Source organism: Bufo gargarizans, chromosome 6 (genome assembly GCF_014858855.1).
Source record: "Bufo gargarizans isolate SCDJY-AF-19 chromosome 6, ASM1485885v1, whole genome shotgun sequence".
NCBI classification, from domain to species: Eukaryota; Metazoa; Chordata; class Amphibia; order Anura; family Bufonidae; genus Bufo; species Bufo gargarizans.
The window spans coordinates 60758925-60903103 of NC_058085.1; the positions used below are offsets into that span (position 1 = coordinate 60758925).

At 44.8% G+C, this 144179-nt stretch overlaps 2 protein-coding genes across 2 annotated transcripts in view; both read left to right on the forward strand.

Annotated features, from left to right (window-relative positions):
* The first annotated feature begins 8560 nt into the window (after positions 1–8560).
* Positions 8561–78178, forward strand: LOC122941588 (MYCBP associated protein). The gene is made up of 19 exons (XM_044298945.1): positions 8561–8693; positions 11578–11708; positions 20302–20455; positions 22881–22987; positions 24314–24488; positions 27231–27346; positions 27764–27914; positions 27997–28106; positions 30028–30146; positions 30248–30356; positions 33054–33246; positions 42720–42907; positions 43486–43629; positions 45748–45951; positions 49405–49526; positions 51817–51932; positions 56592–56731; positions 62080–62268; positions 77989–78178. Exons 1-19 carry the CDS (start codon positions 8648–8650, stop codon positions 78124–78126), a joined length of 2652 nt encoding a protein of 883 aa, XP_044154880.1. The 5' UTR covers positions 8561–8647; the 3' UTR covers positions 78127–78178.
* A 15424-nt stretch (positions 78179–93602) lies between these two features.
* Positions 93603–144179, forward strand: part of EPN3 (epsin 3) — a 63517-nt gene continuing 12940 nt past the window's right edge. The window contains exons 1-5 of the mRNA XM_044300017.1: positions 93603–93886; positions 125147–125749; positions 127671–127783; positions 137118–137198; positions 137809–137913. Coding sequence (XP_044155952.1) covers positions 125239–125749; positions 127671–127783; positions 137118–137198; positions 137809–137913 — 810 coding nt within the window. The 5' untranslated portion in view covers positions 93603–93886; positions 125147–125238. The remainder of the gene's footprint in view (positions 93887–125146; positions 125750–127670; positions 127784–137117; positions 137199–137808; positions 137914–144179) is intronic.

The following is a 144179-nucleotide window of genomic DNA, read 5'->3' on the forward strand; positions in this document are numbered from 1 at the left end:
TGTGCATCCGTGGCCGTTGTGCCGTTTTCCTTTTTTTTTTCGCGGACCCATTGACTTTCAATGGGTCCGTGGAAAAATCGGAAAATGCACCGTTTTGCAGCCGAGGCCGTGATCCGTGTATCCTGTCCGTCAAAAAAAAATGACCTGTCCTATTTTTTTGACGGACAACGGTTCATGGACCTTTTCAAGTCAATGGGTCTGTGAAAGAACACGGATGCACACAAGATTGGCATCCGTGTCCATGATCCGTGGCCGTAGGTTGCTTTCATACAGACGGATCCGAAGATCCGTCTGCATAAAAGCTTTTTCAGATCTAAGTTTTCACTTCGTGAAAACTCATATCCGACAGTATATTCTAACACAGAAGCGTTCCTATGGTGATGGGGACGCTTCTAGTTAGAATACACTACAAACTGTGTACAAGACTGCCCCCTGCTGCCTGGCAGCACCCGATCTCTTACAGGGGGCCGTGATCAGCACAATTAACCCCTTCAGGTGCGGCACCTGAAGGGGTTAATTGTACTATCATATCCCCCTGTAAGAGCTCAGGGCTGCCAGGCAGCAGGGGGCAGACCCCCCTCCCCAGTTTGAATATCATTGGTGGCCAGTGCGCCCCCCCCCCCCTCCCTCCCTCTATTGTAATAATAGCTTGGTGGCCAGTGTGCGCCCCCCCATCGGGCCCCCCCTTCCTCCCTCTATTGTAATAAATCGTTGGTGGCACAGTGCGCTACCTCCTAATGTGTTCCCTTTACTGCTTAGGCCTCATGCACACGACAGTTTATTTTCACGGTCCGCAAAAACGGGGTCCGTAGGTCCGTGATCCGTGACCGTTTTTTCGTCCGTGGGTCTTCCTTGATTTTTGGAGGATCCACGGACATGAAAAAAAAGTCGTTTTGGTGTCCGCCTGGCCGCGCAGAGCCAAACGGATCCGTCCTGAATTACAATGCAAGTCAATGGGGACGGATCTGTTTGACATTGACACAATATGGTGCAATTGCAAACGGATCCGTCCCCATTGACTTTCAATGTAAAGTCAGGAGTCCCTTTACTTTCACACTTGCGTTCATATAATGCAGACGGTGGCTCCGTTCAGAGCGGATCCGTCTGCATTATATTGTTAAAACATTTCTAAGTGTGAAAGTAGCCTCAGACGGATCCGTCCAGACTTTACATTGAAAGTCAATGGGGGACGGATCCGTTTGAAAATTGAGCCACAGTGTGTCATCTTCAAACGGATCCGTCCCCATTGACTTACATTGTAAGTCTGGACGGATCCGCTTGCCTCCGCACGGCCAGGCGGACACCCGAACATAACTTGAAGCGTCCCCATCACCATGGGAACGCCTCTATGTTAGAATATACTGTCGGATATGAGCTACATCGTGAAACTCAGATCCGACAGTATATTCTAACACAGAGGCGTTCCCATGGTGATGGGGACGCTTCAGGTTAGAATATACTGAAAAACTGTGTACATGACTGCCCCCTGCTGCCTGGCAGCACCCGATCTCTTACAGGGGGGCCGTGATCAGCACAATTAACCCCTTCAGGTGCGGCACCTGAAGGGGTTAATTGTACTATCATATCCCCCTGTAAGAGCTCAGGGCTGCCAGGCAGCAGGGGGCAGACCCCCCTCCCCAGTTTGAATATCATTGGTGGCCAGTGCGGCCCCCCCCCTCCCTCCCTCTATTGTAATAATAGCTTGGTGGCCAGTGTGCGCCCCCCCATCGGGCCCCCCCCTCCCTCCCTCTATTGTAATAAATCGTTGGTGGCACAGTGTGCGCCCCCCATCGGCCCCCCCTGCCTCTATAGCAGTAACAACATTGGTGGCCAGTGTGCGGCCTCCCATCTCCCCCCCCCCCCCCGATCATTGGTGGCAGCGGGGTTCCGATCGGAGTCCCAGTTTAATCGCTGGGGCTCCGATCGGTAACCATGGCAACCAGGACACTACTGCAGTCCTGGTTGCCATGGTTACTTAGCAATAGTAGAAGATTCATAGTTACCTGCTTGCTGCTGTGATGTTCGTGTCCGGCCGGGAGCTCCACCTACTGGTAAGTGACAGGTCTGTGCGGCGCATTGCTAAAGGACTGTCACTTACCAGTAGGAGGAGCTCCCGGCCGGTCACAGACATCGCAGCAGCAAGCAGGTAAGTATGAATCTTCTACTATTGTACTATTGCTAAGTAACCATGGCAATCAGGGCTGCAGTAGCGTCCTGGTTGCCATGGTTACCGATCGGAGCCCCAGCGATTAAACTGTGACTCCGATCGGAACTCCGCTGCCACCAATGATCGGGGGGGGGGGGGGGGGAAGATGGGAGGCCGCACACTGCCACCAATGTTGTTACTGCTATAGAGGGAGGGGGGCCGATGGGGGGGCGCACACTGTGCCACCAACGATTTATTACAATAGAGGGAGGGGGGGGGGCGATGGGGGGCGCACACTGTGCCACCAACGATTTATTACAATAGAGGGGGGGGGGGGGGCCGCACTGGCCACCAATGATATTCAAACTGGGGAGGGGGGGGGGGGGTCTGCTGATCTCTTACAGGGGGATATGATAGTACAATTAACCCCTTCAGGTGCGGCACCTGAGGAGTTAATGGTGCTGATCCCGGCCCCCCTGTAAGAGATCGGGTGCTGCCAGGCAGCAGGGGGCAGTCATGTACACAGTTTTTCAGTATATTCTAACCTGAAGCGTCCCCATCACCATGGGAACGCCTCTGTGTTAGAATATACTGTCGGATCTGAGTTTCACGATGTAGCTCATATCCGACAGTATATTCTAACATAGAGGCGTTCCCATGGTGATGGGGACGCTTCAAGTTATGTTCGGGTGTCCGCCTGGCCGTGCGGAGGCAAGCGGATCTGTCCAGACTTACAATGTAAGTTAATGGGGACGGATCCGTTTGAAGATGACACACTGTGGCTCAATTTTCAAACGGATCCGTCCCCCATTGACTTTCAATGTAAAGTCTGGACGGATCCGTCTGAGGCTACTTTCACACTTAGAAATGTTTTAACAATATAATGCAGACGGATACGCTCTGAACAGAGCCACCGTCTGCATTATATGAACGCAAGTGTGAAAGTAAAGGGACTCCTGACTTTACATTGAAAGTCAATGGGGACGGATCCGTTTGCAATTGCACCATATTGTGTCAATGTCAAACGGATCCGTCCCCATTGACTTGCATTGTAATTCAGGACGGATCCGTTTGGCTCCGCACGGCCAGGCGGACACCAAAACGACTTTTTTTCATGTCCGTGGATCCTCCAAAAATCAAGGAAGACCCACGGACGAAAAAACGGTCACGGATCACGGACCCCGTTTTTGCGGACCGTGAAAATAAACTGTCGTGTGCATGAGGCCTAAGGCTCCATTCACACGTCCGCAATGTGTTTTGCGGATACACGGAGACACGGATCCGCAAAACACGGAAAGCGGCAATGTGCTTTCCGCATTTTGCGGACCGCACATTGCCGACATAATAGAATATGCCTGTTCTTGTCCGCAATTGCGGACAAGAATAGGACATGTTCTATTTTTTTGTGGAAACGGAAGCACGGATGCGGAAGTGCGGATCCGCAAATGTGGATGCGGACAGCACATTCCGTCCCCATAGAGAATGAATGGGTCTGCATCCTTTCCGCAAAATTGCGGAAAGGATGCGGACCCATTTTGCGGACGTGTGAATGGAGCCTAAGCAGTAAAGGGAACACGTTAGGAGGTAGCGCACTGTGAAACCAACAGTGTGCACCAAATAAAGCAACAGTGCAGACAGACATACAGTTACAAGTGAAGGTCGCCCCCTAGTGGTTTCACTTTAGTAGAATATTTAGACTACATGTGGATGATAGCCGGTGACAGAGCAGGCACAGCTGAGAATTTTAACTTAGTTCCAGTTAATTTTATGGACAAGTAATAAATGTTAAATTCTAGTATTAAAATAACACGTGTCAACCTAGAGACATTAATGGTCTAGTGACTAATTGTAAATAATCAGATTGTTACTTCTCAACACGTGTTATAGGGTCAAATGTAAATAAAGGCATTTTATTACTGGCGCATTTTGCACTTACGTATTATCCCTGTACTGCTCTAGAGAAGAAGTGACATTATGGAGGGGACATACTTTCCTACATAAAAAATAAATATATAAATTTGGGAGGCATACAAAAAAAAAATTGCCGCACTGGCCACCAATGATATTCAAACTGGGGAGGGGGGGGGGGGGGTCTGCTGATCTCTTACAGGGGGATATGATAGTACAATTAACCCCTTCAGGTGCGGCACCTGAGGAGTTAATTGTGCTGATCACGGCCCCCCTGTAAGAGATCGGGTGCTGCCAGGCAGCAGGGGGCAGTCATGTACACAGTTTTTCAGTATATTCTAACCTGAAGCGTCCCCATCACCATGGGAACGCCTCTGTGTTAGAATATACTGTCGGATCTGAGTTTCACGATGTAGCTCATATCCGACAGTATATTCTAACATAGAGGCCGCACTGGCCACCAATGATATTCAAACTGGGGAGGGGGGGGGGGGTCTGCTGATCTCTTACAGGGGGATATGATAGTACAATTAACCCCTTCAGGTGCGGCACCTGAGGAGTTAATTGTGCTGATCACGGCCCCCCTGTAAGAGATCGGGTGCTGCCAGGCAGCAGGGGGCAGTCATGTACACAGTTTTTCAGTATATTCTAACCTGAAGCGTCCCCATCACCATGGGAACGCCTCTGTGTTAGAATATACTGTCGGATCTGAGTTTCACGATGTAGCTCATATCCGACAGTATATTCTAACATAGAGGCGTTCCCATGGTGATGGGGACGCTTCAAGTTATGTTCGGGTGTCCGCCTGGCCGTGCGGAGGCAAGCGGATCTGTCCAGACTTACAATGTAAGTTAATGGGGACGGATCCGTTTGAAGATGACACACTGTGGCTCAATTTTCAAACGGATCCGTCCCCCATTGACTTTCAATGTAAAGTCTGGACGGATCCGTCTGAGGCTACTTTCACACTTAGAAATGTTTTAACAATATAATGCAGACGGATACGCTCTGAACAGAGCCACCGTCTGCATTATATGAACGCAAGTGTGAAAGTAAAGGGACTCCTGACTTTACATTGAAAGTCAATGGGGACGGATCCGTTTGCAATTGCACCATATTGTGTCAATGTCAAACGGATCCGTCCCCATTGACTTGCATTGTAATTCAGGACGGATCCGTTTGGCTCCGCACGGCCAGGCGGACACCAAAACGACTTTTTTTCATGTCCGTGGATCCTCCAAAAATCAAGGAAGACCCACGGACGAAAAAACGGTCACGGATCACGGACCCCGTTTTTGCGGACCGTGAAAATAAACTGTCGTGTGCATGAGGCCTAAGGCTCCATTCACACGTCCGCAATGTGTTTTGCGGATACACGGAGACACGGATCCGCAAAACACGGAAAGCGGCAATGTGCTTTCCGCATTTTGCGGACCGCACATTGCCGACATAATAGAATATGCCTGTTCTTGTCCGCAATTGCGGACAAGAATAGGACATGTTCTATTTTTTTGTGGAAACGGAAGCACGGATGCGGAAGTGCGGATCCGCAAATGTGGATGCGGACAGCACATTCCGTCCCCATAGAGAATGAATGGGTCTGCATCCTTTCCGCAAAATTGCGGAAAGGATGCGGACCCATTTTGCGGACGTGTGAATGGAGCCTAAGCAGTAAAGGGAACACGTTAGGAGGTAGCGCACTGTGAAACCAACAGTGTGCACCAAATAAAGCAACAGTGCAGACAGACATACAGTTACAAGTGAAGGTCGCCCCCTAGTGGTTTCACTTTAGTAGAATATTTAGACTACATGTGGATGATAGCCGGTGACAGAGCAGGCACAGCTGAGAATTTTAACTTAGTTCCAGTTAATTTTATGGACAAGTAATAAATGTTAAATTCTAGTATTAAAATAACACGTGTCAACCTAGAGACATTAATGGTCTAGTGACTAATTGTAAATAATCAGATTGTTACTTCTCAACACGTGTTATAGGGTCAAATGTAAATAAAGGCATTTTATTACTGGCGCATTTTGCACTTACGTATTATCCCTGTACTGCTCTAGAGAAGAAGTGACATTATGGAGGGGACATACTTTCCTACATAAAAAATAAATATATAAATTTGGGAGGCATACAAAAAAAAAATTGCTATGAAAAAAACCCCAGGTGGTTAAACATTGTGTTTTTTGCCCATATAGGGGGTCATTTATCAAACTGATGTAAAGTAGAACTGGCTTAGTTGCCCATAGCAACCAATCAGGTTCCTCCTTTCATTTTCCAAAGGAGCTGTCCAAAATGAAAGGTGGAATCTGATTGGTTGCTATGGGTAACTAAGCCAGTTCTACTTTACACCAGTTTGATAAATGACCCCCCTATATGGGGAAAAAAAAACGCACTACACAAAACTGTGTGGAGGCCCCTGTGGTGACGGGGCCTGCTGAGGTTTCCTGGAGATGTCAGTGCCTCAACAAAATCTCACTTTGGTCAGCTTACCTCTAAGTCCATGCCTCGTGCACACGACCGTGTTGCGCATCTGTGTCCGATCTGCATTTTTTTTTGGATTGCACATGGATCCATTTATTTCTATGGGTCTGCCAAAAACCAGACCGCACTGATGTCATCCGTAGGCTCTGTGTGAATCTGTCTGTCCATGCCCCAAATCGTAGAACACATCTTATTCTGGTCCGAACTGTAGATGAGAAGAGCCATTTCTATTAGACGTCATGCACACTGTGGGGCGCTGTGCACTCTGCATCGCGGTGGGGACCCACTGACTTCAATGGAGCCGCGGCAAAACATAGGTGTTCTATCTTTTGTGGCCAGGAAACAGACGGAAGCCCTTCCATGGGCTTCTGGGTCCTTGCCGCAAAAGATAGATCATGTCGTGTATAGGGCTGCAGCTATCGACTATTTTTGTAATCCAGTATTCTATCGATTAATCCAATGATTAATCGAGCACTCTAATAAAAAATTCATTAAAAGAACTCATCGGCCCCCCCCCCAGTGGCATCAGCTTCCTCCCCAGTGGCATCAGCTTCCTCCCCAGTGGCATCAGCTTCCTCCCCAGTGGCATCAGCTTCCTCCCCAGTGGCATCAGCTTCCGTCCCAGTGGCATCAGCTTCCTCCCCAGTGCCATCAGCTTCCTCCCCAGTGGCATCAGCTTCCTCCCCAGTGGCATCAGCTTCCTTCCCAGTGCCATCAGCTGCCCCCCCAGTGCCACCAACTCGCCCTCCTAGCCATGTCCCCAGGGCCAGTACTTACCTTTCCTGTAGGGCAGGGATGTCAAACTCGTGGCCCTCCAGCTGTTGCAAAACTACAACTCCCATCATGCCTGGGCATACTACAGCTATCAGGGAATGATGGGAGTTGTAGTTTTGCAACATCTGGAGGGCCATGAGTTTGACATCCATGCTGTAGGGTGTACGAGCGCCGCTCCACAATCTTCTTCTCTGCGCGCTGCACTGTTGTCCTGACGTCACACAGCGTAGGGTCATAGTGCGCGCTTACGTGCACTATATCCTGGTGATTTGTCAGGTGGGTGGTGCGGGCCGGCGGGTGACCACGGACTGATGAGTAATAGCAAGTGCTTCACTTCGAAATTTTTGTGTCATGTGACGGAGCGTCACGACACAAAAATTTTGAGGATTTTTTTGTGTCTAATTACTCGATTCAATCGAGTAATTGTTTCAGCCCTAGTCGTATATAACAGACCAAATTGTAGTCAATGGGTCCACACCAGCGGAGTGCCCACGGCCAGTGTCTATGTTTAGCGTACCCGCAATTTGTGGTCCGCAACACGGACACGACAGCCCCATGAAGGTGTGCATGAAGCCTTGGGAGAGGGAAAAGATGCAGAAAGCACAAGGAAGGTGTCCGTATTTTGCGGATCCGTATTATGTAGTAAATTTTTAAAATGTAAGAGCTCATGCACACAGATGTATTTTCTTTTCGTGTCCGTTCTGGTTTTTTACGGAATGTATGCGGAACCATTCATTCAAAAACCGGAAGTTACTCCATGTGCATTCCGTTTCCATATGTCCGTTCTGCAAACTGCAAAAAAAAACAGAACATGTCCTATTATTGGCCGCATTACGGAGACGGATAGGACTGTTTTATTAGAGGCCAGTTCTGTTCCGCAAAATACGGAATGCACACGGACGTCATCCATTTTTTGTGGACCGCAAAATACATACAGTCGTGTGCATGGGCCCTAAGCTACAATTGTGTAGGAAAGTGCATCACCTTTTGTGAGGGGCCACTTCATCAAGCCAGGGACATATGTACAGTTTTCATAATAAAAAAATAAAAAAAACGCACTTGCAAATAATTCAGCAAAATGAACGATGGAAACGTACAAGTCGCCTGCACAGTGAGTACACTAGCGGGAGTGCGCGCGCCTCTGTGCCTTCTTATAGAGGCGCCTCTAGGGGGCGCGCACGCAAACAGGACGTGAGCTGACCTCGGCAGTAAGAACGGCCAGGAGCGTCACGCCTGCTCGCACTGGCTTATGGGGCTTGTAGTTCGGGGAGGGGATAACATATACGGCTCACTTGTGTACCGTTACCATAGCTACCGTTCTCCAGGACATCATGGCGAACAAGGCTGGGAAAAGAGAGTCTCGTACCAGGACTCCGGGTAATCTAAGATATATCTGACAACTAGGGGAGGTCATGTACATACTCCTGACCAACCCATAGGATGTGTGCAATGTTCCCTGTCTGGGGCTGGGCACTGACCACATCATCCCTGGTGTGCAGTTATAAAAGGGTCTGACCCCCATTGTGTGGTTACTGGAGGTGGTAGGAGAGGGTCTGGTCCTCAGCGAGGCCGCAGTCACCTTTCCACCTGATTTTTAGTAGAATTAAAAGTTTTATTAATTGAGGCTCTGAATTAAATGGTTAAAGGGGGCTTCCAGGGCGCCCGCTGGGGCTCGGCGATCACCTCTACTCCATGTGATCTCTGCAGCCAATCACCAGCCTCAGTAGTCATGTGACGTAGTCAGATATGTTATCAGAGTAGTCATCCCGTGCTACCTGACGTGACCACAGAGGCCAGTGATTGGCTGCAGCAATCACATGGAGTAGTCAGTGATGTGATTGCTGCGGAGTGGCAGATGGGGTCCTGGAAACCCCCTTAAAAAACTGGGGGAATACGATTTAGCGTTGCTCCAATTATATACAGTGTATATATATATATATATATATATATATATATATATACACACATTCACTGAGAAAAACCTACCGCTCCCAGATAGAAATGTCAGAAACTCTGCATGCATTTATGTCTCACGCAGATGATTACAGGTGCAATCTGATTAGACACTGGGTCTTGCCACAAGAGGGCGTAAAAGTGCTGCCTGTGCTGCCCTATGTAAAGGCTCTCAGAGGCTACTTTTGGGTAGTGTAACTCTTGTTGACTGCTAGACATGCTTCTACATTTTTCTCAGACATTTTGCCCAGTTGACAGACTTGGAGACAGGAGTGAGAGAAGTAGGACGGTAGTTTTGAGGAATTGTCCTCCATCCAGGCGGTTCTGACCTAGCTGTTAGAAAGTGTAGGGAGCAGTGGTTACATGAGGGCACACGCTGCCGACAGGTTCTGGACGGCACAGACAGACAGCAGTAGAGAGGATTGTGTGATCCACGATCCACCAACAAGAACAAGCGGCTCCCATAGTTTCGTTGTCCACCATCCAGACCCCTTCATTACACATTTCTGTCTCTGCCCAGACCATTTCCAGTAGCTTAGCAGAAGGAAATTTGGCGTCACAGCACCCATTACTTATCCTGTCATTGACAGCCAGCCTTCATCACCTACGTTCACATTGGGGTAGTGAACATGAAACCTGGAATTCTATAAACACAGCAAGGGTTTCCCAGGAATGTCTCCTCCAGATTACAACATTTCCTTGGCCTTCCCAGTCATCGGATTTATCACCAATTGAGCATTTATGGGACTGACTATGACACCAGCTTCAGCAACCTACGAGTGTGCAGGATCTACAGGCCCAGCTGTAACATCTGTGGGAAAATGTCCCCCAGGATACCAGGAACCTGTATGCCTCCATGTCCAGCCGTATCTCTTATCCAGGCTAGAGGCCGTATCTCATCTTGTATCCAGGCTAGAGTCCGTATCTCATCTTGTATCCAGGCTAGAGGCCGTATCTCATCATGTATCCCGGCTAGAGGCCGTATCTTATCATGTATCCCGGCTAGAGGCCGTATCTCATCCTGTATCCCGGCTAGAGGCCGTATCTCATCTTGTATCCAGGCTAGAGGCCGTATCTCATCTTGTATCCAGGCTAGAGGCCGTATCTCATCATGTATCCCGGCTAGAGGCCGTATCTCATCACGTATCCCGGCTAGAGGCCGTATCTCATCCTGTGCCCCGGCTAGAGGCCGTATCTCATCCTGTACCCAGGCTAGAGTCTGTATCTCATTCTGTACCCAGGCTAGAGCCCGTATCTTATCTTGTATCCAGGCTATCTCATTTTGTATCTAGACTATAGGCCGTATCTTATCCTGTATCCAGGCTGGAGGTGTCCAACAGGGTCCTAGAGCCTCCTTTCAATTGTCCAGTTTTTCCCAAAAAACTTCTCCTTTCACTCTAATATTGCAATCACTTCCATATATCATCATTACAGTTTTCTTTATTTTCATGACTATGAAAATTGTAGATTCACACTGAAGGCATCAAAACTATGAATTAACACATGTGGAATTATATACATAACAAAAAAGTGTGAAACAACTGAAAATATGTCATATTCTAGGTTCTTCAAAGTAGCCACCTTTTGCTTTGATTACTGCTTTGCACACTCTTGGCATTCTCTTCATGAGCTTCAAGAGGTAGTCACCTGAAATGGTCTTTCAACAGTCTTGAAGGAGTTCCCAGAGATGCTTAGCACTTGTTGGCCCTTTTGCCTTCACTCTGCGGTCCAGCTCACCCCAAACCATCTCGATTGGGTTCAGGTCCGGTGACTGTGGAGGCCAGGTCATCTGGCGCACTCTCCTTCATGGTCATGGCTTCAGTGTGAATCTACAATTTTCATAGTCATGAAAATAAAGAAAACTCTTTGAATGAGAAGGTGTGTCCAAACTTTTGGTCTGTACTGTATATACACATAGGATGATTAATTATTACCTCCATACACCAGGCAGGTGCCATCAGAGAGAGAGAGAGGCTTCTTCTGCAGATTTCTCCAGCCAGACTTCGCTGACTGCTCACTTTTTACCACATATCCCCTTATGACTGCTACGGGGGTCCTACATCCTCCACTATGTACTGGATGGAGCTGGTAACTCCAGCACTGCTCCCATTCTCTTCAGTAGCTGTCTAGTTCCAGCTCCTACTTCCACCACACGTGGTACTGCAGAATGGCTGTTCGTTGGGGTGTCAGATATTGATGGCCTGACCTGAGGATATATAAGTACTCTAAAACCCCTTTAAGGGGAACCTAGTAGAAATGTCTCCAGTTCTTATTACTCTTTTATGCAGACCAATGTTTTATGTTGCAGAGAAGAAGAAGTTGAAAGGGTTTGAGCAGTCGACCTCGCCTGTGCCAGAACAGACAGAGCCAGACATCAGCGCTGGTCTTAAAGATGATGAAATCCAGGCACTGGCTATCAGACTGGAGGATTTGGAGAAGGTAAAGTTCTGTTCTGGGCACATGAGCTCACGTTCACAAATGGCATAACTGTTTGGACTCAAGGATTCATCTAGAAGATGCAGTTCAGTTCTGGGGATCAGAGCCGCATGTACATCAGGAGACCAGTCCCTTTCCTGTTCTCCGATGTACACATGCCCGAGCCCTGGCCATTAACTCTTTTTAACTCTTTCTGTCACAGTGAGTAATTGTGGTCCTGATAAAGGGGGGGGGGGGGGGGGTCTGCCCTTTTTATGCCCTTGTCATGCCCTTGTCATGCCCATTTTAACCCAAGCAGTGTGTTTGCTGGGAATGACTGGGAAATTGTGAGTGTACATATAGCTATCCTCACACTTGTCTTGACCTGTGCAATAAAGTTATGCCCTCTAATTATTCTACTGGTCCTTAAAGGGTTTGTGTCATCTTAGATATTGGTGGCATATCGCTAGGATATACCATCAACAGTCAGGTCGTGCTGGTCCTACACCAATCTCCAGAATGGGCCCCTGAAATGCCCCGCATGCTCTCCATTCATTCTTAAGGAAGTTCCAAAAATAGCTGAGCGAGTGAGCACCAAATGAGTAGAGAGCGTGCCATGTAAGTGTGGCCACAGCTCCGCTCACTTCTATGGGACTGCCAGAGGTAGTGTTATGGTTCCCCTGGCTGCTGCCAGAGGTTTTCAGGGCTGCCCTTGCAGATGTCGGAGCCTGGGCCAATGACAAGGTGCGCTGGAGCTCCTGTACGTCAGGGCACGCGGGCGGCAGTCCCACTTGCATACCAGCATGAGCTGTCTTCTGCTATAAAGGCTAGCAGATGCAGGTGTCGGTTTGGTGAATATCTTGTCCTCTGGCTCCCCCTACTGGTTGCTTGCATTATTGAAGACTTCCCTTGACTTTGGATTTCTGGATTTGGCTTTGTGACTACGTTTTTTTCTTTTTGGTATCGTATTGATCTCCTGGTTTTGACTTTTTGCTGTGTTTAGATTTTTCCGTTTCCCTCTGGCAGTACTTGTCCCTGTTTGTGCATCACTCTCTCACGTATTGCAGTATAGGGGCCATCTACCAGTTGTGGGTCACTGTCTAGGGCGATTGTGCAAGTAGGTAGGGATAGTGGGTTCGGGCAGTTTTGGGCTGCACTTTCCCTGTATGTGTGACTGTTGTCGCTATCCTGACAGGTCGCTGAGCCCGCATTGGCTATTTTAGGCAGTCCTATGTAAATAAAGGGAGGGCAGCCATGCATCTGCAGCTTTTCTCTCCATCTCTCGATTCTGGAGATAGCTGTCACCTCTGGAACCCGCACCTATCTAACCCTGGTGGCATATCCAAGAGATATGCCACCAAGGCTTGTTCCATCTGGACATTTATGGCTTATACCATAAGGATATGCCATGAATGACCAATAGGTGCAAGTTTCATCTCTGGGACCCTCTCCTAACATGTGCTCTCACCAATACTTTTTATGGGAAAGAAAGCCAAGTGCACAACCACCTGTTCTCGGAAGCCCCACAAAAGTGAACCAATGTGAGCTATTTAAAAAAAAAATTATATGCAGACCTTTTAAGTTGCAGTAAGGCTCCATTCACACGTCTGCAATTTAGTTCTACATTTTGCGGAACGGAATTGCGGACACATTCATTCCTATGGGTCCGCACTTCCGTTCCGCCAAAAAATAGAACATGTCCTATTCTTGTCCACAACTGCGGACAAGAACAGGCATATTCTATTAGTGCCAGCAATGTGTGGTCCGCAAAATGCGGAACGCACATTGCCGCTTTCCGTGTTTTGCGGATCCGTGGCTCCGTGTATCCGCAAAACACGTTGCGGATGTGTGAATGGAGCCTAAAAGCCATGCTTTACACCTGCCGCAGAGGAGAAAAGGTAATACATGGTGACCATTCCAGCGATACTCAGCAGCCCTCTGTGCTGACACATTGTGGGGTTCCCGAGCGCGGGGGCTGTATGTATGATGAGCCGATTGTGAAATATTGTTTGATAATTATTTTTACGTCAGCCGCGAGGAAATGTACTTAATCGGTTTTACCGCTGTCAGCGATTTTGCATTTATTTAGTTGCATTAGGTAATTATGTGGAGGCGCAGTATGTCAGCTCTGACCACAGCTTCCTCTTAAGGATTATAGACCCTCTGCAGCTGGGAAATGGTTCCCCAATTTCTGTTACCCATAAGCATTTTTTTTCCAATTTAAGGCGTCATGCACACGACTGTGGTGTGTTTTGTGGTCCGCAAATCGTGGATTCGCAAAACACGGATGGCGTCCGTGCAGGTTCCGCAATTTGCGGAACGGCACGGACAGCCTTTAATATAAATGCCTATTCTTGTCCGCAAAGCGCGGACAAGAATAGGACATGTTATATTTTTTTAGAGGGGCCACGGAACGGAGCAACGGATGCGGACAGCACACGGAGTGCTGTCCGCATCTTTTGCGGCCCCATTGAAGTGAATGGGTCCGCATCCGAGCCGCCAAAATGGCGGCTCGGATGCGGACCAAAACAACGGCCGTGTGCATGAGGCCTAAGTTTTATATTTTCCAAGCACGTATATAATATACAGTGAGTTGAACGGCCCCAAACAGGTGGGCCCATTTATATATCGTTTTCCAAAAGTACAGTGAAAATATGGAAAAAGGAACAAATAAAGTCTTAGACAGACATACAAGTGTCCCATGCCAACCAGAAACGTGGCCGTCGTACCACGCTGTAGTGTGATCAGATGTTCTAAGGACCGAATATCCTGTATCCGAGCATAAAGATCAGATCCCTAGGAGGTACAGGACGCCTCCAGTAAAGAGCAATCAGGCATATATGGAGGAACAGCTTGGCGCCGTGGCCCCAAAGTGTCACAGGAACCATATTCAGGAGTACTAAAGTGCCCCTAGAGATACAGATATCAAGAATAACCAATAGGGCTCTATCACAGGACAGGTTCATCTCCAGGGTTCAGGGTATGTAGTACTTCTGGTGTATGATACCAGTGTGTCAAAATGTTCAGTTGATTCTTCCTGTAAGTCATACAAGAGCTAGAGTGTGCCCCCTGCCATATAGAATGCCAAGTATCTGGCGAAAGCTCCCTATGTAGCAAATCCTCCCATTTCCGCATATATAGGTGTTTAAAGTCTGCGGAAAAGTCTGAGGAGACCAATATCTGGTAAATATCACCCTTGGACGAGGGGCCACGGACACAGACAATTTCAAAAGTGGAAAGCGTCAGGACATCTAATGATATCAACGCGCTCCTACAGTAATGAAGGATCTGCGGTACTGGTATGCCAAGGTGCTTGGCAGGGAGAATGTAGCCTGAACGTCCTCAAAGGATAAGATCCAAGCAGAAAAGGGGCCCTTCAAGTCGACAAAGCGGTTGAGCCCTTCAGCCATCCATGGCCTAACCATCCCTGAGCTTTCCAAGAGACAAGGGGTAAAGAGAAAAACCGTAAGAGGTGAACGGAGCGTTGAGAGGCGATATCTAATCCTACTTCTAAACCAGATCTCCCTGGTAAACAATATCGGACTAAGTCAGAAGCTGGGATAGTTGTGGGGGGAGCCCCAGATCATAGTCCCTGGGTGGGTTGGGGCCAGCCATAGCCATTCAATTTCAGTCCAGCGGTTATACGAATGAAGCGTAGACCAAAAGGCTATATGCTCAAATGGGTTGCTAGATAATATGAAGTAATACTAGGAAGTGCAGGCCTCCATCCGAGATGGGCGCTTCCCTCCCGCATACTTTCCCACATAAGCATTTTTAACAATAGTAATTCAGCAGTTACTTCCAATGACGGAGTCCATAAGCTGAGACCCTACGGAAAGAAGTCCTGGTGACAGTGATCTGAGGTTCAGAGCCCAGGACCCCTGGACAGTTACTAATGCCCACCCTTAGGCATTAGCGGGGTCCATCTCATGCGTTTCCATATAATGTCCATGATATATCTGCCTGGCCCCGTCTCGTTGTAAGTTTCAGTGTAACAATGGTGCCTTTTAGGCCTTTGTAAAGAGTCTTGAGCCTTGGGACTCCAATCTGGATACTTTCTTGTGGGGGTTACAGGGATCCTGTCCTCTCTTTTGGGGCCACTAAACCACCAGTGTGCCGTTATGAAGAGTTTAGCCAAACCTGCCCATTGGAAGCCTGCCCATCTCCACAAAACAAAGGGCTAATGCCTGTTTTGTGGCCCGCGCATTGCAGATCTGCAAAACACGGATACCAGCCATGGAGCATTCCGTATTTTGCGGAACAGAATGGCTGGCCCCAAATAGAACAGTCCTATCCTTGTCCGTAAAACAAAGGCCACGGAACGGACACACGGATGCAGAGATCACACTGTATGCTGTCCGCATCTTTTGCAGCCATATTGAAGTGAATCTAAAAGTGCGGATCAAAGGCGGACCAAAAATATGTTGTGCCTGAGCCCTTACTGGGAGAAGAGTCTGGGACACTTCTCTAGCAGCATCGGACGTATGCGTACTGCGTCAGTGAAGCCGAGGACCGTACACCTCTCTTCAGTGCACATGTACAGTGAGGCGTGGTGTATCGTTCTCGGCTCCGTCGGCACAGTGCACATACACCCGATGCTGCTGGACAGGAGTCCCAGCTCTTCTTCTCGTGAGTTACTTAATTTTCTGGGGATGGTTGAGTTTGCTATGGGTAGGTCTGCGACCCTGAACCCTGGCTGCTTACCCCCATACGGGTGCTTTACTGGCCCCAGACCTGGTGACAGGTTCCCTTTAAGGGTAAAGAACAGGAAGATTCCTGACACCCCGCACGGCCGCACCCCAATGTAGCCAGAGCCAACAATCAACTGCATGTCTGAAATCTTTGCCAGCATCTAACTGGGGTAGATGTCAGGTTCTGGCACAAAAATTGACAAACGTGCGCCTTTTATTAACTTTGGCGCGTCTCATGCCAGCGCAATGTAAATAAATCCTGTCTTCCGTTTATGAACCACTCCTGGCTTTGGCCTCAAAAGATGCATTCAAAACTGAACCTGGAAGCCCAGGCTAAGGCCTCCTGCACATGAACGTGTGCGCTCCGTGGCCGTATTGTGGACCGCATTTGCGGATCCGCAATACACCTGCACCGTTCCATGTGCATTCCGCATCACGGATGCGGACCCATTCACTTCAATGGGTCCGCAAATCCGGAGATGCGGAATGGAAGCACGGAACGGAACCCTATGGAAGCACTGCGGAGTGCTTCCGTGAGATTTCGTCCCGTACTTCCGTTAGAACATGTCCTATCTTTTTGTGGAATGGCCGGAGATCGCGGACCCATTAAAGTGAATAGGTCCGCTATCCGCTGCGGCTGCCCCACGGACGGCTCTAAGGCCTCTTGCACTGGAATGTTTTTTTTTCCCCGTTTACGGGCCGTTTTTTGCGTTCCGTATACGGAACCATTTATTTAAATGGTTGTGTAAAAAAAACGGAATGTACTCTGTATGCAGTCCATTTCCTTATTTCCGTTTTTCCGTTGAAAGATGGAACATGTCCTATTATTGCCCTCAAATTCAAGTCAATGGGTCTGCAAAAAAAACGGAACACATACAGAAATACATTCGTATGTCTTCCGTATCCGTTCCGTTTTTGCAGAACCATCTATTGAAAATTTTATGCCCAGCCCAATTTTTTCTGCGCAATTACTGTATACTGTATATGCCATACGGAAAAACGGAACAGAAACAAAAAAACAGAACAACAGATCTGTGAAAAAGGGACCGCAAAACACTGAAAAAGCCATACAGTCCTGTGAAAGAGGCCTAAGGCCTCACACACACGACATTTCCGTTTTTTGCTGTCTGCATCTTTTGCGGCCCCATTAAAGTGAACGGGTCCGCACCCGAGCTGCAAAAACTGCGGCTCAGATGCGGACCACAACAACGGCCGTGTGCAGCAGGCCTTAGGTTGCTTTCACACTGTCAGTATTTTGTCAGTCTTTGATCAGTGATTGTGAGCCAAAATGAGGTGCAGGTGAAAAACACTGAACAGGCGCAGATCTTTCCCCTATACCTTATCTCTGTGTAGCCTCCATTCCTGGTTTTGGCTCACAGTCACTGATGGAAGTCACTGACCAAACACCGACTGGTTTTCATGTAGCGCCCTTATCCCAGTTTCAAACCCCATGCCCTTTTAACATGGGCTCCGTAAATATTAACTTGAATGGGTCCGTGATCCACCATATATGGCAAAAAATAGGACATGTCCTATCTTTTGCAGTGCGGAGGCATGGCCCTGAAAGTGTTTCTGCAGGCTTCTGATCTATTTCTCCACTCCACAAAAGATGGGACATGTCCCATATTTGACCGTAGCTTGCGGATTGTGGACCCATTCAAGTCACGGAGTGCACATGGCCAGTGCCCGTATATTGCAGACCCGCCGTTTGCGGTCTGCAATATAGGCATGAAGGCCTTAAGTTCGTGGGCATGAGTCCTAAATTAGTCGCCTCCTCTGGCAACGCAGGGGATATCTGCTTAGAAAATGTCGCCCCATGGTTTTATGTATGGCTTTGGGTATACATGTTCAGGAAGCACATCCATTAACGGCATACCGCAGCAGTCCTGCCGCATGGTTTCTGACTGCACGGTAAACCTGCAGCCGCTGCGAGGAAACCCAGCCTTTCCAGCATTTCCATTGCACATGTATTTATACAGAGGGGCACATTTACTAAAGTGTCTTATTTTTTTAGTCTTGTTTACTACTGAAAATGTGCCTGTTTTGGAATAATTTGTACGTCGTTCGCCTATTTTGTTTTTTTTAGACTAATTCAGAAACTTTCAAACTTTTGCGCCTATTTCCCGACCTATTTAGGGAGGTGTGCCTGAATTTGCGCCTGATTTAGTTATAAAAGCAGTCTAATTTCTGCTCCAGGGCTGGCATACTCTTCTGCATCTGTTTGGAGTGGTGAGTTGCGCCACATTTTGCCTACTTTCATGGAGACGTGCGCCTACTTTCAGCTCACTGGCGCCACAATTTCATACTAATTAGACCAGTGTTAAGGTGGATTTAGATGGGACGATTCTGCAGCCGATTGTTGGGCATGAAGCGTTCCTTCCCAACCGTCGGCTGCTCGTTCAGTGAAGGAGACGTGCAGCGATCTCCTTCACAGTATGAGGACGAGGCATTGCTATTGCCATCCCTCGTCCTCATACAGAATCATTCTTTTTGAGCAGCAGATCGCTGTGTAGATAAGGATCTTCTGCCCAGAAACTATGATTGTTGGTGCCTGCATGAACGACAGGATCACCCGATGAATCAGCGTTTCAGTCGTTCGATCGGCGGCGCATTTACATGGGCAGATTGTCGGGAACGACCTCTTGCAGGAAAAGTCATTCCCGATAATCTGGACGAGTATTGGCTCGTGTAAATGCAGCTTTAGTGAATAAGAACCTGTCGCACTGATAAAGAACCACTAGAGGTCAGACTAAGGGCTCATACACACGACTGTTGTTGTTTTGCGGTCCGTTTTTCACGGATGCGTTCTGTATCTGAGGTTTTTTTCCCCCCTGATTTAAGTCCTGTTCCGTTATTGCACAAAACATATCCATATGGTTTCCGTATTTGATCAGTTTTTTGCGGATCGTATACAGAAACAGTAACTTATTCAATTAAACACCAAACACATGAGCAATATGGGCTGGGCATAGCATATCTACAATATAGATCCACAAAATACGGATGACATACGGATGTGTTCCGTGTGCGTTCTGTATTTTTTGCGGACCCATTGACTTGAATGGGCCTCGGACTGTGATTTGCAGACAATAATGCACAACTTTTTTGCGTAACAGCCATGAGGACAAACGGAAACGGAATGCACACGGAGTAACTTCTGTATTTTCTACAGCCCCATTAAAGTGAATGGTTCCTCATACGGTCCGCAAAAAAAAACCGCAACGGAAGCGGAAAGAAAATACGTTTGTGTGCATGAGCCCTAATAGCAATATGCCGAGTCTGATTTATGAAGTGCTGGATAAATAGTCGGCAAAAGACATACAGGGAGATTTATCAAAGCTGGTGTAAGGAAAAACTGGCAACCAATCGTATTCCACCTTTCATTTTACAAAGGAGCTCTGAAAAGTTAAAGGGGGAGTCTGATTGGTTGCTATGGGCAACTAAGCCAGTTTTCTTTTACACCAGTTTTGATAAATCTCCCCATAGAGGTGAAGCAAATACGCCTGTCTAATTGAAAGCCTAAAAACACGCGGGCTTGATAAGTGTGCCCCAGAATGTTTTTGACCTATGTCTGTCAAAACCACCTCCAAAAACTGCAGCAAAAACTACTACGGTTTTGTATGGCAGTTTATGGTTGTACGGTTTATACCAGCTAAGCCCATGATTGTATTGCTCTTAACCTGTACAAGCCACTGCGTCACAAACACTCGGCTACTCGCAGTAGAAACGCACACGGTTTTTGGATGTGTTCTCAAAAATGTTCCGTAAAAATACCGTACATCCTAAAGTTTTATTGTAGTCAGGTATTTTCTTAGTCTGGCTGTACGCTACTGTCGAAGGCGGCACAATTTTGGCATAAGATCGCTCAAGTTCATCTGTTTTGTCAGGTTAACGATTATATCCTAATGACCTCTTTCATCTGATAGCTTCACCCCCCACGACGCCCTAAAGAAGAACAGAAAGCTCCTACAAGGAAACAGATCTTAATCCGGAAGCATCAAGAGCAGAGCAGAAAGAAGCGGCTGCTGGTAGCCCGACCAGTGCCACCAGGGTCTCCCAGCAAAGGACCGACTTTTTCTGGTAGGCCACAGCGATAGTCCGGAGAAAAAGCCTCATTCCATAGGTCACCTGTCATTGGATATTTGTCAGACTGAATAATTCCTAACCTATGAACAGTATGTGATACTTCATCACCTATTACATTGTGTTACCACTGAAGGGGTTGTATAGGACTAGAATAACATAGATGCTTTGTATTTGGAAGAAAGCGGCCATGTTTTTCCCGTTTTAATGAATGAGTCATGCAGCATCCATATCTGCAGTGTGGCACCCTCAAACTGAGTAATTGTCAATGTTCTTTGCCAGACTGCCTCAATTTAGGTTCATTGGTAGATTTTGGTGCAAGAACTGTCCGGTCTTATCATCTCTGTTGGGTTCAAAGTCAGGACCTTGACTAACTCAGTTTCAGATTTTAATGTCAGCTTTACTTTTGCATTTTTGACTAACTAAAAATTATTAAAAGGGGTTTTCTAACTTTTTTATTAGTGATGATCTATCGTTTTGATAGATCATCAGCATCTGATCGGTAGTTATTTGACACCTGACACCCCCGCCGATTAGTTGTTCGAGAAGGCAGCAGCACTTGAAATAGCTTCTTACTGTTTCCCGCAGGCCAGTGATGTCACAACTATGTCATGTGGCCTGGGAGCAGCTCAGCCCCATGGCCACCTAACATATTTATGACATCAGTGGCCTGCGGGAAACAGTGAGAAGGCTACAGCGCTACTGCAAGCTCTTCTGCCTTCTCAGCTGATCGGCGGAGGTCCTGGGTGTTGGACCCTCACAGATCAGATGCTGATAACCCATCCAAAGTATTTTCAGTAATTTTATTTTATTACTTCCGAAATAACCTCTTTAAAGGGGTTATCGAATCCTATAAAATGCTCCCCTATATGTTGGGCCTCTCACATTGAATATACTTACCTTGCTCCCCGCTTCCTGCGCCGCTGCTGATCTGCGCACAGCCGCTGCTGCCTCTTCCCGTGCGCGGATAAAAACATCCGGTGTACGGGGGCAGCCAATGGCAGGCGGCGACCAGGACGAGCCTCCCTAGCATCACAGGTGACGCTAGGGATGCTCGTCCCTGTCACCGCCTGCCATTACCTACTTGACCTACCCCCGATACCGGATGTTTTCATCCGCACGCGGGGAGTAGCTGCAGCGGCGGTGCAGGGAGCCAGGTAAGTATATTCAATGTGAGGGGCCCGGCATATGGGGGGACATTTTATAAGTTTTGATAATCCCTGTAAGAATCACTGTGCAACAAAACTCTCACCGCAACGAGATGTCCACTAGCACACATTAGTATATTAAAGGGGTTCTCCGGGAATTAAGAAAATAAAATGACTGAAAAATGAAATATTACTTTATTATAAAAATATTCCCAAATACTTTTCATTAGTTATAAAGACTTGTTTTGTCTAGGGAGAAATCATTAGGAGAATTAAAATGGCCGCTGTCCTATTAGTGCACACACAATCTCTCCTAATCACACAATAGGACAAGTTACTTCAGAGCACTGAGCTGAAGAGCTGCATCATCCACCTCTCTGCCTGTCAGGGATTATGATCCTGAATACAGTTCAATATGTTCTTTAGCTGAATCTCTGTAAGAATGGAGTTCATGAGGAGACATGAAGTACAGAGAGGAGGTGAGGTGTGGCTGATGAGCAGCAGCAGCAGTTGTATGCAGTCTCCATTACCGCAGCCCCACATTACCACAGTCTGTCCTGTCCGTCCTCTCTGTACTTCATATCTCCTCAGGAGATCCATTCCTACAGAGCTAAAGATTGTAGTGTGTACTAATAGGACAGCAGCCATTTTATTTCTCCTAATGAATGCTCCCTAGACAAAACGAGCCATTATAACTAAAAAAATATATTTGGGAATATATATATAATAAAGTAATATTTAAGTATTTTCATTTTCTTAATTCCCGGAGAACCCCTTTAAATAGAGTAAATAGAGTGTCTTGCTTAGGATCCTCATTTATTGGCACGAGTAGAGAGTGGTTACATAGACTATTTCTTGCTCTGGAGGACCTGTCCTGTGTAATTCTCAGTTTCCCCTGTGGTGTCGCTGCAGGGAAATTGAACACTTACTGCTAGCTTTTTGTTGTTGTTGTGATTACTGCTGATTCCTGGGGGACCCAGCAGGAGGCAACTTGTGAACAGCTTATTGTCAAGGAACCCTTCTAAAAAAGTGGAGAACCCCTTATCTAGATTTATTATATGGAGGGGTTGGGGGTCCAGGCAATGACTGATGGGTCACTTCAATATTTGCCTTATTGAACACAAATCTGTAGTTTACTAAGCCGTATAAAAATATTAATCAAAGATACCTAAATGTACATCCAAAACTTCTGGAGCCATACATATTGTACAAGAGGAATACACCTTGCAAAAATCTCCCTTCTCACACCACTATGAATGCATGTCTCGTTCCAGGGGTAGAAGTCCCTTTGAGTGACACTCGTGGTCAGCTTCTGCCGCACAACGTTCTTGGGACCTTACAGGAGCTACGAGAAGAAGCCACCACAAGAGGAGACTTACAGGCAAGGCCATAAACCATCAAGACCCTAACCATCTCACTAGTGCCACCTTATGGAAATGTCTCCCTATGAGTGGATATTTGGCATGGCTATATTCCCTTGTCATATCTCATAGAGAGCCATTTCCACAAGGTGGTGCTAGCGAGATGGTTCTGTTTTTTTGGGAGATACCTCTTTGCTTATTGTTTTCCCGTGAAACATTGCCAATAAGTTTTCATCCATAGCTGGTTTCTTTAAGGAGACCCCAAATCCTGCCTAAGCTATCATGTTCCCATTGAATTCATCTCTACCTGCAGAATCCTTCTAATGACTATATCTAAGGGTATGTTCACATGGTGGATTTTTCCTCAATGACTATGACGTGTTTTCCACATAGCACACAGATTCACACTGCTGTTTCTTTAAATGTCATAATTCTTTCCTGTTACTGATGTCCCTATAAAACCTTACTATATTGGAGTGGACGTTACCATCACTACTGTGGGCTGTCCATGGAATGCATGGGGTCTCCTGAAGAAGAGACTCTCTTGGAGAGGGGAGGTTTTAAATGGGTTATGGCATGACTCATGTGAAAAATGAAAATCAGACACCATAATACATGACAGTACCTAACAAAGCTAGAACCAGCCATGTAGCTCACATGGATCCAGAAATCCTCCCATTCATTGTTCCAGTTGTTATGCTAGATTTATTTCAGGCTGGCAGCTCAGTGGGCGTGACTTTCTGCTGCAGTTCTCTCCCTGTAACTGACAAAGCTTCTAACAGAAGATAGGGCCTTTGGCAGTTGAAGATTTAAACTGAGCGCGTGCGACCACCTCTGTAAGGTGGACAAGAAATAAGGAAAAGAAGAAACAGCAGGTGGCGCTATACAGATACATTTTACAGAATAGCTCAGTGGCTACACCAAATTTTTTATGACATGCAGTTACAAAAGTATGCAGATGGAGGTGCTGTAGAATATTATTTGTGGCACAACCCCTTTAAAGGGGACCTAGACTTTTACTGAAACCAAGAAAAGGGGACCTAGACTTTTACTGAAACCAAGAAGGTGCAGCAGCGCTTTTCAGAGCATTTGGATTTAATGTCTCTGCTCTGCTTTTCCAATGCACACAGTACGGATCCATAGAAAGTATATTGAATCCACACCCAGGAGACATCTGCACACTGGAAAATCTGAGGAGACCCCATGAAAGCCGAAGGTGCACCTTCCTGGTTTTAGTAACGGTTTAGGTCCTATTTAAAACCTGGACTCATCACATAATGGGTATCTCAGAACATATGCTATAGCATGTTATATCATTTGATTATTATTTGGATGCTCTTTATTAGATTGCGCAGCTTATACCAGACGGACCACAATTTGACTTTCTTGGACCATATGACGGTGAGAGGACACTCCAACAGAAGAAAGAAGCTTTCGCGCATCTCCAGAAGCAGGACAATGCCTTGAATAACTGGCAGTTCCACATGAACCTCAGGAAGAGGCAACTGGACTCTTTATCCTGTTAGTATATTTTTGGGGGGGTTTCTGTTAAAAGCTGAGCTCTGGTTGGTCAGTATAGACAGCACAGAAAGCCATTTTTTCTACAGATAGGGTTTTGATACCTGAAGCCTATAGTTCATTGTATAGCAAGAAGCAAGCTTAATTTTCTGTGAAGCATGCCACAATGTGTTTCCTGTCCTGTATGGAAACTGACAGACAAAAAACTCTGTACAGTAAAGCCCTCTGTAGGTGACCCTTAAAAAGGACCATTCACTGCTCCTGACATGCCTGTTATAATAGCTACATGCATTCCCCGTGTAATAACAATTCTGGAGCATCTATTCTTATGGCTTCATGTTGTGCCATTCCTATATTTCTACTAGAAGGAATGAATGAATTGCTAGCAGTCTGCAGTAAGGGTACAGAGGGGCGGTAACCAGTTTGGGGTGTGTACCTGCACAGTCTGACAATGGCAGCTCTGATTGGATAGAGTGAGTCTGTGCAGGTACACCTCCCCCAAGTGGTTACCACCCCTCTGTACCCTTACTGCAGACTGCAAGCATTTCATTAATATCTTCTAGTAGAAATAATACAGGAATGGCACAACATAGAGTCATAAGAATAGATGCTCCAGAACGGTTATTACATGGGGAATGCATGAAGCTATTAAAACCAGCATGTCAGAAGAGGTGATGGGTCATCTTTAAAGGGAACCTGTCACCTGGTTAGGGGCCACTAAATCAAAGCATGCCATTATGCACTTGGGTTTAGGGTTCCATACCTGTCTATAGCAATCCCATCTGTCCCCGCAGAGAATCGTGATTTATCGCCACCAATGCATGGATACTGCACAGATTAACTAGAAGACAGTGCACCTTTATTTACTGCTCAGGAACTTCACATCGGGCCCATGGGGAGTAAACTGAGTTGCCCCATCTTCTGCTCCCTAGACACAGTGTTCATGCTCCCAGTGCTGTTGGAGAGGAGTCCCAAACTCTTCCCCTGTTAAGCTGGATTTGGACAGATGGGGTGCGCTAGGGCAGGTTTGAGACCCCAGTTATCAGCTGCATAATGGCATGATGGTGGTTTAGTGGTCCCAACCCAGGTGACAGGTTCCTTTCAAACGACACCATACAACACGAAGACGTAATGCAGCCTACTACATGAGTCCTACAATTTACAGCCTGTAAATTTCATCCTCTAACCCCTCAATAGTAACAATAAAATTAGAAAAACCTTCCCAAAAATCAAAAAAATGTTATTGTAGATTTAGAATTTACGTCTGAAGTAAATCTAGTTGGTACACAAATCTGGAGACATAACCGCATTTTAACCCCTTAGTGACATGACAAATTTTAACCTTAAGAACCAACATTTTTCCTCTTCTGTGTTCCAGCGGTTGTAATTGTTTTAATTTTTTTCATCAGTTTTGCTGTATGTGACCTTGTATTTGGCGGAATGAGTTGTGGGTTCTTTTTAGAAACCATTTTAGGGTTTAAATAGTGTATTAAATAACTTATTATTTTACTTTTAGGGAGAAGAAAAAAACAGCAATTTTAACATTATTTTGAGGGAACTATTTTTATCGCAAAACATAACTTTATTTTGTGGGTCAGTACAACTATGATGTATTATATATTTCTGGCTTGCTAACAGCTAGAGATATGGTCTTGTTTGGAAGCTGACCGTCTAGGCTTTAAAACAAGATCAGAACGGCAGTATTATCAGGAGCTATAGCTGTTACAAATTAGGTTGGGAGTGAAAGCAACTAAAACCTGCTTTCATTTTCAGCTGCTATCATTCCCCACCAATTTCTAACAGCTATATCTCCCGATGTAGAGGAGATCATGCTTCGATTCTGGTCTTGTTTTAAAGCCTAGGTTGTCAGCTTTCAAACAAGACCAGTCCCATGTCTCCAAACCGGGCCTCCCCTGCTAGGCATGCTGTGCTCCGACTGAATTATTAGTGCCTTTTCTCAAAGTTTGGGCACAACTGTTAAGGGGTTAAATCCATAGTGTAAATGTCACGCTCGTGTGTGGGAGGAAAACACCACACCGAGCATAGGAGGGAAAGGGGATACCGGAATAAGGCCTGGAAAATAGGGAAGGAAGATGGACCCTTCCTAGAGAAAACCCTAACTCCAGTCCTGACAGAATACCAGTATGAACAAACCCCAAAGGTAGGCAAGTTCATACACTGGATACCTAGAATCCTATTTCACCCTATAGGACCCTGGAACTAATGTTAGTACTGAGTCTACCTGTTCCTCCAAAAGGGAAGGACGAACAGGAGTCTCCCTAAGGCCTAATGATAATAATATTAACAACAGGGAAAAGCAACACATACACATATATAAAAAAATACAAAAGGGAAAGGAAACACTTATCTTCAATGAAGCTTTGGTAGCACCAGGAACTCAGCCGAGAACCAAACACAAGCTAACCACAAGTCCAACAGAAGCTATAAACCACATAGCATTGTGGGAGAAACAACAATAGATAGAGATGGTTAAATGTCCATAATAGCCACACCTGGGGATAGAAGGTGTGGCAAGAACCAGAAACACAGACGTCATTTGATCCAAAAGGAAAACATGCCAGATCAAACCACGTGTGGCCAGTCTTACAGATCTCCTGCCACCTGTCGCGGGAACGTCTGTATGTCTCAGTACGTCCGTGACAGTAAATCAGCCTATAAACAGAGAGACATCACAATTCTTTTCTTTTATTGCCCCTCTTACCTGTTCTGTCTTTCCTGAGGCAGATCAGCTCTGCAGACCCAGCGAACAGCTTCTAATGAATGTGTGCGAAGATTTCCGCAGAGTTCAGGAGGAAAAACACTTGATAGACCGCGGTATCCCAGCACTGGAGCATGGCAAGGTGGGTTCATGGCACAGTGTTGTGCTGCGGGCATATGGTACATGGTTCAGATCAGGTTGGATAGGATAGATGATAAATGTCTAATCACTGGGGGCCCCACCGCTGTGACCGTCAGTTGCTGGAAGAGGGGCCCTGAGCCGCTTTGTTTGAATGGAGCAAAAGTCTGCTTTTGCGCTGTTGCTCTATTCAAATTTTATAGGAATGAGAGATCGTAGAGCACACAGTTTGCCACTGAATGGAGTGGGGGTCATTCCCTTTTGAATAGAATGTCATACTGTTGTTGTGCAGCGAGGAGGAAACGTAGACTTAGGACCTTCATTCCAGTGATGGGTGGGACGTGGGAGTCCCAGCGGTGAAGACTTATAGATAGTTTAAATTTCCATTATGGGAAAACCCCTTTAACCTTTTTTCATATAGGGCCATCGCATTGGAAGTGAATTCTGGAACGTGTCAGAACTTTTAGGAGATGAGCTGACAGGCCTGATGCTAACCTTTACTCAGTGCGAGCGGGGTTACCCCTCACCTGTCACCCGCATAGGAAAACCATGTAGCATCCAGCAGGAGACAGGTATGACAAGCCTTTTATCTATCAAGTCCAGCTATCCCGGCTAACATAGACATGACTCTTGTCATTCTCCTGCCTCCCTCAGGTTCTGCAGAAAGGCCCCCATTTCACTGCACTTGGGATAAAAGTTTATATCTTCAGCACCGCAAGGAGAAACTCAAAGCTGTCCTGGAGGAACTGAACTTCACCAAACCAGTAAGTAAAAATACTTCACCAGAAAACTGTTCCATACAGGCACAATGTGATGGTGACATGAGCAGTGGAAATGTGCTGCACCCATTGTAAGCAATCAGTATCTTCCATTTTTAATATACAGGCACATAACTTTAAAAGGGCGTGTCCCACAAAAAATATTCAGCAGTTTTCAAACCAGCACCTGGATCTGAATACTTTTATATTAGCATGTAATTAGAAATGAAGTATAGCCACTGAGCCATTCAATAATATGTGTCTGTATAGCGCCACCTACTTATTTTACTGTCCACCTCGCTGACGTGGACGCACATGCTCAGTTCCATCATTCAACTGCCTCCTGAGCTGTGAAAGCTACAGAGCTAAAGCAGAAAGGACACGCCCCAGAGCTGCAGCAAAACATGCCCCTGAGAAAGGATATGCCTCCTGAGCCGCAGCAGAGAGGACATGTTTCCTCTCTCCCTCCCTTTATTGGTGTCATGATTCTTGGTGCTGTCTCGGTTGCTAACATTGTGGTACTTGTGGTTAGTAGGAGCCCAGTGTAGGCTCAACATCACCCACAGGATGGGCAGACTTGAACAGCACCATTTCTAAGGACCCTAAAGCAGTTCCAGGTGCCGTCCCTTTTTTCTTGAGTATGTAAGTTTAAAAAAACATTTAGAAGAAAAGTCCACTTTCGACATTCGTATATTTTTTTTTGCTCCAATGCATCTAAAATGAAAAAGAAATCACCTTTGCAATTAGTATTAATTACAAATCTGTCATTTTGTGTTTGCAGCTCAGTGACAGCAGTATTGTTCATAGATAGGACAAGGACAGTTTTTTTACCATCACTGCCTTCCCCATCTCTCAACGAGTGCTGTGTATAGAGATCTGGATACAGCAGTGCTCCTGTCCCAGCAGTCACGTGATTGCCAGGGTTTAGGAGTTGTTGTGAGCTGCTGGGTCTTATCATACCCAGATCAGCTCTGCTGTGAGCATGTACAACAAAGTACAACCTCTCATAACTGGGGCTACTATGCCAGCCCCAGTTACAGTAGAAATCAGCAATACATGTAAAACAAATGTATTGTTTGTTCCACAATGGTCTTTTTTAATGAGCTCATTGGTGGCACAAAGTGTGAAATAAAAACAAAACAAAAAATAGAAATGAAAAAAACACACAACCACACGCAACACCTAGCAACTACAACCCATTAATCACATATATCAAAATGACCATTGTGGAAAGAGATGTAATGTAAAAAATATACTTGTAGTTGCAAAAAAATGGGAAAACAGACTTTCTATTTTATTTTATTTTCCTTGTTAAAATAAAAACAAAATAATACCAAAAAGAAAATGACATGAAAACAAAGCCTCGTGTAAGACCCAAAAAAATGCATAAATTATTTACATAACCAAATGTTAAAAAAGTTAAGGCTTTCGAAGACGCTTGAACTAAAAAAAATGGAAAATGTGCCTGATCAGGAAGGGGGTACATAGATAAAGGTTAAAATGGTTTTGCAGTACTTTTCTACTGATGATCTATCCTCTGGATGAATCATTAGCATCTGATCGGCGGGGGTCCGACCCCCCGCGATCAGCTGTTTGAGAAGACAGCGGCGCTCCAGGAGTGCTGCGGGCTTCTCGCTGTTTACCACAGGCCCAGTGACATCACGACTAGTATGAACTAGCCTGGGCGGGGCCTGAAGCGCCGCTGTCTTCTCAAACCCCCACCGATCAGATCCTGATGATCTAGTCAGAGGATAGATCATCAGTAAAAAAAGAACTGCGGAACCTCTTTAATATAGATAGTGACGTGAGAAAATACACAAAAAAATGTAAAACATGTTTAACATATAAACATCATATAACACCAGCTGTCACATAAGATAATGATTTTAAGTAACACTGACACATATCCCTGCTGCCTGTTTGGTAGGATATAGAGGGGTTGGAAGTCATTGGGCGAGGACGTCCATTTACATCTGTATCTTCTGAACGTGTTCCACTAAGTGAAGAGCATCTAGAAACTCCAGCAGAAGAAGATAAAGAAAACCAGTGAGTATGCCGGTGGAGCAAGACATGATGGCCAGCCAAAGACTGGTGAATTGTAGACTATGACGTGTACTACAAGGATGTGCCATACTTGTCTTTTACAGGGATCCGCTCAGCGATTTCCCAGATGTTGTTCCTGATTTTGTCCTGGGCCCCTCACTGCTTTTCTGTGGTCAGCCAGCAGTTTGGGTGGAAAATCCTTTGACTTACAGGGTAATGTGAATTATTACAGAAGGATCTTCAAAATAACAAATAAAATGGGGGTGGGGGTCCTGTTTCTCCTTGTGGAGTCTTAAAGGGGTTTTCCAGTTACACAAAAAAATAATGCCAGCATTGAAGCTTACTGCATTATAAAGGTCAGATAATGAGGTTCTGAGTGCATTTTCAGCATAATTGCGATCTGTGACCCGCACCCTGTGTTTACATCCCAACGCAAGACTCTCAGGGAGTGTCTGTAGCATCAGGTCTGTGTCCCTCCTTCCCCTCCCAGCTGGAACATCACAGATCCACGTGGGGTCATACAGACTCAATGCAGTGAATACTAATAAAGCTGTGTTGGGGGAGGGACCCTCTTCCAGCACATAGACTTTTACTAAAGAACTTATTTAACAGGTCTTCATAAGGGCTTGAACACCAACCTTCTGTAGGGCAGAAGAGTTACCGCTAAACTACAGACCTGCTCTGTTGGAAAGACTGAGTTTTCTGTGCTCAAAAAGCTATTGTTTTCACATAACACTAAATAAATAGTATATTACTGAAATAATATCACCATAAATAGTATGTTCAGTATATTGTAAAGCTTAAGCTAAAATTTTAAAGTGTTTCTGTCACCTCATTAAACAGGCTGACATTATCGATGTGAAAATGTCACCTGAATTCAACTCTGCATTTCTTTTATTTAAGTATGTCCCCGTTTTTGTGTAATTTTAACTTTTATTATATGCAAATGAGCCTCTAGGAGCAGGGGGGGGGGGGGGCATTGCACCTGCTCCTAGAGGCTCCGTTCACCAACCTCATTTCCACGCCCTTCTGTCTTGATTGACAGGGCCAGGCCAGCGTTGGTTCTCCTGCTGGCCCTGTCTGCCGTGTAAATCTCGCGCCCGCGCCGTCCCGTTCAGTATTCGGCACAGGCACAGGTGGGGGTGTTACATTGCTGTTACACAGCTAGGGGAGGGTTAGGGTCGCAAGTGCAGTGACGCTGCTAGGGGAGGGTGTTCCAATGCAGTGACAAAGCTAGAGGAGGGCTGTCCCAGTGCAGTGACAAAGCTGGAAAAGGGGTTTCGCAGTGCAGTGACGCAGCTTGGGGGAGAAGGGGGTGTCCTACTGCAGTAGCAAAGCTGGAGGAGGGTTGCCACAATACAGTGACACAGCTACGGGAGGGGGATGTGGCAGTGTAGTGACACAGGTAGGGGATGGTTGGTGTCCCAGTGCAGTGACAAAGCTAGAGGAAGAGTGAGTGACACAGAGATGGAAGGGGGGGGGGTCCCGTGCAGTGACACAGCTACACAGCTAGGGGGCGGTCCCTGTAAATCTGTTAGGGCTCTTTCACACTTGCGTTGTCCGGATCCGGCATAGAGTTCCGTCGTCGGAATGGAGAGAAATCCGTTCAGGATGCATCAGGATGTCTTCAGTTCCGGAGCATGCTGCGCTTTTTGCTCAGGCCAAAAATCCTGAAGACTTGCCGCAAGGCCGGATCCGGAAATAACTGCCCATTGAAAGGCATTGATCCAGATCCGGCCTTAAGCTAAACGTCGTTTCGGCGCATTGCCGGACCCGACGTTTAGCTTTTTCTGAATGGTTACCATGGCTGCCGGGACGCTAAAGTCCTGGCAGCCATGGTAAAGTGTAGTGGGGAGCGGGGGAGCAGCATACTTACCGTCCGTGCGGCTCCCGGGGCGTTCCAGAGTGACGTCAGGGCGTCCCAAGCGCATGGATCACGTGATCACATGGAACACGCCATCCATGCGCACGGGGCGCTCTGACGTCATTCTGGAGCGCCCCGGGAGCCACGCGGACTGTAAGTATACCGCTCCCCCGCTCCTACTATGGCAACCAGGACTTTAATAGCGTCCTGGGTGCCATAGTAACACTGAACGCATTTTGAAGACGGCTCCGTCTTCAAATGCTTTCAGTACACTTGCGTTTTTCCGGATCCGGCGTGTAATTCCGGCAAGTGGAGTACACGCCGGATCCGGACAACGCAAGTGTGAAAGGGCCCTTAGCCAGTTCAACTGCTATGAGCTGTGGTCACATGAATATGTGACGTGGCTAGGTGAGGTAATGCTAAATTGTGCCGAGGTGGACGAGGCTGCTGATGGGAAAGGACCCAAGGGGTGCGCCAAACTAACATCTCAACATGAGACGAGGAGCAGTTCCTCCCCTGTCAAGACCAGTGTGAACTACTCAGCTTCCAGGCAAGAAATTGGGGTCCAAGTCAGAGAGAATGGAAAATGCATTTGCATTTCAGGTTTGTTGCAGAAATTTCTGCACCTGAAAATCTGTCCCATACAAGAAGTAGCAGGGGTAACACACTAACTCTTAACTCAAATTCCTTAACTCATCGCGTTATCTTGAAACAAAAGCCATTGAAAAGCAGCAGAAGGTGTTTGCTTAATGCAACACGTCTCATAAAGCATGTGTGTTAACTCTACTACATCTGTACATGTGAATGGGTCTGTGATCCGTCCGCACCGTAAAAAATTAGAACATGTTCAAGTGATGTGGGGAGCACACAGCCGGTGCCTGCAGCCGGTTCTGCAATACGGCCACGGCCGTCTACATGAGGCCTTACTGCTCTTTTTGGGCGTTCTGCCAAAGGATGTCATTACATTGGGTCTCATAGCACAATAAGAATGCATTTGTCATTAGAAAATGTTGTTTCCTTACCGTCATCCCTTCTTCTTAACTTAGGAAAAAGTTGGCATCTCCACACGCATTACTTTTGAAGCCCTTGCAGGGGAGAAAGCGTCCTCAGTCCTGGAGGTTGTTAACAATGGAAGTGCGGCGGTGTGGTATGAGTGGAGACGCCTGCCACATGCCACCAGTCTGGGCAATCGACGCAAGGAACCTCGAGTACAACATTTCTATTTCAACACCAGTGCTGGTGAGGAGGCTCTCAGTATGAGCATGCTTGGGGAGTGGACCATGACTTGATGATAATTTTTAATAATCAACTGTGGGGTTTCGCTCTGGTAGATAGGGTAAGCGGGCGCAGTACAGAGGCAAAACACAAGTTCTTAACTCAAAACGTCAGTGTTTATTCACACTTGAGGCAATTGCACAAACCAGCACGTAACTTTGCAGTCTTGGTGTTAATTCACACACAATGGACACAGGGCCGTCTTTAATATTGATTGGACCCTGGGCAAAAATTTACTTGGGCCCCCTGGATCCCGCCTTCCCACACCTTAGCATGCAATCACGCCCTCTACCCCAACACACACACTAAAAATCCACACATCTGGTAGAGTACAGTGATATAAATACTTCCAGTTCTGAAGACTCCAGCGGCTCAGGATCAGTGTTCTGGGCAGCTGGGCTCAGGCTGGAAGTGGGCACCGCTCTGCAGGAAGGAGACCAGGGCTCGGCTCACCCTAGTGTTACAGTGCACCCCAGCACCCCACAGTATGCAGTATAGCACCCTATAGTATACAGCACCACACAGTATGCAGTATAGCACCCCACACTATACAGTACCCCACAGTATATAGTTGAGCAGTATAGCAGCCCACAGTATACAGCACCCCACAGTATACAACACCTCACAGTATATAGCACCCCAAACAATACACGATACAGCCCCCCACACTATACAGTACAGCAGTATAGCACTCCACACTATACCGCACCCTCAGTATACATTATACAGACCCCCACAGTATACAGTACAGCAGTATAGCCCCCCCCCACTATACAGGCCCCCCCCACACTATACAGCCCCCCACAGTATACAGGCCCCCACACGGTATACAGGCCCCCACACTATACAGCCCCCCCCCCCCACAGTATACAGCCCCCCCTCAGTTTACAGCCCCCCACACAGTATATACAGCCCCCCACACAGTATACAGCCCACCACACAGTATACAGCCCCCCACACAGTATACAGCCCACCACACAGTATACAGCCCACCACACAGTATACAGGCCCACACAGTATACAGCCCCCACACAGTATACAGTCCACCACAGTATACAGTCCCACACAGTATACAGCCCACCACACAGTATACAGTCCCACACAGTATACAGTCCCACACAGTATACAGCCCCCACAGTATACAGCCCACCACACAGTATACAGCCCACCACAGTATACAGCACCCCACTATACAGTAGTTTACAGTGTATTAGCATAACAGCCCCTGAGTGTCACCTTTTTCTGATGTAATCTTCACACAAAAAAGCTCCACAGTTAACTTCTGCAACACTCCACAGGACCTGTGATGACCTCATAGCCATGTGACCAGCAATTGCTAGGTTACTGGTCACATGGTGATGATGTCATTAAGGTCCTAAATCACAACTTTAACACAGTACGATCATAATGCCTGGACTCCTGGTAGAGCTGACAGCCTGATACCCGGGGCAGTGGCTAGCAGGGCTCAAGAGGCAGCTTCCTTGGGCCCCCCAGGAGCAACTGGGCCCGAGGCAGCTGCCCCTTTTGCCCCTTGGTAAAGACGGCCCTGAATGGACAGTTCATATAACACAAGTCACCTTGCTGGCAGTTCTACCTTCAGTAGTCCACAGCAGGCTTTAGGGGGTCTGTTTCCCCAGCAGGCGGCTCTCAGTCCTCCAGCACAAAGGCCTCATATCCCAAAAACAGAGACATCTCTGCTGAGCCCAGCTGCCTATTTAAGGACAGCCAGGTGCTGACAAAACCGGTATTTGACCTCCCCTGACTGGAAACCAGCCCAGCCGCACCTGCTGGAAGTAAAATACCTGCCTTGCCAGACACAACCCCTTACTGTGTCACGCAATATAAAAATAAGTTTGGTAGTTTCCAGACACATCATAAAAGCCGGTCCGCTTTATTCTGCAGCGCTGCGCACAATCCCTGATCAGATTCTTCAGTCTGCAGGGGTGATTTAATACTAATTCGTCCCAGCCAGTATAACAATAGCTTTTCTAGATCACTTAATTTCCACGTTTGACACTTATGTCCAGAACGAGAGTCCCCAGCTGGTCCCGCATCCACATGAAGAGTGAAAGGAGAGGAGGCCACATTTTGGTGCACGCACGTCTCTCCATGGAATGAGATGAGCATGCTTGCTCTGTACATATGTATTGTGACCTCTCTATTCATTGTCCACCTGAATGCACTGGTCACCTTACCCGGTGGGAGAGAAAACATCTTCTGGAGATAGGTGTGGATCCCAAAGTGGGGACCCTCATCTATCAGACATATCACGTGGATGTGCCATAAATGTCTGAGATAAGAATATACTGTACCTTTAGTTCTACTTGTTATGACTCTCCTGTGTGTATTTGTCCCTTCTGCAGCATCGCTTTTTGCATACTTTCTGTGCTGTGACATTGCTGCATTATTCCTGTACTATGTCATCTCTACGTGTATTATTACTGTAGTGTGACATCACTGTGTGCGTTGTCCCTGTACAATACATAATTGTGTGCATCATAGCTATACCAAGTCCTGTTATCCCTGTACTGTGAGGTCACTGGGTACATTATCCTGTACTGTGACATCACTATGTGTATTACCCTGTACTGTGACATCACTGTGTACATTATCCTGTACTGTGACATCACTGTGTACATTATCTCTGTACTGTGACATCACTGTGTGCATTATCCTGTACTGTGACATCACTGTGTACATTATCCCTGCGCTGTGACATCACTACATGTATTATCTCTGTATTGTGATATCACTGCGTGTAATATCCCTGTACTGTGACATCACTGTATTATCCCTGTAATGTGTCATCACTGTGTGTATTATCCCTGTACTGTGACATCACTGTGTGTATTATCCTGTACTGTGACATCACTGTGTGTACTATCCCTGTACTGTGACATCACTGTGTGTATTATCCCTGTACTGTGACATCACTGTACGTACGACCCATGTACTGTGACATCACTGTACGTACTACCCATGTACTGTGACATAACTGTGTGCATGATCCCTGCGCTGTGACATCACTGTTTGCATTATTCCTGCACTGTGACATCACTGTACGTACGACCCATGTACTGTGACATCACTGTACGTACTACCCATGTACTGTGACATAACTGTGTGCATGATCCCTGCGCTGTGACATCACTGTGTGCATTATTCCTGCACTGTGACATCACTACGTGTATTACCCTGTACTGTGACATCACTGTGTACATTATCCTGTACTGTGACATCACTGTGTGTATTATCCCTGCGCTGTGACATCACTGTGTGCATTATCCCTGCGCTGTGACATCACTACGTGTATTATCCCTGTATTGTGATATCACTGTGTTTATTATCCTTATAATGTTTCATCACTGTGTGTATTATCCCTGTACTGTGACATCACTGTGTGTATTATCTCTGTACTGTGACATCACTGTGTGTATTATCCTGTACTGTGACATCACTGTGTGTATTTTCCCTGTACTGTGACATCACTGTGTTTATTATCCCTGTAATGTGTCATCACTGTGTGTATTATCCCTGTACTGTGACATCACTGTGTGTATTATCGCTGTACTGTGACATCACTGTGTGTATTATCCTGTACTGTGACATCACTGTACGTACTACCCATGTACTGTGACATCACTGTACGTACTACCCATGTACTGTGACATTACTATGTGTATTATCCCTGTACTGTGACATCACTGTGTGTATTATCCCTGTACTATGACATCACTGTGTGCAATATCCCTGTACTGTGACATCACTGTACGTACTACCCATGTACTGTGACATCACTACGTGTATTACCCTGTACTGTGATATCATTGTGTACATTATCCTGTACTGTGACATCACTGTGTGTATTATCACTGTACTGTGACATCACTGTGTGCATTATCCCTGCGCTGTGACATCACTACGTGTATTATCCCTGTATTGTGATATCACTGCGTGTAATATCCCTGTACTGTGACATCACTATGTGTATTACCCTGTACTGTGACATCACTGTGTACATTATCCTGTACTGTGACATCACTATGTGTGTTATCCTGTACTGCGACATCACTGTGTGTATTATCCCTGCGCTGTGACATCACTGTGTGCATTATCCCTGTACTGTGACATCACTGTGTGCATTATCCCTGTACTGTGACATCACTGTGTATTATCCCTGTACTGTGACATCACTGTGTGCGTTATCCCTGTACTGTGACATCACTGTGTGTATTATCCCTGTGCTGTGACATCACTGTGTATTATCCCTGTACTGTGACATCACTGTGTATTATCCCTGTACTGTGACATCACTGTGTGTACTATCCCTGTACTGTGACATCACTGTGTACGTTATCCCTGTATTGTGACATCACTGTGTGCGTTATCCCTGTACTGTGACATCACAGTGTGCGTTATCCCTGTACTGTGACATCACTGTGTGCGTTATCCCTGTACTGTGACATCACTGTGTGTATTATCCCTGTACTGTGACATCACTGTGTCCATTATCCCTGTACTGTGACATCACTGTGTCCATTATCCCTGTACTGTGACATCACTGTGTACATTATCCCTGTACTGTGACATCATTGTGTACATTATCCCTGTACTGTGACATCACTGTGTCCATTATCCCTGTACTGTGACATCACCGTGTACATTATCCCTGTGCTGTGACATCACTGTGTACATTATCCCTGTACTGTGACATCACTGTGTATTATCCCTGTACTGTGACATCACTGTGTATATTATCCCTGTACTGTGACATCACTGTGTATATTATCCCTGTACTGTGACATCACTGTGTACATTATCCCTGTACTGCGACATCACTGTGTACATTATCCCTGTACTGTGACATCACTGTGTATTATCCCTGTACTGTGACATCACTGTGTTTATTATCTCTGTACTGTGACATCACTGTGTGTATTATCCCTGTGCTGTGACATCAATGTGTGTATTATCCCTGTACTGTGACATCACTGTGTACATTATCCTTGTACTGTGACATCACTGTGTGTATTATCCCTGTACTGTGACATCACTGTGCATTATCCCTGTACTGTGACATCACTGTGTGCATTATCCCTGTACAGTGACATCACTGTGTGTATTATCCCTGTGCTGTGACATCAATGTGTGTATTATCCCTGTACTGTGACATCACTGTGTACATTATCCTTGTACTGTGACATCACTGTGTGTATTATCCCTGTACTGTGACATCAGTGTGTATTATCCCTGTACTGACATCACTGTGCATTATCCCTGTACTGTGACATCACTGTGTGCATTATCCCTGTACAGTGACATCAATGTGTGTATTATCCCTGTACTGTGACATCACTGTGTGCATTATCCCTGTGCTGTGACATCAATGTGTGTATTATCCCTGTACTGTGATATCACTGTGTATTATCCCTGTACTGTGACATCACTGTGTATTATCCTGTACTGTGACATCACTGTGTACATTATCCCTGTACTGTGACATCACTGTGTACATTATCCCTGTACTGTGACATCACTGTGTACATTATCCCTGTACTGTGACATCACTGTGTGTATTATCCCTGTACTGTGACATCACTGTGTATTATCCCTGTACTGTGACATCACTGTGTATTATCCTGTACTGTGACATCACTGTGTACATTATCCCTGTACTGTGACATCACTATGTGTATTACCCTGTACTGTGACATCACTGTGTACATTATCCCTGTACTGTGACATCACTGTGTACATTATCCCTGTACTGTGACATCACTGTGTACATTATCCCTGTACTGTGACATCACTTTGTGTATTATCTCTGTACTGTGACATCACTGTGTGTACATTATCCCTGTACTGTGACATCACTGTGTACATTATCCCTGTACTGTGACATCACTGTGTGTATTATCTCTGTACTGTGACATCACTGTGTGTATTATCCCTGTACTGTGACATCACTGTGTATTATCCTGTACTGTGACATCACTGTGTGTATTATCCCTGTACTGTGACATCACTGTGTGTATTACCCCTGTACTGTGACATCACTGTACGTACTACCCATGTACTGTGACATCACTGTGCGCATTATCCCTGTACTGTGACATCACTGTGTGCATTATCCCTGTACTGTGACATCACTATGTGTATTATCCCTGTACTGTGACATCACTGTGTGTATTATCTCTGTACTGTGACATCACTGTGTATTATCCTGTACTGTGACATCACTGTGTGTATTATCCCTGTACTGTGACATCACTGTGTGTATTACCCCTGTACTGTGACATCACTGTACGTACTACCCATGTACTGTGACATCACTGTGCGCATTATCCCTGTACTGTGACATCACTGTGTGCATTATCCCTGTACTGTGACATCACTGTACGTACTACCCATGTACTGTGACATCACTGTGCGCATTATCCCTGTACTGTGACATCACTGTGTGTATTATCCCTGCACTGTGACATCACTGTGTGTATTATCCCTGTACTGTGACATTACTGTGTGCATTATCCCTCTACTGTGACATCACTGTGTATTATCCCTGTACTGTGACATCACTGTGTATTATTCCTGTACTGTGACATTACTGTGTGCATTATCCCTGTACTGTGACATTACTGTGTGCATTATCCCTGTACTGTGACATCACTGTATATTATCCCTGCACTGTGACATCACTGTGTGTATTATCCCTGTACTGTGACATTACTGTGTGCATTATCCCTGTACTGTGACATCACTGTGTATTATTCCTGTACTGTGACATTACTGTGTGCATTATCCTGTACTGTGACATCACTGTGTGCATTATCCCTGTACTGTGACATCACTGTGTACATTATCCCTGTACTGTGATATCACTGTGTGCATTATCCCTGTACTGTGACATCACTGTGTACATTATCCCTGTACTGTGACATCACTGTGTATTATCCCTGTACTGTGACATCACTGTGTACATTATCCCTGTACTGTGACATCACTGTGTGCATTATCCCTGTACTGTGACATCACTGTGTATTATCCCTGTACTGTGACATTACTGTGTGTATTATCCCTGTACTGTGACATCACTGTGTATTATCCCTGTACTGTGACATCACTGTGTGCACTATCCCTGTACTGTGACATCACTGTGTATTATCCCTGTACTGTGACATCACTGTGTGTATTATCCTGTACTGTGACATCACTGTGTGCATTATCCCTGTACTGTGACATCACTGTGTGTATTATCCCTGTACTGTGACATTACTGTGTGCATTATCCCTCTACTGTGACATCACTGTGTATTATCCCTGTACTGTGACATCACTGTGTATTATTCCTGTACTGTGACATTACTGTGTGCATTATCCCTGTACTGTGACATTACTGTGTGCATTATCCCTGTACTGTGACATCACTGTATATTATCCCTGCACTGTGACATCACTGTGTGTATTATCCCTGTACTGTGACATCACTGTGTGCATTATCCCTGTACTGTGACATCACTGTGTATTATCCCTGTACTGTGACATCACTGTGTATTATTCCTGTACTGTGACATTACTGTGTGCATTATCCTGTACTGTGACATCACTGTGTGCATTATCCCTGTACTGTGATATCACTGTGTGCATTATCCCTGTACTGTGACATCACTGTGTACATTATCCCTGTACTGTGACATCACTGTGTATTATCCCTGTACTGTGACATCACTGTGTACATTATCCCTGTACTGTGACATCACTGTGTGCATTATCCCTGTACTGTGACATCACTGTGTGCATTATCCCTGTACTGTGACATCACTGTGTGTATTACCCCTGTACTGTGACATCACTGTGTATTATCCCTGTACTGTGACATTACTGTGTGTATTATCCCTGTACTGTGACATCACTGTGTATTATCCCTGTACTGTGACATCACTGTGTGCATTATCCCTGTACTGTGACATCACTGTGTATTATCCCTGTACTGTGACATCACTGTGTGTATTATCCTGTACTGTGACATCACTGTGTGCATTATCCCTGTACTGTGACATCAATGTGTGTATTATCCTGTACTGTGACATCACTGTGTGTATTATCCCTGTACTGTGACATCACTGTGTATTATCCCTGTACTGTGACATTACTGTGTGTATTATCCCTGTACTGTGACATCACTGTGTATTATCCCTGTACTGTGACATCACTGTGTACGTTATCCCTGTATTGTGACATCACTGTGTATTATCCCTGTACTGTGACATCACTGTGTGCATTATCCCTGTACTGTGACATCACTGTGTATTATCCCTGTATTGTGACATCACTGTGCATTATCCCTGTACTGTGACATCACTGTGCATTATCCCTGTACTGTGACATCACTGTGTATTATCCCTGTACTGTGACATTACTGTGTGTATTATCCCTGTACTGTGACATCACTGTGTGTATTATCCTGTACTGTGACATCACTATGTACATTATCCCTGTACTGTGACATTACTGTGTGTATTATCCCTGTACTGTGACATCACTGTGTATTATCCCTGTACTGTGACATCACTGTGTGCATTATCCCTGTACTGTGACATAACTGTGTGCATTATCCCTGTACTGTGACATCACTGTGTACATTATCCCTGTACTGTGATATCACTGTGTATTATCCCTGTACTGTGACATCACTGTGTGCATTATCCCTGTACTGTGACATCACTGTGTATTATCCCTGTACTGTGACATTACTGTGTGTATTATCCCTGTACTGTGACATCACTGTGTATTATCCCTGTACTGTGACATCACTGTGTGCATTATCCCTGTACTGTGACATCACTGTGTATTATCCCTGTACTGTGACATCACTGTGTATTATCCTGTACTGTGACATCACTATGTACATTATCCCTGTACTGTGACATCAATGTGTGTATTATCCCTGTACTGTGACATCACTGTGTGCATTATCCCTGTACTGTGACATCACTGTGTGTATTACCCCTGTACTGTGACATCATTTTGCACATTTGTCATGCCCAATTAGAGAAACATATGTAGTAGAGTGGAGAACAAAATAAGGTGTATAATGACCCCCCCCCCCTAATGCCTGGGCACTTCATAGAGATTGTACTTCCCCCGCTCCCCTGATCCCTGCATGGCCGCCACTGCATCTCCCCGTCGTGTGAATCAAAACATACGGGGTGGGGATGCAGCCAATAACGCCACTGTGGGGTTATGTATAATCTATCGGAGATGCCCGGGCATTGATGGGGGGGGGGTCATTAAAGGGGTTGGATAACCACTTGAGGCTCTGAAAGTATCTGGGAAGGACAAATGCCTAACAGAAGTGACCACCCAGTGTACTGACTTGTGAGCTCTCTATCCTCGTCTAATATGTATTGTCATTTTACTGACTTGCGGTTTTTCTAGGTGTCATCCTGCCGGGAGAAACACAGACGTTTCCCTTCGACTTCAAGTCACCGACAGCAGGAATATTTAGCGAGAACTGGGAGTTCTGCACCCACCCCGTATTACTGGCCGGCGCTCTGATCCAGGTGTCCCTGTGGGGGATTTCCTTGTATGAAGACAAGACGGCTCCCCTGAGGGAGGCTCTGCAGGTAGGTAGGAAACACCTATCCCTGTGATGGCTAGCCTCCGGCACTCCAGCTGTGGTAAAACTACAACTCCCAAGATGCACACTTGCTTGGCTGTTCTCAGAACTCCATAGAAATGAATGGAGCATGGTGGGAGTCATAGTTTCACCATAAGTGGAGGTTAGCCATCACTGATGTAGGCGAATAGAAACTAGACAGATATGTAGTGAAACTACGACTCCCAGCTTGCAAACTTGCTTGGCTGTTGACAGAACTGCCATAGAAGTAAATAAAGCATGCTGAGAGTTGTAGTTTCACAACTGCTGGAGATTAATGCTAACCCTTGCTATAGGGTACAGCATGACCATGGACAGATTCATGCTGTGCAAGCGTGAACCCATAGCACGAAGCAGGGTGGTGGTTGCAGATTTGGGACCCACATCTATCGGCATCCATGGATATGCCATAAATATCTAGAATGGGAGTGCCCCTTTAAATCTGATACTGTCCTCTTATAGTCAAGGGGATTTTGCGCCATTAGTTTTTATACTGTAGGGGTGTAGCAGCTCCACTAATTAACATTGCTGCTCATTGCCTGATAGAGGGAGCTGGAGTCTCGGGAGGCCTTGTTTATTGCTCAGAAGATGGTTCACGAAATTCTGGATGGCGTTCGAAGCCCGGAGCGCCCCCAATCACCAGTTACACACTTGACGGAAGAAGAGATGTTCTGTACCATGAACCCAAAGGTATGTAAGCTATAGTGTTCTTTAGGACTCTGCCGTCTTCTTATAATTATTGTCTTTACTGTTAGGTTCACTCCCTGCTCACATTGCTCGCCACGTGCGTACAGCTGTACTCATTGTGAGCCACTAGAGGGCACCCTTGTCTTGTTGGATGAAGCATATAGGCAGTGTATTGCAGTTACCCACAGCAGCACCTACTCTCTATATTTCTCATATGAATTACATGAAGATTAGAACATTCATGTCCATAAATTATAGTCATCGGGAAGTTCTGAGGAATCTGATTGCATAGACAGCCTTCTACAAAATGTATTCTGCAGCGCCGTTCAAAGGTTTGCAGACATTGTGTGCCCCTTAAAGTTTTCTTTATTGCACTCAACAGTTGAATTAGATGTTGACTATAACTTCTATGTAAATCTGATTTTGGGATTCAGTCCACTGGACCCTTGGCCGTGTCCACACATCATCCTCATCATAAATCCACAGCGATCAATGCTACAGTGCAAGTGACTGAGGTTTGGAAAACCCCTATTTGAGGGGATACTGGGAATGTTCATTGTGACCTGGTTTTGTTCTGGATTTTGCCTTAGGTTTTACCTTCTCTTTTGTGAGGGATTAAATCTGAATGATCTCGTAACTGGGATAAGTACCAGTCAAATTACGGTGATATCTATGGCACCCATAAGTATTAGAATATAATTGAATAGTGGGATTACCTTAAAATTGACTTTTATTTGGTCAAAATTAAAATATTAGGCCCATTCATTTATTTAAATACTACAAACATACGTAGTCAAACGCCACCAATGAAAAAGGTGGAGAGAAGAAGCAGGTGGGAAATGTTTACGAAATAAAGGGGTACAAGTAAGGAGGGAGACAGATGCTGGGTCTCTTCCCCGAAAGTATCCCCTAGTTCTAACTCAATTTGTACCCTCACTGTATGTCCCTTGGTGTCCCTTGCAGGCAATGACAGTGACTGCCCAGCTTCGTCAGAATTGCAAAGGTGTCCCACATTCAAGGACATACACATTATCATGTCACAAGCAGAGACTTAGTCCCATTCTATGTTTGTAGTATTTAAATAAATGAATGGGGTTAAATCTGAGGCATATCAGCTGTAATATCTGTAGGTTGTCTGTGATATTTGATATTGATGACCTATCAGCAATATCAGATCGGTGGTGGTCCGACACGCCAATCAGCTGTTTGACGGGACGGCGCGCGTTGTGCTCATGCGCCGTTTCCGGTCTCTCTTCCTGCTCACTGCTGTATGTCTATGGCACATCAGCAGCAGAGCAGGAAGAGAGAAGGGAGACGGCGCGCACTGTGCCTGGTGTCGGACCCCTCGCCGATCTGATCCTGAGGATAGGTATCAATCAATATGAAAAAGCCCGGACAACCCCTTTTAAGACATATGGATTTAAAGGGATTTTGCCACAAAGATCACTCATCACCTATCCTCAGTGGTGGTCCCACCACTAGTAACTAAGAAAAGAGGTCCCGAGCCCCCCGAATACAGTAAGGAGGAACCTGAATGATATCGCAGTCATACATGATGTGCACAATGGGGCTGATGGATATAGCAGCGCACTGTATCTGGCGTGTGTGACCACTGTTCAAGCTCCCGCTCTGCGTCTGTGCAGTGAAGACGGGGGGGCTTAGATCACCCATTCTATTGGTCACTTATTGTATCACTTATTCTGTGGATAGGTGATAAATATCCTTTGTGGACATTGCTGGTGGTGGAACCGATCAGGAGAATGGGGTTCCTGAATCCCCTGCCTGACCGAAGTTCTATTTGCTTCCATGGGATTTAGGGAATTGAACAGAGCGGTGGTCACACCTGTTCACCACCTCTCCATTCACTCGTGATCGATGGGGGTACCAGCAGTTGGACCCCCAGCCAGCAATATCCAATAGACCTCTCACAATTACCCACTCATCCTAGCAGAGGGTTAAGCAACCGCAAGGTGCCGCTGGGAAAGCCTGTCTTCTGGGGGAGGACAATGTCAGCAGACACATCCCGCATGTATCCTGCTGGTGGGCACACAGGTAAGCGGCAGGCAGTGGGACGACCCCATCTCTGATAAAGGACATTGTGTGATTTTGTTGTTGCTGCAGTTGCACCACAAGCATGAGACGGTTCAGGAGCTGCACCAGTTGTGGAAGGAGTACATCTCCCCTGATGTCCAGGACAGCCTTAGCTTATCCGAAGAGGTTCTGGATCACTTTGTCCAAAGCACAAATAGTGTAGAAAGTGATGAGCTGAAAGAAGAAGAGAAGGTAGAGCAAGCCTGGAACTTATCGGTTGTGGATCTGAAACAGGTAAGATCAGTGCGACCGTTCTTGGGACTACAACGTCCAGCATGCTGTGCAAATCAGTCGCTGTAGAGCATATTAAAGGGAATCTGTCACCACCTTACAGCGTGTAACTGCTTGTATGGCGCTGTAGCTCGTCTACAGCCATTTCTAAATATACCCTTATGTTTTATTCAAAGTTTTCTGTGCTCCCCCCCAAAAAAGCTTTCATAAATATACAAATAAGGCCCCCCATTCACACGACTGTGGAGTCGCCATGCCCTTGTTGCGGACCACAAATAGCAGGTCAGCAAAGCGCGGGCATGAGTTGTGTGCACTCCACATCGTGGTGCAGACCCATTGACTTCAATAGGTCCACGATCTGCAAGATGAAATACACGGAAGCCCTTCTGTGTCCTATCTTCCGGGTTGCAGACCCATAGAAGTCACTGCTGTTTGAAGTCCGCAACATGGGCACGGTGGCCCCCACAGTCACAGTGACTGGGGCCTCGCGCTGAAAAGAGCCCAAGGGGGCTGTAGTTATCCTTTCATTAACTAAACTGCGCATGCGCCATCAGTAGGCTCAGTTCAGTTAACAAAGCTGCTCTCAGCAGATAAATACTGACTGCTCGAACAAACACATAAAGGAAAGACGCTGAAGCGCAAGATTTTACAGCGGCAGCATGGTGAAGCCGCCTGAGCTAGGAGGGGAGGAGCGGCGCTTACTACCGATTGGCCTGGCTGGGCTCCACAACGGATAATTAAAGCCCCTTGGGGTCTTTTCAGCCTAATTTGCATAATTATTAAAGAGTTTTTTAGGGGGCACTGAGAAGTTTGAATAAGACATAAGGGTATATTTAGAAATGAGTGTAGCAGAGCTACAGTGTCGTACCGGCAGTAAAAAACACTGTACGGTGGTTTTCTGAGATGGGCACAGAGCCGGGGGCGATATCAAATAAACAAAGTTTTAAATTTCCCTTCAGTCCCAGTCGACCTGGTCCTCCAGTGATGATGTCACGTCCACAGTTGATGTAGAGGGAGAGTTGGGACACCCCCCATACACAATAGATGTTCGAACGATGTTTGTCTAAGGGCACATGCAAACGACCGTATGTATTTTGCGGTCCGCAGAACACGAATCCACAAAAAAAAAAACTGATGCCATCTGTGTGACGTTGGATCCACAGATCCACTGTAACAATGCCTGTCCTTGTCCGCAAAACGGACAAGAATAGGACATGTTCTATTCTTTTGTGGAACGGACCTGCGGACATACGGAAACGGATTGCACACTGAGTCATTTCCGTTTTTTTGCGGACCCATTGAAGTGAATGGCTGCCAAAAAATTGGAACGGACACAGAAAGAAAATACAGTTGTGTGCATGAAACCTGAGGCTAAGTGCACGTCTGAGATTCTAGTATTCTGTTCCGGCATAGGAGCAGAATGCCAGGCTAGTCCCATTCACTATAATGGGGTCTCTTGGGTGTCTGGCAAAATAGTGGCACTTTGCCAGACAAAATACAGCTGCAGGCATATAGTAGTTTTTTTTTTTTTTTTTTGCAAGAACCTCTACCGCAGATGTGAACCTAGCCTGATGTGTGTGGCCACCTCCACGTTCTGCTCGACTAGATGACATTACTTACTCCTTTATTCCAGTCCCTGGAGATAACCATCTGATTCCCCATTACAGCGGTAGCTCACTAGTACGTGCTCACACACAAAACCCACGCAGATGGTGCCCTGTTTGAATCAAACTCTAAGGCCTGGCACAGTGCCATCATGTGCGTTCAAAGGAAGTGATGTTCTGGAGCAGTAGTATAAAACCGCAATAAACCTTTTTATGAATTCCCTTCAACATCTTAATCGCTGCCAATTGGTTTCAAGAGAATCCTGCGTGTCCATGTGAGATTGGAAATGACCGACTAAACACTGCATCCATGAAAACCCGCATATTAGAAAAAGCAGTGTACCACCATAGTCTGCGCTGCAGTACAGAGATCATCGTCCCTCACATCAGTGCCTGTCCCCAATAAGGGTCACAATCTAAATTTTAAATTAATGGGGTTATCCAACCTCTATAATGACCCCCCCTAATGCTGGGGCCCCTCAGATAAGTTTTACTTACCCTCCTCCCCGGAACCCGCGTCGCTCCTGATGCCCGCATGGCATCACCTGCGATGCTAGGGAGGCTCGTTCCCGTTGCGGCCTGCTACTGGCTGCCCCCCCTTTCCCCTCGTTGCTGGATGTTTTGATCCGTGTGACGGGGAGATGCAGCGGCGGCCGCGCGGGCATCAGGAGCGATACAGGTGCCGGGAAGAATGGTAAGTATAACCTATTTGAGGGCTCATTATAGGGGTTAGATAACCCCTTTTAGCTACCAGTATCAGTGGGAGGAAACCCATGCAAACACAGGGAGAACATATAAACTGTGTGTAGATGTTGTCCTTAGTTGGTTCAAACCCTGGACAGTGCTGACCACTGAGCCACCAGTGATGGTCAGTTCGCAGTGTTCGCCATCTTTAGTAAGGTAGACTCACCCGTCCGGCGATGCACAGGTAAGCCCTTACCTGTGCCGGGAGCCGGTCTGAAATCAAATGCGGTCACCGGGAGCAGGCAGTTCCGCGAACAGCCCGATGAAGGCCCCCGGTGGCTGTTCTCGGAACTGCCTGCTCCCGGTGACTGCATTTGATTTCAGACCTGCTCCCGACACAGGTAAGGGCTTACCTGTGCATCGCCGGACGGGTGAGTCTACCTTACTAAAGATGGCAGCCCACATGTGTTCGCTGGCGATCACTGCGTACTGACCATCACTGCGGGCCACTAGTAGAGAAATGTCCACATGCCAAGTGAAATGCCACTGCCCCTTTCCTTATTCGCTGTATGGTCTAGTGGACCTGTACCATCCATGCATTGCATAGTTGGCCATTTATATAAACGGTTAGCATATAATAGTACTCCAGGGGAAACGAACGGTCAAATATGACTCCCCCCAGTGACAGCAGCTCGCTAGGCCGGTTGCTGTTCCAAAAAGGGTTACTCTAGGCCACTATGATAAAAGCTGAATCACCTTTCTATAATAGTATGTGGTGTACAGATGCAGCAAACTATTGTTTGATCCTTAAAGGGAACTCATCTCACGTACAGGACTCATCTCAGGTTAATTTACATATGTATAAAATCAGTTTTTTTACACAATAAAAGCACCCAGAGCTATAGGGACTGGGTATTGCAGATGTGCTAGCGTCCATCTAGCAACCCATGTCCTCAGCTCTATTCACAAAATCCCGGTGACAGGTTCTCTTTAACACAACAAAAGCCATTGAAGTCAAGTCAAAGATGGCGGCAGTGGTGTGTATAACATGTTAAAGTTTATCTCCCATTCACAAACCCTGTGCCATGGTACGTTAGCAGCCTGTAGTCGTCTCCCTGTCTAGAAGCCTGTGCATGTCCGTTCCAGCTTGGTTGCGTTATTCTTTCAGGCCGCTATTGCCATTCCTGAGGACGAAGCGAGAGAAGCTTTCTTACTTCAGCTGAACAAAAGTATCACCCGGCTGAACGAACCGGTGCAGGAGGCGCCTCTAGACCTGTTACACCAGGCTTGGTGAGTATTTTACGTCTGTTAATTCCTGAGAATGTATTTTACTTCAGGGAAGAGAAATATGGAAATTAGGGTAAGAGAAATCCTCGTCAGTGAAACAAAATCCAGTTTCCCCTGCGCCCAACTCTCTCATTTAAATGAAAGCGTGCATGTCATGTGCTTTGGGCTGGTGTTCTTCTGAAGGAGGGCGTGGAGCTATTTCAGAGGACACCAGTTTTCATGACTGATGCTATTGCCTGATTTTCTTTGTATCTTTACAGAACTGTCTAGCAAGAAAAAAGCAAGGGCATATCACAAAGTTATGCTATCACTTTATAATAAGTGGGGGCCCGACCTTTGGGAGCCCCACCGATCCTGTGAATGAAGAGGCCGCCGTACTGTGTAGTGCTGCATCTCCTACGCTTTCCCTGCACATCAGCCCCCAGTCATAGTCACTTGGCAGTGTGCTGTGATTCCCTGCACAGGGGTGGTGCTGGAAGTAATGCTGTGCAGGTAAAACTTAGTAGGGGTGCCGCACTAACTCGCAACTAAGGATCTTTCATTCTAAGGATTGTGGGGCTTTCAGAGGTCGGACCTCCACGAGTCATAATTCATGGCCTATCCTAGCAATATGCAATCACTTTACAGGATAAGATTACTCTCCTAACACTTACCTCCAGTGACCCACCTCAGCGTAACTCCCCACTACTTGTTACAATACAGGCCAGAGTAGGATAAGGCCTTATGCACACGAACATGTCCGTATTTCAGTCCGCAGATCACGGATCTGCAAAATACACATACTTTCCTTATTTTCCTCACTCCCATCAATAGGAGTGAGGACTATACTTGTCTACAATGCGCACCTGAATAGGACATTTTCTATAATTTGCAGAACAGCCACACAGATCTACAAAAATATGGATGTGTGCATGGCCCCCATAGAAATGAATGTGTCAGTGTGCTATCGAATATCCCATGGATAAAAACTACAGTCAAGTGCATGAGGCCTTAGACTTGGCGCCCATTCAGACGGCCGTAGTGTTTTGCGGATCCACAAAACACGGATACCGGCTGTGTGTGTTCCGCAATTCGCAGGCCGCAACCATAGTATAAAATGCCTATTCTTGTCCACGGACAAGAATAGGACATGCTCTATTTTTTCTGCGGAACAGAACAACCGTGTGCCATCCGCATCTTTTGCCACCCCATTGAAATGAATGGGTCCGCACCTGTTCCGCACTCTGAATGAGCCCTTGGACTGCTATAGACATTTTCTTGTTCCTCGCAGAAAGCAGAACAGATAGCTAAAATAACTTGGAATATATTCAAGTTTTGAGCTGTTTTTGCATCTGTAGAGTGAACATGCTAGTTAATAAAGCCCTGTGATCACAGCAGCATCAGCAGAGATTCAAGCAACAGTCTTTGTCAGATTGGTGAGGGAAGAAATGAGGAGTGGCAAGAATAATGGGATCTAGAAGGCTGGTAGAAATGGTGTCCAATGACTGAGCTACATTTTAACTGCTTGTAATACAGCAGACAATGACAAGAATCTATTCCATGTCCCTCAGTGGTGCTCATTGCAAATTTATGAAGCCCCCACACCATATACTACATTTTTCAGACCTCTTCCTAGTCCAGTGATGTCAAGTACAATGGTCACATGGCCTAGGCGCAGCTCAGCCCCATTCAAGTGAATGGGCCTGAGCTGCAATACCAAGCACAGCCGCTATACAATGTACGGCGAGGAGGCTGTGGCGCTCTGCGGCCTGCTCAAACAGCTGATCGGCGGGGGTTCCGGGAGTCAGACCCTCGTCAGTCTCATATTGATGGCCTATCCTGAGATCACACATGCAGTCTTTGGTGCTGATGACTGTTTTTTGCAGCCAAACATAAGTAGATGTGAAAAACAGAAGGTGGGTCAATTGTTATATTTTTGCTTTTCTTTTAGGTCCATTCCTGGCCTAGGCTAAAAAACTGCACCAAAAACTGCAAGTGTGAATCCAGGCTTAGACCTCCTCCTTTTTTAAATTGGTACAGTTGTAACCTGCCTTTTTACGGCGTATGCTGTCGGGAAGTCTATGGGAAAGACTCTAGGACTCTACTCACAGCACACTGCGTTTTGGGGGAAAAAACAAACAGAATGCTACTTACCTGTATAAAAATAAAAATAAATAAGTGCAACAACAGACCCACCAAAATGTCACATGCTAAAATACATAATGCAGCATATTCGTACTAATTCCTTGAATGTAAGTAAACATCTCCTTCTTGCATAACCTGATTGGAGAGCATCTTGATGTATTTGCCTTAGTTTGCAGCTCTGGCGTGAAGCCATAGATGAGCTCGTAGAACGCTCCATGGAGCTGCGCGCCGTACTGGGGATGCCAGACAAGGACCTGACAGCGGAATTCATCATTGAAGACTCAGGTTTGTGCCTCATTTGGATTCTTTGTTTAAGTGAGGAGTAAATATTCTCTGAATTGTAGCAGCAATAAGGGAGGGCCAGGCCAGACACGGCATCTGTTACACTGGCGCCTTTGCTTAGAGGCAGAATGGATGTTTATTGGGTTGTTTCACTGGATCAAGTGAAGATTATGATTTTTTTATATTAATTGATTTCGCTAAATTTCTTAATGAAATATAAAACAAGCAATAAACTGTGTACCTCCATCTTTAATTAATTATCACTAAAAATATTGGCAGCAATGTAGTGAAATAAACTAAAATAAATAATCCATGATCTTGACTTGATCCGTTTCGCCTTGGGAAACCATGTCGCTTTAAATGGCATCTGTCAGCAGATTTGTACCTATGACACTGGCTCAACCGTTGGCAACTGAATGTTGGTCCCATGTACATATATGCCCGCATTGCTGTTTTAATATATGCAAATGAGCCTCTCGGAGCAACAGGGGCGTTACCATTACACCTAGAGGTTCTGACCTCTCTGAAACTGACACGCCCTCTCCACTTTGATTGACAGGACCAGGCAGTGAAAACATCATCACTTCTTGGTCCTGTCAATCAAAGTGCAGAGGGCGCTGCAGTTACAGAGAGAGCTGAGTCTCTAGGTGTAATGGTAACACCCTCGTTGCTCCTAGAGGCTCATTTGCATATATTAAAACCAAATGTTTCTCAGCAATGCGGGCACTTATGAACATGGGACAAACACAGATGCCTTCAGCTGCCAAGCACACATGTAACAGGTCAGCCAGTGTCATAGGGACAAATCTGCTGACAGATGTCAACCCTATTAAACCAGGCATACTACCTGGTAGGGTTGATCCTGCTGATCACAATGATGTCTGTCTTGTAAATATTGGTTGTGGCACTCTCTAGAAAAAAGACTTATTCTTTATACAAATGAGGCCAGCACTGGAAAGCGGAGGGGCACCGAGGGGCTAGGCTGCACCTGTCGGCGCACTGGAGCCCTCATTTGCATAAATAATAAAAGCCTCTATTCTCGGGAACACCACCACCAGTTTTAACAAGACAGGTATAATTTTAATCAGCAGGATCAACCCTACCAGACAGTATACCTAGTTTACCAAGATGGATCCTGTTGACAGGTGCTACCATGTTAATCCTGTGCACCCTGTGAGTTTTCCATGGTGAGCTGACCATTACTGACTATTCTATACCCACTGTTGTGTCAGAGCCACAGGTTACATTGGTTGGCCTGTCCAACCCAGATTGTGGGACCATGTAACTGCACTACGTGAATGTTCCCCCTACGTGAATCAGCCACCCATGTTCTTTCTCCTAAGGACGGATTTGCATGTCTGTATGCTAATCGTGTTACATGCCTGTATTGATGTGCCACGACCCAACCCAATCTGAATTCTAATTCTTTAGGGGCAGTTAACCCATGGTCGGGCCATGATACGTCTAAGTAAGGCTATGCTCGCTGTGTTTCGGAGATCCGGCACAAATGCCAGCTGTTGGCCGGACAAAAAAAAAACGTTGCATGCGACGTTTGTTGTCTGGCCGAAACCCGGTATTTGTGGCCGGGTAACACAACCAGCACACGGACTGGTGAATCCAGCCTACACCGGATACATTTAGGATTTTCATTCATTGGTAGATTTTTGACCTTGGCGTCTGCTGTTTGTGTAGCCTGGCACAGCTCTTTGGCACAGATTCATAAACTTTTGCTTTTTAATTATTAATTCCTATGCTGGTATGGCAGAGGTGTATTCGTCTTACCTGAGCTGACAGGTATACACCCAGCTAGACTGAAAAGAAGAAGAAACTAAGACAAGGTGATGCAAGAGCTGCCATCAGTCTGGGCATTCGACGTCATTTAAGGAGTTCTCTGCATTGTACAATCCCGATCAGGAGGGTCACTCGACAACAAGCCGATCACAAAGTGTTCCCCCCAGTAATCAGCTGTCATCAGTCAGGATAATGGGTAGTAAGTTTACAGTTTCCTTACAGCGCCACCACAGGGGAAACTAAGTATTACACCATACCCATTCACATCACTGGATTGGACAGGACTGGTCCTCCCTGAATAGAGCGTATTGCACAGTGCACATAGAGAATCCAGCCTTCCCTTTAAAAAAGTTTTTCTTAATTTTGAGGTATTTTTAAAACGCATAACAAGTGACTACACGTCAGGGTACGATTCAATATATGGTCTAGACCAGGGGTGCACAATCTTTTCTGGTTGGGGGCCACATTGTCAGCGTGAACCAAATCCAAGGGCCGAAAATAAAACTTAAAGGGGTGTTACCAACTGAAATATTATATTCATGACATATGGTACATACGGTATATACCATAAATGTCTAGTTCTAGTACTCCCATCTAATAGGAGAATACATGAAAGATACATGTGAGCAGCCACAAGCTATAGACCTACATATCTGTTACCAGATGATTGGGGGCCGCACAGAATGGTATAGAGGGCCGCATGTGGCCCCCGGGCCGCAAGGTTGTGCACCTCTGGCCTAGACAGTTGGCAGGAAGATAATCCCGGGTGTTCAGTCCTAGATATTGAATTGTAGGGATTTTAAAGGGGTTGGCCCATCTCACACGTTGGTGGCATAAGGTTAGGATATGCCACGAATGCCCAATAGCTGCAGGTCCCACCTCTGAGACCCACACTTATTTCTAGAACGAGGCCTCCAAAGTGTAAGAGAGCTGCCCTTGCAAGCATGGCCACCCTCCACTCACTTCTATGGGAGGGCTGAAAATAGCTTAGTGCCGGCTTGGCTATTTCTAGAACTCCCTCAGAGGCGAGCAGAGAGGTGGCCCCGCTTGCGCGGTGCGCTCTCCATTAACGTCTATGGGACTTCCATCAATAGCCGAGTGTGCTCACTTTGTTCTTTTCAAAACTCCCATAGAAGTAATTAGAGAGCGCACTACACATAAACGGGACACTATCCTTCACTTTCGGGGTCCCGTTTTAGTGGAACATGTACCTCTGGAACCTGCACATAACCTTTTAAGGATTCTTCAAAATAAAGTGAAACTTATAAGAGACGGCGCTGTAACCCCTGATTCTTGGATTCTCCAAGAGACTCTCTTTGTAACCGCTCTCCACTTCAAGAGATGGGGATCCCGAACAGACGGTGCCCCCACCATAGTATATAAAAGTGGATTTTCAAAACCGAACAACCCCTTTAGTGCATTCATCATATGGCTCATGTACTACACGCCCGTTCTGCTGGTTAATCCTATGTCACTTGTTCTCATTATACGAGTAAATATTAATCATACGCTTTGTTTAGTGAATAAATATTGAGACTCTTCACGTGAGCGATTAAGGCCGTGCATGATAAACGTGACTCATTGTATGGGCAGGGTAGTCACGTCTGCCAACATGTGGGCTGGTTGTCCTTAACCACAGCTCGTATTGACGCCTACCATTTAGGTAATATATTTCCATGTTACTGGAAAGCCCCTAAAAAACCCAGACTATAGGTAAGATCTTTCATTGTAAACTCCATTACACCTAAAGTCTGGGAATTCTGTGTAGTCCTGATATTAAAGGGGTTGGCATTTTATATTAACGACAACCAATTTAGAAATAGAAGCCGGCTCGCCATGAGTCCAGCCTCTCTAACCCTTGGCAGGAGATGGCAATATATAAGTGACCAGGAACCCCTTCTGTCACATCTAGTAGTAGGGCACAGTGAGACAATCTTCTGAACACAGTGGAGGGTGTTGGGTATTAAAAGGGTTTTCCCACAATGGACATATATCATTATCCATGGAATAAGTGATAAATGTCTGGCCACTAGGATCCCTAATGACCACTAGAACTAGGGTCCCAAGCCCCTTGATCCTCCTCACTGTACACCCTCAGTAAGGAGGACTTTGAACATGGCAAAGTGGCAGTCAAGGATGTGCGGCGCCGCTTCCTACTAAGTCTATGGGACTGACAGAGACAGCTGAGTACAGTGCGTGACTGTTTCTGTTTGTCCTATAGACATCGATGGAGAGGCAGAAAGTAATAGGGAAATAGGGGGCTCAGGACCCTTGATCCTCCTCACTGTACACCCTCAGTGAGGAGGACTTTGAATGTGGCAAAGTGGCAGTCAAGAATGTGCGGCGCCGCTTCCTACTAAGTCTATGGGACTAACAGAGACAGCTGAGTACAGTGCGTGACTATTTATGTTTGTCCTATAGACATCGATGGAGAGGCAGAAAGTAATAGGGAAATAGGGGGCTCAGGACCCTTGATCCTCCTCACTGTACACCCTCAGTGAGGAGGACTTTGAACGTGGCAAAGTGGCAGTCAAGGATGTGCAGCGCCGCTTCCTACTAAGTCTATGGGACTGACAGAGACAGCTGAGTACAGTGCGTGACTATTTCTGTTTGTCCTATAGACATCGATAGGGAAGCAGAACACGATAGGGAAATAGGGGGCTCAGGACCCTCTTCTAATGAGGGGCGGTTCCCATTGGTGGGGGTTAGGACAAGCGTCCATTGTGAGACAACCCCTTTGCTTCTGTTTGGTAAAGTGACTTCTTCCTAATAAATAAAAAGAGCAAAAAAAAATTGTAACGTCGTGTTGCTCGATATGATGAACCATGACTGGATTTAGAAACCTAAAATTTCTGAACACCTTGTTTCTAGTGTTGGATCAAAAGCGTGCAAAAGGAGGCAAAGATGATAAGAGAGGAGGAGGCGTGAAAGAAGATAAAAGGATGCCTGGTGGAAAGGAAAAAGATGAGAAGAAGGCCGGGAAGACAGCAAGGGACAAATCAGAGAAAGAGGTATGCTAAAAGCTACACTTAGTACAGTAGTTACATATTTGTCTTTTAGGGCATGCTTAGATGGTAGATGTCTGCAGATTTCTGCTAATGGTAGAAGTATTTTTATCTCCCAGCTGATAGGACGACTATTACTATCACTTTTTTGTGATGTCTGATTTCCCATAGCCCCGGACTATGTCCCTATACAGAGTAGAACTGACAATCGTTGAGCTTTAGATGAACCTGGTTGCATTTCATTCTTAAAGTAATATGGTTAGTAAGGTTGGATAAAGATATAAGATCAAGAAGAAGACAATTTTCCTCATCTTTCGGAAGAAAGATTAGTGCTAATAAAGTGTGTGGATTGCTGCAGTACCCATAGTTTAAAGTCCTGGAGGCCACAACTTTAGTGACTGCAACGCTATTGTAGCACCGTTTCAGTGTGAGAGGAACCCAATGTCACGGCCTATGGTGTACGCTGTGACACTGTTGCCACACTTGCGGTTGCCCACGGCAACGTGTTGCTGTGAGAGCATGCGGTGGCAGTGTCTCGGCCTTCTGGGTGATTGCCATGACATGGTTGCCATGCATGCTGTTGCCGGTGGTTACGTGTTTGGTATGCTTGTGTGTGCATTTCCCCTTTAAGTTGTAGTCTCTATCTGAGGCCAGGCTGCAAGGAGAGGGGAACACATACAGCATAAGGAGATGGCAGGTAAGCGAGACCTATAACACACTTACCTGCCACAGACACACTGACTGGAACCCGTGCACTAGTGCTGCAGTCCACACCAACATTAAGGACACAGCTCACACCACAAACCACACAGGAACCCAGGACACCCATAGCTGCAATAACATGAGACAGGGGAATGTCTTGTAAACATGCTGGACACCAAACACCACCAGACATGTAACACCAAACTAGACATACAAACACCCTGAACATAACCCACTCCATACAAGTAAGGACAGGAAGGGAAGGAGACACCGGGATAACATTGATGACCACAAGGGTGGCCCTCACTGGACAGATGGAACACCCCGGACTGAAGCAGAGCTCCAGCACCAACTAGAGCTGAAGTACAACTGACTCCAGCCAGGGAGCCACAGAGGATAAAACCCTAGTGACCACACCCAGTCAGGGAGTTAACCCTTACAGCACCAGACAGAGGGAGGCTACAACTTAAAGGGGAAGTGCACACACCAGCATAAAAAGCTCATGCAAGGCAACCATGTCACGGCACACACCACAAAGGCCGTGACACTGCCCCCGCATGCTGAAACAGCAACACGTTGCCACAGGCAACAGCAAGCGTGGCATAAGTATCACAGCACACTCCAAAGGCCGTGACACCCAAAGACCGGAGGTAGTAGATTTATATTTGCTCTTTGGTCTTTACTCCAGGAGGTCTGACGCTGTTCTTTTGTGTCTCTTGGTCAGCAGGGCCCTCCTCAGACATTTCTGGAATCCATAGACCAAAAAATATCCCTCAGTTCCTGGCTGTCCTGAAGGCCACAGCCCATAGTCATATTGACCCTGGTTTATTGAGTTCCTCTCACACTTCACGTATCCGGGAGGATGAACCCAGTCACCACCATTCATGGATATTAAACCTCCAGAAATGGAGAGCCCCAGCAGCATACCAGCTTATGCTACTATAGTGAGTATAGTGTTACTATAGCGTAAATTTCACAGTAGACCACTATAGTAGGACCAAAGTGTCCTTCTTGACTCAAAGTATGGCATAGATCCCTGGATCAGTGACCCTTGTACAGAAATCTAGTACATATACTTTGCGAATCAACCATGGCGGCTTACTCTCTTCCATAGTCCATCTGTATCATGGATGTGTTAATATTAATCAGTATTTAATTTCTCCTTCCATTCCTAAACTGTGAGCACTCAAAGGTATACCCAAAAGGTGACATGACTTCTTACCCTTCTGAGACAATCACACAAACAACCTTAGGGTATGGGCAGACGTTGAGGCGTCCATGTATGTCTAAACATGTGGTGGCCAATGGCCACGCGATCGTAAAGGTGATACCGCAGTTTTACTTAAAGTATCGTGGCGGGAGAAGGAATGGGGTTGGTCTCCTCTGATCATGTCAGTGTCTGCCCTACTCTTTAAAGGGGGTTTCTATTATTTTGATATTGATGTCCTATCCTTAGGTTAGTGTGGGTCCAACACTTGGGCAGGCTCCCCAACTGATCAGCTGTTCTGCAATAGCTTTGGTGCTAGAAGTGGAGGGAGCAACCCCCTTTTTACGTGAACAGGAGCAGTGCCGCAGTAACCAGCTCCGTACACTACACCCTGGGTGGAGCTGTGGGGTTCCGACAGTTCGGAGTTACTCCTGATCAGATGATCGTCATGAGTGTGTAGAGTTGGAACCCTGCTGACCTGATCATGAGGCTATACCATGAGTATTTGAATACTGGAGAACCCCTTTAAGATGATCTTATGCAGTCGATAAATGTTAGGCTAATCCAGGATCAGCAGAACTGTAACTGTGTGTTCTTCACTGACATAAATTGCTGGGCATATTGTGCCCGTCAATCCCTTTCCTGACATCATTTTTACATCGTTCTACGGTTTGTTTAATTACACAGCATAAACTTGGCGACAGCATGCAATTTTCATTTAAGAAGAAGTCCGCACGTCAGTCAATTATACGCTTGCAAATAGCACCTGAATTACAGAGAGGTTAAAATTAGAGATCGCACTTGCATAATATCTGGAGGTTTGTTTTACCATGTAACTTTCAGACTTTTCAAAGCAAGGTCGAAATTATCTCCGGCTGCTTCTTATTCAGACTGAGTCAATCGGCAGCAGCCGCTAACTTGGCGTATACTACAAAAACCTGCAAAAAAGATTGAGCCATCATGTATCCAACTTAAAAAAAAAAAAAAAAAACTTGTAGAATTGAGTTTCCCTCTGGACAACAGTGATTTCTTAGGGTACGGCCACATGCGCCCGCAGTGGACTTGCCGGTGGAAAAGCAGCAGCATTTTGTGGATCAGATTTTTCAAAAATCAGGTTTTTAAAAATGATTGAAATAATGAAATTCACGCACAACTTGACCCGCGATGCAGATTTTCAATCGGATGTCAGCTTATGCAGCGGATCTCCTTTGCAATACAAAGGGCAAAATCTGCAACATTTACCCACTGCTGTAAAATCTGCAGAATTTGGTGCAAATTTAGCCACTGTGGATTTCGGCGACGTACACTGCAGATTTCCTCTGTGTGGCTGTACCCTGGGGGTATGAGGTATTTAAGGAGGACCTGTCACCTCTCCTCACATGACAGTTTTAGTAACTACTTGCTTCCGTCATGTAATAACACATCTGGAGCATATTTTCTTACTACTCTATGTTGTGCCATTCCTGTATTATTCCTGCTAGAAGTTTACAAATAATTTGCCAACAGTCTGCAGTAAAGGTACTGCTGGGTGTTACCAGTAGCGGGTGTGTCTGACTCTGTCCAATCAGTGCTGCTGTTGTCAGACACACCCCCAACTGGTAAAAATCCATGTGTACCTTTACTGCAAGTTGCTACCAATACATTCATAACTTGTAATGGAAATAATAAAGGAATGCCAGAGCATAGAGTCATAATAACTTGGGAATGCAAGTAGTCACTAAGACAGACATGTCAGGAGCGGTGAGAAGCTCCTTTTCATATACGTGTCCAGGTTTAGAAAAGGGGCCGGTCATACATTAGATTAATGTGGGCCAAAGCTGCAGATTTTGGCAAGCCCGGCCGCCCATCTAATGTGTATGGGGATCCCCTGTCTTTCCCTTTTTGATGTGGGGGGAAAGAAAGATGGGGCATGTTGGATCACAGGCTCACTAGGACAAGCCGGCAAAATACGTCCTGTCCTAGTGTGCACACTACACCCTGACGCTGTGCGCAGTCAGGACAATGAAGCTCAGCGCCAGGAGGAAGACCAGGGAGCAGTGAGTGCAGCGCAACCGTCACCGCATAATGGAAGCGCTCAGTAGTGTGCGCTTTATAAGTCGCAGTGCCATTTTGTCTGTCTAGAGATCTATCTATCTATCTATCTATCTATCTATCTATCTGTTTGTCTGTCTAACTATCTATCTGTCTGTCTATTACAAGGGGGATGCAAGTAGTTGCAGCTCCGCTTTAAATAAGCCACAGGTTGTGTTTCTTAATTACGGGAATTTTTTTTTACAATTTTTGCAAAAACTACAGCTCGGACCCAGCCAGACCCAGCATATCCATGCTTTACGTGGATGGCCATTTGTTCAATTGGTCAGCATGCAATACTACAGTCTCCCCACAGCAGCTGCTGCCAGAAAGATGAGTAGTAAAGTGGCCAGTCCCTTTAAATAAAGTTTTTATGTTTTAAACATACTGTTTTGCAATTTTTTGGTGATGTTATTTTTAATTTCCCATGTCGCTCCTGTATTTGTTTAAAAAAAAACTAAAATCCTGAAGTTTTTACACTAAGCCTCTTAATAGGCTGATACTTCTGTTCTGTGGAGATCGCTTCTCAGCCGTCATCACTTTATCGTCACAGATGGGATTACAATGACATGTGGCACCTATACATAGATAACATGGGAGCCACCATTCACAAAAGGTGATAACAGCATACCTCCTCCCTGCACAATGACCTCTGTACTGGTCACATAACATGTCTAGGAAACTCTCCGATAGATTTCAGTAAACATCTCCGGTCCACCGTAGGTGGACATACATACACATTAGACTTAACTCAGATGGACCAGTTGACCACCTAAAGTGTATTAATGATTTGGCCAGTGTTAGCTTGGAGGGAAAAAATGATGGGCATGTTGAATTTCAATATGCCGGATCCTTTGTAATCAGTGGCCTATTCCTTTCTCCCCATCGAGAAAACATGCATGCTCGGCCCAGCTAAGTTTGCTTGTGCATAGAGGGGTAGGGAGGAATAGCTGCTGTTCGATTGAACATTTGGCCAACAGCTATTGAATATGAATGGCCGCTTATACACTGGTGTCTGCCCCTCCCTTATGCTTTACACTGCAATCTGCTAATCTTTCTTAGAGGTCCATGTGTGGACAAGATACTTCCACTACAGCAATGATTATAAACTATAAGGAACAAACTACCAGTAAGAAAGAGACCACTAGGCCATAGCCACCTACATGCAATGAGAGACGTGAGCCATAGCATGGAAGAGCCAGAAGGAGCCTCCAGTAGAGATATGAAGCATCCTGATGATGTTTGAAACTGTTAAGAAAGTCTGGATTATGTCACATTGCAAAAGTAGTTCATAAAATTGGGAAGTAAAAAAAAAAACATGTTCCATGTGCTTGAAAGATTAATCTCAGAAATGATTTTTTTTCCAACCAAATAGGAACGTCCGACCAGTAGAAAACTGAAAGGCAAGGATGACAAAAAAATCCAGAAGCCATCAGCCATCTCCAGAGAGAACAAGGAGCTGGTGTCCTCGGGAGAAAGTTTAGACTTCACCCCTCCAGAGTCTCGGCTCTGCCTCGTGGATCCAGTTATACAAGAAAAATATAAGGAAAACCTGTATACCGTGGTGAGTATTGATTATATTGATTACCATATGAATGATCCAATCAGTGACAGACTGTGAAAAGCAGAAGGATTACATCCAGTGGTCAATGTATTTATACATTTCCAGGAGGAATAAAAGGGTATCACAGGGGGGAAAGAGGTTACATTGGGGTTATGCGAGAATCATTGTCCGTGTAGTGCAAGCACACAGGACATTATCGATAAGCGGTGCCAATGCGAGTGTAGGGTTAAATGGAATATCTTGTGTAGTTCATTTTAATTTAATGAATTGCATGTAAGTGTTTAGAAGTAAAATTATGTTTATATTTAGGGATGAGTGAATCGACTTCGGATGAAACATCTGAAGTCGATTCGCATAAAACTTTGTCTGAATACTGTACGGAGCTCCGTACAGTATTAGAATGTATTGGCTCCGATGAGCCGAAGTTATTACTTCGGGTAATAACTTCATAAATTGATTTCTACTGTAAAAAAAAACATTTCCCAAACTTGGGTTCGGTTCCAAGTGGTACCTTGGAACAGAACCTGAGTTCGGGAAATGTTTTTTTACAGTAGAAATCAATTTATGAAGTTATTACCCGAAGTCTCGCGAGACTTCCGAAAGTAATGACTTCAGCTCATCGGAGCCAATACATTCTAATACTGTACAGAGCGCTTGTATGCGAATCGACTTTGGATGTGTCATTTTTATTATATTTTAGGTTTGTTTGTACATCCATCCTTCCTGTAGTGTCTGTATAGACAGTACAGCAGGGTGTATGAGATTTATGGCGGTTGTCTGATTAAGAGTTGATTTATCGAAAAATGTGATAGGACATTACCATCTTTCTGAAGAGATGGAGTGTAGCGCCCCCTCCCTCCCAGAGAGTGACAGAGCTGTATCTGTGTTTTTAGTGTGTAGTGTTTCTATCGTGCTTTACCCAGCTCTCCACAAGTATAATCAAGCTGTCATTAAATTCTCTGCTGACTCTGTCCCAGTCTATACAGCAAATCTGGAAAGTGAGCTGCAGAAAACAGGAAATGAGAGCGTAGGGTGTGTGCTCTAGTGGCCAAGGTGAAAACTGCAGTATGTCAGGATTTTTGTGGCATGTATTCTAAAAATAAACAAAAATCACAGAAAAGAGATAAAAACAAAGATAAAAACAACCTGCACGATATGATAAATAAGGATGTGGATGTCCCTGGCTACATTTATGAAAAAAAAAAAAAAAAAGATAATAACGCACTAACAAAATAGATGCAAGCATTATACAGTGGGGCAAAAAAGTATTTGGTCAGCCACCAATTGTGCAAGTTCTCCCACTTAAAAAGAGAGGCCTGTAATTTTCATCATAGGTATACCTCAACTATGAGAGACATAATGAAGGGGAAAAAATTTTGGAAAATCACATGATTTTTAAAGAATTTATTTGCAAATTATAGTGGAAAATAAGTATTTGGTCGATAACAAAAGTTCATCTTCATACTTTGTTATATACCCTTAGTTGGCAATGACAGAGGTCAAATGTTTTCTGTAAGTCTACAAGGTTTTACACACTATTGCTGGTATTTTGGCCCATTCCTCCATGCAGATCTCCTCTAGAGCAGTGATGTTTTGGGGCTGTCGCTGGGCAACACAGACTTTCAACTCCCTCCAAAGGTTTTCTATGGGGTTGAGAGCTGGAGACTGGCTAGGCCACTCCAGGACCTTGAAATGCTTCTTACGAAGCCACTCCTTCGTTGCCCGGGCGGTGTGTTTGGAATCATTGTCATGCTGAAAGACGCAGCCACGTTTCATCTTCAATGCCCTTGCTGATGGAAGGAGGTTTTCACTAAAAATCTCACAATACATGGCCCCATTCATTCTTTCCTTTACACGGATCAGTCGTCCTGGTCCCTTTGCAGAAAAACAGCCCCAAAGCATGATGTTTCCACCCCCATGCTTCACAGTGGGTATGGTGTTCTTTGGATGCAACTCAGCATTCTTTCTCCTCCAAGTTTAGTTTTTGCCAAAAAGTTCTACTTTGGTTTCATCTGACCATATGACATTCTCCCAATCCTCTTCTGGATCATCCATATGCTCTCCAGCAAACCTCAGATGGGCCCGGACATGTACTGGCTTAAGCAGGGGGACACGTCTGGCACTGCAGGATTTGAGTCCCTGGCGGAGTAGTGTGTTGCTGATAGTAGTCTTTGTTACTTTGGTCCCAGCTCTCTGCAGGTCATTCACTAGGTCCCCCTGTGTGGTTCTTGGATTTTTGCTCACCGTTCTTGTGATCATTTTGACCCCACGGGGTGAGATCTTGCATGGACACCCAGATCGAGGGAGATTATCAGTGGTCTTGTATGTCTTCCATTTTCTAATAATTGCTCCCACAGTTGATTTCTTCACACCAAGCTGCTTGCCTATTGCAGATTCAGTCTTCCCAGCCTGGTGCAGGTCTACAATTTTGTTTCTGGTGTCCTTCAACATCTCTTTGGTCTTGGCCATAGTGGAGTTTGGAGTGTGACTGTTTGAGGTTGTGGACAGAGGTATTTTATACTGATAACAAGGTCAAACAGGCGCCATTGATACAGGTAACGAGTGGAGGACAGAGAAGCCTCTTAAAGAAGTTACAGGTCTGTGAGAGCCAGAGATCTTGCTTGTTTGTAGGTGACCAAATACTTATTTTACCGAGGAATTTCCCAATTAATTCATTAGAAATCCTACAATGTGATTTCCTGTATTCTTTCCCCCTATTCTGTCTCTCATAGTTGAAGTGTACCTATGATGAAAATTACAGGCCTCTCTCATCTTTTTAAGTGGGAGAACTTGCACAATTGGTGGCTGACTAAATACTTTTTTGCCCCACTGTATATGGACTAAGCCCTCACTCTGATGTAATAAAATCTAAGACTCTTAGCTAATATATTTTGATCAAAACGCATCTGTGCCCACCTACCCCCGCCAAGGTGGTCTCAGGTGTGGCAGGTTCTACACTAAACCTACCTATGCTATTGGGCATCTATGTTCAGTAGCGCAGACTCTGCACATATAGTGTGCTGCTCCTAGTCACCTCTGTGTCCATCCAGAAATCTCCTATAACGTGGCCGCTGCAGAGCCCAATGAAAAGAGCAGGCTCTGACGCTACCCGCACCACTGCCACCAATGAATGGGCGGCTAATTAAAGCAGGAGGAGGTACAGGAGAGGGAATAAACTGCTGCACCGTCTGAGCTAGTGAGCTCGGCGAACAGCAGCAGCCTCCTCCTCCTGAGTGTCCTATCCTCAGCCCCGGAGTCAGAGTGCCGCCAGCATAGCAGGTACCCCACCCCCACACAGTTCAAGAGTAGCCTGCCTCAAAATATGTATCAGGCAGCCAGTAAGATTGGGGTTAATGTGACTCATTAACCCCAATCTTGCCATTTCCATGGTTTAAACATGATGGGGGTCATTTATTTCTGATGTCAGGCTGGGCACATGATTTTAGACTGGACCCCATGTGCCTTACATTACACTACGTGCAGAATTATTAGGCAAATGAGTATTTTGACCACATCATCCTCTTTATGCATGTTGTCTTACTCCAAGCTGTATAGGCTTGAAAGCCTACTACCAATTAAGCATATTAGGTGATGTGCATCTCTGTAATGAGAAGGGGTGTGGTCTAATGACATCAACACCCTATATCAGGTGTGCATAATTATTAGGCAACTTCCTTTCCTTTGGCAAAATGGGTCAAAAGAAGGACTTGACAGGCTCAGAAAAGTCAAAAATAGTGAGATATCTTGCAGAGGAATGCAGCACTCTTAAAATTGCAAAGCTTCTGAAGCGTGATCATCGAACAATCAAGCGTTTCATTCAAAATAGTCAACAGGGTCGCAAGAAGCGTGTGGAAAAACCAAGGCGCAAAATAACTGCCCATGAACTGAGAAAAGTCAAGCGTGCAGCTGCCAAGATGCCACTTGCCACCAGTTTGGCCATATTTCAGAGCTGCAACATCACTGGAGTGCCCAAAAGCACAAGGTGTGCAATACTCAGAGACATGGCCAAGGTAAGAAAGGCTGAAAGACGACCACCACTGAACAAGACACACAAGCTGAAACGTCAAGACTGGGCCAAGAAATATCTCAAGACAGATTTTTCTAAGGTTTTATGGACTGATGAAATGAGAGTGAGTCTTGATGGGCCAGATGGATGGGCCCGTGGCTGGATTGGTAAAGGGCAGAGAGCTCCAGTCCGACTCAGACGCCAGCAAGGTGGAGGTGGAGTACTGGTTTGGGCTGGTATCATCAAAGATGAGCTTGTGGGGCCTTTTTGGGTTGAGGATGGAGTCAAGCTCAACTCCCAGTCCTACTGCCAGTTTCTGGAAGACACCTTCTTCAAGCAGTGGTACAGGAAGAAGTCTGCAAGGTAAGAAAAACATGATTTTCATGCAGGACAATGCTCCATCACACACGTCCAAGTACTCCACAACGTGGCTGGCAAGAAAGGGTATAAAAGAAGAAAATCTAATGACATGGCCTCCTTGTTCACCTGATCTGAACCCCATTGAGAACCTATGGTCCATCATCAAATGTGAGATTTACAAGGAGGGAAAACAGTACACCTCTCTGAACAGTGTCTGGGAGGCTGTGGTTGCTGCTGCACGCAATGTTGATGGTGAACAGATCAAAACACTGACAGAATCCATGGATGGCAGGCTTTTGAGTGTCCTTGCAAAGAAAGGTGGCTATATTGGTCACTGATTTGTTTTTGTTTTGTTTTTGAATGTCAGAAATGTATATTTGTGAATGTTGAGATGTTATATTGGTTTCACTGGTAAAAATAAATAATTGAAATGGGTATATATTTGTTTTTGTTAAGTTGCCTAATAATTATGCACAGTAATAGTCACCTGCACACACAGATATCCCCCTAAAATAGCTAAAACTAAAAACAAACTAAAAACTACGTCCAAAAATATTCAGCTTTGATATTAATGAGTTTTTCTCGTGCTTTTTTCCATTGGGGGACACAGACCATGGGTATAGCTTAGAGGTATTAGTAGGAGGGACACTATGCAAATGAAAGAGCTCCTCCTCCTCGGGCTATACCCCCAGACTCCACCAGGAGGAACTCAGTCTTTGCTTAGTGTCTGGTGAAGGAGGTTGACACTCTCTGATTCTACTCCTTTTTGTTATTTTTATTCTAGATGGGGACACAGGTCGGCATGGCGCCTTCCTGGTCCCCCGTGGAGTGCCCGCCGCCGTCTTTGGGACGTTGCCTGGCTGCCTCCATTTCCCCCCAAGAAGATAAGTGGATCCGGGCTCGACCTGTTAGCTCCGGCATCCCACCAGCTGCTGGGACGCCTGCTGCCTACCCTCCTCCAGAGCACTGTTCTCCTGGATTGGAGTCAGAAGTCTGAAGAGGCGCATCCCTGCTGGTCTGGACATCGAGGGAGCATGCTGAGCAGATAAGTGTTGCACAATCCCTCCCCCTCCCTCTGTGTCTATTTGTCTGTGGCTGCCTGGGTGAGCTTGAAGAAGGATCCTGATGGGGCACTTTCTTCATTTTGGCACTGGAGTACTGGCATCTCTTCCCCTTAAACTGTGGGCTTCAGCGCTTCTCTCGTCGGGCCTTGGCTGCTGCGCTCCCACAGCGCCCGCCGGCAGGCCGCTCCTCCACGTGGTGCGCTTATTTTCGCGCATATTTTCGCGCTCGCGCATATTTTCGCGCTCGCGCAAATTTTCGCTCGCTTATTTTTCGTGCGCGCGCTTATTTTCGCGCGCTTTTTTCGCGCCATAATGACGCGTTAGGGGAGGCGGAGCCTCGGCATGCCGCTCTGACTCTCCTTACACCGGAGACTCTGTTTGCTCATGGCCGTGCAGCTCCTCATCACTCTACTCCGTTTTGTGCCAGGCAAGCTGGTAGCTCAGTGGTACTGCTGCTGTTGCCCCATGTCCAGGCTTTCTGAGTTCAAAGCCCCTTTCAGCCTTCAAAAATTGTTTATATTATTCTAGATGGGGACACAGGTCGGCATGGCGCCTTCCTGGTCCCCCGTGGAATGCCCGCTGCCGTCCTTGGACGCTGCCTGGCTGCCTCCATTGCCCCCCAAAGAAGACAAGTGGATCCGGGCTCGACCTGCAGCTCCGGTATCCCACCAGCTACTGGGTCTCCTGCTGCCACCCTCCACCAGAACACTGCACTCCTGGACAAGGAGTCAGACGCCTGAAGAGGTGCATCCCTGCTGGTCCTGGAGTCGAGGGAGAAGTTCTGCAGGAGCAGATAAGTATTACCTGCATCCCTGCCTTACCCCCCTCCTCCACCCCTCCTCCACGTCCCTGGGGGCCTGCGGTCCCCGCTTGGGCATCTGCCATGTCCAGCGCGGCCGCTAAATTGGTCTTAGTCACCAAGGCAACCATGTCCTTTAATCCTGTGGCGCTAACGACTCCATCTCTCTCAGTGGTCCCCACAGTGGGTGACTGACTACGAAGAGGCAGCGTGAGCGGCAGCATCCCACCTCGGATGTCTCTGTCTCTCCACCCCCCTCACCTCGCCGGTGGCGCTTGCGGACTGCTCTTCCCCCTCCCTAGGGAGAGTACTCCGAAGGAGAATTATCCGACTCGGACGAGCCACGTCCTTTTTGGACTATAGGGCATTTTCAAATCCTGTGACGCCAACCACCTCTCTAAGTGTTTTTCCACAGAAGACGCCCGAATACTAACAGGGAGCGTGAGCAGCAGCATCCCTCCTCGGATGGCTCTGGCTCTCCCCCCCCCCCCCCTCGTCTAAAGGCGCGTTCGGGCGACTCTCCCCTCCCTTAGGGAGCGCAAGTCTGAAGGAGAATTTCCGGCTCTGATTAGGTCATGGAGCGGGACCCCTCGCCTAAGCTCTCCACCAGGGTGGCTGACTTAGTGGTGACTGTCCGAGACACCTTTATTCTCCAAGGGGATTCTCCTCCTTCCACTGGTCAGGAGTTCCCCCTTTTTCCGTCCAGGCAGTCGGAGACTACCATGTTCCCGGTCTATGAGGGATTTTTCCGCGGTCATGTCCAGGGCCTGGGGTGGTCTTAATAAGGTTCTCGACCACCCAGCGCATGAATATACTTTCCTTTCCCTGCTGACGGCGAGGAGAGGTGTCTCCTCCCCCTAAGGTGCATCCTCCGGTGGCCGGATTAGCCAATTATGTGGCCCTTCCTGTCTTAGTCAGTTCCTCTTTCCAGGATGCTGTAGACAGACGCATAGACTCTCTTCCAGGTCCTTTTTTCGCTGGCAGCGCGTCCCTGTGACCTACCTTTCACTCAGCAGGGGTAGCCAGTGCTCTCTCGGTGTGGTTACAACACCACCACCAGGAACTGGCGGTACGAGATGCGGCTACTAACACACTGGAGTTGGTTCTCCAGATGTCTCAGGCTTCTAACATTCTTTGCGAAGCTTCTAGGGACATTGTTTCCCTCTTTGCCCGCAGGTTGGCCATCTCTGTCACTCAGCGCGAAGAGATCTGATTGAAGGTGTGGGACGCTGACGCCTCCACCAAGCGTTCCCTTGCTAATCTCCCCTTTGGGGTTTCCAGGCCTTGTGGGGATCAGCTGGACGAGTTCGTCTCTGCATGCCTTTTGCCGTTTCTCATCTGGTAGGCCGTCGCCTGCTTCCTCCGCCGGGGGTCTCAGGTCGCCCGCAAAGAGGCCTTCCTTTGCACCAGCCTTCCCAACACTAGAGGGCCCAGTCAGCCCGCCCTGCTGCTCCTAGGCCTATCACATGTCCCGATTGCGGAATCCCACCATCGATTCCTGCGCTTCGCCATTATGGGTCGACACTGTCAGTTTGTCGCCCTTCCTTCGGGTTGGCGACCACCCCGCGGGTCCTTGCCACGGTCCTGGACCGCTCATGGCGCTTCTTCGTACCAGGGGCATTCCTTTGCTGCCCTGTCGGGACGATATCCGGATAGAGGCCCCCCTCTCTACCGCAGACCACGGACAGCGTCCGGATCACTGTTCAGACCCTGGAACGGTTCGGCTGCCTGGTAACTTTCCCAAACTCCTGCCTCTTCCCGTCCCAGAGGCTCTCCTTCCGGAGGGTGATTTTGGACACCTCGGCTGCCAAAGTATTCTACCAGCCTTCAAGTCCTCCCAGGTCCAGGGGGCAGTGTCGCATCTGCTGCGCTCCCCGTGCCTCTCCATTCGGGAATACTTGCAGGTCCTGGGTCTTATGGTAGCCTCTTTCGAGGCCTTTCCATATGCCCAGTTTCACACTCGCCTGGCGCAACAGGAGATCCTTTACCTTTCAGCGGGTTCGGGCAGTTCTCCCTTGGTGGCTGTTCCCAAAGAACCTGAGGTCGGGGAGTTCCTTTCTCGCATTCTCCTGGGCGATCGCCGCCACCGATGCCAGCATCCTGGGTTGGGGGGGCGTTTTCCAGTCTCGCACAGTTCAAGGAATTTGGCCGGCGGCAGAGTCTCGCCTTCCAATCAACTTTCTGGAATTGAGGGCGATTTTTTCCGCTCTCTCTCTCCTATTGGACCTCTCTCCTTGCGGGCCTCCCAGTGCGGGTTCAAACGGGCAATGCCGCGGCCGTGGCCTATATCGACCATCAGGACGGGACCCGCAGCCGGATGGTGATGCAGGAGGTGAAGTGAATTCTGACGTGGGCGGAGACTCACGTTCCGGTGTTGTCAGCAGTTTGCATTCCAGGAATGGACAACTGGACAGCGGACTTTCTAAGCCACAACACGGTGGATCCAAGCGAGTGGTCTCTGCATCCAGAAGGGTTCGAAGAAATCTGCCACAGATGGGACCGTCCGGATGTGGACTTAATGGCGTCCGGGTTCAACAACAAGATCCCAGTGGTCCTGGCTCGCGCCCGAGGATCCGGAGGCGTACGGATGGATGCGCAGGTGTCTCCGTGGCAGGACTTCAGCCTCCTCTGTTTTCCTCTCCTACCAAAGGGTCTACGCCAGTTCGAGGCGGAAGGGACTCCGACCGTTCTCATCACCCCAGAGTGGCCTCGCCGCGCGTGGTTTTTCGGACGTGGCTCGGTTGCTGGCGGACGCCCCATGGCCTCTTCCCGACGGACAGGACTTACTGTCTCAGGGCCCGTTCTTCCACCGGAATTTGCGGTCTCTTCGTTTACCGGCGTGACTGTTGAAACCGCCATCCTGATAAAGATGGGGTTCTCGGATTCAGTGGTTAGGACCATGATCAGTCCGGGGAAGTCTTCTTCCTCCCGGATTTACTATCGTACCTGGATGGCCTTCCTATCCTTTTTTGAGGGTTCGGGGTTCCCTCCCCTTCGGTTTTCCATCTTGATGGTACTGTCTTTTCTTCAGTCTGGGCTTGTGCAGGGACTGTCGCTTAGTTCCCTGTAAGGTCAGGTTTCGGCGCGGGCCGTCAGAGGTCCCTTGCTCTTAAGGGTCCGGTGGTGACCTTTCTTCGGGGGTGGCGCATTCGGTTCCCCGTATGTTCCCCCTTTGTCTCCTTGGGATCTCAATTTGGTTCTGCGCGCTCTGCAGTCGGCTCCCTTCGAGCCTTTGAGGAGGGTCTCTCTGACTGTTCTCATCTGGACTTCCTTGTGACCATAGCTTCTGATACAGCTACATAGCGTAGTGATTAAAGTTCTGGGCTATTATGCAGTGGCTGTGAGTTCACGTCCCATCACGAGCTTTTAGGTCAGACTGGTGTCGAAGCTGGCCGCTCTTTCCTGTCAGGAGCCTTAATGGTTTTCCTCCAGGATTAAGTTGTGCTCCGTCCAGTCCCCTTCTTTTTGCCCAGGGTGGTCTCTCCCTTCCGCCTTGATGAGGATCTTGTCCTGCCTTCCTTTTGTCCTTCTCCGGCTAACCCCAAGGAACGCACTCTGCATTCCCTGGATGTTGTACGGGTCCTGAAGGTGTGTCTCGCGGCTACTGCTTCCGTCCGCCGTTCTTGGCGCTCTGGATCTGCTTGGCTATTTCCGCGGCTTGTCACGCTTGTGGTGGAGTTCCCCCGGCTAGAATTGCCGCTCACTCCATTGGGGCGGAGGGGGCTTCCTGGGCAAGACGCAGTCGTGCCTCTGCGTCTCAGCTGTGTACGGCGGCCACCTGGTCGTCCTTGCATACCTTTGCAAATTTTTGTCAGTTGCATTCACTGGCTTCGGCTGATGCGGCTTTGGCCGCAGGGTTTTGCAGGCTGTGGTTCCTGTTTGACCGTTGGGGCGTTCCTCCTGGCGGTGCTGATATTTTTTCCCACCCCATGGACTGCTTTTGGACGTCCCATGGTCTGTGTCCCCCAATGGAAAAAAGCACGAGAAAAGGAGATTTTTGTGAAACTCACCTGTAAAATCTTTTTCTCGTCTTTTCCATTGGGGGACACAGCTCCCACCCATTATTCCTGTTGCAGGAGGGGTCTTTAGTTCAGTTTTTCTGTTTCTGGTTGGACCTTATGGCTTGGTCCGATGGTTTCCATGATTTTTTCTTGCTCCTTCTCCTACTGCTTGTGCAACGCCTGAGTTCCTCCTGGTGGAGTCTGGGGGTATAGCCCGAGGAGGAGGAGCTCTTTCATTTGCATAGTGTCCCTCCTACTAATACCTCTAAGCTATACCCATGGTCTGTGTCCCCCAATGGAAAAGACGAGAAAAAGATTTTACAGGTGAGTTTCACAAAAATCTCCTTTTTGGGTTCATTGAGAACATGGTTGTTGTTCAATAATAAAATTAATCCTCAAAATACAACTTGCCTAATAATTCTGCACTCCCTGTAATAGTAAGTGACCCCCAAAGTACCATCTCACATAATTTGTTTGAAACCCCCCGCTGGTGACAGATAAAGCAACAACTCAAATTGAGATGATTACTTACTGACTTACTGATGATTCTTACTGACACACGTTAAGATACTTTCAGACTAGCGTTGTGGCAGATTGTGCCAGAGAAAACGGATCAGTTGCCATTGACTTGCATTGGGGGTCATGACGGATCCGTCTTGCTCCGCATCCCAGGACGGAAAGAAAACTCATGCTGCGGTTTTCTCTCTGGTTTGGGAAACCCACTGAACGGAAAGGAATGTATTTGGTGCACTCCGTTCTGTTCAGTTACGGTTTGTCCCCATTGACAATAAATGGGGACAAAACTGAAGCGTTTTTTTTTCGGTATTGAGCCCCTATGACAGAACTCAATACCGAAAAACTTTAACGCTAGTGTGAAAGTACCCTTAAAGAATTGCCTCGAGTAGCAACAACTGAATACAAGCCAGATTTGAAACACATTGTGAAAAACAAAGATTGCCAGAAGTCTCACTAAAGTTGTCTACATTACAGATAGGAAAGGTTCTTTAAATGCACTTTTAAATGTTTGAAAACTCAATCGCAGTAATACTGTCGTGTGCATGCATATTTGTGTAAATGTATAGCTTGTGGCAGTCATACGTTTTTTTTTTTCTGGCTCTTTGTGTCTGTAAGGTTGGCCACCCCGGCTCTAATACATATAGGATCTTGGCACATCTCTAAGTCAGTATTATTTTGTGTTTAAAGGGGTTCTGCACTTTGTTTAAACTGATGATCTATCCTCTGGATAGATCATCAGCATCTGATCGGCGGGGGTCCGACACCTGGGACCCTCGCCGATCAGCTGTTTGAGAAGGCAGCGGCGCTCCAGCAGCGCCGCGGCCTTCTCACTGTTTACCGCAGGCCCAGTGACATCAGTTAGGATAGATCATCAGTTTAAACAAAGCGCAGAACCCCTTTAAATCATTTTTTATTTTTGGTATATCTGCATCTACCACCAAGAGACACGGGTATTAGGACTCCCTATGGCATATAGGAGGTTCCTGATACGGGATCGCCCGGGGCGGCTATTCCGTTTATAGGCAGGGCACCGAGGATAGGGTGAGATGTAGGGCAAGACCTTCATGGGTTTACCCTTTATACCCTATATCCATCCCAGCTTTTTTGTTTTTTCGTTATTTTATTTTTCGCTTTTTGGCACATAAGGGTTATTTTTATAGTATACTCAATAAGGGCTACATTTTATATGGTGGTTGTCTGTGATACTGCACTTCCCCTTTATCAATATTGTCAATTATACCTACTGACAGGTTATTTGTCAGAGCTGTGAAACTCATCTGTGTAGGGGGCCTCCTGACTGTACCCCCATGGCAAATGTCGGAGGAGATTGGCCACTTTGAATTTTGACTGCCCACAGGGGCGGACTGGGAACTTAAAGTGGCCCTGGGATAAAAACTAAAAGTTGCCTCATGTTGTAGGCGGGTCCATATTGACAGAAGGTGGGACAACAGAAGTAGGCGGGAACGTCAATACTGCAGTGCAAAACAAAATACCACCCCAGCAGAACCAGATACCACAGTACAGCACAAAATACCCGCCAGCAGAACCAGATACCACAATGCATGTCACCCGCACCACAGTATGAAAGCATATCATCATCCTGAAGAAGGATATACAGTTGAATACAGGAGGAGACCTGCTTCCAACCAGCCAGGTCCATAAGTACTTGATGCTCCTAGTATTAATTAAGGATGAGAGCATCAGATCATTATGTACCTGGCCAGCGGCCAAGAGGAGGGCTTGAGCGGCGCCCTGTTCATAGGCCCATCAGGAAAGTTCCCTGTAGGGTCTATGGCCAGTCCACGCATGGCAGCCCAGTACTTTGGGAATCTTTCTCCCCTCTCTCCATTCACTACATATGTATGCATATACACTCACCTAAAGAATTATTAGGAACACCTGTTTTATTTCTCATTAATGCGATTATCTAGTCAACCAATCACATGGCAGTTGCTTCAATGCATGTAGGGTTGTGGTCCTGGTCAAGACAATCTCCTGAACTCCAAACTGAATGTCAGAATGGGAAAGAAAGGGGATTTAAGCAATTTTGAGTGTGGCATGGTTGTTGGTGCCAGACGGGCCGGTCTGAGTATTTCACAATGTGCTCAGTTACTGGGATTTTCACGCACAACCATTTCTAGGGTTTACAAAGAATGGTGTGAAAAGGGAAAAACATCCAGTATGCGGCAGTCCTGTGGGCAAAAATGCCTTGTTGATGCTAGAGGTCAGAGGAGAATGATTCAAGCTGATAGAAGAGCAACGTTGACTGAAATAACCACTCGTTACAACCGAGGTATGCAGCAAAGCATTTGTGAAGCCACAACACGCACAACCTTGAGGCGGATGGGCTACAACAGCAGAAGACCCCACCGGGTACCTCTTATCTCCACTACAAATAGGAAAAAGAGGCTACAATTTGCACGAGCTCACCAAAATTGGACTGTTGAAGACTGGAAAAATGGTTTCTTGAACATGACAATGAGTTCACTGTACTAAAATGGCCCCCACAGTCACCAGATCTCAACCCAATAGAGCATCTTTGGGATGTGGTGGAATGGGAGCTTCGTGCCCTGGATGTGCATCCCTCAAATCTCCCTCAACTGCAAGATGCTATCCTATCAATATGGGCCAACATTTCTAAAGAATGCTATCAGCACCTTGTTGAATCAATGCCACGTAGAATTAAGGCAGTTCTGAAGGCAAAAGGGGGTCCAACACCGTATTAGTATGGTGTTCCTAATAATTCATTAGGTGAGTGTATATGGGAGGGTCAGGAAAGATAGTGCTTGGCCAAACAGTTGTTCATTTGATAGTTATTTTAGGCTACTTTCACACTAGCGTTGTTTGAATCCGGCATTCAATTCAGACACCGGAACTGCCCGCCGGATCCGGAAAAACATGTGAAAACTGATTACATTTGAATCCTGATCAGGCTTTTGATGACAATGGAAAAATGCATTGGAAAAAACTAGGGGTGCACCGAAATTTCGGCGGCCGAAAATATCGGCCGAAAATGCACCTAATCTGTTTCTGCCGATATTTTTACATATCGGCCGGAAATAGCGGGGAGGGACTGGGAGGAGGAGCTGGGGGCCGGTGCGTTCACTGTGCTCCGGCCCCCAGCTCCAGTAGTTATAAAATGTTGTACAATTAATAAGCATTCTATTCATGAGGCCCCCTCTGCAGTATTACATTCAATACAGCCACATCCTACTCACAGGGCTGTGCTGGCCGGCCGGGCAGACGAGCGGCAGCGTCACGACTGACGTCACATGCCTGCGCCGCCTCCTTCATGCAGAAAGTAGGCCGGGCACATGACGTCAGTTGTGACGCTGCCGCTCCTCTGCCCGGCCGGCCAGCACAGCCCTGTGAGTAGGATGTGGTGCTGTATTGAATGTAATACTGCAGAGGGGGGCCTCATGAATAGAATGCTTATTAATTGTACAACATTTTATAACTACTGGAGCTGGGGGCCGGAGCACAGTGAACGCACCGGCCCCCAGCTCCTCCTCCCAGTCCCTCCCCGCTATTTTCTATTAATTGTACAATGGGGGGGGGGGGGGCTGTGGATGGCACTGTTATGGGGTGGGGGGCTGTGGATGGCACTGTTATGGGGTGGGTGGGGGTCTGTGGATGGCACTGTTATGAGGTGGGGGGTCTGTGGATGGCACTGTTATGGGGTGGGTGGGGGTCTGTGGATGGCACTGTTATGGGGTGGGTGGCACTGTTATGGGGTGGGGGGCTGTGGATGGCAATGTTATGGGGTGGGTGGGGGTCTGTGGATGGCACTGTTATGGGGTGGGTGGGGGTCTGTGGATGGCACTGTTATGGGGTGGGTGGGGGTCTGTGGATGGCACTGTTATGGGGTGGGTGGGGGTCTGTGGATGGCACTGTTATGGGGTGGGTGGGGGTCTGTGGATGGCACTGTTATGAGGTGGGGGGGTCTGTGGATGGCACTGTTATGGGGTGGGTGGGGGTCTGTGGATGGCACTGTTATGGGGTGGGTGGGGGTCTGTGGATGGCACTGTTATGGGGTGGGTGGGGGTCTGTGGATGGCACTGTTATGGGGTGGGTGGGGGTCTGTGGATGGCACTGTTATGGGGTGGGTGGGGGTCTGTGGATGGCACTGTTATGAGGTGGGTGGGGGTCTGTGGATGGCACTGTTATGAGGTGGGGGGGGGTCTGTGGATGGCACTGTTATGAGGTGGGGGGGGGGTCTGTGGATGGCACTGTTATGGGGTGGGGGGTCTTTTAAAAGTATTTGGGCAAAAAGGCAGTTTCGGTTTCGGTTTCGGTCAAGGGGTATCCTGAATTTTCGGTTTCGGACCAGAATTTTCATTTCGGTGCACCCCTAGAAAAAACGGATCCGCCATTTATAGACTTTAACTTTTTTTCCTATTTTTCGGGTTTAACATGCAAAAGCCGGATCCGTTTTGACTGAACACACGGCGTTAATGCAAGTCAATGGGAAAAAGGCCGGATCCGGCGTTCAGTCAAAGTGTTCAGGATTTTTGGCCGGAGGTAAAAATACTGCATGCTACGTTTTTCTGAAAAGCCTGATCAGTCAAAAAGACTGAACTGAAGACATCCTGATGCATCCTGAACAGATTACTCTCCATTCAGAATGCATGGGGATAAAACTGATCAGTTCTTTTCCGGATTTGAGCCCCTAGGACGGAACTCAGTGCCGGAAAAGAAAAACGCTAGTGTGAAAGTACCCTTAGGTGTATGCTCAGGTTTAGTCTCCACTCTGGTTAAAAAAATTTTTTAGAGTAGTTTTAGTCCTTCATTAAAGGATTAAAATCTGTCAGCAAATTTGGTTGAATGTTGGTTCATATGCAGTAAAGAATGATTGCACAGTCCACCGGGTACAAACTGGTCTTTATCCTGTACATCTAGAGCATAAAACCAATAAAGGGTATCATGGACCCAAGCACCATATTCATCATGGTTTAACAATGTCCTGTCTTTCAGATGTATGGCATCCTTGAAGCAGTGGCAGAAAATCTGGTCCCTATCGCAGAAGACTTGAAATTGGGGAAATCTGTGTCCAAAACTGTCGACCAAGACACATCAGAAGGCTTTGAGAATTTTTTAATCTTTAGTCCTTAAGATCTTGAGCCGATGTTTCATGGAATTAACTAATATTGTATGTACACATGAATAAATTAATATAATTAAATTGCAGCATTGTGGTATTTGATGTGATGGAGACTGGTCACTTTTCGTATTTGCATACTGTATACGGTATATATAGTTCTTCCCCCATTCGTCTCCATTTCACTTGGAATTAAAGCTGAGACATATATGAAAAAACCTCCTGTGTCCCGGGTGTGTAGTCATGTCCGCCATCCTCCTTCTCCCTGTCCTCTGTCTGGCTGTAAGATAACTGGCTGGAGCAGGAGCTTCTCTTGCAGCTCTAAATTACCATATTTTTCGCCCTACAAAAAAATGGCATTGCATCTTATAGGGCAAATACTAATGAGTGCTTCCATTAATGGAAGTGCTCATTAGTACATTGTAGGACCAGGGAGCGGTTAATAAAGGACTCCTTATGCTGGCTGTACATACCACTTCTTCTGCCGGTGATGTGATCTGCGTACAGTGTGACTATGTAGGCTCACTCTGTGACCTCATACTGTTGTGTGACCTCACACTGCGAGTGGTGCGGCATCCATAGCAGGAGATGTGAGTTGTTTATTTTGTCTAATCTGAGGCCTGATTAACCATGGGGGTCTGATCTGAGGTCTGATTAACCATGGGGGTCTGATCTGAGGTCTGATTAATGTTGAGGGTCTGATTTGGGGTCTGAGCTGAGGACTTATTAACATTGGTGGTCTGATCTGAGATCGGATTAGGGGGTCTGAGCTAGGGTCTAATTTACATTGAGGATCTGATCTGAGGTCTGATTAGGGGGTCTGAGCCGGGGGCTAATTAACTTTGGGGATCTGATTAGGGGATCTGAGCTGGGGGTCTAATCAACCATGGGGTTCTGATCTGAGGTCTGATTAAAATTGGGTTCTGAGCTGAGGTCTAATTAAAATTGGGGTTCTGATCTGAGGTCTGGTTAACATTGGAGGTCTAATTTGCGGCCTGATTAAAACATATTTGTTTTATTTTCCCCCTCTAAAACCTAGGTGTGTTTTATAGGGCAATAAAAGTAACTTTTGTGTTTTTTTGCAATATTCCTTCAAGACTGTTTAAGGAACATGCTAAAAAACCTTCACACGGGGCTAAGAGGGTCTCCTGTTTACTTTTATCATTTGTTTCTAGTTTTAGTTCCTTTGAGGATACTCCATTATGAAGCAGTTTTTGTGCTGTTTGTATGCAAGTAAGTAGGTAAGCGGGCCTATTTATAGGAGTAGTGTCAATGAAAGGCCATAGTATGGAGATGCAGTGGAAGGCTTATTCTGATTTCAGCTCCCACACTTTTCAACAGGCAAAATGAGTAATAATTGCTTCCAAAGGGAACTCAGGTTATCTTGTAGACAAGCAACACCCTGTATATGTTTGCCAATTTTCTACGGTAATACTCAAATTCAGCTGAATCAGATTCTAGTTCTGCATGCAATGTCAAGTGGAGACGAAGAGAAGTATACACCTGTACTAGACATCTTGTATTTCGTGGTAAGACAAGGAGTTTGGCACAATCTGCAGTACGGTCAGAGGTTAAATACTGATGTCTTTGGAAGAGAACAACAGCTCAGTCATACTGTCATATGTAGATTAGTCTGTTCTATAGTATAATGAAGGGCACAGAATGGGTCAAAGTGACAAGATTTTACTATATGATGCACAGAAAATGCTGTCTCCACAACAGGTTGCATATCTTCTAAGTGTCCCTACTTTTGGCCCCTGGGAAATAGATCTACATTAATTGACTTACCACATCTAGAGGAAAGGTTTCTACAACAACATATAGCTGGATTCTTTACTGTAAGAGCAGTGAGACTATAGAGCTCTCTGCCAGAGGAGGTGGTGATGGACTTATGGTATATATTTTCCCAACCTTACCAATGGTATGTAACTGTACTAGTCCAGAAAGCACATATCTGCTTCCTTACTAATGTGGTGAAGTGCATGGTAAAGTGGTGGAAGGCGTGTATATCTCACCCGAATTCCACAGCTGAGTAAGATAGATGAAATCTAGGAAGCTGCACTTTTTGAACTGTTTGTTTAAATATCATGGGCTGGATATTATTTGGACTGAGAGGTAGGATTGGTAGTGGGACCTCCCAGTCCACACCCTTCCACTACAGGTATTCCCTCTAGCCTAAAGTATCCCAGGTGTACGGTGATGGGATGATTAGTGGGGAATAAATGAAATCCCATACTGTCCGTCTGGGGAGAAGGAAGCCTGAGAGGCTTTGTATGGTCACTGCCAGGAGGGCTGTTAGACCGAACGGGGAATTGAAGCCTGGAGAGAGGAATCGTGTGGTCAGAGGCAGGAGGACCATTGGACCTTGGATGTTATGTGGGCCGTATGGCTGTGTGAAGCCGGATCTCCCAAGATGTGAACAGTGTTCTATAGGTGAATCAGAAATCATCTGTTGTATTAGTTAGAACCTAGATGGGCTGGGTTTTGTTTTGTATTATGCCAGTGCTGTAGCTTCACCTCACCAAATGACGATACCTTGGATGTTTATGTTATGCTGGAGTTACCAAATAAAGCACAGATTGGACTTTAACCCCCGCTCTCTGTGGAAAATATTCCATTACCATCCCCACTGCGAGTACAGATCCCTACACTGTGTATTAGACACTAACTTATATGTTATTTCATCGTGGGGTACAATTTGGACCTAAACAGTTTTAGCATTTATATGTGCTCATAAAAATATAAAAAAATATAGTCAGGTGTATTGATATGCGTGAAAAAAATGATTTGTTTTGTCATGGAAATTTTTATTAGCATAGGATGACTATAGTGGATTTTCTGTTTAGCTTAGGAATGTTATGTAGGTTTATTTTGTATATGCCTCCCTGTGTAAGGTCTGACCGGATTATGGTTATAAAGGAGCGTGATTGGGTCACGACGTTACAAGGGAAATTCTATAGATCAGGACTCGGGTTCCTACTCACCCATGTTAAAGCCGCCACCGTTGGTTTGAGGGGGATCTAATGGCTGCTGGCTCTGAGAGCAATGTTCTTAGTGAAAGCTACCAGCGGGTCCTCATCAGCAACGGTGGGGTATAGCACGCTGATGCCAGTCTCATTGAACCATGGGGGCCCCAACATGCTGCGAAACATTAGTTGGTGGGACTGGTGGCCATGTGAATGCTATATCACCTTTCTTGGTCGACCCTGTTTTAAAAGACCTTCCTCAGGGACTGATTCCCCTTTTGGAACCATGTCTAACAGAGGTTCACTTTGGGTCAGTAGGATATCTATACCGGATTAAATAGATGTTGTCCGATTAGGGCCATATCTGTTTAATTAAAAGACTGATTCATTTGGAAGCATTTGCACATGTTCTGGGTGTGGTAGTGGATGGTGAGCATGTTTGAGCTCCACCCACCGGCATTGTCAGGAAGTGTGCAAATGTGTACCTTCCAGTTCTAAAATGTATTCCTATTGGTGAAGGCATGAGGTGGATTGTACCTGCCTATCTGTAATAATACTGGGCGGCCATGTGCCATGGAGGGCAGGGTTAGCCCAGTAAAAGGTCTAACACATGTTAACAGGACACAGAATTTCTTGGACACGAAGCAAACTGTACGCGAGTCTTCTTTCATCGGTGCTGGTTGCTTACACTTGCAAGTCTCCATATATCTAAAAGAGCTAATAGTACTTCACAAGGATCAGGATCCGACGGTACCAGAGACCTGGACCATGACTACAGTTTTCACATAATGAAACAACTATCTATACAGTTTAGAGGTCTGCAGGTTCATAACAATATCCCATAATATACTGATATGGCAATGTCGGCATCTGAATAAGGCCCTACTAGTATGGTAGCTCTGAACTTTTCCAGCCTGACATTGCTTCTGCTTCAGAATCCCTGACATATGCCATTCAGGGACTAATTATGCTGATGCGTACGGGCAGCTTTAGTTGTAATTGAGGCCTCTTGATAAGGTTAAAATTGCCCGCACCCAAGTACAGGATTTCTCCTATTTTTTTTTTACAACTTATGACTCATGTTTTATTCACAACAGGACAAGTATATGGTGTCATTTTAATGGATTACCTTATTGATTTTGTCATTACTACCCACTGTGCGAAGACGTTCCCTTACTTTGTGCAACCTCCTCTAGAACTGATAATGAAAGCACCTTTCCTCCATATGTGACTTGTACCGCCCTTAGAATAAAAATCACTGCCATCGAGTGCCTGGCGCCGAGCCCTGAGCTGGCTCTTTGCTTGCTGTTACTCAGGGTATCCTGCTTCTCTATAGGTCACATCTATCACCCTACAGACAGGCTGCGACTTTCAAAAATTCTTCAAGCTCTGGAGGACATTTACAACATTACAACTATGGTACATACAAATATATGGGGCCCGCAATGCCTGCTAAAGGGATTGTCCAGGTTGTTAGGATAGCAGGGACTACACGTAGCAGCACACTGCCATGCGCAAAGACACATGTAAACACTGGAAACGTGAATAAATATAGCGTTACTGATATACACTGCTTGTCCACAAAAAAAAAGTCACATTTCGTTGGACCGCCTTTAGCTTTGATTACGGCTTGCATTCGGTGTGGCATTGTTTTGATAAGCTTCTGCAATGTCACAAGATTTATTTCCATCCAGTGTAGCATTAATTTTTCACCAAGATCTTGCATTGATGATGGTAGAGTCTGACTGCTGCGCAAAGCCTTCTCCAGCACATCCCAAAGTTTCTCAATGGGGTTAAGGTCTGGACTGTGTGGTGGCCAATCCATGTGTGAAAATGATGTCTCATGCTCCCTGAACCACTCTTTCACAATTTGAGCCCGATGAATCCTGGCATTGTCATCTTGGAATATGCCCGTGCCATCAAGGAAGAAAAAATCCATTGATGGAATAACCTGGTCATTCAGTATGTTCAGATAGTCAGCTGACCTCATTCTTGGAGCACGTACTGTTGCTGAACCTAGACCTGACCAACTGCAGCAACCCCAGATCATAGCACTGCCCCCACAGGCTTGTACAGTAGGCACTAGGCATGATGGGTGCATCACTTCATCTACCTCTCTTCTTACCCTGATGTGCCCATCACTCTGCAACAGGGTAAATCTGGACTCATCAGACCACATGACCTTCTTCCATTGCTCCAGAGTCCAATCTTTATGCTCCACAGCAAATTGAAGCCATTTCTTCTGGTATGCCTCACTGATTTGTGGTTTTCTTATGGCTACACAGCTGTTCAGTCCCAATCCCTTGAGTTCCCTTTGCATTGTGTGTGTGGAAATGCTCTTACTTTCACTATTAAACATAGCCCTGGGGACCAGAAGTTGGGTAGAGAGGATGTGCCTATGCACAGTTCCTCTGAGGATAATCCTGTCAAGTGTCATCGGTCACGATCTAAAGGTTGTACCGCCACTACACTACTCCAGGGCTATTGTATTTGTCTCTAGCTCCATTTTGAGATATTCGGAGCAGATTTTGACCCCCAGGAGCTGGAGATACACTTCATAGGCATTTTCTGGAGGGAAATACAGTGAAGCTCTGATCACCTCTCTAGCAAGGGCAAGAAAGAGGGGATACACGACACGACCAATACCCTTCCACAAATAAAGACCCACCATAATAAAGGCTCTCAACATTGCCGCACTGCATTGAATCTAATAACTATTCCTAGCTGGGAAAAAGCCGAACCGCAGTGGTCCATATCTGGTGCCTGCCCCTTCAAACTATAGCGATCACTTATACTGCACCTCTTTGTGAGATACCGCATATAGCGTTTCAGGACTCCCTCCTGAGTCAGCCTGCTCAACTGTTTCAAGATCTGCCCCCTCGTATCCTAATATATCCTATACTCCTAACTGAGAACCTTCACCAAATGTATCCCTAACCATCTGAGAGAAGGAAGTGTACCCCGTTTCCATACAACATTCTGGAAATTATCTGCCTGCCTAAATATGGTTAAGGTTGGCAAACCAGAAGTGGCGACCACTCCGAAACAGAAAAAAACACAACACGATATGGAGAAATTCCTAAGCAAACGGTCTCCCCACTCCAAACCTAATCGCCATCTGCCTACTCAAGGCTCCACGCCTCAAGATCCCATGGAATCATCTGATGCAGAAAGTGTGAGCTGTGAAGGCCCTCCATCCAAAGATGTACAGCTAGTCACCATGCAAAAGGCCTTACAGAATATAATAGAGTCAGCCCTGCAGCCAGTTCTAGCTGACCTTTCAGACATTAAGCAAGATCTCAGGGAAATAGGTGGTAAAGTGGAACGCTTGGAAGAAAACCAAATCTCCCTAATAATGTTTGGGGAAGCTACATCTACAGCACTCCACACAAGTCAGGCAAGAATGAATAATCTACTATCTTATATCGAAGACCAAGATAATAGGGGGAGATGAAATAACCTACGAATTAAAGGGGTACCGGAAACCCAAGCTGACTATTTAGTCATGGATATAACCTACTCCATCTTAAAAACCCCTATTAGAACCAACAGCTGCCGAAACCTTGGTCCTGTAGAGAGCACATAGAGCATTACGACCTAAATCTAAAGAGGGAGAACCCCCTAGAGACATTGTCTGCAAGATCCTCAACTCTCATCACAGAGATGCAATCCTAAAGGCAACGAGGGAAGCAGCGGACGTCTCCTACGAAGGCTCCAAACTCTCCTTTTTCCATGACCTCTCTCCGGTTACACTCAATAAGAGGAAACAACTCAAACCAGTAACAGCTGCCTTGCGAGCGAAAGGAATACGATATAGGTGGCTGTTTCCCTTTGGCATCTCCTTTTCCCTACAGGGATCTACTAAACTCATCAGGAGACCAGATGATCGGATTCCACTATGCAACGCCATCGGCCTACCATCCTCAGAGATCCCGTCATGGCTACAGATCACAGATTTGACAGATCTTCCGAAACTACCGGATGCGACGCCCTGGAACCAAACCAAAGGCCACCACTCCAGAAAGAGACTGCCCACTCATGATGATTGAGTATATATACACCTTGTCTAACTTATTAGTATTGTTGGTTACACTTAACTGATGGCTTTTCCATCCTTTACTGTTTCTGGTTGCCTATCTAATAATACCCTAGGTCGCACCATATCCATTACTTACTTTAAGTAGCTGGATATAATTATAGTCGGGTGTTAGCGACTACCATACAGTTCCTGGTTATGGGTCTGGGGTATTGGAATTGGCCACCAAATACCACATTCATGTATTTGAGATAATAATAGTTCCAGTTTTTAAATGAGTATTATTGTATTTACTAGGGGTACATTCATTCTCTTAAATTAGCTATACTCCTAGTTAGGAATTCTCCTGGCGGTTAGTGATATTAGTAGAAGTTACCTTATACATTTGACTTATCTCACTGTTTGTTTTTCCCTATGGCTACTGTTAATGTTATCACATGGAATTCGCGGGGTCTAAACTCACCACAGTAACGGTCACAAGTTTTTCAACATCTCCAGTCTCTTCAGGCTGAAGTTGCTATCCTCCAAGAGACCCATTTCAAGCAGGGTATGATCCCCACTTATTTTTCATAATGGTTTCACTCCTGCTACGCTGAATCCAAATCCAGAGGTGTAACCGTTGCAATCAAGAAAAATATACCATTTACACTTCACTCTAACCTGATAGACCCTGAGGGGAGATTCCTATTTCTAAAAGGCACTATGGCAAACACACTAACCACCATAGCAGGCCTCTATGCTCCAAATTCTGGACAGGTTCATTGATAAATCTTGTCCTAGAACCAAAGCTTGATTCAACCTCACACAAGATTCATACATCACAGAGAAAGCTTAGGGCCCTGAAGAAGTCTCTAGCCTCAATACACCTCAGCGATGTCTGGCATATAACCCACCCAATCGATAGGGACTACACCTACTTCTCTGAAGTGCACAAGTCATATCAGACAATAGATTATATGTTTATTTCTTCAACATACCTCTCTGCCTTGGTAAAACCCTCTATAGGAAATATAAGCATCTCGGACCATGCCCCGGTCAGCATGTCCTTCCCCATTAATTCCATGCTCAAAAGGTCCTATATGTGGCACCTAAATGAATCCCTGTTAAAACACATCCCCAATAGAGACAGAATACTAAAGGCCTTAACTAATTATTTTTTCGAAAATACCACTCCTCAAATCTCACCCACAATAATCTGGGAAGCCCATAATATAGTAATAAGAGGGGAATTAATTGCCCTTGGGACTCACGTCAAAAAGCAACGACAAAAAGAAATAGATGACGTGCTAAAAACAATGACTAAATTAGAATAAAGCCACAAATACTCATGAACTGTGCAGGAACTAGCTGAACTCACGTCATGTAGAGAAAATCTGAACCAACTGCTGAACCACAAAGCCTCTAAAGCGTACCTGCACATCCAAGCTAATGGTGTTAATGGCAAAGCGTAGGTAGGAGCAGACATTCATTAAAGAAATCCGTAAATCCTCAAGGGGGACGACCATAGACACTAAAGAAACCGCGGCCCAATTTGAAAAATACTACTCCTCCCTATAAAACCTAAGATCTGGTGATACACCTCATGTATGTAACTCTAGAAAAGAGCAAATAGAGAAATTCTTACACTCGTTACAACTACCCTCATTGTCCATGCTACAGAGTAACCACCTAGAGACCCCATGGAACTACAACTGGCTCTGAAAGACACCCCCACAGGAAAAAGCCCTGGCCCAGACGGGCTGCTACTACAGTATTACCGGTCTTTCTGCGACATGATTTCTCCGTATCTTCTGCTAGCTTTTAACTCGGCAGCCAAGGATAGAAACTTCTCACCTTAATCTTTGTCTGGCCACATTACAGTACTGCCTTAAAAAGGTAAAGACAGCAAAATGTGTAACAGCTACAGACCTATATCCCTACTTAATGTAGACATCAAACTGTATGCCAAAATGATCGCCAACAGGCTCTCTCCTTTACTCTCCTCTTTGATTCATTATAAACAAGTGGGATTCGTAAAAGGCAGAGAAGGAAAAGATAACACCCTACGGTTATTACAGATCATACAGTACACTAAGCTTAAAAAAGTCCCCATTGCCCTCTTATCTACAAATACGGAGAAGGCGTTCGACAGAATTGATTGGCTGTGCATGAGGAAAGCGTTAGAAAAATTTAACCTTCCCGAACCCTTCATAAACGCCATATTTGCTTTATACACCAACCCCACAGCCTCAATTAGGATCAATGGAACCCTGTCCTCCAGTTTTAGAATCTCCAATGGGACTAGGCAAGGGTGCCCTCTTTCTCCCTTCCTTTTTATCCTAATAATGGAGACATTGATCCAACATGTCAGACAACACCCAGAGATTAAGGGAGTCACGATTGGGGGTCGGTGTCATAGAACGGCTGCATACTCAGATGATTTACTTCTAATCCAGATGTGTCTTTTCCAGCATTATAGAAAGTATTTATCAAATTCCACTCTTTATCTAATTTCAAAATAAACCCAACAAAGTCAATAGCCATGACTATATCTTCCTCTCGAAACGCGATACACCGGGCTAAGGCCAACGCAGACTTCCCATGGACCACTGATCATCTAAAATACTTAGGCCTCATCTGGGTAGAATTGGGTTCCCTGACATAGAAGGTTTGTATATAACAGTTCAGCTAACCAGAGTACTGGACTGGTATAGGAACCCCTCACACAAACTATATGTGAAGATTGAGGAAGAGAACACAGGATTTTAATTGACCCAGGCATTAACTGGGGTTGGCTTAGGTAAACACCCTCCCACTAATACACCTTTATTGACGAGGGCCCCCGCTGTCAGTGTGGGCAACTACTTGTCACACGCATTCTCTGTGGGCGCATCCCTCTCCACTATTGAATTTTGGAGATCTATTGGGCCTTACAGACCCATTCTCCTCCCATTGGTTTGACAAATAAAGATGGCTGAAAGATGCGACATACTGATAGACGAGGCCTTCCCAGACCTACTCACCCTGCAAACTAAACTTCTGACCCTCAAATTAGACTACCTCCCATATGCCCTACTTATAAGCAATTTTAAAACCATTAAGTTGGGAGAGATGATGAGAAGAGAACATTACAGGTTTGAAAAGTTGGCCTTACTTAGATCTCCACCTCCGAAGCTGATATCTGCGATATATAAAATGATTGTGGGTTCCGTAGGTTGTCCTAAACCCTCGTATATAGGAGCTTGGGAAAAAAAGTTGAACATTGAACTGTCCTCAGATGACACCAGAGTTATCTACAGAAATGCCTGTGGTCCATCCAGATGTATCACTATGCAAGAGACTTCATACAAGGTCGTTAGTAGATGGTACAAAACTCCAGTTATACTACACACTATGAATCCGCTCATACCCTCCTCTTGCTGGAGGTGCCTTACGGGTACAGGTTCATATATGCACTTATGGTGGGACTGCCCCATGATCAGCAAAAGTAGGGAAAGAATTACAAAAAGTATGTACAGGTTCACCAGAGATCTCACCAACTATGTTATTATGTATATCCTACCCGACTCCTTGAACAAATATAAAGTTCTACTTTGGAGACATATGGTACTAGTAGCCAAGAGTATGATCCCTCTATATTGGAAACAAATGATAACGCCACCTCTCTCTCACTGGTTTCAGAAATTGGGTCAAGTGGCCAGGTTAGAGGACCTGAGCGCCTCTACACATAAAGCCACAGCCAAATATTACAGAACCTGAGAACCCTAGCTAACTTTCGCTAGTGACCCAGACAATAGAATAAATCTGAGATTAAGCTCCTCCACTTTCCTGAGTGACCATCCCACGCATCCCTCCTACTCTTACCTTTAGTTTCTTTATTTTGATCTCCCTCAACCCTTCTACCTTTGAGAGCATTTTATTCCTGGAATCTTTCATGCTTTGCATCGTATAATCTTGCATATTTGTATTTTATGTTTCAACTACATTGCCTTAAACCCGTTATACCCCTGCGTCTTATCGCGGACCTCTTTAGACACATTTCTGTGAATCTGCATAGAGCTGTTTCTCTAGTTAGAGGCAGATCTGGTTTTGTATGTTATTACTAGCATGTACTAGGATGAACACTTGATTTAAACCTGGAGTATCATATAATTAATAAGAAAGAAAGAAAACTTCTGTAGTGAGATGTTAATCTGTTGAACACTGTTCTGAAAGAAGGAAAATAAAAACATAGCCCTAATTTCTACTGTTGTTTTTCTTCGATTTGATTTCACCAAACATTTAAGTGATCGCCGATCACAATCATTCAGGATTTTTTCCCTGTCACATTTCTTCCTCGAATGCGATGGGTCCCCACTATCCTTCCAGTTTTTAATAATGCGTTGGACAGTTCTTTACCCAATTTTAGTAGTTTCTGCAATCTCCTTAGATGTTTTCTCTGCTTGATGCATGCCAATGATTTGACCCTTCTCAAACAGACTAACATCTTTTCCACGACCACGAGATGTGTCTTTCGACATGGTTGTTTAGGAAATGAGAAGAAACTCATTGCACCACTTGGGGTTAAATAACTTGTTGCCAGCTGAAAGATAATCGCCCATGCAATAATTATCCAATAGGAGGCTCATACCTATTTGCTTAGTTAAATCCAGGTGGCGACTTTTTTGGGGGACAGGCAGTGTACTTACTATATGAAAATTAGAAGCTCTTTGTTCACAAGTTTTTTTTTAAATCAAAATTGTGTTAGGCCCATCTACCAGCGACAAGGTATATACCCATTAGAGACTGTACCAGCTAAGTTTGTGCCCATTATAATTGTAACTGCCAAGCCGTGTACCCATTTAAGACTAAAACTGCCAAATGAAATGCTATTGTCTGTAACCATTACTCCTCTTACACCAGTTGGACTAAAGCTCTGTCCACCTCTAATACTGCACCATCTTCAAGTGGGGTACCGTTTCCAGATCAAGGGCCATGCACTAAAAATTTAACCATTTACATTCTTTTGTGGCAGAGGAACCATTCGGCCCCCTCAGGCACCAAGAATATCTGCACTCCTTACATGTACGACCATGTGTCTATTCATAATATGTGGTCATACTGAGTCCACCAGTGTGGCCATGGTTTCAGCAGATCTCTGTTCAGGCTAATAGTCACTCCGTATGCACTCATAGGGCACCTGGATGGAGTGTTGTCCTATTTACCAATTTCAATCATTGATATTTGTAAATGGCCCTTAACTTTTTTTATCCTATTTATAGTTTCATGTCAGTTTGTATTTTTCATGGTGCATGTTCTGGAGGTCCGAAACAGTCACATACTGTATGCAGTGACGTTTCGGTATGTGTTGTAACATGTGTGATATTACACAGTGGCTTCCCCATAATTATTTAAATGTGTAATAAAAAAAAAAAATATAGCAATTTTTGGAAAACATGCCAAGTTGCTGAATACAGATGGTGCTGAAACTAGAAGATTGCAGTGGATTTAAAGTAGACATATCAATTCCAAGGTATACAAGTGAATAATTCAAAGAAAAGTTTCAAAAGAAGCCCCTCAGGCCAGTATCTCCACACTTGTCGGTGCCTGTAAATGATCAGGCCTGACCTGTGCGTTAAAGCTCTTGGCTTCCGTGTGATCCGCCATCGACGTTGTGAAATGACAAGAATTTCATTCGGTGACACATGCTCTAAATGTGGAAGCAAGAACTGGACAGACCTGTCTACTCATCAATGTTCTGGATACTGCTGAAACTTTCCACCCAGAACTTCAGAAATCTAGTGTTGTAATTCCTCAGCGATGCCCTTCCCATGTGTCTTGAACCTGAGAGTGTCACAGCCTCCAACAGTGATTCACTTTTAAGGACAAATCAGGCGTTTTCTTTTCTAAATAAATATATTCAGTCATTTAGACTACTTGGCTGATACTTAAAGGGATTGTCCATTTCATTAGAGACTGAAGGAAGCCATAATTATTTTAATTCCCTGCGGTGCCACCACAGGGGAAACAAAGCATTACATGGTGTCCATTGTACTAACAGGACTATCTGTGTTATGCATGGACACCTTGGGAAGTTGGGTCCTCCACAGTGAGAGACGCTCTTTGCAGTTGCTCAGCTCTATCAAACTGAGATCCTAAATGAGGGAGTCTCATTTATAAACTGATATAACCCCAGTATAACACTTGAAAATTGGGTTTCCAAAACAGAAACCACCTTTAAGGGGTGGAAAAAAAAACAGAAAAGGATGGCTGCTTTCTTCCATAAATAGCACAGCCCCATTCTCATGGTTGCCAACTGTCCCGAATTTGAGGGGACTGTCCCTGATTTTCAGAGACAATCCCGGCAAATTCGAGCTGTCCTGGGCCGAAAATTGATGGGGATAACATGAATCCCACCTACAGGGGCGGACTGGAAACTTAAAGCGGCCCTGTAAAAAATACTAAAAGTGGCCCCGTTTTGTAGTTGGGTCCAAATTGGTGGAAGGCTGGGCCAGTAATATTATATTGTAGGACATTATACCACCCCAACACAGCCAAATACCACAGTCCATCACAAAATACTGCCCCAGTAGCACAAAATACATCCCCAAAAACTTCCACTGGCCGGCCGTGAGGAGGGCCCAGGCACTACCCTGGGCATCAGCCCACCGGGAAATTTCCATGTATGGTTTATGGCCCACCTATAAGGAGGCAGGTTATTCCTGGGGCAGATTTTAGATCCCCAAATTAACCAACTTAAACGTTGGTAAGTATGCATTCTCTTCAATTGAGCTTGACTGCAGTACCAGACACAACCCATGGACAGGTGTGGCACTGTTTTTGGAATAAAGCAGCCATATTTTCTAATCCTCGATAACTCAATAAGGGCCCATTCAGCTGGCCATATGTGTTTTGCAGCCCGCAAATTGCAGACCCACAAAACACGGATACCAGCCAGTCCTATGTTAGAAATGCCTATTCTTGTCCTCAATGTGGGCCAAGAGTAGGACATGTTCTGCCTTTTTTGCAGGGCCGTGGGACAGAACTAGGTGTACTGTTCGCATCTTTTTGCAACCCCATTGAAATGAATGGGTTTGCATCCGTTCCGTAAATTTGCAGAACGGATGCGGACCCATTAATATGGTCGTGTGAATGGGCCCTAAAGTTCATCTATGAAGATGAAATATATGAAGTGACAACTGTATGTAGAATCTTCTGGCTTGTAAGAGGGCATTATACTGTGCCGCCCCATTGTACTCTGATTTTAAGAAAACCTTAGCATTTAGAAAGTTGAGTATTTTCTTAATAGGTTATTAGCATTTGTGCTCCTCCATTTTGAGGGAAATTTAAACAAAACTCAAGGAGACTTTCTCACAGAAGAACTAGCCTTGTCACCCATAGCAACCAATCACAGTTCAGTTTTCATCTTACAAGAGCAGTTTATGAAATGAAAGCTGAGACCTGATTGGTTGCTAGGGGCCACAGGGCCAGGTATTCATAAATATCCCTGATAGGGCCTCATCTATCAAATCTGTCTCACAGCAAAACTGTCCTTGTGGCCCATAGCAACCAATCAGCGCTCTCTAAGAATAAAAGCTGTGCTGTGATTGGTTGCTATGGGTAACAAAGCCAGTTCTTTTGTTAGACAGCTTGGTTAAAGGGGTATTCCGGTTAGATTAAAGGCGTTATCCCATGACTAGTGTAAAAAATTAATCAGTTTTTTAACAAAGCTAGAACCAGCCTTGTACCTCACATGGATCCAGAGATCTCCCCATTCATTGCTCTGCTAGATTTATATCAAGCTGACAGCTCAAGGGGCGTGTCTTCTCTGCTGCAGCTACGGGGGCGTGTCCATGCTCTCCCTATCACAGCTCAGGGGGCGTGTCTCAGCTCTCCCTATCACAGCACAGGAGGCAGTTGGAGGATGAAAGTGAGCATGTGCGGCCTTCTCAGTGAGCAGGACAAAGAAATAAGGAAAAGAACAAACAGCAGGTGGCGATATACAGTTACAATTTATTGAATAACTAAATGTTTAATTATATGCAATTGCAAAAGTATTCAGATCCAGGTGCTGGTTTGAAAACTGTAGAATTTTTTTCGTGGGACAACCACTTTAAATGAGGCTCATAAAGCTGACAGTGGGCCGCATCAACCAATCAGATTCTTGCTCTCATTTTTCAGAGGCCCCTTTTGAAAATGAATAAAGTGACCTGATTGATTGCCATCCCCCTTTTCCTTTGCACCTTTTTTTTATAAATCTCCTCCTGGTTCTTTTTATAGGAGACTTGCATTGGAATAAAGAACAGAGTTCTTACAAAATGTATATCTCCTTTGGACGGTCGATTAACACCCTTTAAATTTCGCGTTGTAAAATGAATCAGTGTCGATGGTGAAGTGTCTCACCTGACTACCTGTAGAAACTCGCCTGTCCTTAAAGTGTTAAATGTGGGCTGAATTAGTGTGCGACCGGCCCGACGAGCCTAGCAACTTCTAGTCAGGGTGACACATAAGAAAAAAACACTGACAGAAGCATTGCTGAGACTCGCAGGGACAGGGGACACACCATAACTGATACCACAGCCAGTGTCATATACATAGCGGACACATAAACCCACAATGACACACAATCCCACTATGGCAAATGGAATTACTCTGTCCTACTGAATCGTCCTGGACACAGAAGAGACGCTTCTTACTCTGTATCACCACATATAGGTGTCTGTGCCCCGAACACAGTGAGTAGTCACTCAGACTTCACAAAGTTATGGATATTAGCCTTCACCCTGCAGACTGAAAAAGACCGGAAAGTATCAGGTAAGATGGAGGAACTGAATGCTGGAGCTGTGTGTATATATTACTGTACGTGTCCTACTGCTGGATCAGCTGGAATCCATCAGGAGGTTGTTAGTCTATATTATGGGAGATGTGTAATAAGCATACGTACAGCAGTCTATATTATGGGACATGTGTATAAGCATACGTACAGCAGTCTATATTATGGGACATGTGTATAAGCATACGTACAGCAGTCTATATTATGGGAGATGTGTATAAGCATACTTACAGCAGTCTATATTATGGGACATGTGTATAAGCATACGTACAGCAGTCTATATTATGGGATATGTGTATAAGCATATGTACAGCAGTCTATATTATGGGAGATGTGTATAAACATACGTACAGCAGTCTATATTATGGGAGATGTGTATAAGCATACGTACAGCAGTCTATATTATGGGAGATTTGTATAAGCATACGTACAACGGTCTATATTATGGGACATGTGTATAAACATATGTACAGCAGTCTATATTATGGGAGATTTGTATAAGCATACGTACAGCAGTCTGTATTATAAGATGTGCATAAGCATATGTACAGCAGTCTATATTATGGGAGATTTGTATAAGCATACGTACAGCAGTCTATATTATGGGACATGTGTATAAGCATACGTACAGCAGTCTATATTATGGGAGATGTGTATAAGCATATGTACAGCAGTCTATATTATGGGAGATTCGTATAAGCATATGTACAGCAGTCTATATTATGGGAGATTTGTATAAGCATACATACAGCAGTCTATATTATGGGAGATTCGTATAAGCATATGTACAGCAGTCTATATTATGGGGGATTTGTATAAGCATACGTACAGCAGTCTATATTATGGGAGATGTGTATAAGCATATGTACAGCAGTCTATATTATGGGAGATTTGTATAAGCATACATACAGCGGTCTATATTATGGGAGATTCGTATAAGCATACATACAGCAGTCTATATTATGGGGGATTTGTATAAGCATACGTACAGCAGTCTATATTATGGGAGATGTGTAATAAGCATACGTACAGCAGTCTATATTATGGGAGATTTGTATAAGCATACGTACAACGGTCTATATTATGGGACATGTGTATAAACATATGTACAGCAGTCTATATTATGGGAGATTTGTATAAGCATACGTACAGCAGTCTATATTATAAGATGTGCATAAGCATATGTACAGCAGTCTATATTATGGGAGATTTGTATAAGCATACGTACAGCGGTCTATATTATGGGAGATGTGTATAAGCATACGTACAGCAGTCTATATTATGGGAGATGTGTATAAGCATACGTACAGCAGTCTATATTATGGGAGATGTGTATAAGCATACGTACAGCAGTCTATATTATGGGAGATTTGTATAAGCATACATACAGCGGTCTATATTATAGGAGATTCGTATAAGCATACGTACAGCAGTCTATATTATGGGGGATTTGTATAAGCATACGTACAGCAGTCTATATTATGGGAGATGTGTATAAGCATATGTACAGCAGTCTATATTATGGGAGATTCGTATAAGCATATGTACAGCAGTCTATATTATGGGAGATTTGTATAAGCATACATACAGCAGTCTATATTATGGGAGATTCGTATAAGCATATGTACAGCAGTCTATATTATGGGGGATTTGTATAAGCATACGTACAGCAGTCTATATTATGGGAGATGTGTATAAGCATATGTACAGCAGTCTATATTATGGGAGATTTGTATAAGCATACATACAGCGGTCTATATTATGGGAGATTCGTATAAGCATACATACAGCAGTCTATATTATGGGGGATTTGTATAAGCATACGTACAGCAGTCTATATTATGGGAGATGTGTAATAAGCATACGTACAGCAGTCTATATTATGGGAGATTTGTATAAGCATACGTACAACGGTCTATATTATGGGACATGTGTATAAACATATGTACAGCAGTCTATATTATGGGAGATTTGTATAAGCATACGTACAGCAGTCTATATTATAAGATGTGCATAAGCATATGTACAGCAGTCTATATTATGGGAGATTTGTATAAGCATACGTACAGCGGTCTATATTATGGGACATGTGTATAAACATATGTACAGCAGTCTATATTATGGGATATTTGTATAAGCATTCGTACAACAGTCTATATTATGGGGGATTTGTATAAGCATACGTACAGCAGTCTATATTATGGGAGATTTGTATAAGCATACGTACAGCAGTCTATATTATGGGAGATTTGTATAAGCATACGTACAGCAGTCTATATTATGGGGGATTTGTATAAGCATACGTACAGCAGTCTATATTATGGGAGATGTGTAATAAGCATACGTACAGCAGTCTATATTATGGGAGATTTGTATAAGCATACGTACAACGGTCTATATTATGGGACATGTGTATAAACATATGTACAGCAGTCTATATTATGGGAGATTTGTATAAGCATACGTACAGCAGTCTATATTGTAAGATGTGCATAAGCATATGTACAGCAGTCTATATTATGGGAGATTTGTATAAGCATACGTACAGCGGTCTATATTATGGGACATGTGTATAAACATATGTACAGCAGTCTATATTATGGGAGATTTGTATAAGCATTCGTACAACAGTCTATATTATGGGAGATTTGTATAAGCATACGTACAGCAGTCTATATTATGGGAGATTTGTATAAGCATACGTACAGCAGTCTATATTATGAATCATGTGTATAAACAAATGTACAGCAGTCTATATTATCGGAGATTTGTATAAGCATTGGTACAGCAGTCTATATTATAAGATGTGTATAAACATATGTACAGCAGTCTGTATTATGGAAGATGTGTATAAGCATACGTACAGCAGTCTATATTATAGGAGATTTGTATAAGCATACGTACAGCGGTCTATATTATGGGACATGTGTATAAACATATGTACAGCAGTCTATATTATGGGAGATTTGTATAAGCATACGTACAACAGTCTATATTATGGGGGATTTGTATAAGCATACGTACAGCAGTCTATATTATGGGAGATTTGTATAAGCATACGTACAGCAGTCTATATTATGGGAGATTTGTATAAGCATACGTACAGCAGTTTATATTATGGGACATGTGTATAAACAAATGTACAGCAGTCTATATTATGGAAGATGTGTATAAGCATATGTACAGCAGTCTATATTATGGGAGATTTGTATAAGCATACGTACAGCAGTCTATATTATAAGATGTGCATAAGCATATGTACAGCAGTCTATATTATGGGAGATTTGTATAAGCATACGTACAGCGGTCTATATTATGGGAGATGTGTATAAGCATACGTACAGCAGTCTATATTATGGGAGATGTGTATAAGCATACGTACAGCAGTCTATATTATGGGAGATGTGTATAAGCATACGTACAGCAGTCTATATTATGGGAGATTTGTATAAGCATACATACAGCGGTCTATATTATAGGAGATTCGTATAAGCATACGTACAGCAGTCTATATTATGGGGGATTTGTATAAGCATACGTACAGCAGTCTATATTATGGGAGATGTGTATAAGCATATGTACAGCAGTCTATATTATGGGAGATTCGTATAAGCATATGTACAGCAGTCTATATTATGGGAGATTTGTATAAGCATACATACAGCAGTCTATATTATGGGAGATTCGTATAAGCATATGTACAGCAGTCTATATTATGGGGGATTTGTATAAGCATACGTACAGCAGTCTATATTATGGGAGATGTGTATAAGCATATGTACAGCAGTCTATATTATGGGAGATTTGTATAAGCATACATACAGCGGTCTATATTATGGGAGATTCGTATAAGCATACATACAGCAGTCTATATTATGGGGGATTTGTATAAGCATACGTACAGCAGTCTATATTATGGGAGATGTGTAATAAGCATACGTACAGCAGTCTATATTATGGGAGATTTGTATAAGCATACGTACAACGGTCTATATTATGGGACATGTGTATAAACATATGTACAGCAGTCTATATTATGGGAGATTTGTATAAGCATACGTACAGCAGTCTATATTATAAGATGTGCATAAGCATATGTACAGCAGTCTATATTATGGGAGATTTGTATAAGCATACGTACAGCGGTCTATATTATGGGACATGTGTATAAACATATGTACAGCAGTCTATATTATGGGATATTTGTATAAGCATTCGTACAACAGTCTATATTATGGGGGATTTGTATAAGCATACGTACAGCAGTCTATATTATGGGAGATTTGTATAAGCATACGTACAGCAGTCTATATTATGGGAGATTTGTATAAGCATACGTACAGCAGTCTATATTATGGGGGATTTGTATAAGCATACGTACAGCAGTCTATATTATGGGAGATGTGTAATAAGCATACGTACAGCAGTCTATATTATGGGAGATTTGTATAAGCATACGTACAACGGTCTATATTATGGGACATGTGTATAAACATATGTACAGCAGTCTATATTATGGGAGATTTGTATAAGCATACGTACAGCAGTCTATATTGTAAGATGTGCATAAGCATATGTACAGCAGTCTATATTATGGGAGATTTGTATAAGCATACGTACAGCGGTCTATATTATGGGACATGTGTATAAACATATGTACAGCAGTCTATATTATGGGAGATTTGTATAAGCATTCGTACAACAGTCTATATTATGGGAGATTTGTATAAGCATACGTACAGCAGTCTATATTATGGGAGATTTGTATAAGCATACGTACAGCAGTCTATATTATGAATCATGTGTATAAACAAATGTACAGCAGTCTATATTATGGGAGATTTGTATAAGCATTGGTACAGCAGTCTATATTATAAGATGTGTATAAACATATGTACAGCAGTCTGTATTATGGAAGATGTGTATAAGCATACGTACAGCAGTCTATATTATAGGAGATTTGTATAAGCATACGTACAGCGGTCTATATTATGGGACATGTGTATAAACATATGTACAGCAGTCTATATTATGGGAGATTTGTATAAGCATACGTACAACAGTCTATATTATGGGGGATTTGTATAAGCATACGTACAGCAGTCTATATTATGGGAGATTTGTATAAGCATACGTACAGCAGTCTATATTATGGGAGATTTGTATAAGCATACGTACAGCAGTTTATATTATGGGACATGTGTATAAACAAATGTACAGCAGTCTATATTATGGAAGATGTGTATAAGCATATGTACAGCAGTCTATATTATGGGAGATTTGTATAAGCGTACGTACAGTGGTCTATATTATAAGATGTGTATAAACATATGTTCAGCAGTCTGTATTATGAGAGTAAGTATAAATTTACAGATTTGCATGTTTCTAGGAAATGGTCCCATCGCTAGAAGAAAGTGAAAAGCACTTTGTCACCTCGTCTTTGGTCGGCTATTTCACTTTTACTTTAATGGGAGTTGTCTAGTCTGGAAAACCTCTCTTAAAGGGGTTGTCCCTCAAAAAATATTCTGCAGTTTTAAAACCAGCACCTGCATCCAAATACTTTAGTAATTGCATATCATTAAAAATGTTGCATAGTCACTGAGCTATTCAATAAAATGTATCTGTATAGCGCCACCTGCTGTTTGTTCTTATCCTTATTTCTTTGTCCTGCTCACAGAGAAGGCCGCACATGCTCAGTTTCATCCTCCAACTGTCTCCTGAGCTGTGATAGGGAGAGCATGGACACGCCACCTGAGCTGCAGCAGAAAATACACTCCCCTTGAGCTGTCGGCTTGATAGAAATCTAGCAGAGCAATGAATGGGGAGATCTCTGGATCCATGTGAGGTACAGGGCTGGTTCTAGCTTTGTTAGAAAGAGATTGTCATGAACATTTTCATTTTTTACATTGGTCATAGGATAACTCCTTTAAGAAATTCTGGGCTCCTCCATTTAGGGGTTTTCCTCCTCAAGATATGTAATCAGTATCAGAATGAGCACCACGGACCCTTCCAATGGCTGATAGTCATCACAGCCCCTTGACCTTAGTGGTACTATGTAACGCTTTATTTACCGCTGTGATGGCGCTGCCAGTTCGTCCCACAGATCACAAATGATCAGAGGAACTCCAAGCAGTTGGACACCCTGTGATCAGCTGGTCGTTGTTGGACCCTTCTATCCAAATGGGGGGCCCAAAGCAAACAACCCTTTTAAAATATGTTCACACTCAAAAACTAGTTCCTGGTAGAATTTTTTTTATGGACCTCATAAAGTGAATCACAAGTAGTTTAAGTTCAGTCATTGGTGGTGCATGTGGTCTGTGGAATTGCAGTTATTTGCTAGGGTCAAAGGTGAGGGAAGGGAATCATGTTTGAGCTGAAAAGGACACAATTGACCAGTTTGTGCAAAAATTTTAAAATGTATGACCTAAAAATAACATTCTACGTGTCTTGGGTATCTACTAAGGTCCGCAGTAGTAACGGATTATTTCTTAGTTTGGTATGTGGATTCGGCACATTGGGCTCGAGATAGTTTTTGTAATATTTTATCTTATGTTTTTTTTTCCCTACGCTTGAATTCATTTAATTTTTACTGTTTCATGTATATTTTTGCTTGGCGTTGTTACATAGGACTAGCTTCTTCATGGTATCTTGGCTATTTTCGGAACTCTTATAGCAGTGAATGGGGAGCATGCCGCGCATTGCGTTGTGTGCTCTACTTTACTTAAGGGCCCTGTTCTGTAGATAGGTGCCAGAAGTGGGACCTGTACCAATCTTACAGTGATGGCATATCATAGCGATATGCCATCAAAGTCTGAGATGAGACTACCCTTTTAAGTCCAAATGGATGTCATGTGGACCATACCCAAGGCAGGAGTGCTATCCTGGAATCAGAACTACTTGACTGTTTAGCACATCAGCAATGTTTCAGCACGCATGGCTTTCACACAGCTTGAGAAAGTCCAATTTCTATATACTCCACAGAAAAGCTCTGATCAAACCTACTGGTGGTGCCTTGGACTCTTTTACACTTCATACTCTTTAAGGGCTCATGCGGGGCCGCCATTTGTGGACGTGGGCCAGTGGCTGCCATTTGTGGACGCGGTCCAGTGGACTCCTGTGCAACCCCCAATCCTGAGGGCTAGTCAAGATCGCTCTCTCAGAAGAGGCCCAGCAGCCGCTCAGTCCGTTTCCTACAGTGTCTATGTATATAATGTCATTGTATAATACTATTTAAGGGAGCCCTGGAAATAAAATCTTTTAGCCCTTCTCCTAAGTGGGCCCTTTCTGAGTTCGGGCCCCAAAGCATCTGCTTCACCTATAGCTACGCCCCTACGCTGTTTGCAGGCCACAATATGGGCATGGGCCACACATGTTTGTGTATATAAGCCCTAATTCTAAGCACTCTGTGTGGATGTAACTGGGCTTTGATTTGGACAGATTTGAGAGATTCCATCTCTTTTTGTTATGATATATAAAGTTGGCTGTCAGCATTAAGGCTTGTTGGGCTGACAGCCATTCCTCCCAACTATCTCCCCCGCATCCCCTTACATAGGCATGCTCATCCTAACATTCCTGTGTTCTCAATGGGTAAAGAAGAATAAGCCACTGCCAAAAAGCTCTGGTGGTGGCTTTTTCCCCTAAGAAAAAAGGGATAAGACATGTTGAAATCCAACTGTCTGATACTTTTCTCCCTCCAACATCCTTCTGTACCTTGATATCTGCTGTCAGGGGAAAGTTGGGAGGCCACAATACACATAAGTCAGCTGGTCCTACAAGCTTTTATCTTTGAATGAATGTTATCAGTACTAAACTTGCTCAAGGTCAATACCGCTAAGGAATTCTGCGTCCATGCGTCTTATCTTCATGTGTAATAATAACCTTATCTATAAAAAATATTTTTCAAACATCTGTTAGTCACTGGCTCGTGTTGGTTAACCTATTGTTGTTCCTTGAGTTATAACTTAGATTGGCCATACACTTCATGTATGTCCGGCCACCCTCCCATGATTGCTCTTCTGCTCATTCATGCATTTTCAGTGGTGGGAGGAGATTAAGCCATTGTCAGGCTCCTCAGGGGGGGCCTTTATCTTCCCTGTGAACAAAGCATAGGGCATGTTAAGATCGAACGAATACCCTTTAGATGGTCAGTGGATTTGGCCGACAATGTGTTTGACCAACCTTTAGGGTGAAATCCCACATCTATAAACCATTGGTGAAGAAATGGCTTGCTATTTCAGTGGCAAAGCAGAAATGCTTGTGGCTGGGTATACACCTTCTGATTTTGGCATAATAACCACATGTGGAGAATTTACGGAGGAACGCAGAGGGTGTTATTCGGGATTTTCGAATATCTTAATGTGACAAATCGTGGTGATGCATAGGCAGCCCTGACAGGCTTGGACCCTGCTGTAATAATACAGAAAGGCTACTGCAATGTGCAGAGCCACTTACTCCAACTTACATCCAGCTGTTTAGCCATCAAAGAAGGTGCATTAGGCCGCTTCACTGCAGTCGCTGACAGGACTTTGTCTGCAAACATGTTGCTCTCTATCTGGTACTACAGCTAAAGTTCAGCTGTGGCCCCAGACATAGCACCATGGACACAAGTGAAACACACAGACATTAATGCTCTGAGAAATAGGCCATTAATATTGTATCATAAAAAATTATTTTAAAAGCACCGGTCGGCAAGATCAACCCTATAAAAGCAGGCACAAAGCCTTCTTAGGTCTAGTCCAGCTGAATGTAATTTCACTTCTGTTACTTCATTCTTCTGAAGAAGTGCTTTTAATGTATAAGGAAATGAACAGTGCACTGAGTCGGGCCGGAGCAACTCTACGTACCTTGCTCCTCCTGATTTTCCCTGCCAGACCCTATCTATCCTGGATTGACAAGACCAGGAGAGATGACTGTGCAGGAACCGACCCCGGAAATCAAGAAGAGAGCAAGGGGCTCACAGGAGTATGCAGGAGGACCAGCCTAACAGGAGTATGCAGGAGGACCAGGCTAACAGGAGTATGCAGGAGGACCATCCTGACAGGAGTATGCAGGAGGACCATCCTGACAGGAGTATGCAGTAGGACCATCCTGACAGGAGTATGCAGGAGGACCATCCTGACAGGAGTATGCAGGAGGACCATCCTGACAGGAGTATGCAGGATGACCAGGTTGACAGGAGTATGCAGGAGGACCAAGCTAACAGGAGTATGCAGGAGGACCAAGCTAACAGGAGTATGCAGGAGGACCATCCTGACAGGAGTATGCAGGAGAACCATCCTGACAGGAGTATGCAGGAGGACCATCCTCACAGGAGTATGCAGGAGGGCCATCCTGACAGGAGTATGCAGGAGCACCAGGCTAACAGGAGTATGCAGGAGGACCAAGCTAACAGGAGTATGCAGGAGGACCATCCTGACAGGAGTATGCAGGAGGACCATCCTGACAGGAGTATGCAGGAGGACCATCCTCACAGGAGTATGCAGGAGGACCATCCTCACAGGAGTATGCAGGAGGGCCATCCTGACAGGAGTATGCAGGAGGGCCATCCGGACAGGAGTATGCAGGAGGACCATCCTGACAGGAGTATGCAGGAGGACCATCCTGACAGGAGTATGCAGGAGGACCAAGATAACAGGAGTATGCAGGAGGACCATCCTGACAGGAGTATGCAGGAGGACCATCCTGACAGGAGTATGCAGGAGGACCAGGCTGACAGGAGTATGCAGGAGGACCAAGCTAACAGGAGTATGCAGGAGAACCAAGCTAACAGGAGTATGCAGGAGGACCATCCTGACAGGAGTATGCAGGAGGACCATCCTGACAGGAGTATGCAGGAGAACCATCCTGACAGGAGTATGCAGGAGGACCATCCTCACAGGAGTATGCAGGAGGGCCATCCTGACAGGAGTATGCAGGAGCACCAGGCTAACAGGAGAATGCAGGAGGACCAAGCTAACAGGAGTATGCAGGAGGACCATCCTGACAGGAGTATGCAGGAGGACCATCCTGACAGGAGTATGCAGGAGGACCATCCTCACAGGAGTATGCAGGAGGACCATCCTCACAGGAGTATGCAGGAGGGCCATCCTGACAGGAGTATGCAGGAGGGCCATCCGGACAGGAGTATGCAGGAGGACCATCCTGACAGGAGTATGCAGGAGGACCATCCTGACAGGAGTATGCAGGAGGACCAAGATAACAGGAGTATGCAGGAGGACCATCCTGACAGGAGTATGCAGGAGGACCATCCTGACAGGAGTATGCAGGAGGACCAGGCTGACAGGAGTATGCAGGAGGACCAAGCTAACAGGAGTATGCAGGAGGACCAAGCTAACAGGAGTATGCAGGAGGACCATTCTGACAGGAGTATGCAGGAGGACCATCCTGACAGGAGTATGCAGGAGGACCATCCTGACAGGAGTATGCAGGAGGACCATCCTGACAGGAGTATGCAGGAGGACCATCCTGACAGGAGTATGCAGGAGGACCATCCTGACCGGAGTATGCAGGAGGACCATCCTGACAGGAGTATGCAGGAGGACCATCCTGACAGGAGTATGCAGGAGGACCAGGCTGACAGGAGTATGCAGGAGTACCAAGCTAACAGGAGTATGCAGGAGGACCAAGCTAACAGGAGTATGCAGGAGGACCATCCTGACAGGAGTATGCAGGAGGACCATCCAGACAGGAGTATGCAGGAGAACCATCCTGACAGGAGTGTGCAGGAGGACCATCCTCACAGGAGTATGCAGGAGGGCCATCCTGACAGGAGTATGCAGGAGCACCAGGCTAACAGGAGTATGCAGGAGGACCATCCTGACAGGAGTATGCAGGAGGACCATCCTGACAGGAGTATGCAGGAGGACCATCCTCACAGGAGTATGCAGGAGGACCATCCTCACAGGAGTATGCAGGAGGGCCATCCTGACAGGAGTATGCAGGAGGGCCATCCGGACAGGAGTATGCAGGAGGACCATCCTGACAGGAGTATGCAGGAGGACCATCCTGACAGGAGTATGCAGGAGGACCAAGATAACAGGAGTATGCAGGAGGACCATCCTGACAGGAGTATGCAGGAGGACCATCCTGACAGGAGTATGCAGGAGGACCAGGCTGACAGGAGTATGCAGGAGGACCAAGCTAACAGGAGTATGCAGGAGGACCAAGCTAACAGGAGTATGCAGGAGGACCATCCTGACAGGAGTATGCAGGAGGACCATCCTGACAGGAGTATGCAGGAGAACCATCCTGACAGGAGTATGCAGGAGGACCATCCTCACAGGAGTATGCAGGAGGGCCATCCTGACAGGAGTATGCAGGAGCACCAGGCTAACAGGAGAATGCAGGAGGACCAAGCTAACAGGAGTATGCAGGAGGACCATCCTGACAGGAGTATGCAGGAGGACCATCCTGACAGGAGTATGCAGGAGGACCATCCTCACAGGAGTATGCAGGAGGACCATCCTCACAGGAGTATGCAGGAGGGCCATCCTGACAGGAGTATGCAGGAGGGCCATCCGGACAGGAGTATGCAGGAGGACCATCCTGACAGGAGTATGCAGGAGGACCATCCTGACAGGAGTATGCAGGAGGACCAAGATAACAGGAGTATGCAGGAGGACCATCCTGACAGGAGTATGCAGGAGGACCATCCTGACAGGAGTATGCAGGAGGACCAGGCTGACAAGAGTATGCAGGAGGACCAAGCTAACAGGAGTATGCAGGAGGACCAAGCTAACAGGAGTATGCAGGAGGACCATCCTGACAGGAGTATGCAGGAGGACCATCCTGACAGGAGTATGCAGGAGGACCATCCTGACAGGAGTATGCAGGAGGACCATCCTGACAGGAGTATGCAGGAGGACCATCCTGACAGGAGTATGCAGGAGGACCATCCTGACCGGAGTATGCAGGAGGACCATCCTGACAGGAGTATGCAGGAGGACCATCCTGACAGGAGTATGCAGGAGGACCAGGCTGACAGGAGTATGCAGGAGGACCAAGCTAACAGGAGTATGCAGGAGGACCAAGCTAACAGGAGTATGCAGGAGGACCATCCTGACAGGAGTATGCAGGAGGACCATCCAGACAGGAGTATGCAGGAGAACCATCCTGACAGGAGTGTGCAGGAGGACCATCCTCACAGGAGTATGCAGGAGGGCCATCCTGACAGGAGTATGCAGGAGCACCAGGCTAACAGGAGTATGCAGGAGGACCAAGCTAACAGGAGTATGCAGGAGGACCATCCTGACAGGAGTATGCAGGAGGACCATCCTGACAGGAGTATGCAGGAGGACCATCCTCACAGGAGTATGCAGGAGGACCATCCTCACAGGAGTATGCAGGAGGGCCATCCTGACAGGAGTATGCAGGAGGGCCATCCGGACAGGAGTATGCAGGAGGACCATCCTGACAGGAGTATGCAGGAGGACCATCCTGACAGGAGTATGCAGGAGGACCAAGCTAACAGGAGTATGCAGGAGGACCATCCTGACAGGAGTATGCAGGAGGACCATCCTGACAGGAGTATGCAGGAGGACCAGGCTAACAGGAGTATGCAGGAGAGACTTCGTGCACTAAAGCCTAAAATGTATGTGACTTCATGTGGTTTGGATAATTAACCCTATATGTACATCTAAAATGTGAGAGAATGATCACCTCATCAGCGTGACAATGCTAGAAAGGGAGCATGGCTGATAATGTAGGATACACTGTCATCTCCGGCTATTACTGTTTCACATACACCTACACGGTACTTTATCTTACCCTTTTTATGACTCATGAGTGAAGTAATATAAAATATGTGATCTATATTACATGATACTTGGACTGTGCGTTTACACATAGTGCAGCATCGTCCGGCTCACTACTTGGGGTTTCTTAACCACTTCAACCCCGCTAGCTGAAACCCCCTTAATGACCAGGCCACTTTTTACACTTCTGCACTACACTACTTTCACCGTTTATTGCTCGGTCATGCAACATACCACCCAAATGAATTTTACCTCCTTTTCTTCTCACTAATAGAGCTTTCATTTGGTGGTATTTCATTGCTGCTGACATTTTTACTTTTTTTGTTATTAATCGAAATTTAAAGTTTTTTTTTGCAAAAAAATCCATATATACATTTTTCGCTAAATTTATTGTTCTACATGTCTTTGATAAAAAAAATGTTTGGGTAAAAAAAAATGGTTTGGGTAAAAGTTATAGCGTTTACAAACGATGGTACAAAAATGTGAATTTCCGCTTTTTGAAGCAGCTCTGACTTTCTGAGCACCTGTCATGTTTCCTGAGGTTCTACAATGCCCAGACAGTACAAACACCCCACAAATGACCCCATTTCGGAAAGTAGACACCCTAAGGTATTCACTGATGGGCATAGTGAGTTCATAGAACTTTTTATTTTTTGTCACAAGTTAGCGGAAAATGATGATTTTTATTTTTCTTACAAAGTCTCATATTCCACTAACTTGTGACAAAAAATAAAAACTTCCATGAACTCACTATGCCCATCACAAAATACCTTGGGGTGTCTTCTTTCCAAAATGGGGTCACTTGTGGGGTAGTTATACTGCCCTGGCATTCTAGGGGCCCAAATGCGTGAGAAGAAGTTTACAATCAAAATCTGTAAAAAATGACCGGTGAAATCCGAAAGGTGCACTTTGGAATGTGTGCCCCTTTGCCCACCTAGGCTGCAAAAAAGTGTCACACATCTGGTATCGCCGTATGCCGTACTCACTTTTCCCATTTTTTTATACAAAGTTGGCATTTGACCAAGATATTTCTCTCACCCAGCATGGGTATATGTAAAATGACACCCGAAAACACATTCCCCAACTTCTCCTGAGTACGGCGATACCACATGTGTGACACTTTTTAGCAGCCTAGGTGGGCAAAGGGGCCCACATTCCAAAGTGCACCTTTCGGATTTCACCGGTCATTTTTTACAGATTTTGATTGTAAACTTCTTCTCACGCATTTGGGCCCCTAGAATGCCAGGGCAGTATAACTACCCCACAAGTGACCCCATTATGGAAAGAAGACACCCCAAGGTATTCCATGAGGGGCATGGCGAGTTCATAGAATTTTAAATTTTTTGTCACAAGTTAGTGGAATATGAGACTTTGTTAGAAAAAAAAAATCAAAAAAAAATCATCATTTTCCGCTAACTTGTGACAAAAAAAAAAATTCTAGGAACTCGCCATGCCCCTCACGGAATACCTTGGGGTGTCTTCTTTCCAAAATGGGGTCACTTGTGGGGTAGTTATACTGCCCTGGCATTCTAGGGGCCCAAATGCGTGAGAAGAAGTTTACAATCAAAATCTGTAAAAAATGACCGGTGAAATCCGAAAGGTGCTCTTTGGAATGTGTGCCCCTTTGCCCACCTAGGCGGCAAAAAAGTTTCACATATGTGGTATCGCCGTACTCAGGAGAAGTTGGGGAATGTGTTTTGGGGTGTCATTTTACATATACCCATGCTGGGTGAGAGAAATATCTTGGCAAAAGATAACTTTTCCCATTTTTTTATACAAAGTTGGCATTTGACCAAGATATTTATCCTAGATACGCAAAGGGGCCCAAATTCCTTTTAGGAGGGCATTTTTAGACATTTGGATCCCAGACTTCTTCTCACGCTTTAGGGCCTCTAAAAAGCCAGGGCAGTATAAATACCCCACATGTGACCCCATTTTGGAAAGAAGACACCCCAAGGTATTCAATGAGGGGCATGGCGAGTTCAAAAGTTTTTTTGGGGGGCACAAGTTAGTGGAAATTGATTTTTTTTTTTTTTTTCTCACAAAGTCTCCCTTTCCGCTAACTTGGGACAAAAATGTAAATCTTTCATGGACTCAATATGCCCCTCACGGAATACCTTGGGGTGTCTTCTTTCCGAAATGGGGTCACATGTGGGGTATTTATACTGCCCTGGCATTTTAGGGGCCCTAAAGCGTGAGAAGAAGTCTGGAATATAAATGTCTAAAAAATGTTACGCATTTGGATTCCGTGAGGGGTATGGTGAGTTCATGTGAGATTTTATTTTTTGACACGAGTTAGTGGAATATGAGACTTTGTAAGAAAAAACAAAAAAACAAAACAATTTCCGCTAACTTGGGCCAAAAAAATGTCTGAATGGAGCCTTACAGGGGGGGTGATCAATGACAGGGGGGTGATCACCCATATAGACTCCCTGATCACCCCCCTGTCATTGATCACCCCCCCTGTCATTGATCACCCCCCTGTAAGGCTCCATTCAGACGTCCGTATAATTTTTACGGATCCACGGATACATGGATTGGATCCGCAAAACACATACGGACGACTGAATGGAGCCTTACAGGGGGGTGATCAATGACAGAGGGGTGATCACCCATAAAGACTCCCTGATCACTCCCGTCATTGATCACCCCCCTGTAAGGCTCCATTCAGACGTCCGTATGCGTTTTGCGGATCCGATCCATGTATCAGTGGATCCGTAAAAATCATACGGACGTCTGAATGGAGCCTTACAGGGGGGTGATCAATGACAGGGGAGTGATCAATGACAGGGAAGTGATCAGGAAGTCTATATGCGTGATCACCCCCTTGTCATTGATCACCCTTCACGGTCCAAAACGGATCAGTTTTGCCCTAATGCATCCTAAAGGATCCGTTCAGAATGCATCAGTTTGCCTCCGATCAGTCTCCTTTCAGCTCTGGAGGTGGAAACCAAAATGCTACTTGCAGCGTTTTGCTGTCCGCTTGACGAAACTGAGCCAAACTGATCCATCCTGGCACACATTGTAAGTCAATGGAGACGGATCCGTTTTCTCTGACACAATCTGGCACAATAGAAAACGGATCCGTCCCCCATTGACTTTCAATGGAGTTCATGATGGATCCGTCTTGGATATGTTACAGATAATACAAACGGATCCATTTATGACAGATGCATGCACACATACAATAATAATACACAGGTTGTATTATTGTAACTGATCCGTTTTTGCAGATCCATGATGGATCCACCCAAAACGCAAGTGTGAGTGTAGCCTACGTCATTTATGTGCTGGCTTAGAAAGCATTGGTACATATTAAAGAGGTTGTCTGCTCAATACCATAAAAAAGGCTTAAAACAATGTAAAATAATAAATAAGCCATACTCTCCGCTGCCGCTCCCATTCTGAAGCAGGTCATTTCTCTGGTGACTAACGACTGGCTTGCTGATCATTTCCTAAATGTCAAGAGGGACACAAGGTAGGGACCAGTGGAGGAACTGGGAAGCATAGGAACAGGAACAGCAGTGGATCTGTAAGATGTGTATGACTTGTTTCATTATTTTTTAAACTGTTCTGCAGCCACCAGGTTCATACAGTTGCTCCCGTCCGACTCGGTGCAGACACCCAGAGGCAGAGTCCATGATTGGCAATAATGCCAATCACGGACTTTTAACCCCACAGATGAAATAGTAAGTTGCGACCACAGCATTGTGCTCCCAGGGACTCAATGGCTCCTCTTCACCAGGTACAAGAAGGCCATTCAATTACCATTTACAGTATTCAGTTTAACCCCACAAAGAATTTTTTTCACACTTTCCAAAACAAGACATGGTAAATTAAATGGTGCCATTAAAAAATACAATTTATCCCGCAAAAAATAAACTCTCTTAAAGCTATAAGAACAGAAAATAAAAAAGTTATGGCTATTGGAACTTGGGGAGGAAAAAACGAAAATGCAAAACCGAAAATGGGCCCGATACTTAATTAGCAGGATCAAGCCTACAAGGTGGTGTGACTGGTTTAACCACTTCACGACCGCCCATTGACTATAAATGTCCTTGGGCTGGTCATTTATCTCTGAATGGACATTCTGGAATGTCTATTCAGAGATCGCAGTGCCACGCTAATCGTACAGCTGCAGAGCAGGGGGCCCGTTGTCAGTGACAGCAGGGCAACCCAGAGAGAAGGCAGGGACTGTTCCTGTGTGTCCCTGCCTTCTAGATCTCTGTATACAAAGCGCTCAACAAGCGCTGTGTATAGAGATCAGGAAGCGCTATGCCGCTGGTCATGTAAACGCCGGGGCCGGGTGAGTGCAGGAGCTGTTGGGTCCCCCATAAGTTTTGTATGACCTTATGGGGGACACAAAGTTAAAAAAATTTTTTTAGAAAAATACAAAAATAAAGTGTTTTTAAAAATAAAATAAAAAAGTTTCACATAAAAAAAATTTCCCCTAAATCAGTTATTTAAAAAATGTTAAAAAAGTAAAATAAAATAGACATATTTGGTATCACCGTGTCTTCAACGACCGTCTCTATAATAATATCATATGATCTATCCCATCAGATAAACACTGTAAAAAATAAAAATAAATAAACATTGCGCCAAAACAGATTTTTTTTTAGTGAGCTCACCTCGCAAAAAACATAATGTTAATCCCAAAAATGGTAGCAATAAAAATGTCACCTCATCCCGCAAAAAATGAGCCCCCACACAAGACCATAGCCAGAAAAAAAAATGGCTCTATGAATTTTTTTTTCCTAAAAATGCTCTTATTGTGTCAAATCAATCAAAAAGTCGGATGTACCCCAAAATAGTAGCAATAAAAACATCACCTTGTCTCGCAAAAAACAAGCCCTTACACAAGACTATCGCCAGACAAATGAAAAAAATATGGCTCTAAGAAAATAGCAACACAAAAACATGATTTTATTTTTCTAAAAATGTTTTTATTGTGTAAAACATTAAAAAAAAATAGACATATTTAGTATCGTTGCATCAGTAATGACCGGATCTATCAAAATATCACATGATCTACCCCATCAAGTGAACAGTGTAAAGAAAAATAGGAAAATTACACCAAACAGCTTTTTTTGTGACTTTGCCTTCCAAAAATGAGATAAAAAGCAACCAGAAAGCCAAATGTACCCCAGAACGGTGCCAATAAAAACTACAGCTTGTCTCACACAAAATAAGCCCTTACGCAGCTCATTCAACAAAAAATAAAAATAAGTTATTGCTCTTAAAAACCATGACAGAAAGTTCCATGTTAGAAAATCCAAATGCCGCTCCTTCCCCTCTGAGCACTGGCGTATTCCCAAATAACAGTTTACGACCACAATTGGGGTGTTACTGTATTCAGGAGAAAGTGGGTAGCAAATTGGGGGGGGGGGGGGTAATTCTTCTATTATCTTTTGTGAAAAAGAAAATTTGTGCCTAAAACACAATTTTCTTGCAAAAAAAAATGTAATTTTAAATTTTCACACCCAAGTATTAAGAATTCTATGAAACAGCTGTTGAGTGAAGTGCTCGCTACAACCTTAAAAATGTGTTGGGTAGTGTAGTTTACAAAATGTGGTCACTTTTGGGGGATTTTCACTGTGGGGTTACCTCAGGGCCTCTTCAAATGCAACATGGTGCCCAAAGACCATTCCAGCTAAATCTGCCCTCCAAAAACCATATTGCGCTCCTTGACTTCTGTGCCCTTCCGTGTGCCCAAACAGCAGTATAACTGCAGAATAAAGGCAATAAATATTTAGGTTTGTTTTGTTGTTAACCCCTGATATGTTTCAGGAAAAAAAATTCTAAAATGGAAAATCTGCAAAAAAAAAAAAAGTGACATTTGGAAATTTCACCTCTATTTTGCTTTAATTCTTGTGGAATACCTAAAGGGTTAACAACATTTCTAAAACCAGTTTTAAATAGTTTGAGGGGTGTAATTTCTAAAATGGGGTACTTTATGGGTTGGTTCTATTATGTAAGCCCCACAAAGTGACTTCAGGACTGAACTGGTCCTTAAAAAATTTCAAAACTTGCTTCTAAAATTCTAAACCTTCTAACGTCCTAAAAAAAAAAAATTACATTGCTAAAATGATGCCAACATAAAGTAGACATATGGGGAATGTTGATTAATAAATATTTAATGAGGCATCAATATCTGTTTTAAAAGCAGAGAGATTCAAATTTAGAAAACAGTGAATTCTTTCACATTTTCGTTAACTGAATTTTTTTATAAATAAAGGTCAAACATATTGACGATTAACATAAAAGTTAAAGTAATAAAGTACAATGTGTCACGAGAAAACAATCTCTGAATGGCTTGGATAAGTAACAGCGTTCCAAAGTTATTACTACATTAGGTGACACATTTTCAAAATTAGGCCTGGTCAGGAAGGGGGTAAATGGCCCGGTCTGGAAGTGGTTAATAGGGTTAATCCTGGTAACAGGAGCTCTTTAAGGTGACCTTTCCACTTGAGTGTTCTGTAAATTAAGGTCTATAGTACAAGACGACATAAGTATTGCCTGAGATGGATGTTTACTGACAACAAACCAGAACAAAGTAGCACTGGGTCACGTTGTCAGGAGCAGGCCATAAGAAAACACTACAAAGCAGAAGCTATGAACATGGGCGAGTGCATACTCATGAATCCGAGGCAAAAACTGAAATGGTGCCCCAACCCCCCATTGCCAATTTCTTAACCTAACCCCTTCCCTCCAGCCCTACTTGGAAAACATTACATACAGAGCTATAAAACATGCATGGTAATAGTCCCAATACTATACTGCAGAAACAGATAATTCCCCTTCCGCTGCCCCCTTCTTGTCCTGATCTGGTTCCGCCTGAGGCAATCGCCTCAACTTGCCTCATTGGTGGTGCACCTCTCCTCATGAGGGAGTCAATACTATAGTGTCCACAATGACTTCTCAACATGCTTTATAAGATGAAGATCAGCATTCTACAAAGATATCACAAGGCATTCACGTAGGTCATCCGCCTCTTCTTATCCTCACCGGCTCCTATCTGTCAGACCAGGAGTCTAGGACCTTAAACTAGTTCACACGTGGTTGGTGTGCTAGGAGACTCCAGTCACAATATAGGATAACGGTGTCATTGGAGAAGAACAGTTGATCATCAGTTTTAGAAGGATTCATAGAGTTTTGCCCAAACTATTGTGCAATTTCTGCGACTCAGAGGGGAGGCAAGGATGGGAGGAATTGTAGTGACTATGATAGTGGTAGTAGTACTAACAGTTTATGGTGGCAGTCCTCACCTTGGCTTTCTATGGGCTGTGCAGTGAATGGAGGGTGCACCCTTTGGGGCACACCCTGGCAACTGAGTTCCTGTTAGGTGGGGTTCCCTCGATGGTGGATAGTTGGCAAGGTGCAAGGTAGGAGAATAGATGCAGCGGCTGGCGGACTGATGGTGGAGTGAATGACCAGGCCAAATGCAGTGATAACAAAGAACAGTCTTTTTACTGCTGATGATGGGTGATGCGGTACAAGCATAAATCAGGCATAATTCTGAGGAATTCCACAGAGTTTGCTCTTCCTAATGGCTGTGTATACGTAGCAGCAATGATGGTAGTAGTTGTCCCTGAGTCTCAGTCTAAACACTTTGCAATCTTTCCAAATTGACCACCAGCATGCAAAACTCTCACAGTCAGTAGTACTGCAGTTCCCACAGCAGGGTGCAGAGCACTAAATGGATGGCCAATCCGTTATATAACTGTGGTGGACACTGAAGCAATATGCCCCCTGCACAGGCAGCAAAGTCCATAGCCATAAACGAGCATTACTATTGCTGTCACACACAGTCTCTTGTGATTCTAAACAGTGTGCAGACGTCTGTCCGCTTTCTCTCAGAGGTCTGGCACTTGTCCTCAGGATGTAGGTATGGAGAACCTCTTGTAGTAGGCTTCACACTGTACAGGACCTTGCAGCTCCTTACCACTCTGCTGCTAAGGCCAGACTCACTGGCTGATGCAATCAGACTACCTCGCCCCTCCCTTAGAGGCCGAAGTTCCAGCCTTCTCTCTGCTGACTAGGACACAATAAATGCACCACCTACTGTATAGACAATTCATGGGATCCCACTGACAGCCTGGAAAGTACATTAACCCTTAGGCTCCATTCAAACGTCCGTTATAACACTCCGTTTCCGTTCCGATTTAAATCGGAAAGTTTTTTTGGATCAATTAATTTAATTGCCTCTGCAAAAATGCGGACACCAATCATAGTGCTGTCCGAATCACTGACTCCGTTCCATTTTCCTATTTTCGAGTATGCGGATCCTGAAAAAAAAAATTAGCTTGTCCTACTTTCTGTTCATTTTTCGGGTCCGTTGTCCATTCAAGTCAATGGATCCGCATAAATGCAGATGACATGCACAAAACCAATCCGAATGTCATCCGATTGTGCGGATCCGTTGACAGGAAAATGGATGGAAAAAAAAAAAACTGAATAACGGAAACACGGAACGGATTCGGAAGCACTTTAGTAAAAAAATGGAAGGTTGTACTGAAAAACGGATCCGCAAAAATAAGGAACGTTTATCCTGAAAGGTAAAAATACTGACGTGTGAATGGAGCCTTAATGGTAGATATTACCCTTTTGAGCAGTGAACAAACTCTTTGCAGTGATCTACTGGGTCACTGGCCACTGGGGGTAGTTTTTATGGGATTCCTAGGGTATGAAGGCTGTGATCCTACACTGTGCCTTGGTGTTTGTCGTACACTCTGATCCCCACTCTACACTAGACCTCAATGTTTAATTGCGAGTGTCTAATTGGTATCTATTATAGCACTCGTTATTTCTTCCTTATAGTCAAAAGTTTTTATAATTACATGGTAGAAGAAGCCATATCACCGATGCTGGTCCTATCCCACCTGTAGCCACATGGCAATCATGCAGTAGAGCTTTCGGTTTATAGGTTTACTACATCTTCTTTTAAGGGTCCATTCACACGTCCGTAGTGTATTGCGGATCCGCAATACACCCGGCCGGCACCCCCTATAGAACTACCTATTCTTGTCCGCAATTGCGGACAAGAATAGGACATGTTCTATTTTTTTGCGGGGCCGCGCTCCGGAAATGCGGATGCGGAGAGCACATAGTGTGCTCTCCGCATCTCTTCCGGCCCCATAGAGAATGAATGGGTCCGCACCCGTTCCCGATATTGCGGAACGAATGCGGACCCATTTGCGGACGCGTGAATGGACCCTAACTGGCATATGTTTCCAACTAACATTACAAGTGGCATCACGTTCATCGGTCACATCATGGCCTAGACGCAGCTCAGCCTCATTAAAGTGAATGGGGCTGAGCTACGATACCAGGCACAGCCGCTATACAATATACGACCAGGAAGAAGGCTGCGGCACTACTGCGAGCGTCCGTGCTTTCTCAAACAGCTGATTGGTGGGGTACCGGGTGTCGGACCTTCACCGATCAGTTAAAAAGTGTTGGAAAACCCCTTTAATGCATTCTAACGACCCGATCAAGGTTTGTGGGCAAATCATTTGGTTGGGGCACTACTAATGTCGTACAATGAAAGGGTCTTTTCAAAGTCCCATGTTTTGCTGCTGGAAGGAACTGGATAGAATGGGTGGTGGGAAAATCCCCCCCTTTGCATTCTCTGTAATCAGCCCTGTGTATTCTAGACATTAGCCTAGAATCTTCATTAGTTTAGGAAAGAAAACACTTTTTCTGTTATTTACAGAATATTTTTGCTGACGCATCATGGCTTTATTGTTCGTTTAAATTTTAAAGAGGACCTTTCACTAATATACAAACTAAAAACTAACTATACCTGTGGGCAGAGCGGCGCCCAGGGGTCCCCTGCACTTACTAGTACCCCTGGGCGCCGCTCTGCCCACAGGTATAGTTAGTTTTTCGTTTGTATATTAGTGAAAGGTCCTCTTTAAGTCAACATTTAAATTTTTAAAGAGAATGTATCACCTATAATATTTTTACTAATTAAAACCAGGTGCTGATACATACTCTAATCTGTTTTTCTTCTGACTGTAATTTTTTTTATTCACTTTAGCGTTAGCTGCTGTTAGCAGCATTCTTTGACATGCTTTACAGCAGCCACGTGAACAATAGGAACCTGCAGATCATATATGACTCATTAATGTCTATGGGAGAGTGAGAGAGCATGCTCTATGACCTGTGTAGAGGCAATTGTGCAGGGAGGGGGAGGAGGTGAGCTGTGAAAATTAGCTAATGTGAATGGTGTGATCCTATAATATCTATATAGTTGTTACTGTAATCCTGCCTGTGATGATAATGAAATGACTGCTGAGGAGTGATCTCTAGAGAACACAGAAAGTGTCAGTCCATTGACTCGAGGAGTGGCTAGAGTGAAAAACTGCATGATTTCAGTATGTTTTTTATATAGATAATGACAGTACAGATAATCGCAGTGGTCATACCCTACCAATCAAATATTTTCCCCCTATTTTTTAGATAGGGGATACCACCGTATGGTGAGGCAACCTCTATAACCCCTTCGCACTTTAAATAAGCACTTTAAAGATGGGGCCAGCTTGCAAGTGCAACAGACACCGTAGCTGCTGGGTTTCTGCTGTTTCAAACAGCAGAGGCCTGGGGCGAATGTCCGCGATCAGCCATAAGGCTGATCGCAGACATTTAACCCCTCAGATGCCATGGTCAAATGTGACCACGGCATCTAAGTGGCGAAGAGGCCGGAGCAGTGTTTTCCCATGTCCGTAACAGCGCTTCCCCGCTGAGATTGGGGAATCTGTAATATGCCTGTGATAGCTCAGAGCCTCAAGCAGGCTCTGGTACCCATCACTGGTATATACCAATACAGGCCTGCAGGTGTCAGCACTTTATTGGTATACAGTGAATGGTGTTTTCTGTAATGGATAAATACCCAACTCGCAATCTGATATTGATATCTGTTCGCTGGTTATAGTCACCTAGGGTGACTTAAAAAAAGTAAACATATAAAAAGTGATGGTGATACAGTTGAATTCAGGAGGGCACCTGTGGATGCCAACCATAGGCATAAGTACCTGATTCTCCAAGCATTAATTAATGCTAAGAACATCGGACCATTATGCACCTGGCCGGCGGCCATGAGGATGGCTCGGGCAGCCCCCTGGGCATCGGCCCACTGGGAAATTTCCCTGTAGGGTCTATGGCCAGCCCGCCCATGGTGACAACCTCACTATTGCTGAACAGAGCTCTAGGAATAAAGGAGAATTGTGGTCTGATTATTAACCTGATGATACCAGGAGGTATATGTGGGTTGCACAACAAGGGCTACATGCATTAGATAACACTGCGATAGAGCATGTGGCATATTGAAAAAAAAAAAAAAACTTGCGGGTAGAGATATACTGGCGTATGAGAAATTATTTAAGAAAATGGTGCATAAAGATGAAAAAAATCAGAAGCATCAAGTCACCTGCAAAAATCAGAAGCATCAAGTCACCTGCAAAAAAATCATCTGAGAGTTCAGTCAATCTGAGGGGTGCATGGTAGAAGTAATTACTCTGCCGTCAGTCTGTTCAGCATAGCCATTCTATGTGATGTCCTCTTTTTATTCTATAATAGAGTTTGCTTTAGGAAGCACAAAGCCTGATATCACAGAACCTGTTATTATATATCTGTAAAGAATAAATCAAGGCAACTGGACGTACTGTAGATTTCTTGAAAACGTTTCACTCGTTCTTCCAACGAGCTTTCTCAATTCTGAGTGACTGTACAAAAATTCTGGGAATAAATATGTAACTGAATCCACATCTAGTAATTATACCCAGCATTGGGTCAAAGGTGTTGATTCCATTATCCTAATTGGAGTCAGTAGGTGATAAAGACTTCCCAGAAAAAAGGTGTCAAGACAGCATTATACGTGGCAGACAAGTACGTGTTTTGGATAAGGAGGCCGATTGGTACAAACAAGGCGTGAAGGAGGCCAGCTACGTAAAAATGGAGAAGCCAAGCTTGAATAGAGGTGGGGGGGGGGGGGGGGGGGTTAGACATCTATTGTCTGCCACGTATGATGCTGTCTTGACACCTTTTTCTGGGAAGTCTTTATCACCTACTGACTGCCAAAGCAAGTGGGAAATAATTGGGTAGGGTTGGGGGTGGGGACACGTCCAGGATGGGGGTATAGGAGTCCATGGTATATCAGGCTCCTCTCAGTCTATGGCAGGCAGTGATATATTGTTCTCCTCTTCCCCCAGCAGTATGGAGAGTCTCTCTTCCTCCTCCATGGAGGTGAAGTCTGGGCAGAGATCAGGTTTTATGAGTCCAACAGATGGTCCTACTTTAACAGGGAAGGCTGTCAATCACTGAGTAGGACCACCCACTGGACTCCTAAGAAGAGCTTTAACCCTTTCAGCTCCGGGGTTTTTTCATTATTGCGTTTACATCCTTTCTTGGGCCATAACTTTTTTATTTTTCCCTTCACTTAGCCCTATGAGGGCTAGATCTTTGTGGGACAAGTTGCCCCTTCTTAATTTCACCATTTAATATTGCATACAATATAGTGAGAAGCTGGGAAAAATTCCAAATAGGGAGAAATTGGGAAAAACAAAACACAATTCTGCAACAGCTTTATGGGTTTTTAAGTCCTGTCTGCAGGACTTTTTTTTTCAAAATAACAGAAAGCAGATGGAATGATCTTTATTAAGACGGATCTAAACAGAATGCATTTAAAGTGTTCCGTTTGGCTTTCCATTATAGAAATTCTGTTATTTTCCATTTAAACATATTACAACTGAATGCTACAATGGAAAGATGGATATGAGTCCGAACTCCCCCTTACTTTCATTCTCCAGTTCAGTATGATTACGGCGATACCACATATGTATAGTTTTTCTTGCATTTTTATACTGAAAAAAAAATAAAACTTTGAAAACAATATTTTCTTTTCGTCGCCATATTCTGACCCCTATAACTTTTTTGTAGTTAGGTGAATGGTGCTTTGTGAGGACTCATTTTTTGAGGGTTCATCAGTATTTTCATTGATACCATTTTAGGGATGTGTACGACTTTTTGATTACTTTTTAATTAAATTTTTTTATTTCTTTTGTGGGCGAGGAAGCGACCAGAAAACGACGAATTGGCCATTGTGACCATTTTTTCCATTTTGCTGTTTTCCTTATAGGAGAAATATTTTTATATTTTAATAGTATGGGCGTTTTCGCAAGCGTTGATACCCATGATGTGTAGTGTTTTTTTTTTTTAATTATTTTTCATTTTTGGGGAAGGGGGCAACTTGAAGTATTATATATTTTTTATTTTTTTTCAAAACATTTATTTTTTTAATACTTGCTCCAAGAGGCTCATTTGCATATATTAAAACCTACATTTTCTCAGCAATGCGGGCACATATGAACATGGGACCAACACAGATGTCTTCAGCTCCCAAGTGCACATGTAACAGGTCAGCCAGTGTCACAGGTACAAAACTGCTGGCAGATGCCCTTTAATTTTGAACAAATATCTGGCAGGTGGTAACATCACAAAGAAGAAATGACAAATGTAATACAATATAGAGAGAAACAGACATACAAAATAGGCTTAAAGTGGAACTAAATAGTGGGCTGGAATATAAAAGAAAACCTAGGACACTATGCCCGGGATATCTGTTGACTGTTAACCTAAAACAGCCCTGCAATTTTTGAATATGAGAAAGGGTGTATAGAGGGTACATGAGAAGGAAAGTGGAGATGGCTTGGGAGTGGCCAAAGGGATACAGAGGATGTGGGGGGGGGGGGGGTGGCAGATTGGCAGCTTAGTTTATCAGAAGCAGGTTAGTATATAAGGAACAGAGAAGAAAAATATAAGAAGGGGAAACAAGGTGTTTTATAGAATACTGGAGTAAAGGCGGCAGCTGATGATGATGATTGTCAGAAGCTGAAGCGTGGTCAGAGAGCCGGTATCAGATAGTAGCGTGGTACAGAGGATCTGACAGGCTCAGGGTCAAACAGGTCCGACCAGCAGAGGAACATCAATCCCTCTGCAGACTGCATCCAAATATCGTGGGGTGACAGCCTATAGGCTCTTTTTAACTTGCAAGAGCTTCTTGCTGCGGGGTCTCCCCCTCTTTTTACCTGTGGTTTCATATTTAGTTTTTTCTTCTGTGTACCGTCTTCCCCTGAAGAGTCGACACGTCAGAAACGTGCCACGTCGGGAGGTCTGAAGGAACTTTTACTTTAAGCACTAGGGATCAGGTCCTAGATAGGGACAGGTATCCGGACGGGGTCGCCCCTTTCGGGGCGGGTGCTCTGTATAGATAGGCAGTATGAAAACAGTCCCCTTCCCCCTTTCCTAGGGTCAGATAGGGCACAGCTCCATTACTGCCTCCACAGACACCACGCCGCCACGAATCATCCTCCTATCCGGGCATCACCAAAGTAAAGCGGATCACCTCTCCGTACTGATCCTAGTCGTTTGGTTGGTCTGGTAAGACTGCTTGCACCCTCACAGGTGCAACAGTCTCCTTTTTCTAAGGACCAGGATTGGACCCCTCCTTTATGTTTGTCATGTTGATGCATCTTTGTGGTGTATTTTATTGTATATCTACTTAAAGGTTATATCTTAATAAGTGGGCCCTTTAGTGTTGAATCTTGGAATATTTGTGAGACACCCCTCATTTTGAGCCTCATCTACATATTTTTTTTCCCCAGTAGGCAGCAGGTAAACTGGCTGGGCAAGCACATGGGATCAGAACACCTTTGCTATTACTGATAGTAACTCAATGCTCAGGCAACTTCCTAGGAGAGGAAGCTGCTATTTAAACTTGTAACCCCGCCCGAGGGTTGTTCTGGAAGTCAGGAAGCAAGAGCCCCTGGAAGCATAAAGGGCAGGAAGTGGCAGGCGTGCGCCCCTAAGGGACGCCAGCGTTGGATGTAGCACGGAGGCAGGGTGGCCAGCAGGGGCGTAGCTATAAGGGGTGCAGAGGTCGCTAACGGGCCCAGGAGCCTAGGAGGCCCAAAGACCCTTGTGCCGCATATGAAGACACCAGCATTATAGAAAGTGCATGCTGGTCAAGTTACACCTCTGGCTGGAGGGAAGGGTTTAGGTAAAAAATTTGGCATGGGGGAGGGGGTGCCTCAGGCAGCATGAAGGCTATGTGCTCCCCTGCCACTGGCCACAAAGCACTGAGGAAAGGGGGGCCCAAGCAGAACTCTTGCACCAGGGCCCATGACCCTTTAGCTACGCCCCTGGTGGCCAGAGGACGTGTCTTCCACATCTGGCAGAGACAGCAGCGGGCAGTGAGGCAGGAGATGCTGGGGGTATGACAGGTGAGACAGCGAGAGGTTTGGCAGAAGGCCTAGGCCTAACACAAGGGAAGAAGAAAAAAAGGCGAAACAAAGAAGAAAAAAAGGGGGGAAAAAGTATAGGCGGAAGGAAGGGATGGAGGCCAAATAGAGAAGTACAGATCTGTATGTACATAGCGACTAACGTTTCACAGGTGAATATAAACAATTTTGTAATATATCTTATCAGAGAAAAATACCTCTTTCTCCACTTTTCAGCTCCCTCCTCAAACTAACATTCTCTGACTCAAAGCCAATTCTATGATGGAATGCATAACAGAATGCCTTTAGAGGCATTCCGTTATTCATTCCATCATAATAGAAGTCTTTGGCCTGCATAACGGCCTCTCCTGCACAACGGAAACCGGACGGATCCATTATGCAGGCCATAGACTTCTATTATGACGGAATAAATAACGGAATGCCTCTAAAGGCATTCCATTATACATTGCGTTATGGTCCGTGGTAACAGAATCCATAACGCAATTCACATTATACCACAACCCGAACCAAAAACGAATTGTAAAAACATAAACAATTTGCTCATCCCTAACTGTAATAGATTATTGCTCGTGTCACTAGTGAATAGCAGGAGTTACAGACTTGTGGTGAATAATGAATCTGATTGTCTAAATAAATGTAAGAGATTTGCATATCTGTAGTGGGTTATTAAAAGATTTTCCCCACCGGGAGATATATGATTTTGTTGCGGTAATTCTCACTGATTAAAACTCTTGGCGATTATTATTATTACAATAATAACATAAATTCATTAATTCAAAGAGGGTCTTGTACATTCTGCACGTTTTGCATATTAAAAAGAGGGAGGTAGGAAGATGATGAGAAAGCTAAAATTAGAAGCCTTTTCAGGTCAGTGAGTTGCACTAAATGATTCATTAACTTTTAAGTTTAGAAAATGTCAGGGTTTTGAAGTATCCGGATTTTTTCACACATTGGATATTGTGATTATTTACCAGATAAATCTTTTAAAGTAAAATCGGAAACATAAGATTGTCAAAACGACTTCCAAAAAGGATCACTTCCATCTATTTTTTTAAAATCACATATTAACAGTCTATATGTGAATAGTATAAAAAAAAAAACATGATAGGTGAATGGTTTTCTAGATGTAATTTTTTGAAGTCACTCTATGGATTCTACTTCCTGTCCTGGCTCTCTAACTTCCTCTTTGTTTAGCACAGCCTTGCTTAAATCAGTTTTCTCGGATATTCATATTGCTTCCCTATCCTCAGGATAGGTCATCAATATATGATCGTGGGGGCCCGACCAGCCACCCCCGCCGATCAGCTCTATGAAGAGGCTGATGCGATCTGTGAGTGCTTAGGCCTCCTCCTAGGCAATGTGACATCACATTCATCGGTCACATGGCCTAGGCATAACTCAGGCCCCTTCACATGGGATTTTAATACTGAATAGGTCACCAGTATCTGATCGGTGGGAGTCTGACACCCATGACCCCGGACGATAAGCTGTTTTAGAAGGCACCGGTGCTTGCAGTAGCGCCGCGGCCTTCTTGCACAGTAGCCTAGGCCATGTGATGACACATTCATCAGTCACATGGCCTAGGGGCTAGCTGCGATGGTAAGCACAACCACTGCACAATGTACGGCGCTGTCCTTGGTGAGCATCGGGAAGGCCGTGGCGCTATTGAGTGCCAGTTCCTTCTCAAACAGCTGATCGTCAGGGATCCCAGGTGTCCGACCCCCCCACTGAACAGATACTGATGACCTATCCAGAGGAGTATAAAAGTCTTGGAAAACCCTTTTAAATCTAGAGAAAGTCAATTTACAGTGTGGACTTCCACCACAGATTTCATCCTTTAGCCATCTTCACATGTACTGCCCCAAAATTTGCCCCTGGCGGGCGTAGACTTCAATTTCTGGTGCACGGAAGACAGAAATGTTCTTAATTTATTAAGAGGCATCTGCCTCTTAATTAGGCACATCTCACACCAGTGCAGGGACCTCAAGACTGGTATATGGGGACACCAGTCTTGATAAATCTTTGTCATATTGCCATAGATTTGTTGGATTTGTTGCACTGCGGTATGGGTAATAGCTTCTCTTTTAGACGGCACATGTAGGGAGATGAAAGGCAGACTGAAATGCTGGGAGATGAGAGGCAGAGTGAGAAGCAGTGCATCAGCAGTTACAGTTACTGTACATTAGTGCATAATGCACGCAGCATCAAAAACACATTACTTCATGAGAACCTTCCACTACCCTGTCAGCTAGACTTGACAACCCACCAGTATTTTAAACGGAATGGGTCATCCGAAAATGACCTATTGTGTAAATCATGTTTGTTTGTTAAACATATTTTTTTTAGAATTTTTTTTATTTTTTTTTATGTCACTATATTTTTTTTTTAAATGTATACAATTCAGCAGTTTTCACACTGGGCCTAAAAAATATTAATACTTCCTGTCTTTTGGGCTATATACACAATGGACAGGAGCTGACACCATTTATATTGCCAAATACTACCGTTCACCACTGGATCCTGTAGACTATAATGGGATCCAGTTGCTTTCTGGCATGAGCACTGGGGTTCGACCAGACTGAAAAACTTTGCATGCAGAATCAAGCTACCTCACATGTGAACATAGCCTTAGGGCTTGTTCACACGACCGTGTGAAGCCTGTGCCCATGCTGTGGACCTCAAATTGTGGTCCACTAAGCACGGGCACCTGCCACGTGGCAAGCTCTATCTTTTTGCGGTGCGGAAGCACGGAACCTCAGAAAGCACTAGTGCTTCCGTAGTGTTCCGTTCTGTGGTTCCATTCCGCATCTCCGGATTTGCGGATCCATTGAAATGAATGGGTCTGCATCCGTGATGCGGAATGGCCACAGAAAACCATTCACCGGAATACGGGCACGGGCTTCACATGGTTGTGTGAACGAGCCCTAAAAAGTATGCCACATTTGATGCCAACGCACCAGATTTAGACTATATTTTTCTATGATGAGTTTTTAGTTCCTTGGATCCTATGTGTGACCTTCCTCTTCGAGAAGACTACTACTCTAGAAAAATAACTTTTAACTGCAATTTTGAGTAGATGTCTCAAAAAGGTTTCACTGTATATTTCAGTTCCTTGATTTGACCTTAATTTTACCTGTGTTATTTAAGGGTAGAAAAACATCACCTTCTCACACTCACCTTTATTTTTCAGACATCAGAACGTTTAGACAGAAAGCGAACACAGACCCACACTTTTTTTTTACGAACTGGTAGACATTCTAGATAAGACCGGAACAACCCATCATGGCTACTTCATCTTTACGTCGTCAAGTAAAGAACATCGTCCACAATTATTCTGATGCTGAAGTTAAGGTTCGAGAGGCTACTTCAAATGACCCCTGGGGACCATCTGCCACTCTTATGGCTGAAATTTCTCAAATGACTTACACTGCAGAGTACCAAGAGGTCATGATAATGGTCTGGAAAAGACTGAATGACAGTGGAAAAAACTGGCGCCATGTTTATAAAGGTCTGACACTTTTGGATTATTTGATCAAAAATGGATCCAACAAAGTTCTGCAAGAATGTAATGAGAATCTTATTGCTGTACAGACTCTCAAAGACTTTCAGTTCTTAGATCGTGATGGAAAAGACCATGGACTTAATGTGCGAGAGAAGGCCAAACAGATAGTATCTCTGCTGAAAGATGAGGAGCGAATTAAGCAAGAGAGGGCACAAGCTCAGACAACCCGAAAAAGGATGTCTCAAGTCACTGCAGCCATAGACAGCAGCCATAGGCTAAGATTTAATGAAGGTAATATGTCTGGTAATGTTTTGGCTCTTATCAAATTATTATCAATGGTTCTGTTGTTCTACTGCATAATAGATCTGCTATTTTCAAATGGATCTGTCAGTTTTACTGTTGAGGTTCTGGTATTTTTGAGGACAGGAGTAGTCCTACAGACTTTGATATTCTAGCTGCCAAGTATACCTGTAGCCCTTGGAGGTGGCTTAGATTTCTGGTGCAATTTACACCAGTTTTCCAGCATAAGTAATGTTAAATGTGTTGGGTCTTATAGGCCCGGTCCACTTTTTAGAAAAAAAAGTTGCACATTTTTGCTCACAATGGTTTAGTAGGGGACCCCCCCTCTACAGCATCTTTACACCCTAACAGGGCAGATAAGGGATGTTGTGCTAGTCAACTTTAAGGGTGCCTTCACATGCGTCAGATTTTGTGGCAGAAAATTCCACGACTGAAAATCAGTTTCACTCATCGGAATGGGGCTTGCAGAAATCCATGTGCTTGCTGCCCCATTCAAAAGAATGGAACTGATTTCAAAATCTGCTGCTTGTGAAGGCACCATAAAGGTTCCTTCACACACAATTTTTGTCCTGGCATTTTTGTAGTCCAAAAGAAAAAGCCTCACAAAATGCCTGACTTCATTAGTGTTTTTTCCACTTTTGTTTATATAGTGTTTTTTTTTATTCCTAGTGTTTTTTTTAGATGGAAGTATGTACCCCAACACACATTGCATATAGTTTTTTTTTTAACCTGGAAAAAAAAATAAAAATTCTAACAATGGATGTCTGTAGGAAAAAAATGACAGGCAATGAGGGTAAAAGGGCCAAAACCAGAGCATGCTGCTATTTGAAAAAAACAAAAACACTACTGATTTCAAAAACACACCTTAAGGGTGAAAAAAAAAAAACAAGCAAAATAACTGTTTGTCCTGCATATGAATATTTCACATACATAACCTCTGGATGTGTCCTAAAAAACGCTGCAAAAAAATAAAAAATGCCAGCCAAAAAAGTGCAGTAAAAACCTGCAGAACCCGATGATTAGCTGTTTGAAGAGGCTGTGCAGTAACCTCTTTGCAGCTTACTAAGCATAGCTCCATCTATTGTTTGTTATCGCAGCTTGAATGGGACTAAGCTGCACCTAGGCCACGTGACAGATGAATCTCAGAAAACTCCTTTAAAGTCTACGTTTTACGTGTTCATGATTTCCCAAGTGCAAAATTTGGCAACTTTATACAGGAGGTTTTGAATCTGAGAGCTCTGCTTCTATTTCTGACTGCTCTCTACTCTTCCCCTCCCTGTCGAGAGCGGTAAAAAAACCATGGAGAACAGCTCATCCATGCTGTTGATAGGAAGTAAAGCACGCACAGAGCAGTGGCAGGGAGAAGGTAGCAGCATCCTGGACACACAGATCCAGCATGCATTACTTTGATGGTTATGACCACATGAGAAAAGCCTGAAAGTAAGAGCAGGCTATAAACTGAATATCAGGGTGTCTGAAAATGAATGAAGACTGCAGACTGAAACAGCATTTTTATATTCAAAGTAACCACTAACATATGTAAAAATCATTTCATCCCTGCCAAAGGGATAAGGGATCGTCCGTGCTGTGCATTGGGGACCGCCACCTATCCCTTGGTTGAACTTGATGGACGTATGTCTTTTTTCAACCGTATTAACTATGTTACTATGTAATGCATGTGCACCGTCGTGTGGTCAACTTGAATAGGTCAGAGATCTGTCCGCACTGCAAAACTCTGTAGTGCTTTCGTGGCCTTCCGCTCAGTGCCTCCACACCGTGTCTTCCAGATTGCGGACCCATTCAAGCTGTTTGCAGGCACGGCCGGCACACGTTCGAGGGCGTGAGCCTTAACTCTTCAGAACCACTGATGACTGGATTTTTTTTCTTGTGTGTGTGTTTTTTTTTTTTACAGCTTCCGCTTCAACCCTTACTCCAGAATTGGAACATGCAAGACCCCAGAGTAGTGGGGAGGAAGAACTTCAGTTGCAGCTTGCTTTAGCTATGAGTAAAGAAGAAGCTGAAAAGGTACAATAATAACTTCACGATTTTCTTGCTTATAACTTTGCATGATTATTACACAGTGTTATTATATTGTTGTCCAGTAGCCAAGATTGTTCTTCTCGATATCTTCCCTGTCAGAGAGTGTCATTAGTGCTGTGTGAAGGAATGGGACAGGCTGCAGGGATACACAGGGACATCTGTACTTACTTTATTGTGTAACACTAGGGCTTGCAAGGTGACCTCCACTGAAGTCTGAGCATTTAGATGGTAGGGTAACAATTAAATCCATTAAAACTGCATAAAGAAATCCTAGGGGGATAATGCTATTGAATTACATGGGGAAAATGGAATATAATGCAGAGAAAACATTTTTATATAATAATAATAATAATGGAATATTTAACTAATAACAAAGGGAAGGGGTTAAAAATAACCATTCAAGCTCAATCTACAGGCAGCAGGCTCGTTCTAGGTTTAGAAGTCCAGTGGGTGGCTTCTCTGTAGATACAGTTGCAAGAAAAAGTATGTGAACCCTTTGGAATTATATGGATTTCTGCACAAATTGGTCATAAAATGTGATCTGATCTTCATCTAAGTCACAACAATAGACAATCACAGTCTACTTAAACTAATAACACACAGAATTAAATGTTACCATGTTTTATTGAACACACCATGTAAACATTCTCAGTGCAGGTGGAAAAAGTATGTGAACCCTTGGATTTAATAACTGGTTGGACCTCCTTTGGCAGCAATAACTTCAACCAAACGTTTCCTGTAGTTGCAGATCAGATGTGCACAACGGTCAGGAGTAATTCTTGACCATTCCTCTTTACAGAACTGTTTCAGTTCAGCAATATTCTTGGGATGTCTGGTGTGAATCACTTTTTTTAGGTCATTCCACAGCATCTGAATTGGGTTGAGGTCAGGACTCTGACTGGGCCACTCCAGAAGGCATATTTCCTTCTGTTAAGCCATTCTGTTGTTGATTTACTTCTATGCTTTGGGTCGTTGTCCTGTTGCAACACCCATCTTCTGTTGAGCTTCAGCTGGTGGACAGATGGCCTTAAGTTCTCTGGAAGCTTGTGGGTTTGACTTTGGGCTATTGTGTTCAATGGCAGTTCATGTTGCCACTACACCGTGTATCCTGGAGTTGGTTGCTTGTGTGAATTATTCCTATGTGCTTGTACTCAGTTCGGTATTGTGAGGGTTACTCTTTCATTGACTGTGTGTGTGCGTCTGTTTGACTACATTGGTTTGTTTATTCTTCTATATAGTCCTGAGTCCGGTGTCAGTTTGGGGGATGTCTCTTGAGTGCTGTGACCTCCCCTGGTTATGCAATTATATCATGTCTTTCTTGTAATACCATGTCTTGCTTTGATCCGTTTGGAGTCTGTCTGTGCCCTGTGTTGTAGTTTACAGTATATCTGAAGTTTGCTTCTGGATCGTCTTAGTTATGTCCATGTCTGAATTCTGACCTAGTGTCCTAAGCCATAGTTTGTGCTCTGCTAAAGTCTGTATGGAGCTTTCGATCTGTCTGTGCATGCTGGCTTTTGTCCGAGTTTCTGTGTCAATGTATTTGAACTGTGTCTTAGAGTTCTTTGCCTGTTCTGTCTTGCTAAGTTTTGCTCATGTATAGACTGTGTCTGAACCGTGTCCAAGTTCCTGTAGTAACTATGTGTAGGTCCATGAAGTCCGTCCCTGAAGTCCGCGTGTCCAAATGCATGAAGTTCGTATGCCTGGGTTCCTGAAGTCTGTGTGTCCAAGTGGATGAAGTTCGTATGCCTGGGTTCCTAAAGTCTGTGTGTCCAAGTGAATGAAGTTTGTACGTCTGGTTTCCTGAAGTCTGTTCGTCTGCCGGTACTCAGTGTTTTGTGCCATGCATGTAATTTGTGTTTGTATTGGATTCACCTGTATCATGTCTTGTTTTGAACTGTGCCATGCCATTTTTCTGGTGTTTTCACCAGTGTCTCTGACCTCAGTAGGTCAGCTGCCAAGTACACCAGGACCATCCCAGGAGGTAGCGGTCTGGACACTAACCCACAGCGAACTCCACATCCCTGTACAGTGGGTAAAGGGTAAATACTGGGGAGGAACCAGAATAAGGATTGGGTTAGATTTGGCCCAACATGAAACTGGTTACTTGCCAAAGTGGTTCCACAACCATTATCCATTATCCATAGGCATGTCGGTAACAATTCAATTAAGTTAAGTTACAAGTTATAATGAATGAATACTCTCCATATGTCAATCTCATTCACAGAGCCACCACCACTTAAAACGTAATCTTTAATGATATATAATCGGAATAAAACACACCCATAACAATAATACTTCCAGGGCCCTAGGGCTAGGTGTATAATGTAAATGGAAATATACTGTCTCTGGACACACACCCTATTTTACAAGACCCTGCCTAAAAACAGAATGGCTGCTCAATAGGGGTGATCCCGTGTCAGGAGCCTCCTAAATGTTCTTGGATGACCCTGACCAGGGACAGAAACCACCGTTGTTAGTATGTCACTCAGTGGTAAATGCCATATATCAATCTGCTCAGTTCCCCCTGCTCTTCATTGGCTGCAGCGGAACATGTGACCATGTCCATGCAGCCGCTTATTTAAACACTCCGGAAACCGGAACAAGGACACAGTGCAGGCAGCACAGAGGATTGAAGCGGTGGGGAGCAGGTAAAAATGGATCTTAAATATGGATCTTCTGTTTACCGAGGCAGACTACGGGTACTTGCTAAAAAGTCAGTATTCCCATAGGATTGCATAGGATCCGTTTTCTTAACAGGATCCAGTAAAAAAACGTATCCTGTTGCATCAGTTGTCATCCGTTTGAGCCATTTCCTTCTGAGATCTGTTTTTAAGGGTACTTTCCTACTTGCGTTGTTTGATTCCAGCAGGCAGTTCCGTTGCCTGAACTGCCTGCCTGATCAGGCAAACTGTATGCAAACGCATGTCATTTTTTCTGACTGATCAGGCATTTTTCAGACTTAGGGTACTTTCACACTTGCGGCAGGACGGATCCGACAGGCTGTTCACCATGTCGGATCCGTCCTGCGGCTATTTCGCCGTGCCCGCGGACCGCCGCTCCGTCCCCATTGATTATAATGGGGAGGGGGCGGAGCTCCGGCGCAGCACGGCGGTGCACGGAGAAAGCCCGCCGGACTAAAATTACTGCATGTCAGGCTTTTTAGTCCGGCGGCGTTCTCTGTGCACCGCCGTGCTGCGCCGGAGCTCCGCCCCCGTCCCCATTATAGTCAATGGGGACGGAGCGGCGGTCCGCGGGCACGGTGAAATAGCCGCAGGACGGATCCGACATGGTGAACAGCCTGTCGGATCCGTCCTGCCGCAAGTGTGAAAGTAGCCTTATCAGGATCCTTATCAGTCAGAAAAATGCCTGATCAGTCAGAAAAATGCATTGCAATACCAGATCCGTTTTTCTGGTGTCATCTGGAAAAATGGATCCGGTATTATTTCTTTTCACATTTTAAAAGGTCTGCGCATGCGTAGACTGCAATACCAGATCCGTCAATGCGGCAATTTGAATGCATAATACATTCCTATGGTAAAAAATGCCGGATCCGGCATTCAGGCAAGTGTTCAGTTTTTTTTGCGGAGATAAAACAGCAGCATGCTGCGGTATTATCTCTGTCCTGAAAAGTAAAAAAGACTGAACTGAAGACGTCCTGATGCACCCTGAACGGATTGCTGTCCATTCAGAATGCATTAGGATAACACTGATCAGTTATTTTCCGGTATAGATCTCAGAAGGAAATGACATTCACAACAGTGATGTGAATGCACCCTTACTGTAGTATGTTGCAACAATATTTGTGACTTTGATAAATCTGGTGTAAATCAGCTTGACAGGCTGACCATGCCCAGTATGCCACCCATTTTTCCAAACTGGATTGAATGGTGGAAAAATGCAAAATGTCAGAAACATTTTTATGCCAATAAACTCAAAAAGTCACAAAACTCTAATTTCAGATTTTTTTAAAGCCAGAAAACTGGAGCGCAGGGCCGGAAAAACTCCCACCAAAATAATAATATTCAAAATACCGAATTTATAGCACTATATTCGAAATATTCGCGAATTAGCGAAGTGCCGATATTCGCAAAAAAAATTCGATATTCAAATATTCGCGCTCAACACTAATTGTAATGCGTTTTGCACGCGCGTGTGAAAAATCGGCATGTTTGGTACCCAGACCCGAAGTTCTTCACAGAAGTTCGGGTTTGGGTTTCGGTGTTGTGTAGATTGTATTATTTTCCCTTATAACATGGTTATAAGGGAAAATAATAGCATTCTTAATACAGAATGCATAGTACAATAAGGCTGGAGGGGTTAAAAAATAAAAAAAAATAATTGAACTCACCTTAATCCACTTGATTGCGCAGCCCGGCTTCTCTTCTGTCTTCTTCTTTGCTGTGCACAGGAATAGGACCTTTGATGACGTCACTGTGCTCATCACATGGTCCAATCACATGGTTCATCGCCATGGTGAGGGACCATGTGATTGGACCATATGATGTGACGTCACCACAGGTCCTTAGCTGGCAGCTCAACATTACAGAAGACAGAAATCCGCAACTACGCGATCAAGTGGTCTCGGTGAGTTAATTTATTTTTATTTTTAACCCCTCCATCACTATTTTACTTTGCATTCTGTATTCAGAATGCTATTATTTTCCCGTATAACCATGTTATAAGGGAAAATAATACAGATCGGGTCCCCAGCCCGATCATCACCTAGCAACCATGCGTGAAAATCGCACCGCATCCGCACTTGCTTGCGGATGCTTGCGATTTTCACGCAGCCCCATTCACTTCTATGAGGTCTGCGTTGCGTGAAAAACGCAGAATATAGAGCTTGCTGCGATTTTCACGCAAAGCACAAGTGATGCGTGAAAATCACCGCTCATGTGCACAGCCCCATAGAAATGAATGGGTCCGGATTCAGTGCGGGTGCAATGTGTTCACATCACGCATTTCACCCGCGCGGAATACTCGCCCGTGTGAAAGGGGCCTTAGTGATAAATCTGGCATGAAACCCATTAGCATGCCTAACCATGCCACTTTCTAATGACGTTTCAAAAGTGACGGGAGTGGCGTAAAAGGGCAAAAAGTCACACATTTTGGTGCAAGACAGCACTTTTTCGAAAACTTGCCACTTTTTGACATTAGTAAACTGGTGTTGAACTTTGATACATTAACCCCCTATATGTATATCCTTCCCAAATCAGTGCACTGTGGGGGAAGGCTCTGTGCAATTACTGAAATCCATATTTCTTAGGCTACTTTCACACTAGCGTTCGATCGGATCCGTTCTGAACGGATCCGCTTATATTAATGCAGACGGAGGCTCCGTTCAGAACGGATCCGTCTGCATTATAACTTAGAAAATTTTTCTAAGTGTGAAAGTAGCCTGAGCGGATCCGTTCAGACATTACATTGAAAGTCAAAGGGGGACGGATCCGCTTGAAGATTGAGCCATATGGTGTCATCTTCAAATGGATCCATCCCCATTGACTTCCATTATAAGTCGGAACGGATCCGCTCGCCTCCGCACGGCCAGGCGGACACCCGAACGCTGCTTCAGGTGTCCGCTCACTGAGCAGAGCGGAGGCTGAGCGCTGGCAGACGGATGCATTCTGAGCGGATCCGCGTCCACTCAGAATGCATTAGTGCTGAACGGATGCGTTCGGGTCCGCTTGTGAGCCCCTTCAAACAGAGCTCACGAGCGGACACCTGAACGCAGGTGTGAAAGGAGCCTTAGATGTCAATTGTCAAGCAGAATTATATGTACTGATATCCGCACCTATCTGCAATATCTGACTACTATGATATCTGTACCTATTCAACATAGGAACATCCTTGAAACCTTCAGTGGTAAATATAATGACTGTAATTATACCATTACAAATATAGCTGTGTAGTCATATAATCATTTGTACGGTGTGTCAGCTAAAGTCCTTCAATTGCTCAATTATGTCACCGCCTAATGAAGTCATTCCATAGTCACACAAACAAGTAAATCCCAATTTTGGTAAATCTGGATTTTTCTAAACGGTCACTGTGACACGTTTCCTTGGATATTCCTTGCATTGAACATATAATTAGATAATTAGTCATTACATTATCATAATTATATTATTATTTTATATAGATTATTATCTTTATTTATGAAATAATGCAATCTTTAACGTTATCTGAACGAAAATACATACAATCTCAAACTTACACATAATTTGCAACAGGAAAAAATATATTTTCTTGATCTCAGTTTGGAAGGTATACCCAATCATAATATTGTTTCCAGTACAGACAGGAAGCCTACTGCAGGTAATACTATTCTCCAAACCCATACACACTACCCTATGTCAAAGCGATCCCAGTAGGGGAGAATATAAGAGCAAAGCATAAATGTAGTAGCCACACACTGTACACCAAAGAGTTAAAACAAATCAATGCTAGATTATCCAGTAGAGGTTATCCAAGTTGGATGCTAGAAAGAGCGGCAGGGAAAACAGCGCAACTCGCTAGGCAAGAATTATTATTGAATATTAAAAACAGATGAGAATTCTTCAAAACTAAAAAAGAAACATAATTCAACCTTACGTTGTAACATAACGTGAATTCAAAAGATTTGAGAATTAGTAAGCTTACGCAGGCTGAGTGAATAAATATATGATAACACAAACAAATCACATACTGAATATTAAAAAGTAAATAAACATCACTAGCCTAAATATGGGGTAGGGATCCAGTCAATCATGCTATAACACATGGCTGTCTACCAAGTTATAACACATGACCGCCACGCCAGTGTGTACAAGAGATAGGGCAGTTCAATACTTACATCCTACCTAGGATGAAGTACCTGGCTGAATCCCCATGAATTGTTAGTGCAGACCACAGTTATTCGCATCACGCATGTCTCTGAGATCACTCAGGAATGTGTTCTTATCAGCACATTGGGGGGTGGTTACTATCTCTAACCCACTTCATTACAGGGAAAACTTGTAAACTATCACACAGAGTATTAAACAGAATTAAAGGGGACAGTACCAATCAGTACTTAAAAATACCACTACAATACACCCATATATATGTTAACAATATAGTACATTGTATCATAAGATCAAAGCTCTAATATATAAATATCTCCCAATTTTATTTGAAGACACAATACATTGTTACATGGATATACAATTGTGTACAAGAAAGCACCTACTACCGGACAGAAAATTGCACCCAGCATTCCTAGGGAATTAATAAAAAAAAATTAAATAAAACTTCTACAGATGTGAACCCTAAAAAACATTTGCTAATCGTGACCATTCTATTAGTTTTAATATCAAGGATTAAATTCATTGTAATTCAGACTTTTATTTATGTTGTGCATTGCACATTATGTGATAGATTTTACGTTGGTAGCACGATTAGGAAACTCAGTGCGCATAATTGAACACATCAATGATATTTGTAAAATAACCAAACATATCCAAACATTTCAGCGACTGTCATGGCGGAAAAATTGCTTCCCTACGTATATTTGGCATTGAAAGAGTCAAATCGAAAGAGAAGCGTATTGGATATTTACGCTTCTCCTACTTCCCTACAGAACTAAATTTCCATAAAAATATATTAACCTTTTACTAACTTATACATATTTCTACTCATATATATAAATTTATTTTTTCTTTATTTGTATTATGATCAGATACTCTTTTTATACACCTCATAAATGGACTTTTCTTATATTATGAACTAATTTAGGATGTTATCAGTGATGCCATTGTGCTGCACACGTGCTTTGTAATTACTGCAAGCAATTAAGCTTCAAAGACTACAGCTGATACATTGCCTATACATTCGATGCTTGTATTTTAGTCATCTATGTATATGAGTAAGACCATTGTTACGGTCGAAACCAGTCAGACACAGCGCATGTTTCAGCGCATGAACATGTTTCAATAAAGATGATGTTATTTTAGTCGCTGGATCCACTTCCTTCCTTAACACCTTTGGGGCCCACTATGGTATCATAGTCTGTGCCCAACGAGGATTCCCTGGAGCTCTGGTGGGCCAGCGTGACCCTTCACCAATGTGGACAAGATCTGATATTCCTGTGTGTATGGGGGCCACTCTTCCCTGATGTTCTTTGTTGTGGAAAACAAGGATCAAATATGTTGCATGACTGATCCTCCAGAGGTCGCTACAGCCATAGGTGTCTGGGTCCTTCTATGGCAATAGACCTGAATTACTGGATTTTTTTCTAATAATCAAATAAGAGAAAAGGGTTCCCTTTTCTATGTCTTGCTGCTGAGAGTACCCTAGATGCAGCTTGAGGGAACTGCAAAAGCGGGTCCCCTTACATGGTGGTGGCCCTGAGCAGTTGCCCCTCTTTACCCTTCCAATAATCTGGCCTGACGTCACCGGCTTGTGATGGTCAAGTTGCAGTTAAATGGTTGTCTGGGATTACAAAACCAGCGCCACACCTGTACACAGAGTTTATGTGGAATTGGAACTCAGCCTCTTTCACGTCAGTGGAGTCTAATTGCAATACTGAACCCAACCCATGGACAGTTGCACTGTTTTAGAAGTAAAGCAGCCATGTTTTTCTAATCCTGGACAACCCCTTTAACTGTAAATTGACCAGGTCAGTACATGCAGCAGTAGTACATGTGCCATTTGTGAATAATTCTATAGTGACAGCTGCCGCCCTCCTGCACATGAAATAAACATACACCTGTAGTCAAAAATTCAGTGACAATCCAAACTTAAAGTTTTTTTTCCCCATAAGCAACACTTATGACCCATCCATAAGATAGGTAATAAATGTATGATTGATGGGGTCTGACCACTGGGACCCCCATGAAGTTTTTCGTGGCCAAGAAGCTGCTCCTTTTCTGCATAGGCCAAACCCCTTCCTGACCCATCACACCCCTCCTTGACATCATATCCCCCTCAGAGCATGTGTAAATTTCTGGGGCTGTAGCATCTCGGTACCACATACAATTAGATCTCATGGAGGGCTTCTATCTGGGAGAAAGAAGCCTTCCATGCACTGTGCAGAAGATTTGCCAGCTCTTCCAAGAGTCTGGGAGGTCTCCCCTTTTTCCTGAAGACTCCCAGAAGTTCCAGGAGGGTTGTCGGAACGTTGGTCACCAATGATCCAATCACACAATGGATTTGTGGACCCTGTTCTCATGATCAGTGGGAGGCCTAGAGGCTGAACTTTGTCTGAAAAATGTAAACATTTTGTGTCATCTCAGAACTTTAGGTCTTGTACTAAGTCTTTTTTGAAAGTTTAAGAGGTTTGTGTGATGTTTTTATTTTATAGAAAGTCCCTTCAGCCCCGGATGAAGAAGAAGAACTGCAACTGCAAGCAGCACTGAATCGAAGTAAAGAGGAATATGAAAAGGTATGTAATATATACAGTATGTAAGTTGACTCCAGTCATAACATTCATTTAGGCTAAAGTCAGACAAGAACATTGAAGGGGTTGTCTCATCATTAGGATATGCCACCAGTGTCAGATAGGTGCAGGATACCTACTAATTCCCAGAACAGAACAGTGGAGAGCAGTTACTCAGTTCTTGTAGATGTGTTAGAAGGAACAGTAAGTTCTTGTAGATGTGTTAAAAGCAGGAAGAAATGTAAGGATCTGAGTGACTTTGACAAGGACCATATTATTGATGGATAGACAACAGGGTCAGAGCATCTTCAGCTTCGGGGTTCAAGGTGATGACTTTGGCCTCCAAATTCCCCAGATTTCAATCCAATAGATCATCTGTGGGTTGTACTGGAAAAAAGTCTGACCAACAAAGGCCGCACCTCGCAATTTAAAGAAAAGAACCATCTGCTGCTAGCGTCTTGGTGACAGATCCTACAAGATACCTTCAGAGGTCTTATGGAATCCATGCCTCGAATGGTCAGACCACAATATTAGGCAGGTGGTGTGTGGTCTGTGTATGTCTTGCTTCATAAATAAAGTCATGTCTTGGTTGTGATACAGTCTGGTCTTTATTTAGGATCTGCAGGTGAAACAGGGTGAAATATCGCTGATCGAGAGGGCTTTAATAGAGACACAACTTACAGGGGACAATGATCAGAAGGAAACTGTAAAGAAAAATGAGGTAAGAATACATCTGTCTATGTATCTGTCTAACCAATCAGAGCCATGGCTATTGTTTCCAGTAAAGTACTAATAACCAGTACATGGAAGAGGTTGTAGTGTCTCCTCAGCATGGGTGCACCACCAATGAAGCCATGTGAGGTGATCGCCTCAGGCAGCACCAGGTAGGGGCAAGAGGGGGGCAGCCGAAGGGCCATGGGCTGAAGGGAAGGGGTTAGGTTAGGAAATTAGCATTGGGAAGGTGGGGCGCCATTTCGGTTTTTGCCTCAGGTAACTAAAAGGCTAGGTGCATCCCTGCTGGAGAGCCTACTGGTTTGGAGATTGAAACTTTTGATATAATTGTGGTACAGCAGGCAGTATACGGTTAAATACTGAATTAGTGGAACTTTCCTGCTGCTCGCTCTCTCCTGATATACAGGCACTGGCATCTGACTAGTCCGATTTGTTTTAAATACAGTCATGACCATGATATATCTGACTAATGGGAAGATTTACGGGCTATACATGCTTATGCTGTGCCCAGTGAGATATCTAATCCCTGCCATGTACTGAGGTGACCGTATTAAATGGGAAGAGCAGCAAGTGAGCCTGACTCTTGAATATCTCAAACTATGTTGTTATCCTGCTATGACTATTTAAAGGGAATGTCTGCTGTTAAAAGCATTGAGAGGTATCCTTTACCAGTGGCGTGCCTAGGGTGTTTGGCACCCAGGGCGGGTCCTTTCTCTGGCACCCCCCACCAAATTGTACCCCCTTACAGTAGTATTGCCCTTACTGTACAACCTTCACAGTAGTTTTGTCCAGATATGTGCCCTCTTACGGTAGTTATGCCCATGTTGTACCCCTTCAAGGAAGTTATGTCTTAACTGTACAACTATCACAGTAGTTATGCCCACATTGTGCCCCTTTAAAGTACTTATCCATTCATTGTTCCCCCTTTATAGTAGTTATGCCCCCATTGTGCCCACCTCACAGTAGTAATGCCTTATCTGTGCCCCCTTTACAGTTGTAATGCCCTCTTTGTGCCTCCCTCACAGTAGTTATGCCCTCTTTGTGCCCATTTCAAAGTAGTAATGCCCTATCTGTGACCCCTTCACAGTTGTAATGCCCTCTCTGTGCCTCTTCGCAGTAGTTATGCCCTCACCATGCCCCCATAACAGTAATAATACCCTTTCTGTCCCTTCATAGTAATAATGCCCATTCAGTGCCCTATAACAGTTATGCCCACCCACTTTACAAGAATAATGCTCTCTGTGCCCCTTCACAGTAGTAATGACCATTGTGCACCTTCATAGTAGTAATGCCCATTGTGCCCCTTAATAGTAGTAATGCCAATTGTGCCCCCTTCATAGTAATAATGCCCATTGTGCCCACTTCATAGTTATAATGCCCATTGTATCCCATTTATAGTAGTAATGCCCATTGTGCCCACCTAATACTATTAATGCCTTTTGTAGTAGTATTGCCCTTTGTGCCCCCTTTGTAGTAGTATTGCCCTATGTGCCCCCTTTGTAGTAGTAATGCCCTCTGTGCCCCCTTTGTAGTAGTAATGCCCTCCGTACCCCCTCCATGGTAGAAATGCCCTCTGTTAAACAAATAACACTTCAGCAATTGGCATCTATCATGTAGAGAAAGTTAATACAAGCCACTTACTAATGTATTGTGATTCTCCATATTGCCTCCTTTCCATCACATTATACACAGCATGTATCTGTGGTTATTAACACCGTGTAATCCAGCAGTGGTGGCTGTGCTCGCACACTATAGGGAAAGGTGTTGTCCTATGCGCACTTCCAGCCTTTCCCTATAGTGTGTAAGCACAGCCACCACTGCTCGATTACACGGTGGTAATAACCAGGGATACGCTGTGTATTATGCGATGGAAATCAGGCAATATGGACAATCACAATACATTAGTAAGTGCCTTGTATTAACTGTATGATAAATGCCATTTACTGAAGTGAGACAAACCTTTTAGCCCCTTTGAGCATACATTTACCAAATCTTAACCTCCTCATATTGTACATAATCTACATTATAAGGCCTCATGCACACGACCGTTCCGTTTTTTGCGGTCCGCAAACTGCGGATCCACAAAAAAACAGAAGAATTTGCGGAACGGGCGGCCCATTGTCGAAATGCCTATTCTTGTCCGCAAAACGGACAAGAATGACCTATCGCCTATCTACAGGATAGGTGATAAATATCAGATTTCTGGGGTCTGACTGCTGGAACACCCACTGATCATGAAAAAAGGGGTCCTGAGACATTCAGTTACATTACCGCCAATCTATGTACACAAGGGTCTTAAGACCACGTTCCCAGCAGTCAGACCGCCACTAATCAGTAACTTATCACCTGTCATGTCATAGCTGTTGGACCTTTTCACATTCCCTATCCTTAAAGGTTTTCTTTGCGTGTAAAAAATAAATAAAATTAAATTAAAATTAAAAATCTGGCCCAAAATATATCTCAAACTAAAATAGAAAAGCTATCCTGTTAAAGGACCTGTGTCCACTTTTCTAGTTATCCTTTATCCACAGGACCGGGGATAACTAAGTGATCCGTGGGGGTCTGAACGCTGGAGCCCCCACTGATCCCCCTTCTTGACTGAGTGGCAGGTCGAGCATATGCCCTGCCTCTCCATCCATTCTCTATGGGGTCGCTGGAGATGGCAGAGTACAGCGCTGGCTATTTCCAGTGGTCCCAAAGAGAATAAATGGAGCAGCAGGGCATATGTGTGGCCTGACACACCATCAAAAAGGGGGAACGGGACCTGTTCCTGGGATCAGTGGGGGTCACAGAATCAGACCCCACTAATCATATAGGTATACCCTATGGTGTGGAGAGGATAACCTGAAAACCTGGACAACTCCTTTAAATCGTCCACCACTCCACCACAGTATCTATTTACATAGCAGCAGTGATGCCTGTAAATACGGAATATCATCGCTACCGCCATGTAAACCATACGTGTCAGTACTGGAGGATGTGACGCACTGTGCAGAATTATTCAGTCATAAATCCAACCCCCTTTGCAGGTCATAACCTTTAACAGAGCCCAAGCAAAGGTTCTAGCGGAGCAACGTGAGCAAAGGGCACAAACGGAGGCTCATAACTGAAACAGAGGCATTAGGGTCACCTGAGGCAGGTAATAGTGGGGATCCTGGAGCAGGGGTATCTGGAGAAGAGGCAGTATTAGCGGTGCATTTAGAGTAGGGGCATCTGGAGCTGGGGCATTCATGGAAGTGCATTTAAAGCAGAGGCATTAGGGTCACCTGAGGCAGGGTAATAGTGGGGATCCTGGAGCAGGGGTAACTGGAGAAGAGGCAATATTAGCAGTGCATTTAGAGTGGGGGCATCTGGAGCTGGGGCATTTATGGGGCTGCACCTAAAGCAGAGGCATTAGGGTCGTCTGAGGCAGGGTAATAGTGGTGATTCTGGAGCAGAGGTATTAGGGGGGCAACTGGAGAAGAGGCAATATTAGGGGTGCATTTAGAGTGGGGGAATTGGGAGCTGTGGCACTAATGGGGGTACACCTAAATAGAGGCATTGGGGGGACCGAGGGCAGAGTCCCCCCAATGCCACTCTGAACTCTGCAGAGAGCAGCACACATACACAGATCTGTGTCTACCATAAACAAATCCACTATTTCCCCCTTACAGTCTCCTACAGCTCACTACTGTCACACACCTGAGAAATCAGCACAGCATCGCAGAGGAGTCCTTCTCTCCAGCAACCACAGTTTTCTGACATCAGGGAGGGCAGGAGGATGGCTAGACATGTTCTCTCCTCTTTCACTGCCAGCAGCCCGGGAAGTTTAGAAGATACTGCAGGGCCTCCTGTACAATTTACACCAGTAGGAGGCTGCATCACTGTGCGATACTGTCACCTAGTGGCTACAATAATTATCTCTCCTGAGAAACAAGACAAATAATTACTCCTCCGTCTTATCTCCCGACGCAGGAGACTGGGGGCCTACCGAGGAATCCCCCTCCTTGCCGGTGGGCCAGTCCGAGCCTGTGACAGCCTGATGTGAGGCTTAGTGGCCAGAGTGAAAAACTACAGGATATACTATAGATATAAATTTGAAAAAAAATTACAAAAAATCCTACAAAAAAAAATTTGAAAATGTTGTTTATTTTCAAAATGCCCTGACAGACTGAAAAAAACAGGGGTTAGATACCATTGATCTACAATTTTCTAACCTCAGTTATATATATTTCTTTTACATTTTGCGCAGCATGGAAAACAGCAGGGAAACTATCAGCAAGCAGACTGGCTGCTGCCGGCAGATTGTCTTATTGTTGTTAGTCTCTATTTAGTACGTTTCGGTGCTCAGTGCTGCACTGTCCTGAAAGGGCTGTTGATTTGATAGTCTCATTAACACTTTAATACCCACACAGCCCTGCTCATTTACATGTATATAACCCATACCCATCATATTTATAAACATATAACTCTAGATGCAAATATTATGTATATATGTTAAATAGGATATTTTGAGCTTTACTTGTGCATAAGCCATAATTAGAATAAAAATAAAGTCCTAACAAGATCCTTCAGCGCGCCTATTCATAGCATTCAGGGAGCAGCAGAGTTTTACATACCGTATGATGCACAGAGGAGAAATAAGTAAAACAGCAAAAGCAAAAACAAGTAGGAAGATATACTGAAAAGTCTTTAGGTTTGCAGACGATATAGCACATGGTATTGAAAGTAGAAGTTTATTTTCTTTCCTAGATTCACATTAAAGGGGTTCTCCCATGATAAACCTAAAAAATGAAAATCATACATAATCTAGTACATGACGATCTCTCTCTAACAAAGCTAGAACCAGCCCTGTACCTCACATGGGTCCAGAGATCTCCTTATTCATTGCTGAAATTGCGCTACTAGATTTATCCTTTCTGCATGAGCTCTCTCCCTCTCACAGCTCAGAGGGCGTATCCATGCTCTCCCTATCAAAGCTGAGGGGGCGTGTCTCAGCTCTCCCTATCACAGCTGAGGGGGCGTGTCTCAGCTCTCCCTATCACAGCTCAGAAGGCAGTTGAAGGATAAAACTGAGCATGTGCGGCCATCTCAGTGAGCAGGTCAAAGAAATAAGAAAAAAAAAAAAAAAAACAGCAGGTGGCGCTATACAGATACATTTTATTAACTAGCTCAGCAGCTATGCTAAATTTCTAATTACATGCAATTGCAAAAGTATTCAGATCCAGGTGCTGGTTTGAAAACTCTAGAATATTTTTCCTGGGGCAACCCCTTTAATCTTGGCAAGCCTTAGAAATCGCGTGACTCCGTGTCACGTGATGTACAGAAAAAAAAATCCTCTAAAGCTTAACACCTTCTTTTGGAAAAATATTCTAGTAGCAAGAATGTCAGAAATCTAGAATAGGTTAATGAAAGATATTTCTAAGGGTACATTCACACGACCGTATTATTTTTTCCACTTCCGTTCCGCATCCGTTCCGTTCCATAGGAATGAATCGATTCATTCCTATGGGTGAATAAAATGTGCGGAGAACATGCAGTATGTTGTCCGCATCCTTGTGTCCGCATTTCTATTCCGCAAAAAAAATGAAGCATGTCCTACTATTGTCCGTACAGATCGGTCCGCAGCACCATTCATGTCAATGGATCCGCAAATTGTGGATGACATACGGATTGGTTTCCGTATGTCATCCGTTTTTTGCGGATCCGTTTCCGTATTTTTTTTTTTATCAATTGTCTTTTTATTGACGATATTTCCAAGAATAGACATGTACATACAAAAAAGTATGACTTTGGAGTACAGTGTTCACGGTACAAAGATACAACTAAGGGCATTGAGCGAAAGATAGCATATGTCCCATTTTTATGTATATAGGTCATTACAGTGAATAAGTCTGAGAAAATACAGATACAATAGTCATGAATGGGCAGTACTGTAATAAGAGCACACAGGTTGCTAAGATAACAGAGTATCTATTTTCGCGTTAACTGTGGAGAGTCATACAAAATCTACTGTAAGAAAGATTCGGAGACACAAAGGGGAACGTTTCCCTATTTTTAAAGGCCTTAATAATTCTTTTTTTTTCCCTCTCTCTTTTTTTTTTTTCTTCCGTTTTTTGCGGACCGTAAAAAACGGAAGACGTACGGAAGTCATTTGTCCGCAAAATGCGGACACGCGGTTCCGTTATTTGCGTACCGCAAATCTGAAAGGATTACACATGGTCGTGTGAATGTACCCTAATACTGAGGACTTCAATGTTCTGGAACCTGTCATGT

Coding starts and splice junctions, on each gene's coding strand:
- LOC122941588 (XM_044298945.1), top strand. CDS start 8,648: ATGGCGAACAAGGCTGGGAAAAGAGAGTCTCGTACCAGGACTCCGG. Junction 20,456..22,880: donor CAAAGGACCGACTTTTTCTG/GTAGGCCACAGC, acceptor GTCTCGTTCCAG/GGGTAGAAGTCCCTTTGAGT. Junction 49,527..51,816: donor GACCTGTTACACCAGGCTTG/GTGAGTATTTTA, acceptor TATTTGCCTTAG/TTTGCAGCTCTGGCGTGAAG.